Source organism: Ochotona curzoniae, unplaced genomic scaffold, assembly GCF_017591425.1.
Source record: "Ochotona curzoniae isolate NIBS_2020 unplaced genomic scaffold, NIBS_Ocur_1.0 contig_46, whole genome shotgun sequence".
In the NCBI taxonomy this organism is placed as follows: Eukaryota; Metazoa; Chordata; class Mammalia; order Lagomorpha; family Ochotonidae; genus Ochotona; species Ochotona curzoniae.
In genome coordinates this window covers 7,501-139,666 of record NW_024466340.1, presented here as the reverse complement: position 1 = coordinate 139,666, position 132,166 = coordinate 7,501, and the positions used below count along the sequence as shown (strand labels likewise).

The 132,166-nt window shown below is 48.9% G+C and overlaps 1 protein-coding gene across 1 annotated transcript; it reads left to right on the top strand.

Annotated features, from left to right (window-relative positions):
• Positions 1–44,476: 44,476 nt before the first annotated feature.
• On the top strand, positions 44,477–130,152 carry CCDC60 (coiled-coil domain containing 60; the record flags this gene model as incomplete). The annotated part of the gene is made up of 12 exons (XM_040987201.1): positions 44,477–44,594; positions 49,960–50,074; positions 75,710–75,880; positions 89,107–89,211; positions 93,558–93,665; positions 109,275–109,365; positions 114,484–114,718; positions 120,797–120,881; positions 126,279–126,350; positions 127,646–127,708; positions 128,281–128,403; positions 130,021–130,152. Coding segments are annotated over exons 1-12 (1,418 nt in total), but the record flags the coding sequence as incomplete, so codon positions are not given.
• Positions 130,153–132,166: the final 2,014 nt, after the last annotated feature.

Sequence of the window (132,166 nt, the reverse complement as noted above, 5' to 3'; positions counted from 1 at the left end):
TTCTAACCTGCAGCATCTCTGAACAAGATCCGATTTGGAGATGGGGCCTTGGCCAAAATCATCAAGGTTAAGATGAAGTCATGAGGATGGGAGCCCTAGCCTAAGCTGACTGGACACAGATGACTACCGAGGGGAAGACGGTGTGAGAGCACAGTGAGGCAGCCCTGTGCAACCCAGAGAGAGATGCTTTAGAGAAATCCACCCTGTCTACCCTTGACCTTGGATTGCTAGCTGCTGGATTATAAGAGAAAATAAAGCCTGTTGTTTACGCCACCAGGGCTATGCTGCTTTGTTAAGACGGCCTTAGCACACAAATGCACTCTCAACTCAAGGATAGACTGACTGGTATTCCTTTCATAATGTTGTTTCTCTGAAAATCCAGGTCTGGGGTAGTTGCCACGATAAAAAGTGAGAACTGTACAAAAACCAGCATGCTGCAGAAAATCGGTGTGATGGCGCCTAATTGGATTCTAAGGGTAGAGAAGTCATTTGGTGCCCACCAGGTGCACCTGCTTACTGGTAAGCAAGAATGTTTAAGAATCATAGGCAAATATTATTTTAACTTCCATATTTAAGTGACTGCCAAGTTGTTAGGATATAAGAGGCAAGCCTTGAAGACACAGCAGCTAAAAACACCATTATGAAAGTTCATATCCTGTAGCAGAGTGCCTACCTATCCTGGGTACCGACTCTGCTAATGATCTAGTTTCCTGATAACACACACCCTGGGAGGCTGCAGGTGATGGTTCAAGGAGCCAGGTCCCTGCCATCCACATGGGAGACCAAGGACTGAGTTTCAGGCTCCTGGCTTTGGCTGGCCCAGCTTTGGCTGTTGAAGGCACTGAGGGAGTGAACCAGTGCATGGAAGATCCAGGTCAGTCTCTAACTCTTTCAAATAAAATGAAAGTAAATACATGCAACTTTTTATAAAATGATACATAATAACATATTATTATGATAACATAATATGGAACTAGCTACTTAATTTTGGGGGGGGCGGTAAGGACTTAGAGGTACTATGAAAAAAAAATCACTGAGAATCAAATGGGGCTGTGAACCAGTAAGTCTGGGAACTTTTGCTACATTGGGGGGGGGGGGGTCTCAGGCAAAGAGTTCACGAATCCACAGCTGCTGAGGGAGAAAGAAGTGGAAACCAACATTGTCATCTACTGTCACTGTCATCTGCAGCAATGCTAAGCTCTGGAAACCCATTTCACAGTGGTCATAGGAGCTGGCTGTATCCCATGCCACACCCCCTTAGCAATAGTAGGCTTTGCAGAATTCCGGACCCATCCATGGGTCCACAGCTCCCACACATTGCAAGAATGGGGTGCTATCCTACAGCATTAAACCCAAGGCCTCTGCATGGCACTATGTCCCCAACAGTACTAATATGTAGGTCTGAGAGGCAGGAGACAGAATCAGAAGTGGTCCCTCTGCCTTCTCCACGCAGTGACCCACAGAAGCAAAGGGTCTTTTATGCTTCCATAACTCCAAAGTCTGCCAGGATTTACAAATCTGGATTCACAAAGTATGTGAACTTCGATCAGGGAAGGGAGTGTGGCTTGTACTGTCTGTACTACCAGCTACAGTACATACAATACATGGCTGCAGTAACCATGGAGGTAGTCAGTCTCCTTGTATCTAGTGATCGGCAAGTAAAAGGAGGAGCTGCCATTTGGCAGGGCTTACTGTTCCTGGCCAGCAATCATACAATGCTGGCAGGAAGGATTGCACACAGAGTCCAAGGGATCCACTCTTGTGGGCTCCTGCCCAACTTTGACTACAGGACAGGCAACCAGCCTGTGCTGTGCATATATTCCCCTGTGTTAAGCATATAAGCCTGAGCCCTTTCTTTAGGCTCACAAAGATTTCAGGAAATCCCTGTTTTCCAGGGCCTGGGATGAGGATCGGCTTTGGTGTGTTCCGCTCAGGGCTGACCACACCCCTTTCAGTCTTACTTCATTCCCATCGCCCCCTCATCACCCTCTGAATGAGATTCCATTTATCTGCATCATTCTGACAGTGCCTACTGAACGCTCCTCACCAAGGCAGCGGGACCACTGTAACTGCCACTGTGAACAAACCAGTTGGACTTGGCCTCGAAACAGAGGCGAGAAAACAACAGCTTGGCTCTGTGCGTTCTGCAGAGCACCATCCTGCAGTGGATCGTTTTCCAAGGCAAACGTGAGCCCACGATATCATAATCCATAGCAGCTCAAGGTTTGGGGATGATATATGAATCAGATTGATCCAGTATGAAATAAAGCCAGGAATAAGGATGCAAATCAAAACATAGGCCATACATCTGCTGAAAGCTGGGAACTTAGCTTACAGGGTTATTGGAAGGATTAAATGAATTAACGTATAGAAAGTGCTTAGAACAGTACCTGGTGCAGAGCAAGCGATCAATACACATTAGTTAGTGTTAATATCAGCTTTGGAATAAGCCTAGCGCCGTAAGAATGTCTAATTCTTCCAAGGAAATGGATGTCAGGAAATAATAATAGGACCACTTAACCAAAACTCCCTCTGAGCTCCATCTCAGATGGGCATACATTATCTACCTCAGTCCTAACAAGCTGTGGTAAGGCCGGCACCCTCCTCTTAAAGAGATGCAAGCAGCCTAGCCTGGCCTGGCCCAGCTGGTGCAGCCAAGCCTCTAAACACTGGCGCTATTTAGAGTCAGACTGGTAGCTCCGAATCCTTGCTTGGACACCTGCTGTGTGACCTTTCACACACCATCAAATGTCTGCAACTCCCAGGCCTCACTGCAAAGGAAGAGCCCATCCTCTTTAAAGGGAAGCTGTGGGCACAGCAGGTGAAGGGGGCACCAGTGACATCCCATAGCCAAGCACTAGCTCCAAGCTGAGCTCCTGTGCTTTCAGCTCCCTGCCCGCGTGCCTGGGAAGGCAGTGAAAGATGGCCCAAGTCCTTGGGATCCTGCCACACACACGTGTGGGAGACCAGGATGGAGTCTGGCTGCTGTTCACAGCCCTTTGGGGAAGTGAACCAAGATCTGTCCCTGCCTTTCAAAAAAAAATTATTTTAGTAAAGGAGGGGGTAATGTGAGGACAGAGGTACTAATGTATTATAAAATATTTAGAATACATTCTCAGCATCTCATAAATCACATAATCACATATACACCACTGAAACATTCATGAAACGTGGAATTAAGGGCTTCCTGTCAGCCCTTTCTCCATGAGCCTTCCGAAGTGCTCACGGCACTTCACACGGCGCACACGGACACGTTCTTATACAGGAATTTCTACGCCTGTACCGGTAACGAACACTTGCACGAGGACTTGAGCATAATACGCGTTCATACGTCTGCACCTACACGTCTTTCCGTCTACATGGGCTTTGAGGGACACCTGGGAGGAGTCTGGGTGGCAACTGGGGAGACCTGGGCATCTCGGTGGACATACTGAGCCGCCCGACCCCAAGCACAGCAAAGGGTCCGTGGGTACCTGCGGACGAAGCACAGCTGCCAGGAGCTGCCCGTGGTTCCTCAGGCCTGGGTTGGGACAGCACGAGGCAGCTGCCCGGAAGCCTGGTCAGAGCCCCCAACCCCGCAGCCCGGAAGTTCATGACCCTGCCTTCCGCCCACTGCCGCGGGCGGCGTCCGTTGCCAGGCAACCAAGCGGCCAGCTGCTTTACGGTTGGCAGGAAGGCCCCACCACCGCCGAGGCCTCTTAGGCCTGGGGGCTGAGGGAACCTGAGGAGATTTTATTTTTCCAGAGTTCAGATTTTATTTTCATTATGGGCAAGAGAGATAGCCCTCTACCTCTGAGTGCTTAGCTTTTAAAACTTTCTTTACCAAAAAAAAAAAAAATCGAATTCCGGTTTACCCGGTTCAGCCCTCTCAGGACTGACGTGACTGCCAGAGGAGGGTTTCCTGATGGCTGCTTTGGAATCTGTGTAATTTGGACTTGAGGAGACAGTGCTGGAACTCCTCGCATCAGCGGGCAGGACTGAGGTGGAATTTTCTGGAAAATCCCTTCCCTTGGTGCGGGCAGGAAAAGCCTGAAGGATTCCCAAGATGACCAGGGTGCCGGCGGCTAAGAAGACACAGAGCGCCCCCAACACGGGGGCCGTGTGGCCCTTGAGTACCTCGGAACATCGGATGCAGGTAAGCCTCGCCCCGCCGCCCTAACCGTGCGTGTTACCTGCCACCGGTGGAATGCAACGGGGCCTGACGCTGCAAGCCAGGGGTGCCCTGTGTAATTAGGTTGTTCCCGCTTCACTCAGTGGTTTGATTAGGCGAACGCAACAGGGAGCCCCACCATCCTATTAGCTAGTCATTCCCCCAAGATGGAAACCAGGGGGCAGTGAGCCTGTGGAACCCCAGGGAAAAAAATTAATTGCAGGTTTGCACTCAACTTCTCTGCAGGGCTGGACTGGGAGTGGGAGGGGACACGGGTACCTCCCTCTGACTTGTCACATGTTAGGGATTGTCACAACTGGGTGACATGGGGCGGGTTGCTGCGCCTCAAATGACAGGCCCACCAGATGGGCAGAAAGAGCGTGAGATGTGAGGGCAATTGTCAGGCGTGATGCTGACGCACGCTAACGTGTATGAGACATGCGCTGTGAGATGCAATCAGGGGTCCCCTGTTTACAATGCCCGTAACCAGGCAGGCCACCAACAAAGGGTGTGCTCTGGTGCCATCCAACCCCCATGCCATCCCGATGGATCAGCAGCAGTGGGGAAACAGGGTGCCATGCCCAGAGGGGCACCCCCCCGTGGCTCACGGTCACCACCCCTAAGGGAAGGCGGCTTAGGTGAGGTAGGGTGGGTGTGATCAGTTCACAAAAAAAGAGTTCACACTCAGCAGGGTCCAGAATGTTCTCTAAGGCTTCACGCATCGAAAGGCACCCCTGAATCTTTAGCCTATTTCACTATTTCACCCTATCACTGTGCAGGGTGCAGCACGCATGTGTCTCAAAACGCTGCCCCAGCCTCCTCCAGGCAGGCCCCTGGAGGACTTAACTCCCCAACAGACTAGTGCAATGTGATGGACAGCTGAGTAGCAAGGGTGAAGGTTAAGAGCAGGGTCAGCCTGGATTTAAAGCCTGGGTTTGCACCCCTAGCAGCCCCACGGCCTCCATCAAGTGACCAAACCCCTCTGCCTCCATGTCGGCATCCGGAAAGGGAGGTGTCCTAGCTGTCCCTCCACAGGGTTGCCGTGAGCAGTAAGTGGCTTGCTGTCTGCCCAGAGCTTGCTGGGCCATTGTAGGCACTCTGGAGACTTTAGAGATGTGACTGTGTGTTGGTGTAGCCCCTTGGAAAGGCTCAGTCCTGCCTTCTGGAAGAAGGAAGACTGGCCTATCCTGTGAGTGTGGGATGGGAAGTGAAAGAGATAAGAAACGGATTGTTTTATTGCCAGGTGGAACATGGCGTGCCGGAGAGTGAAACGGGATATTGTGGGTGCAGGAATCAGAAACAGCGGCGGATTCAGACTCGTGTGTGTGTGCGCGCGCGCACAAGCGTGTCTTGCCTCTGGAGGAGAACCCATGGAAATGCTGTGGCGGTGTCCATCTGGAGTGGAGAAAGGGGGAGAAAGGTGTGGAGGGTGGGAGGATCTTGTCTCAAGGGGATTCAGGGCCCGGGAAGGCAGCGACCGGGGAAGCGTCAAGTGAACTGAGGCCTCAGGTGCAGAAACCTTGTCAAATCCCTCTGTCCTAGCCAGGAGTTCCGGGAAAGAACTCCAGCGCGTCCGGACTCATCCATGAATATTTGTGCCTTTAGGAATTTTTAGATGTTTTTAAGAATTATTTCTTTGAAAGCAAAGCGGGTGAGATAGACATCTTTCATCCACTGGTTCACTCCCCCAAATGGCTGCAATAGCCAGCGCTGAGCCAAGCCAAAGCTGGAGCCCCGGGATCTGCCACATGGGTGGCAGGGGCCCAAATATTTGGTTTGTCTTTTGCTCCTTTCCCAGGTGCATTAGCATGGAGCTGGATGGGAAGGAGAGCTTCCGGAACCTTAAATGGTCCTGGGGTATTGTAGGCCAGCTTTACAAGTGGCTGTTTAACATACAATGCCACAACACAGGTCCCAAAGGGCTTGTGTATGTTTTAGAGCCCCAGGAAAACATTGACAAACCTCATGTAGGTTATCCAATCGCAATAAGAAAAAAAAAAACAAAAAGGAAAAACTAAAAGCTCAGGACCATTTATGGCTACAAGTAGGATAAAAACTAAAAAGCAGTGACATGAGCAAATACAAACATATGTTCCTCATCTTAGAAGTCTGTGGGTAGATGATGGCTGGCCTCCAGGCTCAAGAGTTCACTAGTGTCAGAGTTAACAGAACCTTTCCCTCATGGTTACAAAATGGCTGCCCCAGCGCCAGGCATCACCTCTATATTCCAGCAGAGAAAGGGAAAGATGATGAGTGCAATCTGTGTGTAAAGCAGGCCAAGGTTTGCCAAGAACCTTCCCAGCTTCTTTCATGTCTGATAGGACAAGCAGTCAAGTCCTTTAGGGGGAACATTCACTCACTCACTATGGTTCTGAGTGTTAGGGATCCAGAAATAAAAAGGCTCCAAAGGGTCTGGTGTGATGGCTCAACTGGCTAATCCACCCCCTTCAAGTACTAGAATCCCACATTGGCACCTGTTTGTGTCCTGGCTGTTCTGCTTCCTTTCCCTTTCAGCTGCCTGCTTGTGGCCTGGAAAAGCAACAGAGGACAGCCCAGAGCCTTGGGACCATGCACCCACGTGGGAGACCCAGAAGAAGGTCCTGGTTTCTGGCTTCAACTGGCTTAGCTCCGGCCATTTCAGCTGCTTGGGGAATGAAATCAGTGGATGGGAGATCTTCTGTTTAAATCTGCCATTCCAGTAAAAACAAATAAATCTTTGTTAAAAAGGCATGAAAAAGTGACAGGATCCTGGAACTGCTAAAAACAGCACACGGGGACTCATAATCAGAGGGACCCGACCAATGTGACATGTCCCTTTTTATTCCCCTGGACCCTGTCACTTCCCATTGCTTGGTGGGGTTTTAGAATATTCTAATTAGATAAGGCTTGACACCACTGTGGCCTTGACACCACCTGTCCCCTGTCCCCCCCAGACGCAGCCATGAGCCGCGGAAATCAGAGGCTGCAGGAAACCCACTGCGGTTCAGCAGCAACTAGCACTCGTACAAAATCTGACAGAAGCCAATTAAACCCTTCTGGGATGGAATAAACCAACACATTTCTCTGGGCAATCTTTCTGACAGCTAAATTCAAAAGCATCATTGTCAATAATGAGACATCTTCTATGGTGAGGTGGTGGCACTTTCCCTTCTCAGTTCCTGCTCCTGAACTCTGCCCAAAACATTCCTTGTCGGGTGCAATTTCTCATCTTAATGTGCTTCCGTGTCCATTGGAATGCACGCAATTGGTAGTTGTGTTTAAGAGTGCCAAGATGAGCCGTGTCTGGCCATGGGATGGGCAGCCAGGTAGTTGGCTGTGGGCTTCTAGATTTCACAAGGCAGGGAGACTGTGCGAACTGGCAGGGTTTTGGGGTGGGTGCGGCATTGTTGGGGGCAGGGCAAGTCTCAGGGAGTGAGTGCAGCTCAGGAGCAGAAAGGACCCAGGTCAAGCCTGGCGGTAATATAACCAGGAGTCATCTCCCGAGGTGTACACCGAGCAACTGCTGTGTGACAGAAGTGTTGGGAGGCACTAAAATAAATCAGCCACAGGGTCTTCTCTCACACTCGCATAAGAGGGGGAAAAAAAACCCATAAATAGCCATGAATCGAAGTGGCATATACCAAGTGTAAGAAAGAAAGGTAGATATGAGGTGTGTCATGGGAAGAGATGTGGATGAAGGTGACCCTTCCAAATCCTGAACATGGGTTGGACGCACAGACGTGGGCTGGGACGAAACACTACACCAGAGCCAGAGCCCCTCTCCTGGTCCCCTCCGAGCGTGGCTGGGATGAGTGTAACAGTTCTCTCCCACGCAGCAAGTTCTGGCTCAGTTCCTCATCTGACCAAAATCTCCCCTTGTGGTGCTCCCTCCGGAAGGTCCGCCTCTTATCTGGACACCCCAGAAGGCTGTTGAATCAGGGAGGACCAGATGCTCCACGGATCCCCCTGAGGGCTCCCCATGCCTGGGGAGGCTATTGCTAGAGCCAAGGGCCTCAAACCTGGGACCACCGAGCAGCCCCCCTGCCTGGCTGCTGTCCATTCCAAGGAAGAGGCAGGTTCCCCTTTGTGACAACCAAAAGAGTCTCCCTATTGCCAGATGTCCCTGGTCAGGGAGCAGCAGTCAGATGTCCCAGCAGTCACCACTGACTGGGACCCATGAGCAGACACCCCCAAACCAAGGTGCTTCTGCCTAGTCCAATGCTTATCTGACATCTAAACCTTCTCATATAGAGGAAGTTGTTCCCTGACCTCTCCCTTCCTGGTACCCCTCATCTCTAGCCAGGCAGCTGCTGTAGGCAGATGTTCTATGATCCTGACCCCTTCCCCAGGATCCCTGCCTGGTTCCGCAGCACCTTCATCTCCGTCCCTGCCCCCACCCCAAGCCGAATCCTCGCTGGGTTTCAGCAGTGAGCTGGGTTTGTTCCAGAGCAGAGCAGGTGTAGCCCTGACCTGGATCCAGGAGGCCTGGTTCCCAGCTCTCTCCTGCTTCTCTGAATGACTTTGGACAACCTCATTGGTGTCTTCACCTTCATCAGAAGCAGCAGGGATTCTTAACGTGTGACTTTCCAGACTCCCCTCATTGCCATGCAACTCTAGAAAGAAAACGATGGCTGCCGCAGACGAAGGATCTGTTTGGGGCCAGGTATTGTGCAGGTCATCCAGTGAAACCCCTCAGACCTCTGCAGCTGACACAACCTTATTTGTAGAGAGGAAGAAATCGAGAACATTCATCACCTTTGCAGACACACCAGATCCACAGATGGTAGAGTTGGGAGTTGAATTCAGGACCCAGTCATCAGAGAACCCACCTGCTTACGGCGAGCCCCACAGGCTGCAGTGGGAAAGGGGGTGAAAGGCAAGCATTTTGCAACAGAGGGCATCGGTAGGAGCAGGTTTTTCGAGTGCATTTAGAATGACTCTGGCAGAAAAGAAGGAAGTGTCAATTTCAGCTGCAGGCAGTGCAAACAAGAATGTGACTGTGGCCTGACCACAGACAAGCACATTTGCATTTTCCTGAGTTTTTGCTAAAATATGCTAGCGGGTTCCTGGCAGAGAAACACAGCTAAGAATGAAGGAAAGAATTTAAAAAAAAAAATTCTGTGGCTTAGAGTCATCTCTTTCTAAATAACGCTTAGTTCAGTGAAGATTTAGAAGCCATTGCTAATTAGCAACCTCATCCCTAAGAAGAGTGTATTTTGATTCTGGGTCAATATGCTGCCAGGGCCTGCTAGATAAAAACAGAGACGAAGATGGTCCCAACTAATGAGGGATGAGGTGCTGGGGTGTGTGTGATGAGCTGGTGATCATCTCAAACAGCTTAATTGAGCTAAATACTTTAGGTAAATATCGAGCGAAGTGATTCACTCTGAATCCAAGCCTTGCCCTGCTGAATTTGCTTGCTTGCTTGCTGTATCAGCCACAACAAAAACCAAACTGCAGCACAATCGCCTATTTACCCACCTTGATCTCCACCACTAGACTTGGGCTCCTTGAGGAAAATGACTGTGAGCCTGAGCCTGACCCTGACCGTGGCTGTATGTCCCATCCAGCACAGGGACTGACACCAGCAACAGGTTTTCCCCAGCCCACACATCTCTGGTCTCAGGACCAAGGATAGCTCCGCAGACTAAGCAGGATGGCATAGCTGGCACAGAACTGTGCCTCCCTCATGGACAAGCACACGCTGAGCGCTGCCCAGATGTAAATAGCTATCCTGATGGCTTGCTCTCTGGTCCCTTGCCTTGGGTCTCCTTACCTCTCAGAGGGCAGTAATGACACTTCCCACCTCAATGACATCATGCCTAAGTGCTCACTGGATGGTCTGTGTTCATTTTGTTTCGCCTCTTAGGAATCAAAGCCAGTGGCCCCCAAAATATCAAGAATCAAAAACATTTAACTACTGACATTTCCAGAGATAACTCTCATACTGATTTTTTCCCCCTTTTTAATGCATTCAGGGAAAAGCATCCCCAAAGGGTAACGGGATTAAAATGTTTCATTTCCAAGAGCCCTCTAAGAAGAAAAACACCCAAATGGCAATTAGCCGCATCTTAGGTCGCAGTTACTTATTAGCTGAGCCCATCCTCTGCTAATCAGACTGCTTTGATATTTTTAGACCTTTTAAAAGAGCTGTCTGGAAACTCAGGAAGCAGTGCTTGTTGACAAGTACCAGGGAACTGAGGGAGATCCGGGGTCAGGGGACCCTTGTAGAAGACTCAGAGAGAGTAGAAGTGCAGGAGCATGCCTACTTAAACTCAGGGTGGGTTGGGGGGCACAGCCCCAAACAAGTAAACGACCCCACCCCACCCACCACCTCTTGTCTCAGTGCGTAGTGCAGTTCTCGGGTTTCATTTGCTGACGAGATCTCATCAGGGCTAATTGCCTTACAGTCTGGACCCTAGGCTGATTGTAGGGTTTGCATCCAGATCCTCAGGCTGCTGCCTGCTGCATGGTCCATCTTGCCCTGTTGCATGCTAAGCTCTCACTTGTCCCTGCCTTTCGTGTAGATTCAAGATGGCACCTGTAAGAACCAGGTCCTCGAGCATAATTCAGACTGAGTCATGATGGAGATTCCACCCCGTTCAGCATATACCTCCCGGTCATCCCTGTGTTCTGCTGTGACCTGTCCAATGCTGGCCTGCTTTTCTCTTTGTTCACAAAAGAGGATTACAGTGTAGTGTTGGCATCTGTCTGCTAAGGAATCATCATTCTTTCATAGTCATCCCAAACATAGCAAAAGAAAGCCTACCTTCTGCCCTCCATGGGGTTAAAAATCCTTACATTGTTCTTTCCTTACATTGTACTTTCTGCAGTGATGATGTGATAGCAGTGAGCAGCATTATTGGTTGAACACTTGTGTGCTGTGTGCATGTTAACCACTTACATGTTATGCAATTCTATTCCTGCAGCAAAGCACCCAACCCAGTTGTACAGGTGAGGGATCAGAGGCTGAATGATTTGAACCGAGTTGTGTGTCCAGCTGGTGGTCCCTCTAGCATTTGAACCCTAGTGGGATTGCTTCAGAAATTCTCCATCCTCACGCCCAGGCTGTGAGATTGAGCAAAGCACACTGAGGGTGGGTCTATCCCCTCAGGATATCCCCACTGTCTCCTTTAGGTTGTTCACTTGTGGCTTGTCTACCCTCACCAAGATCAAAGTCCAGGGTATCTTTCAAGGATAATCCGCTCACTTCACAATCCTTAACATTGGCGATAGACCAGCATCGCCCAGGCCTCTGAGTCTACTCAGAACCCAAGAAGCCCCCATCCTGTCTGTGCAAATGTCAGCAGTCACAGGTGGAACATGTCCAACGCCTGGAGCCCAGAATCTAACCAGATCCCATCTTCATTTCTAACCTCGTGGTGTTCTCTTCAGACATCCACAATGGGGGATGCTCTTCTCTGGGGCAAACCACCTGCTTGTGCCTTTCTGCTTGCACCTGGGTGATAGCAGCCTCATCCACAAGTCAGAAAGCACAGACATGATCAGAAGGTAAAACAACATCTGAACTTTTCCCCAATGAGAAGACAGTTCCCTCTGCTTTATCCAGGAAGGGGGTGTGGGTCACACACATGAAGATGCTCCATTTCCCTGAGCTTTCTTGCTGTATTGGCTGGAAGGAATGATAGGAGATGTAGGAGAACTCTTCTAGGTCCTGTTATAAAACAGCTCCATCCCCTAAGTCTAGAAGGTGCCCAACGTTGCTCAGTGTCCATTAAACTCAGAGAAGTTCTCTCCTGGAGCCCTCCCACTGCAGCTGTCCACCAGCTGTGCACTGCCCTCGCACCGATCCTAAGACCTCCTGTTCCCCTGGAGCTTCTCCCAGGTCTCCCTCATGGGTGCAGGGTCCCAAGGCTTCTCCCAGGCTTTGGGGCATCCTCTACTGCTTTCCCAGGCCACATGCAGGGAGCTGGAAGGAAAGTGGAACAGCCAAGACACGAACTGGCACCCATATGGGATCCTGGCACATGCAAGGATTTAACCACTAGACTATTGCACCAGGCCTCTAGTCAGGGTTTTGAACTAAAAACATAAGATCGTGAGGGTGTCTTCAGCTGTACACAACAGGACCACAATTCCTGAGATTTCATTGGGACATCAGGCAGTGTTTTGCAGCATAAAGCACCATTTTCTGAGGGTTTGCCTTCCTGCTTTAAGAAGGACAAGAAAACCTTGCTTTGTGGCCACAGCACAGAGCTTGGGCTGCAGGCACATGGGTGGAAGTTCTTCTGATGAGGAATCTGATATCAGGTTGCAGCTCATTAATGTAGACCACACAGTGTTCTTACAGATAATTTCTTCATTTTACAAAGCCTGGTTTTCAACAAAGCATACTACTGGCTTTCAAAAGGAGGAAAAAAATAAAAGTAGCTACCACAACGGCACAGCAGGCTCAAGACGGAGAAGGTGCAACTGTGTGGATAAGACAAACGTGCCAGCCTGCCTTTGTTGCCGCTTCTACCATGGTCCCGAAGCACTCGGACCTTGTCTTGATGTTTGTGTTAGAAGTAGAAGTCTCAGCCCAGCAGATTCCAAGCCAGAGAATTCCTCCGAGCAGCCAGATCCAAACCAACACATTTCCCAATCCCGAGACCCCCTGAGGAGACCAACCCAGCACTAGAACCACGGAGTCCTAGAGCAACCTGCGAAAGAACCTGATCAGCTTGCTATCCAGGATGGGAGGAAGCCATGGGGCCTGCTGGTCCTGGAGTCCGTCTGGCACAGCACGAACCCCAACTCTGCCACCCGCCCAGGCAAGGCTCACTACTCACTCCAAGCCTCAGTGTGCCCCTCTGAGAAATGGGGATAGAGAAGGTCCTGACTTCTAGGTACCTTCTGACTTGGAGTTACCAAGGTATCCTGATTGGAGAGAAGTCTGGCAAGGGGTGATGGGCCTCAAACTAAGATGTGGTCTGATACTCTAGACTCTTTCTGTTTGGGCTCCGGGTACACATTCGGAGCTGACTAAATCAAGGCGGATTAGGAAGCTTTACTCTGTGAAGCTTGCTCTGACCCCTCCCCTCTGCTCTGTCCCAAGTTCTGTGACGTTTCCACGTTACAGTCCTCATCACGCACCTGCTGATACCTCTGTCACCACCACCACCACGAGTCATTGAACTCACGCATCCCCGCAGTTACTGCATCACACCTAGCATGTGCCAGCTGCTGCCCCAGTCAGTTCTCATGAGAGAATCATGGTATTTATTGATTCTCCTCAAATAGTGGACCAGTGCTTCCTCTGAACGATAGAAATCTTATTTAATATGTATTTATCCCGATACGTTTTTGAAAACGTGCACTCATTTTTTTGCCCTTGGGTATCCTGGATTGTTCTAGAATATTTAGCAACGGATTTGCTTCTAGACCATGTCCTCCCATCTGTCTTGGGTAGAAGTTCCTTGAACGTCTGAGCTCCCCTGTTGCTCCCTAGAAATCAAGGTTTCCTTAGGGGCTTTGTCATTATCGTGTTTTTGTTTCACTCCTAGTCATTCATTCATATTTGCTTCATTCGAAATTTCACTTTCTAGAGAACTTCACATCAGTCTAATTTGACCATGCACTCATGTTCACCTGCTACCAAATTTTTGCACTTGGCACAATGTGACCAAATTCTCCTGCTTCCCAACACAGCACAAATCCCATGTACAGATCATGTGGTCAGCCTTTGCTAGACTTTCCATCAAGTTTTCCTGTTTCTTTGCTTCCTGGTTTCCTGGTCCATTTTTCACTTTCTTCCTGCATCTTTTTTGAGATTCAGTCCCCAGCCATGCAAATGAGAAATATTCCAGATGTGTCCCTTTAAATGCGTGAGGAAGGCTAAAGAATTGGCCTTTTACCATCGCACTGTCTCACATCAGGACCAATTTCTGCAATTTGTTGCATTTGCCTGTGTGTTCTGAAGTCTTTTCTCCAGGAGTACACGTTTCCCAGATCATTTTCTTCTCACCCAAAGGCTTTCAAAAGAACAGCAACAATTTCATTGAAGCATAACATTCACAGAGAAAAGTGTCCAAAATATAAGTGTATGCTTTTATGAATTTTGGCAGTGAGAAGATCCACAAAACCTCTTCACCAGAACCAAGCTGCAGAACGTTACCAGTGCTAAGATTTGAATGCCTGCCCTCTGTGGTACACTTGCTGAAATGTAATTGGCACCGTAACATTTTGAAGAGATTGAGTATTTTTCTTTAAAGGGTTTATTTTTATTCAAAAAGCACACACAAATGCACACAACAGAGACAGAAAAAGAGAGAGACATAGATTGAGCTCACTCGCTCGCTCGCTCATCGCTGGTTCACTTCATAAAAGTCTGCAGCAGCCAGGGCCGAGTCAGGCCAAAACCAGGATCCCAGGATTCTAACCAGGCCTCCCACAGGAAGGGCAGGGACCATCATCTGCTGCCTTCCCTGGCACCTTGGGAGAAAACTGGATCAGAACTTGAGGAGCTGGGACTGGAACTGGCACTGCACCGTGAATGTGGGCATCACACGTTCACAGTGCATACCTCTGAATCTTTTTTTATGATTTATCACTTGAGAAACACCAAGATAAAACCGAAGACCAACAAACACGATCGCTGACCTGTTTCACTCTCCAAATGCCTGCAGAAGCCAGGGCTGGGCCAGGCCAAAAGTCAGAAGTCTAGATCTCCATCTGGGCCTCCCACATGAGTGGCAGGGACCCAAGCACTTGAGCCGTAAGCTACCTTCCAGATTATCCGCCAGCCAGAAGCTGGATTCAGAAATGCAAATGGTACTCCAACTCCGGCATTCAGATATGGGATGTGGGTTTCCAGGGTGATGTCCTAAAGTGTGTAACCAAACATCTGCCGTGAGAGCTTAGGTATTTAAGAAGTCTTTAGACCATGAAGGTCCACCCTCATGGGTAGAATTGCTGCTACTATAAAAGGGCAAGTTAGGGGGATTGGTGTTGTAGCACAATAGCTTAAGCCACCATTTGCAATGCCAGCATCTCAGAGTGCCTAAGTCTATACCCCAAGTCTCAGATGTTCTCCTTCGGATCTAGCACCAAACAAAACAACAGAAAATGGCCGAAGTGCTTGGTCCCCTCACACCCACATGGGAGACCTGGATGGAATTACAGGCTCCTGTCTTCAACCAGCCATTGGGGAAGCAAACTAACAGGCAGGAAATTTAATCTCAGTTTCTTTGTCTCTCCCTCTTACTATGCCTTTAAGTCAGTCAGTCTCAATCAGGGAAGGCACATGGGGCCCTTGCACCTTCTCTCGCATGATGACACAAGATGGCACTCACTGGATGTTGTACTTTGGCACTGGGCTTGCCATCCTGCAAAACCTTGACTCAGCAAGTGGCCAGGTCTTCTCTATCCTGTTACAGCAACCTAAGTCACAAGTAATAGAAAATCCCCTCAGACTTACATAGGCAAAAAAAAAAAAAAGCAACCTCAGAGCTTCACATTACATGAAACCCTTGGGCTGTGTTTCAGGCAGAGCTGGATCTAGGCACTTCATAAAAACCTCCACAAACCTGCCTACCTATGTTTGCACCTGCACTATTTTCAGCCTCAGACTGGGGCCCTCTGCAGAGTGTCTCTTCCCATTAAGGACTATCAGCAGGAAAACTAGACTCCTCAAAAGAAATCCTAACAAATCCACAAAAGGAGCCCCCCCGCCTCAGCTATTCACGTGGAGAGTAGCCCAGCAGCCAGGACCACTCACGTCTGAGCCACGTGCAGGAAGGAAAGTGAATGGGTAGCTCCTAAGCAGAATCCTGACAGCCCAGATGTTAGTGAGGCACCCACAGTTCATGACCATCAGCATTGAACAGACTACCCAAAGCTCAGCACAACCCCCGGATTGCTACTACGTGAATGAATCATCTCTCCAAGCTCATCCCTTTTGCCTACAGATCGATGTCCCAGTTGGTTCTGCTTTTCCTTCCTTTAGACGAACCGTGGTGTAAGGGGGTACGTGACTGGTGCATCTCAACATCGGACGCTCCCGCTGGTGCACAGAGCAGAGGCCCGGCCCTGTGTCCGCTGCAACAGGAGACTCCTGTTGCACGAGTCATTTGCAGCATGATGAGTATTGCAGAAAGAAAAGCAAGCACAGGTCGCTACAGTGGCAATCAGCAGGAAGATCTGCTGTCAGCCAGGGACTCCGGCAAGGCTCCCTGAAGAAACTTTACAATAACTATTAAGGATAGCTGGGAGGGACCAAGGCCCAAATGGAGACAGGCTCCGGGATGTGCAGAAAGCTCAGCAAGCGTGGAAAACACATGGACATGAGCACATCATCTACTAGCCCCACAGTGAGACAAATATTACAACAGACACTTTCTTGAGAATATCATTTCACTTTGGGCCCAGCGTGACAGCTTAGTGGTTAAATGCTCACCTTGCATCTGCCAAGATCCCATATGGGTGTCATATCCTGGGTACTCTACTTCCCATCCAGCTCCCTGCTTGTGGACAGCCCAATGCCTTGGGACCACCATGTGGGAGACCCGGAAGCAGCTCCTGGCTTTGAATTGACTCAGCTCCGGCCACTGTAGGCATGTGGGGAGTGAACCAGCAGACAGAAGATCCTTCTATCTGTATATCTACCTTTTCAATAATAAAAAAAAATCTTAAAACAAAAAATACAGTGTCTTGCGTGGTAGCCTAGCAACTAAAGTCTTCGCCTTGAACACACTGGGATCCCTTATGGTTGCCAGTTCTAATCCCAGCGGCCCTGCTTCCCGTACAGCTCCCTGCTTGTGGCCTGGGAAAGCAGTGGAGGACAGCCCAAAGCCTTGGGACCCCGCATCCGCATGGAAGGCACGGAAGAGGCTCCTGGCTCCTCGCGTTGTATTGGCTTAGCTCCAGCCATTGTGGCCACTTGGGGAGTGAATCACAGGACAGAAGATCTTCCTTTCTTGCTCTCTCCTTCTCTCTGTATATCTGACTTTCGAATAAAAAATAAATCTTTAAAAAAAAAGAATATAATTTAATCCGTAGAAGATCAGGGAGAAGTACAACAGTCTCTTATAGCTGTAGTCTTAGATATAGGGACAGGAGATGACAAGGCCTGTGACCATTAGTGAGCATAGGATTTGAGCCCAGCTCCATCTGGCTGCAGAGCTCATGCTTCCTCCCCAGCCAGAGGCAAACTCTGCTCAGCCTGACTGCAGGGGCAGTGGAAAGAATGAGTCAGATACAAGGGGCAGCACGTTCCTCAGTTGGACTAGACAAGAAGGGTATTTATGGTAGTGCACTGTGCATATACACGTCTAGGAAAAGGAAGCATTTTAGAGATTATGTTTATTTCCTCACTTGTATTTATCCCAGTGCCTGAAAATAAAAACAGAAAGATCCCTGTCTACCACATAGATCAAATGCTATCTGTTATGCCATCTCACAATGTCATACAACCCAGCTGTAGCATTTGGACTCTGTGTGTGTGTGTGTGTGTGTGTGTGTGTGTGTGTGTGTGTGTGTTGTATTTATTCATGATCAGAGGTAGAAACGAAGCAGGATAAGAAAGTTATTTTCAAAGCCTAGGACAGAAGGCACTAACTATCCATTCACCAGAGCAAGATGAAATGAGCCGCCAGCTAACTAGATATTCCTAAAAACAGCGAGCATAGACCATACTCCCCGACCCCCAACCATGAAGGGAGCCGCAGTGAGGCTTCATGTTTGGGGTTGTTTGTGATTCACCCCCTAGCCCAAAGAGCTGTTGCATTCCCTGGGAGATATGATCAGAGTCCCTGGCAGAGGCCAGTTTGATAGCAGACACACAGGCGCCTGGCACGACTGAGATCAGAAACAGTCTCTCCCCAGTGAGCTCACAAATTGCAGGGACCACAGTTGGCTTAACAAGCAAAGGGCATCTGGGCCACGACAACAGCGTCTGAAAGAGCAGGTCAGCCACTGGGGGTCCTGGCCTTGTGATGGTAGCCATCTCAAGGATGCCCCAAGATCACGGATGTTCATCAACCACACTAATGCTTTACATGAATTCACTCGTGTCATCCTCCAGCAGCCAACCAGAGGTCATGATCCTATTCCCATTTAAGAGATAAGGAGACCGAGGATGGAGGCTCCTGGGCTAGATTAGGGATGGGAGACCCAAAGCCTTTTCTTGCTTCCCTGGGCAGCTCTTGATGGTCACCTTGGCTCTGTGCTACATCCACACTGCTCAGGAGGAAAGGAATCCAGGAGTGATGGGGCAGGACACAGAATGACTCCCTGCCTGAGGGTTATGTGACACCTCCCTGCCCGACTCCCAGGCCATGGCCTGGAGGTGGGGTGCCTCAGGAGGATCTCCTAGCAGAAGCAGTCTTACACTCCTGCATGGTGTGTGTCTGTTCTCACAACATAATGGAGAAGAAAAACAACATCCAGAGCCAAGACATTGACCAGGGAAGGTCTTTTAGAAGGAACACAGGACTTGGGGGACCGATCCTGTGTCCTGCGCAATCAAAGCAAGTCCCCCAAGAGACAGCTCCTAGATTAAAAAGGGAATAGCCCCCAATGTTTCAGCGTGTTCACCATATGGCTGCTATGGCTCTACTCTTTTTTTACTCCCCCATTTTATTTGACAAAGCAGATAGACAGGCAGAGAGTTCCTCCAGCTTTTGGTTCACTCTCTCAAATGCCTGCAACAGCCAGAGCCCAGCCTGTTAAAACCAGGAGACAAGAACTCATTAGAAGGTCCCGCATGCTTGGCAGGGACTCAGTGGCTTTGACCATTACCTGTCGTTTTCCAGACTATACAGCAGCAGGAAACAGGATGGAAAGAGGAGTAGCTGGGATTTGAGCCATAGATTCCAGTATGGGATGTGCACATCCCAAGTGGTGACTTAATTACTGCATCAAAAGCTGTCCCTAACCACTTCCCAAAAAGATGAACTCCTTCAACTCCCAAATGACCCTGAATGTCAGGTGCTATTATTATAGTAGGTAAGGAGCACAGAGAGGTGAGGTTATTCTTTCAAGGCCTCTTAGGTCTGTGGCCCTACCTTCTGAAATAAGTCTGTCTCTCCACTGAAAAACTGAAAAAGTTATCAGTTCTCCTTTGAAATACGGATCATCTGTAAACACATTGGAAAAAAATGCTCAGTATCACCACCAGGGAGTTCCCGATGAGGCAGCATCTCCCTCCAGTTAGAACAGCTGGGATCTCGAAAGAAAATGAGTGACAAATACCAGTGACATTGTAGGGAGCTCTAATGCACTGTTGGTGGGAGGCAAGTTGGCTTGGTCATTATGGGGAGCAGTATGGAGGCTCCTCAAAAAAACTAAAAATGTATCTAGTATAACCCAACCAACCCACTCCTGATATACATCCAAAGGAAATGAAATCAGAATATTAAAGAGACACCCACACCCCCATTATTTATTGCAGCAATGTCCACAGTAGCCACAATTTATCATCAACCTGAATGTCCACTGATAAATGAATAAAAAAGATGTGGTAGGGGTAGGAGTAAAGCTCCTACCTGTGAAGCCAGTTTGAGTTCTGGCTGTTCCACTTCCAATACAGCTGCCTATCAATATGTTTGGGAAAGCAGCCAAAGATAGCCTGAGACCACGGGCCCTTCCACTCGCGTGGGAGATGTGGAAGAAGTTCCTGCTTCAGCCCTGGAGGGCACAGCCTTTTGGGGAGCAAACCAGTGGATAAAAGATCTGTCTGTTCCTCTCTGTAACTCTGCCTTTTGAATTAAAAAAAAAAAAAGTGTTTTAAGACTTATTTATTTACCTAAAAGGCAAAGTTATGGGGCTGGGGAGTAATGGAAGGAGATCTTCCATCTACTGGTTCATCCCCAAATGGCCACAGTGGCAGGAGCTAGGCCAGTCCAAAGCCAGTACCCAGGATCTTCTTCTGGGTCCCCCATGTGGTACAGGAGCCCAAGAACCTAGGCCATCTTCCATTGCTTTCCCTGATGCATTCGCAGGGAGCTGGGTTGCAAATGGAGCAGCTGGGACCCCCACTGTTGTCACTATAGAATGCTCGCACCACAGGCAGGGGCTTCACCAGCTGTGCCACAGTGCCAGCTCCATCAGTCTTAAGAAAAAGGTGAGGTATAAATTCAACCACAAGTGAAAATTCTAACATTTACAGCAACATGAGTGACATTGGAGATCACCGTGCTAAGCGAAATACACCAGTCGTGAAAAAAAAAATAGCTTATGTTCCATTTCATCTCTGGAATTTTTTTTTAAAGAAGTCAATCTGAAATTAGAATCGTGAGACTGCAAAGGGTGGGGAAGGGAGCAGGGAGTAGTCTAAGTTTGATGGGAAACAAGCATGTATAGACGTCATTGGTTCTATTATTCCTCAGCACAATGGGGACATGCTAACTCACAACAGCGAACTATGTACTGAACAAAGAACCCAGAGAGAGCAAGTCATGGGTGCCCCCATCAGAGGCAAGGCAATGGAGCAAGGCCGTCTTGACCAGCTCCTGCCCTGCAGGTGTTGAAATAGTGCGCTGTAGCCCATTAAAAAATGCTACAAGCTTTTAACATACCCATCACAATGTTTAAATCTCCTTGCTATTCCTTTAGTTGGTCACAGCTTCTCTTCCCCCAACATGATAATCCCACCCCTTCCATTTCCAGTGCAGGATCTGCGATCTAAGTAGAAGGAGCCCCACCTATTTCTTTAACAGTGTGGAATGACCACATGTGCCATGCAGGCAGACCTGGATCTAAGCCCAGGTTTACCCCTCACTGGCCTTGAGTGAACTTAATGCAACACAGAGCTCCACACGCGTGCTCTGCCCAGGTGTCTGTGGACTGATAAGCTGCACTGTACCCATGCAGTGGAATATTGTTCAGCCATTAAAAAAAAAGAAAGAAATGAAGCTCTGAAACTCACATTGTCCTGGGTGCACCTTGGAAATATCCCACAGGCTGAAAGAAGCTGGCAATGCATCCATTCACATCGAAGTCCAAGACAGGGCTTGCTGTGGAGACAGGAAGGGAGTCGATCAATGGGAGTGGGGGAGATGTATGGCACCACAGTCACTGCTTGGGAGTGTTGCATCTTGGATCTGAGTTCCTGGATGGAGCCCCACCTACTCCACTTCCCAATCTAGCCCCCTGCTCGTGTGTGGATCCCAGAAGGCAGCAGGTGAGGACTCAAGTAGTTGGGCCCTTGTCACCATGCAGATTGAGTTCCAGGACCCTGGCTGTCACAGACACTAGGGGAGTCATGCCTGGCGGTGGGATGCAGTATCTGTCTCCATCTGTCCCTTTGAGTCTGTCTTTCTGATGGAAAATATGCCTCAAAATGAAATCTTTAAAAAAAATACAGTAGATTAATGACTGCCAGAGTCTGGGGGGAGTCTGAAGAATAATGGGGTGGTAGCCAAAGGGTTGTTCTAAGGTGATGCTTGTGCTTATCTGTGAATATGCTAAAAACCACTGAATTGAAGTACCCTGTACATGGATGAATGCCATGGTGTGTGGATTACATCTCAAGACAACCACTTTATAAAAAAAGGAGTAGGGGGTTTGGGGAAATGAGTTGTGATGCAAGACTCCTGAGTTCAGGCCCCAACCCTGCCCTTTTAGGGCTGTGTAGCCTCACTGGAGCAACCCTGCCCTGCTCCTCCCAGCTAGTGTGGATGGTAATGTGTGTGAACTGCATGTAATATGTTTAGGATGATAATATTGACATATGTAATGGTCAGTACTGCAAAGACACAGAATCATCTTCCCACGCCCATTGCTGCTGGATCACATCGGGGTGAGAGGCAAGAGATCTGGGATGTCAGAGAGAGAGAGAAGGACTCTGCCAACTGAAGAATCACACCTTCAGTCTCGCAGCAAGAAACCATGCTCAGCAAGGTCACCAGAGGTCTTCCAGGGCCCTCAACCTTTGACCACATTCCCTCCTGCCCTGGCTGAGCACCTGCTGCTGGACGGAGACTTCCACAAAACTCACACACAGTCCTACCTGTGCCCAGTGGGGGGTTTCCATGGAGACTCTCTGGGCAGGTTTTCTCAGTGATGCTGGGCCTAGCCACTGGGTTCCAGTTCAGGTACATGTCCACTCAACTCATCATCTTTTAACATCTCAGCTTAATAGCAGCTAATTTTCTCTCCCCCTCTGTGGCTGTGAACCTGGTCCGTTTCTAGCTCATTTCCCTCTTTTTCCCTCCTCCTTGCTTCTCCAAATTAATATCCCGAGAGGAAAAATAAAGAGGGAGAGGAAAAATAAAGAGGGAGAGAAAAAGGCGACCCATACTCTCAGGTGACGGAGGAGGAATTGTGGGAAGGGGGAGCCACGTCTAACCACACTGCACAGTCTCGGCTGATGGAACCCGAGACTGGAGATAAAAGCCAGGCGGGTAGGTTTATATAAGAAGATGGAAACCATACAAGCGTGACCTTATATGGGGCCTCTCTTCTGCTGCAAGAACGAACTCTACGTCTGGGCCACAGAAGTCACCGTATTTGGGGAGAACGACACTTGCAGAGGAGGTTTTAAAAGAGATTTATAAGGCACAAAGCATCCACAAGGCTCATCTTGAGGCAAGTCTCGCCTCAGGCCCAGAAAGGGGCAAAAACTGCAAGAGAAAGGCCGGTTGACGAACAGCATTCCCGGGCTGGAGAGAGAAGCAGCCCAGCTCCATTGGGCTGGGGAAAGAAAACAATTGTTTGGCATTTCCTAATTCATCAGATCAAGAGAGATTCAGAAACGCCTGCAGGAGCTTAAAGCTGGATGAATCACTGGAAGCTAATGTAAGCTTCAGGGACTCAGCCTGTCCGGAGCTACAGTGGGAACATGGGGTGGCTGGCTTGGCTGTGCCACCACAGGCACGACGCTGTACCTGTCAGGACCTCAGCATCTCGGGTCACAAGCTGTGACCCACAGTACTACCTGGCTCAGAGTGGATTTGTGAGGATGAGCGGAGTAACAGCCTCTAGCCCATCCATTGCTGTTTGTCCCCTGTGTCCCAACACCACCCCCCTAACCTCCTGCACAAGGCCTGGCATAGAGGAGGTACCGAGGAGCAGTAGCAGATCAGTGCAAGTCATGCCATGGGGATGCAGAGAGCAACAAGTGCCTCGATTTTCCCCCCAGATCATCATCTCTTCATAAGCTCACCCTGAAGAGAAGGATTTCACCTACAAACATCTTGAAGACCCAGGCAGGAAACACAAGGAAACCCAGCTTGGGAATCAAGAAGCAGCCTCTGCCATCAGATGCTAGCAAAGGCCAGGCCTCACCCAACCTGGGGAGCCCATCAAGAATGGTGGTCATTCAGTCGGCCCCACACCCCACCCTTGCACGCAGATCCTTCTAAAAACACCACAATCCTTTTCTAAAGTTTAGCTTCTCTCTACCCCCTCTCCCTGTTCACTCCTCCTTTTCCTGGAATCCGTAATGAGCTCGGGAAAGCATATCAAAAAGAATTGTGTGCTGCTGTTAAGTTCTTGGCAAAGTGGCCAAATGTCAGGCTGCTGGCGGTGCACCCATGGTACATTCCAGCGTCTGGGACCCGGGGCTTAAGTTGTCATGATAATGAATTGCCCTGCTCACTTAGGCATGGGCATGGCTCCAGGACATCATGTTGGACTGAGCAAAAGAAGGACCTTGCCAAGGTGACACTTGTACCTCATTTACAAGGCAACACCCCCATGCACACGTGACAGTTACACGGGTGAGGGAAGCTCTCCGAGACGACGCCTGAGGGTCTGGAAGCTGTCAGGAAGTGGTCACATGCATGGAGCCACCCACTTTTCCCTGTCCATCTCAGGAACACGTCTGACACCTCCCCACCAGCCTGGGACTTTGAAAGCTGACAGATGCAGCTGTTCAGCAGTAACAACTTAAGCCTGGCAACAGTGGAGACATGTCAAAAAAAAAAAAAAAAACCCTGCTTGCTTGTTCTCCGTCGGTTCCATTGAAATCACATCAGCAGCTTTTTAATCCCCTTGGCCCCTGTCAGGTGTGTGGGCTCTCTCGACCTGATTGCATTGCATGAAACGTCCTTATGTTTCTATATTAAACTAGGGTCTCTAGGGAGTTTGACCCCTGCTATAGAACAAGCTCACAAGGTTGAATCTAGGTCAACAAAAGGAAAACTTCAGATAACGATCAAGATGCAGAACGCCTGTCCTGACACAAGACTCCTGTGTCCAGGGGAGAGGAGCAATGGCTCAAGCATAGAGAATTCCAAGCATTTGTTGACTTTGGCACCAAAATCTCACACAGTTTCTGACCTGTCCCGAAGGCCCAGACAGAGCAGCGGTTGTATACATAGTTCTGGAGTGGGGTGAATGACTCAATTTCCCTGCATCAGGAAAGAGGGACTGCTCTTAGAGTCAGAACTGGATTGGAATCCCAAGGTTTAGATACCACAGGGAACATCCACTTGCCATATTGCAGTGCCCACGGTCACACCCTGGCTTTGCTTCTGGCTCCAGGAAGTGGTGATGGGAGGCAGTGGTGATGACCCAAGACCCTGCTACCCATGTTGGAGATCTGGGTTGGGTTCTGCCTCCTGGCTTTGGCCTGGCTCGGCTTCAGCTGTTACGGGCATTTAGGAAATGAACGGGCAGGTGGGTGCACTCTCCCTCCTTGCCTCTTGAATAAATAGCAATTGGAGCAAAGAATTCTAGGTCTACCACCTTATTCGCTATATATGAAATCTCAGCCAAGAAAGTTTACTCTTCAGAGCCCAAGGTTTTTCCACTGTTGGGTTCTCAGGGGATGTTCCTAAACTGCTGTTCAGGTTTTCTAAGACAAACCCCAGCACCCACCCAGCTCTCTCAGCAGCTGTGCTTTCTGGATCCCACATTACCCGTTGCTTCAGAAACAGGCTTCTTTCCCGACTTCCAGAACCCAGTCAAGGAACCCTGTCCTAGTCCCTGGCCAGAACTCCCCCAACCTTCCCGCTGCAGCCCACATTGATTACCAAAGAGAGCTTTTGTTGGGCTCCAGTGAGTGTCCCTCCTAGGAACCCTCTGGAATGAAGAGACCCCAGGTGGGAGGTAGCAAAAGGGCACAAGCCGGCCAGCAGCTGAAATGCATCATGAAGAATTTGGACTTTCAAATCAGACTCACCTGGGCTGGCCCTCTAGCCGCCTCACTTGCTCACTGTAGCAGTCTTTCTTTCTAGAGTCTTGTCTGAAAAACTGAGGTCCAACAGTCACAGTTTGGGGAGTGTGTTGGGGGGGTGGATCCTTGACGCTGATGCACAGGACTGAGATGCCCAGGAGCCACCCTTCTGTCGCCAGGGGCCTCCAGGTGGTCCTAGGCGGAGACCACTGTCAAAGTCTTGGAGGTTTAGTCAACATGACCATGGAAATCAGGTGTTGCCTTCGTCCACAGCACCTCCATTTTCAGTGTGTACCAAAACACCTCTCAATGGAGGGACACCCTGCTGTGCCTGTCTGGGAGCCCTTTTCTGCTTGTCAGCAGATGTGACGGTGGATTTCATGTCACATGAAGTCTTAATGAGCCCACCCAAAGGCGTGGCGTCATGCATATCATCACTTTAGGGAGCATTTCAGCCCGTTTTCTGCTGCTAATCACACATGGCCACAGGCTACATAAATTATGAAGAAAGGCAGTATTTTGGCTCACGGTTGTGGACATCAAGGTGGAGAGGCTGCGACTCGGTCAGGGTCTTCCTGCTGGCAGAGTTCCGGGGACACACACGCGTGTATCCCAGGCTTACGTGAGCTCTGTGCTTATAAAGCCGCCGGGAGCTCCACCCTGATGACCTCATTGAGCTCTAGTCCCGCCCCCGCCCTGCCCCCCTCCTCTAAGCCCATTGGTCAGGTTAAGTCTCCACTCTGAGTACCTCACATTAGAGACTGCGTTTAAATACAAGTTTTTGGAGGGGACAACCTGTATTCAAACCATAGCAGGAGAAGATGCAAGTCTCATGCAGAGGAGAACATTAATGATAAATGAGGTGGACCATGAGTCCCACAACAGGTTGGGATGCTTACTGAAGAAAGCCTGGCCTCAGGCAAAGGGGAAATGTCAGGTGTAAGCTGTGGAGTGGGCAGTGGCATCTTTACCACGTTCTGAAATGCAGGCGAGGTGACTGGAGCCTAGAGCCCGATGCCAAACAGGAAGCTTAGAATATTCCCATTCCTTCCCCATCGTAACTTGCCTAGCACATAGAATTTACCCAATAAGCCATGGTGATTCATGTGATAAGAATCAGCTGAAGAGAAGAGGTTGCACTGACTTAAAGGAAAGCTAGGTCCCAGTTGCCCTCAACCCTTGCAGCAACTGGGTGACCCCGCTGTTGACCTTGCGTAACCTCACTCAGCCTTAGTTTCCCTATCTGCATGGGACCATCACAATTAACTCACTATCGGGAGGAGCTCATGCCCAACCATTGTCGCAACGCACACCTGTTCATGTTGGATTCAAAACCATATCTGTGAAAAATGACAGCTCCCAAACCCACGCAGGTTTCAGCAAGGCATTTACACACACATACCCACGCCACCCCGCGGAAGTGGGGAGTCCCAGTTCCCCACACTTGTAAAACGAGGGTGCCACCCTGCACTTCCACAGATGCTCATGAGAACACATTTGGGCCAGCCTCTTTTCTAGCTAGTCAGGTGATTCTCAACTATACCAGAACTGACATGGTGAAGACCAGACACGTAGGTGACTAGCTGTATTTTTCACATTTCATTTGTCATCGAGACATGCCATAAGTACATGCATAATGAGCTCAGAATTCCAGATTCACTTAAGCCAGTTCCTGGCACATTCTCTCTCTCTGTCAAGCAGGTTTCTTTGAAGGAAGGGTCGAGAACTTGGTATTTTCATTGTTCCTGGCAGCCCAGCAGCACTTGTCCAAGGATGACAGGAAGGGAGGATGCAGGAGGGAAGCCCTGGCATGGGACAGGGAGACAGTGTAGTGTGGTGGCTGGATGCACAGGCTTGGGGATTCCTGGCACCGCCACATCCTGGCTCTTTATTATTATTATTTTTTTTTATCAGAATGTCAGATATACAGAGAGGAGGAGAGACAGAGAGGAAAATTTTCCGTCTGATGATTCACTCCCCAAATGGCTGCAGCTGTTGGAGCTCAAGTGATCTGAAGCTAGGAACCAGGAGCTTCTTCTGGGTCTCCCACGCGGGTGCAGAGTCAGAAAATTTATAGGCTGTCCTCGACTGCTTTCCCAGGCCACCAACAGAGAGCTGGATGGGAAGCAGTTTCAGTGGAATTAGAACCAGCACCCATATGGGACTTTAGCCTCTAGGCTACTGTGCCCGGTCCCTTCCTGACTCTTTGAGAACCCGGGACCTCTCTCCTTGCTCATGTGAAAAATAATGTCCATGTTACTGAGTTATTGCAGGCTCGCAATACAGTAACATTTCAGATAGTCTGTGTTACATCACTCCCTTCATGGCAGTCATGAGGAATCCATCCTGTAAAATTTAATGCTACCATGATTTCCTGTTTTATAGGTGAGAAAACTGAGGCCCGCAGAGGTTAACTAACTTACCCAACTTGGGAGGTGTTAAGTACGGGGCCAGGAAAGGGAACCATCATAAAATTGATAAACCTAAATGGTGTCCACTTCCTGACGTGTGGGTCAGTGTTCACCAGCCAGCCCTTTGGGGTGGGGAAACACGTGAAATCTGTAACGTCTGCCAGTGTCTGCCGGCACAGACGCTGCCACCACGGCTGAGTTCAAGCTTCGCACACTAAGCGGGGAAAGAAGCATGTGCTGCTTCTCACAAGGCAGCGTTCCGTGGCTCTGGCCCCACAGCACTGCCGAAGCCTTTCCCTCAGCTCATCCCTCTGGGTCGTGTCCCTAGGCCTCAGCTCCCTGAACTATCACAGAATGCACTGGAACAAATGAAATGTGGTCACAAGCCCCCCCATCACGCTTCTGGCTCTGTGCATGGCCTTCTGAGGGGCCATGTTCAACCGCGTCCATTGACGTAATGGCACGTAGTAGCCGGGGAATGGGGAAACGGTGGCCTTCCCTTACCTAATGGGCTCCTTGCACCCGACGAAAGTCAGCAGCATAGGCGGAAAGCGAGCTGTGGAGAGCAGTGACTCCGAACTCATTAAGATTTCATGTTCTTCTGGTGTGCGCACGATCTGGGGGCTCTACGCTGAAGGCCCTAGGGCCAAGTTTGCAAAATGAACCAAAGCCACCACACCTGCCTCCAACGGCCTTCCTCCCCCTCCAAGGTCCTAGTGCAATTTTTGATGAATGTAGAGGCACCTAATTAAGTGGCCTATTCTCTCCTGGAAATATCTCCTCTCCTGGCTTACCTCTGGAGAAAAGAGCAGAGTAATCAGACAGAAAGGTCACAGTATGCCAAGAAATGCGACTTGGGGGCTGAAGGCCCACAACCGCAGCTCTGTCCCCCCCTCCCCCGGCTGATTCCTATATGGGACTTATTCTCTGTGTTTTATTAACAGCAAAGAAAGTGGGGCCACTCTTTGAGAATTCTGCTTGCTGATACCCCCACAGAATCTTAGCTGCCCCTATTGGAACCACAGAGACTCCAGGTGTTTCCAAATTGAGAATCAGGATTTGCCAAATCGTGTTACCCCATAAGGGCTCCTCTTGGATCACCTCTGTGCCTTCAGGTCCTGTCTTTCCAGAAAGGCCCGCAGGAATCCACTGAATTAGAATGAGGAAATTAGGCTCCTTGTGGTTGGAGAACATAGGTGCGTGTATCAGGTGACAAGACAAAAGGGCTTACGGGGTAATGCTTATAGGAGCCGAAGAGGAAAGGAGCAGGACTGAACAGATGGCGCCTTCAGACTTCAGCGCAGGTCCCACACCTGAGAAAGAAAACAAAATGGGAGAGACAGGGTACTGGGTGGGAGGGGCCCTAAACGCCAGCGCAGCTCCAAGGAAGCCTCAGCCAAGCCCACCTTCTGTAAAGCTCCCAAGCAAAGATTACCCATCAGAGGAGTCCCGGGTCGGGCAGAAACAACCGAGCCCAGTATACTGAGAGGGCTTCAGCTGTCCAGGGGAGGACGGGCCCTCTGGCCCAGTGCTGCAGTGGATTCTCATCCGACAGCACACTTTGCAGAAATAGGAGCAGCTCAGCTCCACGTGGAGCTGCGGTCCAGGCCTGTGCTCTCGTGGCATGATACCACCAAGACAAAACAGGTTGGATTTTCCTCCCAGGAGATTGGCCTGAGTGTGCAGAGGCCCTGGCAAGCTGCAGATGTGGTTCAGTCTCCATTCTTCCTTGGGTTCCTGTGCTTGAGCATAAATATTTCTGGCAGTGGGGTCCCTTTCTAGGAATGGTATCCGTGGTAGGGGAGGATGTCACATTCCCATTTCAGAATATTGGGGGTGTTCTGGTAGAGAAAGGCCCTGTCAGGCTTTGGTCTGGGACATACTTGAGGGCTCCCACCAGACTAGGTAAGTGGAGGCTGTATCTTTAGTATTAACTAGTTGTTACAAAGCCCAGTCTGTGGTTTACAAAAACCTGGACAACTCAAACGGCACCATTTGATTTTTTAAATTTTTGGTGTTTACATGCATGTAGAATAGCATAAGTACATTAGCTTTATAAACAGAATAATTACAATGTCAAGCGTTGAGGCAGGAGGAAAAGCCAGAACTAGATATTATTAACTAGTTAGTGTGGTTTCTCCCCTGGCCCAACTTTTATATACAACTGTTACATGGGAAAACTTCAACAGTGCAGTTTAGTTTCCAAAGCTCCCCATTCTTTCTCTACTTATTTCTCCCACATTAAATGCAGCTACCCTTTGGGAACCAGGCTCTGACATACTTTGTCAAGGTGCATAAAGAAGTGTTTGATTGCACTGCAGAGTACCTGAATTAAGCTTTTTCAAAATAAGGGACAGTATTATTAGTCCCATTTTAGAGACATAAAAGTGAGGCCCAGAATAAACAACCAATCACTGAGCTTATTACAGTCAGACATAGAGTTGGAACCTGTTTGTCCATGATTTTTAACAAATACTAGAGGACTTCAGAACAGTTCATGGAAAATGGAAGTAAAAGATATGTTTATTTGGGGGGGAGCAAAAAATAAATTGGCAAGTAGATATTTTTCATAATATACATTTTTTTCCATGAATTTTTTTTAAAGACCACCATTATGGCACCTGTCTTTTTGGACATAGCTGACATCTGTTGCCTCTTCAACAAGTAGCAAGTACATTGTTTAAATCAGTTCCTTTTGCCAAACGCACAGACCCAAGTCTCGATAATGTCACAGGCAAAGCCCTAAGCAGTAGCCAAGCTTGATGCAGGCTTGTCAAGGCAGCCGGCAGTGGGCCTGCCAACCATGTCCAGAGAGCCAGGCTCAGAGCTGGACTGCTGGACTGCTCCCCTGTACCTGCTGACACTGATGCTCAGCCCAGGGCCAGCACATTCTGGTATGTATGGGTCCAGAGAGCAAAGTTATCAAATGTTTAACTCTATCCAGCAATTCTCCATTCATTCTGAAAAACCTCCAGCCCAACCTGGCTCGGTTGGACCAGACAGAGGCCAATCCCAGCACTGATGGAAGGAAGGAAAGAAAAAAAAATAAAATCACAACAGGTGCTCATGCCAAGCCTTTCGTAGCTGATGGCCACAGATCATGAAACACATATGCCAACAGAATAGCCCTGCGTAAAACCATCCTGGGACGGGTGTCCTTCCAGCCTTTCACAGTCAAGCTTAAGTGAGGATATATATATAGAACATATTTTTTTCCAGGTGGAGAATAATCAAATACTTGGAGGCCTGGGCACCCATGAAGTTGGGGGAGGCAGGCGTGGGTTAGGCTGAAGAACAGCCAGGGCTTGCACCTGGAGCCACTGGCAGCCTCTCTGCCATTGCCAGGGGTTGGATGGAGACTCGCAGAGGCCACAGCACTGCACTGAGTGTTGTCATGTTTCGTGGTTTGGCAGAGGTGGATCCACATTTGACTCAATCCACTTCCACACCTCTGTATGATAGTACAGTCATCCTGTGCACAAAGTGAACTTAAACTAAATGTTACCTAGACAGAATGCTTGCTTGAAAGGATGTACAGTGAGATGTGCGGACAGATTAGATGAAGATTTGATTGCCACGCTGTACCCAGAAATCCCCCCGCATAGGATTGGTGCAGATGATCAGCGTGTGGAGGTGAAAGTCTAGTGAACTCCAGGACCAGCAGTGCCAATTGGCACCGCTGTGATGGGTTCGCTAAGGGAGCCATGCTACCTAAAAGAACAACAAAGAAGCAAGCTGCAGGAAATGGCAGAACCGGGTATCCGTGGCATTTTTGAGAGCCTGGGAGACAGGGCAAGTAGCTGAGCTCTGCTGTCATTGGATTGCATAAGATTTCTACATCTTTTAGCACTTGAGTTGGATGTATGCGCTTCTGTCTCTGCCAACCACAGATCCCTGAATAAAAACACGAGAGACGTGGGAGAGGACATGTTCATGGATGCGGGAGCATTTTACAGACAGATGAAAAGATGCGGCGGGAGGGGGGAAGGCGGGGATGTCCATGGGTGTCTCTGTAGCATCTCCGCCTGGCAGCTTTAAAGAGAGCAGAGCAAAGATCCACGCAGACAAGAGAGTGACAGGAGAAAGGTGTCAAGCTCGGGTCTGCCAAATGAAAGATGCTTCATTAAGGGGTTCAGCAGCTGCTGCTTCCAAGGAGGCGAGAAACGCAGCTCAGGAAGCCGCATCTCTCCCTAGAGCTTTACCGCTCACAGAAGCAGCTGGGTGACAGGTTTCTAGATCCAGTGAATCTACTTTTTATTTTAATTTTATATTTTCTGTCCCTCTGTTCGACGACAATGTAAGACAGCTCAAGGAGGAATTAATAGTCAGAGACAGTGGCAGGCCCGCTGACAGCAGATCAAGGCTGAAAGACAAATTGCTCGTTACAGTTCAGGGAGCTGGCGGAAGAAGACAGCGGTGCTGGGTGGGTCGGCCGCCTTCCCTCGCCCCCGCCCCCTGTGAGCTCCAGGCAGTTCCCACCAGGGACTGACTTCACAAGGTCCTGCTCTGGCTCGCACCTGCCTGCGAGGTGTGGAATCTTCAAAAGGCCTGGTTCTGGGGAAGCGCCTCATTTGACCCCTTTGGGGATCCTTCTCAGCTGTGTAGGAGTGTCACCTGCCACCTGCCCCACGTGGGTCACACCAGTGGCCCTCGGCAGCAGCAGGGTTGACTGGAAGGAAGGCAGAGAATCCTGGAACAACGAGGTATCACACACGAACCAATTTCTCCCAGTGTCTTGTTGCATGGTGTACCCAGTCACTCTCTTGTGGGGTTTTGTTGTTGTTGCTGTTTGCTTTGTGGCACCTGGATCATTTGGTGGCACCAGTCAGAGTCCCACAGAAGCTCCTAACTCAAATGGCACATGGAGGCTGACATGCAGACTGTACTGCACCAGCTAAACCACGTGCCTGGGCAGAGGGCTGCCTCTGTTTGGAGAGAGAAGAAGCATTTTTCTAGCTTGTGACAAGGCGCCGTTCATATTAGTGGAGGTCATTCTGTTTTAGAGCTGTTGGCTTATGTTTTTGTTGTCTGTCTTCTCTTCATAGAACGTAAGCTCCATGAGAAGGGAGAATGTGCTGGAAACATTTTATTTGGCTCTGTGGGACCACTTGCCACCACTCCCCTCCCTGTCTCATGCCCCAGAAGAGGATGACAACATTTTAAAATTCTTATTCATTACTTTATTTTATTTAAACGCAGAAGGAACCATCTCCCATCTGTTGGTTGGTTCGCTTCATAAATACTCCACCCCGCCCAGCAACAAATGGACCTGAGCCACAGTGAAGCCGGGAACTCCATCCTGGTCCCCCATGAGGGTGGTAGGGATGCAAACGCTTGAGCCATCAACCTGCTGCCTTCCGGGGTGTGCATTGACGAGAAGCTGAATCAGGGGCTGAGCTGGAATTTGAATCCAGGAACTAGTCATCCGACTAGTGTACCAAATGCCCACCCAGGAGGCTGGTGAGCTAACGATGTCCCTTGTTCTCCAGCTCCTGGTTGGATTCAGCCAATGAAAGTACCCCTGGGAGGACTAGGACAGAAGGAGAGAGATCAGCATGTTGACTTTGCAGGTCCCCTTCCTGCTGCATAGTTCCCCTCTGGCTTCTGCCCTTGGCTCTCTTGCTTGGCTTCCCTGCTGCTGCCAGCCCCCAGGTACTTCATGAGCCTTTGCAGTTCTCTAAATCCAGTTCCTGACCTGGTAAATAGCCCGTTTATTCCACTCGCCTCTGTTTTCCCATGTAGGTACAGTTGGTACACCCAGAGGGGTGCCCAGCACAGAGCAACCAACGGGTCATTGAATGAATGTATTCTGATATCCAAACAGGAAGGGATCTGTTTGCCTGATGTTTCATCAGACTCACCAACATCCTCCTTGTTCAGCCCTACAATTTGGAAATTGGTCACGAGGACTGCTCCTCCCATCTCATCTTTTCTATGTTCAGCAGACCTCAAATCTCCCTGTTTTCAACCATTTATTTCAGATGACAATTAGACCTTGTCTGAGAAAAAATTTTACCTCTGTCTTTTGCCAGGAGGAGAGAGAGGGAGAAAGAGAGAGAAAAAGAGAGAGAATATCCTGTTTTGATTTCTGGAGTGTGGGGGCTAGAGTAGGGGTGGGGTGATATTTTCAGTGACATTTTTCTTTTATTCTTTACACCCATTCGCCAGATCTCCATCTCCTAAATTAGTGCTAGTGGGTGCACACTCACCAGGATAATCCCGCTCTGAAAAAGCAGAAAGCAATCATCAGCATGCTAGAGCTGTTTAGTCTGGGGAGGCATTGTGCACTTGCAACAATGGCACGTCTCCAGGGGCAGCGGTTCGAGGGCTATTTGGCATAATGACCAGGTGGCAGCATTCCAGTCCCGAAGACCCGTGTGCGGTTTTTTTTTCCCCCCAGGCTCCTGCAGAAATGACACTGTCAGAGAAAACAATGATTTAATGGCCACACGACAGGAGCCTTGAGACTAATGGTACCCAACCCAGAAAAATGTAGGAGACAACTGGAAGGCAATTACGACACAGTCCGTGCCTACCACTCTGTCATTACCAGCCGAGCATCGCAAGGAAGCATCTCTCCTTCGGAAGGTCAAATTCATGTGCTGTCAAGTAGTTGGGAGAGCAGAGCTGCTTCCGCAAGACTCGGCTGGATGCCTCTGTGGAGAATTCTCCAGAACTGTGGCTCGGGCATCCCCAGGCACATCCTCTATGTCTCCCTTTCTTCCCCTCCTACTTCCTGTTCTCTCTCTCTCTCTCTCTCCTCCTCCTCCTCTCCCCCACCAAGTGATTATAGCTCTTCCCACTTTCCAAACCCACTTTGCAGAGAGCTTTTTTTTTTTTTTTTTTTTTTTTACATTTTAACACAGACCAGGAAATGTGACACTATCTACTGGACAATTAGCATTTGATGAAAAACCCTGAACTCTGTCCGAGTAATTGTGCTGCACATGGGCCAAACATTTGAGTGCCTGAGAAGACGTTCCCTCTCTGCTCCCAAGAAACCGGAAAGGGCTGGATTCAAAAGAGAAACAGAATTCTCCTGCCCGAGTTGAACATAATTACATGGGTGCAGGCTGTCCGCCTGTGTCCGCCTGTGTCGCCTGTATGTGAGGAAGCAGAAGTCTTCCCCAGCCATCACTGGCCACTTGTCTCCCATCTCCAGATGTGCTTGACATGGCTCCTCCCACCCACTTACTGTCAGTTTGTATGTTGATATTTGAGTCCTTATTTCCCCCCCCCCCTTTTGAGGATTATTTGGCTCTTCATAAATTGAGTCACATCACACACATTTATTTCAGTGTTTTAAAACCCAAGACCATGTCTTTCCATGTTGGAATTGATAGGTAGAAAATGTCCTGATCATTTTTAGTGAACACAGTTTCAAGTACTGTTGCTGAACGCTGCTGTTTTTTGAGGACCCCCCCCCCTCACGCATTTCCAGGCTGTTTGTATGTCCATTAATAATTGCAAGAATAAAATATTTGCACATTTTGTACCTATTGGAACACACATGTTGATGTTAATTAAGATACTTTGAGTTGCAAATAAGGGGTCACCCAAGTGACTGAACTATAAGGGCTCATGTTCACAAGAAGTCTGAAGACAGAACAGTTCCAGGGCAGCGAGTTCAATGGCTCGGAGCCATTGTCATCTTCTCCATCTTTCTGGCCCACTGTTCTTAGCAAGCTGGACATGCCTCTCCAAGGGTCATGTGATGACTGGAGATGTTCAAGATGACAAGTGCCGACACAGCTCCCCAGCATTCCCCAGGGACAGTTGGCCAGAACTGGGCTCCAACGTAAGAGATGCACCTGTCCCTTGGAAGGGAAATAGAATGACATGACAGATAGACAAGTTGCGACTCCTCCTGTGGGTCTCCAGAGGGGAAAAAAAAAATGGCTTTACTCATCAGGTTATCCTCTAGAAAATCTATGACAGCTCACAGACCACAGATCATCGTACCTGAATGCCACGTACTGCACATCTTTATCTGCCAAGGTATTTAAATGTTGCTGGTTTGATGGGCAAAGAAGGCATCTCATTGTTTACTATGCACCAACCTGGTTATCAATGAGATTGAAAATCATCTATTTATTGTACATTTGAGTTTTCTCATCTAAGAACTGCCTGTTTCTGCCATTTTGCCTTGTTTTCTATGGGATTGGCTTGCTGTGCCTTTAACGACTCGTAATAGTTCTATGTCTACATCCTGGAGTCCCACATCATCAAGAAATCTTAAAAGAAGCTTAAGGACAAAGAACAGTTCAGTCACCCGTCTTGGATCCTCAAGTGTTTCTCCAACAGGTCAGGGAGCAGAGGAAGATCCATCTCAGGGGAAGTCGAGGTGACACACTTTCCAAATTGTGTGCTTCACAACACTTGTTCTTTGACAGCTATTAAAATGCAGTTGGGAAACACCACATAAAATGCTCACCATTGAAAGCTTCATGGTGCCCCAACAGCACAGGGATGAGCTCCGTTTGGACCACAACCACTTCCTTGCTCATGACCTCAGGCCTCTCGTTTCACCTCTCAGAGCCTTGTTTGACTCCATGTAAAAATGTACTCAGATGGGCCTGGCGCGGTGGCGCAAGTGGTTAAAGTCCTCGCCTTGCACGCCTGGGATCCCATATGGGTGCCGGTTCTAATCCCGGCAGCCCCGCTTCCCTTCTGGCTCCCTGCCTGTGGCCCGGGAAAGCAGTCGAGGACGGCCCAAAGCTTTGGGACCCTGCACCCGCGTAGGAGACCCAGAAGAGGCTCCTGGCTTCGGATCGGTATAGCATCGGCCGTTGCACTCACTTGGGGAGTGAATCATCGGACGGAAGATCTTCCTCTCTGTCTCTCCTCTCTGTATATCCGCCTTTCCAATAAAAAAAATAATAAAATCTTAAAAAAAAAATGTACTCAGAGCTGTTAGCAGAGAACGGGGGTCGCACTGCTCTGCCTGCATCCTCTTGAGGGCCTGACCGTGCCACGGGCATACCCATCACTTTCTAAGCGCCTGTGGCTCCCCACCTCCCTGCTGGTGATCTGGGGCCACCCGGAAGGCGCGAGAAGATAACATCCTTCAAGGAGCAGCCCTTCACCAAAGGCAGACAAATCTTGATAGATGAACAACCACTGCAGTTCTGAATTTGTACTCTGTAAGATGGTGATAACTGTAAGCCTTGTAGTAGGATTCTGGTAAAGATGGAATAAGAATTTTTGGCCCAACCCAGGTATCTTAAGGCACTAAGTGAAATCACGAGTCATCATTGCTATCCTTCATCCAAAGAGCTCTAGCATGCAACCAAGTGATGTGCAATGAATATTTATCAGATGAATGAATGAAACAAGTAATCAGGGAAGGCCCTAGGTCTGTGTGGCGATGTTCAGCTTTAACAAACAGCACATTTTCTCCCTGGAAAACACCAGCCTACCCTCCAAGTTGAACATCCCAAACCCTGGGCCTTGGATTTGTGAGGTTCGGATGCTGTGTAAGAAGTCTAAGGGTTGCCAGGTGCTCGCGAAACATTTTACAGTCCATTAAATCTCGAGCTAGACAAACTCAATCATGTGCATTCGTCGAAATGAGATTTGGGCCGTTTCAAAGATTAGGCTCATAGTGCAGGAAATATGGTTGAAGTTTTACTTTGAAAAGGAGGAGGGGGCAATGACATTTTCTAACAGCTTCAAAGAGTTCCGTGGCTTATTTTTCACTGTGTGCCTTCCTACAGTCATTTTCTATCTTCCAAGTGATTCCTTGTTCTGTTTTCACTACTCATGAGCACTGTTTATTTTGTCTGCATCTCCACCTACACCACAGGCTTAAAAGACGCACATCCTGGAGATTTGTACCTACACTAAACAGAGAGCATGTTTATATTTTTAAAATGTAGCTGCAATAAACGACTTCTGAAATGTACGTGGAATAAACGCAGACAAACACGATTCATCAACCTGCCCTCTGAGAACAAGTTGCAGGAGAAGTTGTGCAAATGGAATTTTCCCCCCGCTGCCCGATCATGCTCCTGTGTGTGACTCAAAAAACAGCCTTCAAAGAGGTACCCTGTGCCCACCTCCCAACAGATTTCAAGGGGAGACCAATACCAGTCTGTGTCTTCCTATTTTTGAGTGACATTTTCTGCAAAGGGATATTGCAGGGAAATACAGGGAAATACACTTAATGGGACTTGCCTCAGGTGTGGACAAGATGAAGCAGGAGAGATGGCCTTTCCTGGACGAGCAGGGCTGCACTGAAGCCATCAGGTATTAAGGAGCACCTTCAGGGAAGGAACTCTCCACACACCTTCCTGGCTCTCACAAAAACAGTTCGACAGCCTTAGGCACCTTGAATATTTTTGAGTTCCAAGATCCAGGGTCAAGAATAGACCCTCAGCAGACCCCCCCCCCCAAAATATCTCCAGAACAAACAGTGTTTCTGTTAGATTACTAGTGGCAGACACCACTCACCACACATTGCTGCATGCCAGGCGTTCTGTGTGCATCATCATTCTTCACAGGTGCATGTTAAGGCAGGTGTTACATGAGCATCTTTATTTTTTAGAACTGAGACTGATGAGTCTCAGGATAAAGGGCATGTCCACGGTGGCTACACCAGGTGGAAGGTTGAGGATTTGAAACCTCTAATACCAAAGTCCAGATTTTTGAGAGTAGCTGTTAAACCTCACAGTTAAGATGTCCACCTCTCCATATCAATTGTTGCCTCCAGCTTCCTTCCAATGCATACTCAAGTAATGACTGACCCGAGTGCTTGGGTCCCTGCTACCTATACAGGAGATCTGCATTGGGCCCCTCACTCCCATCTTTGTTGTGACCCAGTCCCTCCTATGGCAAGCATCAGGGAGAAGGGAATCTCTCTCTCTCTCTCCCTCTCTACCTCTCAATTTTTATATTAACAGCATTATGTCATCTAAAAGCGTAAATAAAATCTATATTGTTCTCTTAAGACTCCCATGGCTAGCCTGAAGCATCCAGATGTGCACCTAGGACCACACAGGAGGGAGGAAGGTGAGGGTGAGATCAGCGCACTTGACTCATGCTCGCTCAACCTTCCACGCCTTTGGGATGGTGAAGGACACTTTGAAAGGGTGGAACCAGTGTCGTGTGACCAGATCTCTAAGCAGTCCTTGAGATTGTCTCAGTGAAAGTGGCTCTTTCTAGTAAGTTCTAGTTTAGGCAGGGCTTTCTAAAAAGCTTAGGAGCATATGATCGGCAGAATCTGTCTTGATAATCAGCTTTTATCAAGCTAGTGTTAAATGCCCAGGTTCTAGGCCCTGTAATTCATTAACTCTGCTTCTCACAACATCCCTAAAAAGAAAGGCCACAGTATGAAAGCGTCCATCTTACAGATGAGGAAGCTGGTGACATGGGAGACTGTAAGTCACCTAGGGTCATAGTTGAACTGGAACTCTGAGCAGGTGAAGTTTCTCAGAAGCACAAACTCTGTCAATAACAACAGCAAAGATCCAGCGTGAATGTTTGATCCACTCACACAGCCCCATTGCTCTTGCTTCCAAACATGAAGTTTTCTTGTCCCTAATTTGGGACAAAGGATCAGTTCTGGAAGCCCGGTTGACAAACCCATGTCGTTGCCCCAGTCCATGAGGTAGACATAGGACATGCACCTAGGATCCAGGCAGGAACCCTCTTGTCGAACGAGGGACCCAAGATCCAACTTAATTAAATCCCTTCTCTCTGCCAACGTTTCCCTTGCCCTCCATCTGTTCGAAAGAAGCCTACTCCTCTCTGGGGATAAGAGGACCTTTCCAGTCCCAGCTCATTTGGAATTAAGTTCCTCCAAGCAAATGGCCAACTCCATTTTTTCCCCTGTGAGCCTGCCATGCGTTGCCAGCTGTTGAAGCAGGAGGCTTTGCCAGCAGAGCCTGTCATATCCAGACCTCATCTGGTATATGCTTGGGGTTTTTTTTTTTCTTTCTTCTTCAATGCTTGTAGGATTTTCAATCCTTTTAATTATAATTTCACTTCAAAGGAAAGCTGCAACTTGCAGAGTGAAAGATCAGAGCCTCAAGTAGAGCTATGTTTTCCATAACAGCCCCCAAAAGGACCCTGAAAACATGTGGGAAAGGGCAGGTGGAGGTGATGCCACGCCCACCCTCCTCACCGCTGGATATCCTGCTCGAGCACCCTGACCCTTCCGGTGTGGCCAGAGTAGGAGTTTCTCCATGGGATGTGATCCTAGGCTGGATCAGCATGGTCCTACCCTGGCACACAACCCCAGCACCCCAAAACCCGTGCCTGAAATCACACCATTTACCAAGCATCTCTTTGTGTTAAGCATTACCCATTACATGCTCTCTGTTTTCAAGGTGAAAATGGTACCAGGCTGAACAATGCCTTTTGCCACTGCCACTTAAGCACTGTAAGTATAAATTAAGTCCACAGTTTGGTTTTCATAGGCTAGAAAAACACCAGCTATGCGGCACCTGAGTGAGGGGAGGAGATTCTTAATGGCCAAGAGTATATATTTAGTTATCACTAGGGATGGAAAGAAACCCAAGCTGTTTAAAACAGCTATGGTGGGTGGTCTTACATATGAGACATCATCATCCACATGGTGTTGCACACGAAGCACCAACATCCCTCCCAGTTAAGCTGCCTCATCCAATGCGTCTCAGGCGTCAACAGGTGTTGGTGTGCCCAGGCAAGCATGATTAAGGAGGTACTCTGGATGCAAGCTGGAGGCTTTTCATTTAAACAGCCTTGAATATGGTCCATGAATGTGCAGATCTCACAAGCTCCCAAGTGATTCTGATGGTCTTGGTCTGCCGACCCCAGTTTGAGCAGCACCGGTCATGGCCAGTCATGGTAGCCTCACTGAGGTCAGCTCAGTCGTTTAAATGGTGAGCATGCCTGAGCCCACTCGGATCAAGGAAACACTAGAGACATGCTGGGGCATCTGGGAAGGCAAGCCTGTTCCCGGTCACCACAGAAGCAGTTTCACAGCCATTAGACACAGGACTCTTAAGGACAGAATTGAGTCCATGGACCACTGCAATATGCCCAGCTCAGTGACATGACAGATCTTTCCATCCAATCTCGAAACCTCAAAGCTTGCTCTGAAATCCTTTCAGATGAAGCAGTAACTTTTCTTATGTTTAAGCAATGGTAGGTGGAATTTCTTGTTGCTTTTAGTTCTAGGATCCTGACAAACACTACTGCTACATCCAGATGAAGAAACAGGAGCGTGCTCTTCAGTCTGGTTGTTAGCCTAGGTCTGTTTGATGCCATTTTCCTTTCTAGTTTGTCACACAGCCTGGGTGACTTTCTCTCCTCGGCCTTTTGGCTAAGATACAGTGTAGTTTCTCTGCCAATGCTGTGACACAGTCCTTGTCTACTGTGGCTCTAGCATTTGGACCCAGGCCCCCATAATCTCCTATCTGCAAGAAGTTATGCGTTGCATTCACCCAACCATTCATTCATCCACCTGTCCATCCATCCATTCATCCTTCCTTCCCCGCCTCCAGCGTTGTCCCAGTGCCTGTTGCACATCTGACTCTGTGCTCAATGGTGAGAATCCGCTGAAAACCAGGATATGATCCTTAGCCAGTAAGGAGCTCAAACCAACAGGAGGAGAGCACCGCCCCCACCCCCCGCCAGACTCAATACCTTTTGCCACGTTGCCAAAACTTGGGCATCAGCCCAGTGATGCCCAGATGTCCAGTGCTGGTGAGTTCTTTTTCTTTCTTTCTTTTTTTTTTTTTTTTTGCAGCTCAGATAGATTTATACTCCTTTGAAATGCTGTTTTTTTTTTTTCCTTTTGATACATCAGTAAAGCAATTCCAGATCCTCTGTAATGGGCATTGAACAAATATTCAGTCATCACATTTCTCTGTTTATAGAGTATCAAAGTGCATAGCACATTATAAAACTTGTAATTAATTCTCATAACGCTCTTGGTGTCATGAGCGAAGGGCACGTAATAATAACCCTCTTTTACTGATGGAAACAAGGACCACTGCAGATCTAGCCTCTGGTCACCTGCACTTCACACCTTCATTAGCAGCACAGCTTATTAATTATGACAGTTACACATTAACAACTAGCACTTGTTGAGAGCCTCCCTCCCCCCGCGGTACCTGGTTGCCAAAGCTTCACGCGCGTTCCCTAGCTCACTGGATCTCCATCAGCACGGTACGATTTTGGCCCTCTGATTATCCCCACACAACAGTACAGAGCTCAAGTAGTATCCCATGGATTGAAGACCCTGGCCAGTAAGCTCAGGTCTGTGTAGCTCCTCCTGCCCTCGTACCTTGCCCTCGGACGTACTGTCCTTGCCGGGTAGCACACCAGGAAGTAAGGGACTGCATGTGCGTGTCTGGAGTCTCCCGCTGCTTTTCTGTGTGGCCTTGGGAACATCCTCCGGCTTCCCTGGGCCTCGGAGAGTTCATCTCTGGGTGAAACAAAGTGCAGACTGTGGAGCCAAAGTGCAGCTTGGGTTGGAGCCCCAGTCCTATCCCTCACTCAACATGTGTGTAACTCTGGAAATTAGCCTCTCTGTGTATTTATTCTTTAATCTGCAAAATGGAGATAACTGTGTAGCTCCAGGACTCAGTGAGGACTTAGAAGTCACATCCCTTATCCCCGACTGACCCTCCACCGTGCTGTGTCAGATAGTTCTACGTGCTCCATCAGCCCGCAGCACGGCTCTGTCACTCTGCTTCGCTGTCTCCTTCCTCACCCCCAGCCCCGCCAGGGGACTCTGGAAGCTTCCAGGCTTGGGGGCAGGAGGTTCAGAGTTCCTAACTCTTGGCTGGGACCGTGGTGGAGTTGAGGGGAGGGGTGCAGATTCAGAAAGTCGGTTCTGGATGACAGAGTATACGGCATGTCCTGGACACTGGCTGACTCATCCACAGGCCTAAGGAAGCAATCATCTGAAGACATTGTTCAGGCCTGGATGAGGTCAGACAGGTGGAGAACTCTAGAGGGCATTTTCACGCAGCCCCAAAACCATGATGAATCTAGTAAGTGTAGCAATCAGGGCCACGGAGACAAGGGTCCTCACTGCCCCCTCCCCAGAAACATGTCTGAAGTGGTTTTAAAGAAATGTTTGCAGGTGGGGGCAGCATTGGGGCACAGTGGGTTAAGCCTCTGTTTGCAATGGCAGTATCACAGATGAGTGTCAGTTCGACTCCGGGTCACCTCTCTTCCCATCCAGCTCCCTGCTAGTGGCCTGGAAAAGCAACAGAAGGCAGCCTTAGTGCCTTGGCCTCTGCACACACGTGGGCGGCCTGAATGAAGTTTCAGACTCCTGGCTTCAGCTTGGCTATTGTGGCGATTTGGGAGGGTAAACTTGGCAGCATCGAAGGCATCATGCTTTTCTTTCACCTCTTCAGAGACCTCTGCTGCTTAATTCAGGTTGCTACCATGCTTTTGTTTGTTTATTTTTTAAACAATTATTTTTAAAGGCAATAAGAGAGTATCATCATGTTCTGGTTTGTTCCACAAAAGTGTGCAAGAGCTGGTGGGCCTGGGCCAGGCTGAGGCTAGGAGCCGGCAACTGCATGGTCTCCCAGGCAAAGAGTTGAGCCGTCACCTGTTGCTTGCCTCCCACAGTGCATAGAGGGGCAGAGCTGGGACTCAGATCCAGATACTCCAGTAAGAGATGTGGGCATCCCACGCAGCAACCACTGTACCGAAAACCTGGTCCCACCCCCGCCCCATTTTAAAATTGTCTCCAGGTGGGCTAAGCGCTCTGCATCCTCGCCTGGTCCGGCTCACGCGCCCCTGGATCTGTGTTTGCTAACGAGGAGAAGGGAGGCGTTTTGCTTCTCAAACAAGCCTGAACCCCAGTGCATCTCTCTGGGTACTTGGTACTCGGAGGCGGTGGCCACTGCGCTTTTCTCATCTAGCGTTGTTATTGATTTGGTCAGAAGTAATTAAGGAGATAATTCTTACTCAATTACATTTCCCTGCATTTCCTGAGGTTGCTAACTCTGCTCCCAGCTGTATTTTCTTTTCCAAATTAATTTTGTCTCGACTCTGAAATGAGGATGGATATGACGGGGGGCGGGGGTTGTGTTTGTTGATTTTCCTGGGAACAAAGGGGGGGGCTCTGTATTTTAATTCCGAATAGGGCTCTCAAACTCATTTAAATTTCAGAAGATTAATTAGAAGCATACATGAGTTAAAAGTAGCTCTGCTATCAGGGTGAGTCTTTTGAAGAACGGGAGCCCCTCTCCCCAGTTCCTTCTCAGCTGTGATGCAGGCACCCTCCTGCCCAGGGCAGCCACTCCCAGCACTCTGCCAGGGCTTCCCACAATCCGTCTCTCCAGACTCTTTGGCTTGCATTTCTCGGTTGCTGCACTTCAGACTTGAATGAGACCCACTGCTATGAAAGAGGAGGACCTAGCTCCCGCACGTGTCTGTTGAGTTGGTGACTACTGGTTTCTGCGGCTGTAAGCGTTCTGCTGCCTGTGCGTGGCTTGCCCGGTTCTCCCAAGAGATGATCTTTGACTCCTGACTTCCTGCACGAAGAGCTGAGTCCCTCAGAGGTGTCAGGATGGAAAGCATTCGCATCTGTTCTCGCACCCCGAATTCAGTGTTTCCGGTTTCGTCTCTGAGTTGAGTCGAACAAGTTGAAAATTAACAAACGCCCCAGTTTCATTCCCGGGCATCTATTCACTCAGTGGACATCTGCCAACCAAGCGCTCTTTGTCTGGCATTGTGACCAAGACCAAAGACTCAGAGTGACAAGGTCACGTTCCCTGTGCATCCTGCACAGTTAGAATCCAGAGGAGGAGGAACAGAACGCGTGCCACTTGCAACGTGAGAGGAATAATTGCCCACATAAGTAGAGCTTTGAACGTTGCGCTTAAAATACGAATGCACGCAGCACTGTTTACAGCAGCCAAGATGCGGAAACAGCCTCAGTGTCTCTACGACCTGATGCATGGAGAGACCAAATGCAGTACGAGGGAGCAAGTGTACACGAGCGAGGGTCATCCGGCCGCTGAAGAGAGGGGGAGCCCTTGTGAGTTACAGTGGCAAATGGTTGGAACTGGAACCATCGTGTTAGCTGAAACGCGTCAAGCACAAAAAGACAAATGCCACCCGATGTCGCTCATTTATGAAATCTAACAAGATTGACTCGAAGAAGCTGGGAGCGTGCTGGTGGGAGGTTGAGTGTTGGGCACAGCAGTTAAGGTCCAGATTGGAATGTCTGGGTCTCAGCTCCGCTTCTGATCCCAGCAAAAGCAACTGTCTGTCTGTCTCCTCTCTCCCCTCCTCTTTAAAAAAAATGCAAAATAGAAAATATTTACTACTTTTAAAATGGACACCTACTTTTTTGTTGTTGTTTAAATGGACGCTTAAGAGCGCTTGTTCCTTGTGATTCTTGTCCAGAGGAACAGCAAATGGCAGAGCTGGGGTTTGAACCCTTGTCTCTCAGATTGCAAAATCTGAGCTTTTTGCACCACCGTCTTCTGTGGCCTGTGGTGGTTGGTTGGCTGTGGGATGATCTCATTTATAACCAAGTCATGTCCAGACCAAATCACACCCTGAAACGGAGCAACGTTTTTTCCTCGCCCACAGTTGAGACTGATACGGTCAGAAAGGCTCCATTAATCCTGTGACTAAACCCCAAAGAGGAACCTGATGAGTTCAGGTAACCAAAAGCACTAACCGTTTCCTGTGGAGACTGGATTCCTCCGAGGCTGTACTTCAGTCATGTATTTGTATGCAACACATTAGCCCAAAATGTAGCTGCTAAAGAGGACAAACACTCCCCAACGCCCCAGTTTCTGTGAGTCAGGACTGCCAGGTGTGTTTTAGCACAGAGTCCACTGGCTGACGGTGTGTCCTAAGGCCATGGTCACTGGGGCTGCAGTTAGCGACAGGTGAAGGTCCACTTCCCAGCTCACTCACTGGCTGTCAGCAGGTGGCAGGTGCTTACCGCCTGTGATCTGGAGATGTCAGGCGCCTTGCTGGACAGGCCTGACTTAGAGGAAGGCACACAAGCTAGAATAGGATGCCCGTGTGCCGTGGCAGCCATGCACACTCTTGACAGTCATCGTCAGCTACAGCTCTGCAGGAGAGGGAGGACTTTCCTGTCCATTGTAGGATGATCACCAACATCCCTGGCATCTGCCCAAGTTATCACAACCAGAAACAGCCTCAGTGACCCCCTAGGAAGCGGCCTGGATGTCCAACAGAGGGCTCAGCTGCAATGTGAAAGAGGGCATTGCTCCAGCCAGTCTGCGGAAAGCCTAGGATGAATGAGTGGCAATCACCCAAGAGCCCCCCAGCCCTCGCCCCAACAAATAACCGAGAAGTGAAAGGAGAAGGCAGGTGTTTGGCATGGTGCTGGACAAGGTTCTGCTTGGAACACCCACGTTCCGTATTGGAGTGACTGGTTCTAGTCCCAGTTCCAGTTCCTCTCCCAATTCCAGCTTCCTGCTAATGCACTGCCTGGACAGCAGCAAGGGATGGCTCGGATGCCTGGGTCCCTGCCACCCGCGTGTGACACCTAGAAGGAGTTCCCAGCTCTTGCTGTGGGCCTGGGCCAGGTCCAGACACAGGAGACACCTGGGGAATGTGAACTAGCTCGTGGAAAAATTCTGCTTGTCCTTCTGCTTACCTTTACATACAAACTTTTTAAAGGAAAATGAGGGAAGACACAGGGTTTGGATTTTTTTTTTTTTTAAGTATAAACAGATGGTATCTTTCATCTGGTATCTGCTTCCTTTAAAAAAAAAAAGCGCTCCTCCGTGTTTTTGAGCACACAGAAACCAGGTAATGGGCCGCAATTCCACCGCTCTAACTTCTGTGATTCTCGGCTGTCCAATCTTCGGAAACCCGATGCAGAGATAATGGGGAGAATTACAGAAATGATCCTGGGCACCATCGCACCGCCAGCTCATTGATGGGACGAGGCCCAGAACCGTCACCCTTGTTTATTTTGGGGCAGTATTTTCATGTGTCCTTGACAATAATCTACGGCTGAAAATTCATGCAGGAAGACGCCTGCTGCATTCTTGGAACTCGGAACACAGCAAACCTCTCCACAGACAGTAAACTGGCGCAGGGTGTGCAGAGCCCCACTATCTTAGTCCCCCATCAGTGAGCTCTGCTTTTTCCACAGGCCCTAAACAGTATGTAAATGAAGGGGGAGTGATTCTGTGCCATCAGACTTCATCCACAAAAACAGGCATTTTTTTCTGTTCTTAGGCAGTCCCCCCACCCGCCGCCCCACGCCAGTCCGTGTCATTCTTGGGCCTTCCCATCATAGCATCTAGCCCTGTCTTCCTTTCTCCCTGTCCTCTTCTTTCTCTCTCTCTTCCCTCCCTCCCCATTCACATTCACATCTCTCTAGCCGTCTGTCATCCATCTCTAGCTGTTGTCTACTTATCTTTCTGTGTATCGCTGTACCACGTCGCCCTCCAACAACCCATCCCTCAGGTCAACCCCCATCCCTGTCTCTGAGCCTCAGTGCGTGAGTTGGTGATGACCCACCCATGCGCTGAGTTCCAGCTCCCAAGAGCAGCCCTTAGTGTCACCTTGCTGCAGCCTCCTGCACCCGAGTCTAACATTCTGCAGGATGTAGTGATTATACAGAGGAAATGCCAACAGAATTCCCATTTGTGTGTTTGCGTGGAAAGGGGATGCTTGGGGTTAAAGAAAATGCGTCTATGTGTACATGTGTGTGCATGTGTGTATGTGTTTGCTTCTGTGAAAGCTCCCTGAAAGAATACACACAAACTAGGCAAGATTTGTCATCTCCATGGAGGAAATAAACAGCTTGAGGACAAGACAGAGGTCACACGTACCCTTCGGCATGTTCCTAAACCGTTAGGAAGTAGTGCTCACTCAAAAAACAAAAACATCCATTAAATTCATTCCTTAAAAATTCATCAGTTTTCATTTGAAAGGCAGATTTTACAGAGAGAGAAGGAGAGACAAAGAGAAAGATCTTCCATCCACTGGTTCGCTCCCCAGATGACAACCGCACGGCCAGAGATGAGCTGCTCAGTGGCTCAGGCCATGCCCTGTTGCTTTCCCAGGCTGTAGGTAGACAGCTGGGAAGTGGAGCAGCCAGAACATGAACTGGTACCCATATGGTACCAGTCAGTGCCACAGGGCAGAGACCAGCCTGCTGCACCACAATGCTGGCCCCTGGTTTTTGATGTTGTCTTAACAAATGGAACTTCCTTTGACTTGCTGCTTTTATCAAAGTGACTCCTTGTGGTTTCTCAGCCTCAGGAGTCTCTTGTCTGGATTAGTAAACTTGGGAGAGCCTTCCCTGAGCTGCTCCCTGCTGTCACCCTCCACCTGCCAGCTGGTCTGTTCCTAGCTGCTTGCAGCTTCCTGCCGAGGAGAAAGACCTCTTTCCTTTGCACTGCGGCAAAGGCCAAAGCTGTAATAATGGATGGATCAACAAAGAGAGAAATGTCAGCAATCTCCCCCAGCCCATGCATCTTGTGACAAGGGAACATCCAGAAAGCGGGACCCAAGGCCCGAGTCTGGGTGGCTTCAGGAAAGTTACTCTATTCTTCTGGGTCTCAGGTCTCCCACTCATCAACGTGGGGATGATCACAATTCCCACGACACCCAGCTCATGGGCTGGTCATGAGGAGTCAAAGAGGAGAGGCAGGTGAATTTTTCCCGCTCAGGATGCCCCTGTGCTTCTGTTTCCCGTGCCCAGGTCCGAGGCAGGCATTGTTAATGAATCGGAGAAATCCTCCCTACCCCCGATGAGATTGGACCGTGGGAGCTCCAGGAAACTCTAGTGCCTCACTCGCAGATAGAATGAAGCTGACATTCAGACTGGAGCCCACTGGCCGTCACTAGCCCAGCACATTTCCAGGCACATGAGGAATGCTGGATGGTTAGGCACCAGAGTATCACTGTCGACTAGGTCACCAGAACAGAGTAGAGGGGTCGTTGCAACCCAGGGCCGGTTCACTGAAGCTCCTGCAGGTCTTTGAACGGCAGCCCCCAACCCCATCCCGCAGGCTGCCATTGGCTGCTGGTGCCTGACAGCTGAGCTGCTGGCCCTGTCAAAAGAGCTTATAAGATTAATGTATTTGATTCGTTTTCTTTAACTGGGTGGGTAGCACATGGGCTGCCTGCATGCCGGCGGTCCCAGGGCTGATAGGGACTCATTGATGCTGGCAGCCAATTTCCATTTCAATCAAACCGGAGAGGAGAGAGGCAGGAGGGGGGGAAAAGAGCCAGACAAGGAGAGAGACCCCTGGATTTGATTCGAAGCTATGGCATCTAGCGCCACCTACTGCTCTGTTGTAACATCACGGTCATTGCTAACTGCTGAACCAGGATGGCGTGGTTACTGATATCCGGAGGTGTCCGAAACCTCACTCAGGTTCATTCACAGTTCAGCCTCTTTTCATTCGTAGTTTGTAATTGCACTGTAAAGATCAAGCATACTTAATGATGTAGTGACAGTGACAATAACATGATACGCCATGAGAGCATGTGACAGCACATGCTGATGCAGAAACTGCTTGATTTTAAATCATTTGCTAGGTGCTGATGGATTGCATTTCGCAAAAAGTCATCACAGTGCACCCTTCCTCCAGCTTCGTCTCACAGTGACCATTTCCCCGTAATTTCTAAGTACCTCCTTTGATTAAAACACACACACACACGCACACTAACATGCAACACTTCATTTCAAAGCAGAATGATCCAGACAATATTCTGCTTATTATTTCTCTAGGCCGGGGTCTGAGAAAAGTGTTTTTTATATTAGAATATAGCTTGTTTGTTCAGCTATCTTTCTTCATGTTATCTGATATCAACCTCTGAATAATAAAGTTCAGGAGCATGTGGGTTCCTCTCTGTCCAGGCCAGGCAAATGAATAGAGCAAAGACAAAGCTCGTGAACAATTACCTGAATAACTCACTCATCTGTGTGGGCAGAAAGGGTGGGGGAGAGAGTACATCTACTTCTTGAGTCAGCTCTTCAAACCAACTGCCAAGGCCACCAACAATAATAATTATTTGTACAGTTTAATTTTCTGCTTTCTTTCCAAGGCAATGCTAATAATAGTTCCACTTATGATCAACCAGCTTGCTGCAAATCGGGGGTTCGGCCATTAACTTACTCCTCCAAACAGGGCAGGAATGATTCTCCTGTTGTGCTGAAGCCCACTGAGGTTGGGCGGTTAGCCCAAGATTGACGACAGCTGGTCATTGCAGAACCAGGACAGAGCCCGTGGCACCTTTCTGAAAAGCTCTTGTCACATCTGCCATGCCACACGAGGTCCTCCTGGCGTGGAGATGGACTCTGCTACCCAGGACCAACCCCTCAACACACACGCCCTAACTCAGAGGGTGTGGTCTGCCATAGACTGGTTCTGCCAGAACAGCTAAGTAAGCACCCTTCTCCCCCTCACTCTCATCTACCCAACAGGTCCCGGACAAGCCTATGAAGAGCATTAGGTACATGGACAAGGAAATAAGGAACCTCAAGAAAGACCTCCTGCGAAGCCGGTGAGTGGGCCATGTGGCAGAGGTGGGCAGGCTATGGGGGTAGGGAGGTCCCTGCACGTCCTCCCCCATGTCCTTATGCTCCCCATCCCTAAATCTGCAGCAGAAGGCTGGGAGGGCAGCTCCAAGGAGCAGAGCTAGGATGCCTTGCTGGGTTGGGCTTCTCAGGAAGTAAACTGGGCCTTCCTCCATGTTCCGGCTACGCCTTGGCCTGGGCTCCTGCCTGGAATTCCATCTGCTTCTCTGCCTGGACCTGAATTCCAACTCGAGAGCATTCCAAATTGTTCTGGAGAATCTTCTCTCTTCACCCCTGACTCTCAGGTGACACAGGGTCAGTCACAGTATGAAATACTGACACACTGCCTCCACCACCTGCCAGCTGGTGGCACAGGAGGGGTGAATCAACCTCCCGAGGAGACCATTTTCCCATCTGTAAAATGGAAATAATACAAGGCTGTTGGAAAAACTGGGTGAAATAATGCACACAGAGTACCCCTCCCCATGGCCCTGAACACAGGGCCCCTACCGCACTCCCCGCTCATGTCCTTCCCAACGGTGTGAGCCAGCTCAGAGCTGGGACAATGCTTGATGCCTCTGCATGCAACAAGATGGGCTTAGCTTCCCTCATCCCCTTTCCTCCTCTATGGGATCTGGAAATCTGGACAAATAGGGCTTTTGGCAAAGCAACTCATAGCAGGATGGAACTAGAAAAGCTTTCAGCATACAAAAGGGGAATGTAAGTGGCAGTAGTAGACTAGGGGACACATGTGTATCATGAACCTCTTCTACTCTGAGCCAAACCATGGTGAGAGGCGTGGCGTGTACCCCTACCTTCCTCCTCTGCCCTCCTCGGCAGCGCTAGCAACTCCACCCAGCCCTGCCTCAGTGGCACCATGTGACAGAACCAGTGCCAGAGCCCAGGAGGAGATTCTGAAAGCAGGAGGAAAGAGAGGAGCAGGACAGACTACTGGAGGAACTCCAGGAGGAGTCAAGAGAGGACCCAAGAAGGCCATATATCTCAGCACCACAAGAGGGGTGGCCACACTGTGCCAACTCTCAAAGGATCCCCACACAGGCCCTCTGCAGTGGAAACCCAATGCCAGCCACATGAGAGTGTGTCAGTGGAAATGGCAGTCATTCCACAAGGCATCCAAAATATTGCCATTCCACGTGTAAATCAATCAACTTGAGAAACAAGGTAATGAGGTGCTTGGCTTTCTGCCAGCCTCACATGATGTAATGTCATGACACGATGAAGCATCCAGGGCCACATTCCAGGTTCCTAGTAGTTGGGAGGCAGTGGATTGTGCGCGCACACATACATACATTTGGATGCAGGGCCATTGAAGGGATAATTAAGGTTAGATGAGATCTCATAAGGCAGTGTCCCTAATTTAATTTTGGCTATGTCCTTGGAAAAAAGAGGAGACACCAGGCCTGTGCAGGCACACCGCAGAGGGCCAACTGAAGGACACAGTAGGAAGGCAGCCACCTGCCATAAGAAGAGAGGCCTCAGGAGGAACTCTGCTCTGCCAGCCTTGATCTTGGACTTTCACAGCCTCTAGAGCAGCAAGAAAATAATCTGCTATTTGAGCTATCTGGGCCATGGCAATCTTCATGGCAGTCCTACAGACTAGCATAACCATCAGTGCTGGGATAATCCCACAGTTAATGCCTGCAGCTTGAGTAGCCAGCATGGCTCATGGCTCAAGAGTCTCCCAGAGCCAAATTCAGGAAGCGTGTTTGAATTTTGGTTCCTACACAGAGCCCCGGAGATCAACAAAGACCCTCTGTTGACTGTAGCCATATTGGTTCCTACCATGTGCATGGGCCTAAGGGAAGAACTTCATGAAGCTAATGCCTCGAGAACCAAGCTGCTCCCAGGGACAATGAAAACTCAAGAAGACCAGAGTGCCCTAAGTAGGGGCCAGCATGCACCACAGGGAGCCTCCCCCCAGGGACTTGCTCTGAGCTGCAGACCATGCCTGAAGGATGTCCGGAGCTTCACGGGGAATGGTGCACCAGCAAAACTGCACCTGAGGTGAGGTTAAAACCACAGAATCAACTGTCTTGTCGTGAGTACCCATCAGTCCAACACTAGACGTACACAGTCATCCTGACCAAGGTGGCAGTGTGTCCACAGAGAGCTCCAGCTGACAAGCTGTCCGGGAATGCCCAGCACCTGAGGGGTGAGGGCTTCCAGGACAGTCTGTGCACTGTGGACACAGAACTGATGATAACACAGGGGTCCTTGTAAGATGCAGATGGTGGGCTGACCTCCATGCAGAGTCTGTGGCCAAATCTTTAGGAAATTTTCAAGCCAATGGCTAAAGCCCAGCTATTGTTGAAAACTAAACTATAATGATAACCTTCTGATGACATTAAAGCAAAAGGAAAAACACTTGACGCTCATCCCTTCCTAATGATTCTGAAAACTTAACGAATAAACGCAAAGAGAAATTTCTGAAGATGATCCATTTGTTTGCTCTGTAAAGGACAGCGCGGTGGGAGGACGTGCCTGCCTGTTCAAGGACATTGAGACATGCGGAAGTCTTATTCCAAGGCCAGACAAGGAAGATGACAGAGGTGCCTATGAAACAATAATCCTTGGCCACAAGAGTCAATTCCCTGGGTGACGTCAGTCCCACAGTTGCTGGGCAGGCATCTTTTTTCTTTCTTTCTTTCTTTCTTTTTTTAAGATTTACTTATTTTTATTGGAAAGGCAGATCAGATTTACAGAGAGAAGGAGACACAGAGAAAAATGTCTTGCATCCACTGGTTCACTCCTCAAATGGCTGCAACGGCTGATGTTGAGTCGATCCAAAGCCAGGAGCTTCTTGCAAGACTCCCACTTAGGTGCAGAGTCCCAAGGCTTTGGACTATCTGTTTTTTTCCCAGGCCACAAGCAGGGAGCTGGATAGGAAGAGGAGCAGCTGGGACACAAACTGGTGCCTATGTGGGATCTTGGTACGTTGTAAGGGGAGGATTAGCCAGTTGAGCCATTGCACTAGCCTCCAGGCACCTTTTTTATAAATATTTTTTCATAAGGGCATGGGGGGGCCAGCATTGCAGCATAGCAGGTAAAGCTACCACCTACAGCACTGGCATCCTCTATGGCCACCGATTCATGTCGCAGCTGTTTCTTTTCCAATCTGGCTGTCTGCTAATGCACGCTGGAAAGCAGCAAAGGATGGACCAAGCCCTCAGGCCCCACGCCCTCATGGGAGATCCAAAGAAGCATTTGACTCCTGATTTTGGACTGACCTAGCTCCAGGCCTTAGGATCAGTGAGAACTGAACCAAGACAGAAGATCTCTCTCCGTTATGCCTCTATCTCTCTTCTAACTGCCTTCCATATTAAACTAAATCTTAAAAAACAATAAGGGCAAAGGGAGCTTAGTTGAAGGTTGTGGTTCTCTTGAGTCATTTGTGATGATTCTGGTTTTCAGGTACGTATGCATGAGCTTGTTCTTTCCTAGCCTCCCTGCTTTATTATCACTCTGTTGTTGTTGTTCGAGTTTGGCAAAAACGACTCCACATAGGACTCCGATAACTTTGACTTCACTTGATACATTTTTCTTACCTCTGCTCTTGAGACAATTGGTTATTGGAACTGTGTGGTGGGACAGCTATGGAGAATGTCATGGTCCATCTCTCCCCAGCTCTATGCTCACATCAGCCCTTGAGGGAATGTTTGCAAGTGAAGCCAGACTTCCCTGCCCCAGCCTTGTGAGCCAGTTGTTAGCCATTCACCAGTACAGCACTGGACATGTGCCCCAGGAACATCAGGGGTGGTGCTTCCCACCAGCGCAGCCAGAGATTAAAAGGCAACACAGCAGCTTTTCTGCCACCCTTTGGTTGGCAGGTAGAGTCGGTCACACCTGCCAGACACATTTACCATTGCTTCAACAAGGACTAGAGTTTCATGTCTTCATCAGCCTAACTTAACTGGTCCATCAGCTCAACTTGAAGGGGGAACGTGGGAGGGGCCAAGAGGGAGACCACAAGCAGAACAGGAATCAACCAGAAAATATTCCAACCCGACAGACCAGCATGGGCCCCAGTAAAATTTCAGAAATGAGCAATTCCTTTCCAGATGGAAATGTCCTGTTTCCCAGGAGCAGCTTCCTCTCCAGAAAGAGCGAACCCTGCCCCCTCCCCTGTGGTTCCATCTCCCCATATATTACATGAGGCAGATTCTGAGCCAAAGATGTTGTCATTTCCACTCAGTGTTTTTCAGAGCCATTTCATCTCCCATTAACGTCTAGCATGCCTCGAACCAAACACCCCGACTGTCTCCTGGATTTTTATTTAATACTTCAGCCCTCTGATAATTCAATTGCACCATCTCTCATTTCATGGCCAATTTAACACGGCCCTAAAAAGAGCAAAACTCTAACCGCTTTCCTCCTTGCATGTCCCGCCAGATGTTCGGTGACACCAAGCAGCGTGTCCCATGCTTAGAGGCCAATATTTCTGGGAGCAGAAGTCGATCCTTGGGATTTCTGTGTGTGTGCCCAGTTCTTAGTTGGCTATTTTTGAGATTTATTTATTATTTATCTGAAAGGCAGGGTGACACAGAGAAAGGTTCATCCAATACACACACACACACAATCTGAATTCACTCCCTGAATGCACTCTGTACACACAACAATCAGGTCTGGGCCAGGCTGTTGCCAGGAACCTTAAACTCCATCCAGGTCTCCCATGTGGGTTGGCAGGGACTCAAGCACTTGGTTCATCTCTCCCTGCTTTCCCAGGTGCATTGGCAGGGGGCAGGAACAGAAGCAGAGCAGCTGGGACTCAAGCCAGGGCCCATATGGGGTATCCTTCAGTGTTACAGGTGGCAGCTTAACTTGCTGTGACATACGGCCAGCCAGTCCCTCTTGGTTGATTCTGAAGACAGTGGCAATTTGTATTTTCTTCCAAAGCTGCTAGCAGTTTTTAAATTGCAAGCTTTTTTGTTAAAAAAAAATAATAATAATAAGCATTTCTGAAACTAAAAACTAAAATGTTGAACCTGGAGCTATGATTTACTGTGGCAAAGTTTAGTTAGGCACAAGCAGATTACAAATAAACAGTGAGGAAGTGTTCCACCCACCTTCACCTCCCGGGAGGTGGACCCCAGCAGAGGACAAGTTCTGCAGGTGTTTAGGAGATTGGAGGTTTTGCTCTCCTGTGAAGGCTGTGAGAAATAACCAAGGTGGAATTTGGGTCAAAGAAAGCAGCTTTTTTTTTTAATCGAGTTAAGCAAAGTCAGTTTGTGCTCATTCATCTTTTCCAACATGTATTTACTGAGCACAGGGCATTTCCAGGTATGTGACAAGTCTTAACAAAAGTTCATAGGACTGCATATTACAAAAACAAAACAATGAATGCATGGATTTCAAAAATGTTGCACCAAAATAAGCTTACCTTTTTCCTTCTGCTCTCTCACAAATGCCTTGCAGTCTCCTCCTACACTAGTTCTCACTGCACACATGCGAGACACAGCAGAAAACACAGCAGCCATGACCTCTGTTCTCAGGGAATGAGAGGATGGTATGCACTGAGATGGGGTGAAGACAACAACAACAAAAAAAGTCAACGGGGAAGTAAACAGATTTAGGTAAGGGTGAGCATCAAATGAGATGTTGTATAAATCTCCATGAGGAGGCTGTGATTTCAGCAATGGTCTTCAAGGAAGAGTGGTTTATCAGGAAGCGCTCAGGGGCTGATGCCTCAGTGTCCTTGAAGAGTTTCTTGGGAACAGGTGCATGGCTGTTACGATGCCCTGATCTAACATGGGGGCATCCAGGTTGTACTCCCCAGCTCTTGCTCCTGACACCAGCTTCCTGGCAATGCGTATCCTGGGAGGCAGCAGGGATGGTTCAAGTAAGCTGGGTTCCTGTCACCCGCATTGAAGAACTGAATTTGAATCTCTGACTTGGGTGAACCAGTGGTTGGAGACTTCCGTGCCCTTTCCATAGGTCTCTTCCTCTCTGCCAAGTAGAGAGGAGAAGAGAGCTACGGTATTTCAGGGAATATGTGAATGATGCCAAAATCAAAACAAACTGGAAATCGGGGAACAAAGAGAAAGCTTGTGTGTCTGGAACAGAGAGAGGATGAGAGAAGCAAAGAATGAAGTTGAGGGCCCGGCGCAATGGCACAGTGGTTAAGATCCTCGCCTTGCATGCCCAGGATCCCATATGGGCGCCGGTTCTAGTCCTGCTTCCCATCCAGCTCCCTGCCTGTGGCCCGGGAAAGCAGTCGAGGACAGCTCAAAGCCTTGGGACCCTGCACCCATGTGGGAGACCCGGAAGAGGCTCCTGGCTTCGGATCGGTATAGCATTGGCCATTGCGCTCACTTGGGAGTGAATCATCGGAGGAAGATCTTCCTCTCTGTCTCTCCTCTCTGTATATCTGCCTTTTCAATAAAAATAAAGTAAATCTTAAAAAAAAAATGAAGTTGAAAAGTTGGGCAAGGCCTGGTTCATACATAGCCAGGTTTGTAATCTATGGTGGGAAGTTTAAGTTGTAGTCTAAATTCAATGAAACTTGCAGAACAAAACGAGAGAGAGGGAGAACGAAAGCAAGTGCTCTTATCTACTTGTCATTCTGGGGCAGAGTCACACCAAAGCCAGTAAGTGGGAACTTAACCTGTGTCTCCCACGTTGAGTGGCAGAGACCCAGACACATGGGCCCTACCTGCTGCCTCCCAGTGGCCACATTAATGAGAAGTTGAAATCAAGAGCCAGGAATCACACCCAGGCACTCCAGTACAGAATTGAAGTATCCTTAACTGCCAGGCCAAATGTCTGTCTCTGACCTGATTTTCAGAAGGGAACTCCATCTGCTGCCTAGACACCAGTTGGAAGGCTGTGATGGAAAATGACAATGGAAATTTTAAAAGCACCAAATTGAGAGACATGGATGGATTCAGAGTTGCCTTGGAGGGAGAGCCCCAATACCAGCTAAGGGATTGGATGTGGGAGCTGAGAGTGGGAACTAAAGGGGAAGAGCAGAATCCGCATGCTGCGTGACCTTTTTGCAGCTCTGCCTTCCTCCTCAGGGCGTCAGAGCTCTTACAGCAAGGACTGTGTCACGTCCACTGGCATGAACCTGAACAAATAATTATCGGTAGGATGGTCTCTAGAACTTACCAGGTTAGAAAATAATAATAATAAGGATAATAAGGCTTGTATGTTAGCTCAGCAAGGGAAGCAAGAGAAGTGGTGCATATGTAAATCCATGGAATAACTCAGCAGAACATGGGATAAGGGGCCCATCGCTTGAGCACTCTCAGGAGTGCCCACTGAGTTTTCCCCTTCCAGCAGGAGTGCCCACCCCAGATGAAAGGCTGGGGTCTGGCCCGAGCTAGGAGGAACAGCTATCAATGTCACCTTAAAACGAAGTCAACTTATCCTGCACATGCCCGGGGTTTAGTTTATTGCTTGTCATGGAGTGAATATGCAATAAATATTTGCCAAAATTTTTTATTTGCATAACATTTTCAAAATCTTCCCTGCAGCAGGCAGGAAAGGTCTTGTGGATTGACTTCTGTAATGAGAAAAGAAACTTGGAGAAGTTGAGAGAGCTACTTAAAGTCATTCCATCAAACAGCTATTGCAGCATGATAAAATACTCCCCAAAACTCAGTGACTTAAAACAATAAGCATTTTTTTAAAGATTTATGTGAAACAGCAACATTGAGAGAGGGAGAATGAATCTTTATCCGCTGCCTCACTCTGAATGGCCACAACTGCCAGGGTTGGGTTAGGCCAAAACCACGAACATGGCACTCCGTCCTGATCTTCCCACGTGGGAGCACTTGGACCATTTTCTGCTGCCTTCCCAGAAGCATTACCAAGGAACTGGAGCAGAAAATGGGGCAGCCAGAACTCAAACAAGCACCGTGCTACAGGATACTGGCATCAGAAGGAGCAGCTTAAAACAATTCAGATCCCCAAACAATAAGCATTTATTCATGGTTACAGAGCTGTGGTTCAGCTGCCAGATGGATTCTCTGCTGTCAGCTGCCCTCTCAGTTTTTGGGTTAGTGGCTCTCCTGATCTTGATTGTGGTTCTCTCCCATGGTTGGAGGTCAGCTAACTCCAGACAGCTCTTAGTTGGTCTCTCGTTCTCCCGTAGGTTGGTTAGAGATTGTTCTCCTTATGGCAAGATCCTGAGCTGGAACGGAAGGATGCAAGATCCCTTGAGCACTAAGCCAGGAACTGACCAAAATATCATCTCTACCATAGTCTTGTGGCCAAAGCAAATCATAGATCCAGCCCAGATTAAAGACGGGAAAGTCAATTCTACTTCTAGATGATAGAAAGAACTTCAGGGTCCAGCACAGTAGGTTAAGCCCCCACCTGTGATGTCAGCATCCCATCTGAGCACCTGTTCAAGTCACTGTTGCTCCAATTCTTATCCAGCTCTCTGTTAATGTTCCAGGAAAAACAGCAGAATATGGCCCAAGTTATTGGGTCCCTGCCACACACACGTGAGAAATCTGGATGGAGTTTCAGGCTCCTGGATTTAGCCTGGCTCAGCTCTGGCCATTGTGGCCATTTGTGGAGTTGAAACAGTAGATGAAAAATTTCTCTCTCCTGTAACTCTATCCTTTGAATAAATAAAACAGCTTTAAAAAAAAAAAAAGAACTTAAATCACACTGCAAAAGAATAGAAACTGGGGGCCATGTTTTAGTCATTGCCAAGTCTGAACTGACCTTTGAGACCTGCACTTGTGTCAGTAATCTGCATGCATCAGAAGATCTCACTCTTGTGGGTGCTCACCCACGAGACAGCAGGTAGCACCGGGAGTGGAAGCTCCAAGACCATGAGAGATGAAGAGCAGAGGGGCCATGGAGAGCTGGCTGGGAGGCAAAGGATTAGGGAACAGAAGGATGTGTGAACAGGTGTCATGAATGGAGCAGACGCCAGTTAGGAAGAAAGAACAGAATGAAAACAAGGTCAAAGAGAAGAAGTCGTTGGGTAATGCACACACACACACACACACACACACACACTCAGACTTCCAAACTTCCTCCTGCTGAGGTCCACGAAGCTCTCTCCTCTAGAGACAGATACCAGTTCCTCTCTCTCTGAGAAGTTTCTGATCTCAGATTTCTATGAGGTCTTCCACATCCTGTAACACTGGCTGTCACTCTTCAAACAAGCCCCACTCGTGCTTGCCAGCCAAGGAGCGGGACTAAAATAATGTCCCAGTTTGCGAAGTGCAGAGAAAATCAAGAGCAAATGTGGCACTTTTAGCATCCTACCCTATTTCTTGGTCTGCTTTATGAGTTAATGGCTCACAAACTGGTATGTGAGTGAGCTTCTCCCAGCTTTTTTTTTTTTCCTTTCAAACAGAAAGGGGGTAAAACTAATGACTGAATTAAAACAATTAGAGGCAAGATGATGCCCACGGAGGATAGTGCAACTAGGTCGCAGCAACCTCCCCATGCGAATCCAGAAACGGTGTCCAGGGTCTTCTCAGCCCAGAACTCCAGGAAACTACCACCATGGATTAGAACTGCTGCAGAGTATTTAATTTATTTGCCATCTGGAAATTATAAAACTCATAAGAAGACTTTAATATCTTATTAACTCAAATCGAGGGCTGGAGCAGTGTAAGAGATCAGCAGAAGAAGCCTACCTCACCCAAATCCCTTTATGATTGAAGCCGAGCTTTAATCAGTGAATTTAAACAGTTGGGGAAATTATTGTTGACCTCAGACATTTGCTGAGTGCTTTCAGTAGGTTTTTTTTTTCCCCCTTGCATCTCATCCTTCAACACCCAGGATTGCTACATCCATAGCCTGTAGCCCCAAACTTCTTTTAGAAGTTCAACCCTGAGGCTTCCATTGCCCACTGCCTCCCCTCTTCAGACTTGACACCTATCCTGAAAGCCCTAGAATGTTTAGAATTGTGTGTTCATACACTCCTCAGCATCTTGCATGCAGGCTTAGCTCAGGCTTGCAAATTGTACTATGTGAAATGTTCAGAGAAGACATAAATCTACCCCCTCCTTCCCCTACACACACACACACACACACACACACACACACACAGCAGCTTTCCCACACCCTGCAGCCAATGAATGGCCATTAATTAGAGTCCCTGGTTCCATAAGATGACACAGCTACTCCTATGTAATCGAAAAACATAGCCACATAACCAAAGGCGGGGTCCCTGCCATGACCTGAAGAAAGCAGCTTTCAGTTAATTGCATTTTATCATCTCAGATGTGAGCTGGAGGCTCCAGTCATTTCTTTCTGTTTCCAGTGTCTTCACGTGTCTTTGACACCCCTAGCCAACTGTGATTCTAGGTGAAGTTTTCTCTGCTTTCTGTATCCCATCTTGTCTTTTAAGAAAGACTGTATTTGAAAGAGTGACAGAAACAGAAAGAGGTCGTCTTTTTACCCACTGATTCATTCCCCAAACGATGGCTGCAGTGGTTGGAGTTGGGTCAGGCTGAGGCCAGGAGCCGGGAGCTTCCTCTGGCTCTCCCACACAGGTGGCGGATGTCAGAGTACTTGGGTCATCATCCTCTGCTTTCCTAGCTACACCAGCAGGGAGCTGGTTCAGAACTAGCCAGGACTTGAACCAGCAACCACATGGGATGCCATCAATGTGGCAGGCATTGATGGAACTGGGGGAGGGAGTACATGAGCAGCAATGCGCTTGGCAGGATTTCTCGACCAAAGCCAAGAGCCAGGAGCTTCTTCTGGGTCTGCCACACGAGTGCAGGGTCCCAAGGCTTTGGGCTGTCCTCGACTGCTTTCCCAGGCCACCAGCAGGGAGCTGGATGGGAAGTGGAGCAGCCAGGACACAAACCAGCACCCGTATGGGATCCTGACACATGCAAGGGAGGACTTCAGCCATTAGACTACCATGCCTGGCCCCAAGTAAATTTTTTTCTAAAGAGGTGATCCAAACCATCTCTTTCCTCCATACAACTCCCTGTTACAGACAGGGGTGGGTCAGGGGAAGGTAGGAAATGAATAAAAATGTATTACAAGGACTATTTCTTTGTTCCATGGGCTACAATTATCTATCTCTTTTTGCCTTTTTTCACTGTGCCCTATGATCCATCGCCCAATTAGTCCCAGGAACCCTGGCGTCTTTCTTCGGGGGCTTCACGCTCCCCTGAACTCTCACGTCTACTACAGACCTGCTGTGACCTTTGCACACCCCAGGGGGGAGGAAATCACTTGCCTTTCTCACAGCTACAAGGTGTCTCCATAGAGAACAGGGCCTCCAGGTGGGTTCATGGACATCTCTGCTGAGGTTCACCGTCCCAGCTCACAGCTCTCAGGGTTGACCCAGACCCCTTCCCCTCTAGGCTCCAGGATGCCCTGTCCCCACCCTGCCCCAGCAGTTTCAGAAAGCACTTTAGTATGCAGTAATGTGAACTGAAAGAATTCCCAGAAATAGCCACCCCCAACCCCCCCAACTCAACACAGCGCCATCCATCCCATCACAGGTTAGGAGGACAGCTGAAAATTTGCCTGAACTTGATTTCCCCCAGATTTCCCATGAAAACAGGAACAAAAGTCAGTAGGAATGCCCAAAGAGGCACTTTCCTGCCCTGAGCTACAAAATGCAGGACAGGCAAATCCAACAGCCTGGGAAATTCAGAGAATGATGATGCTTTAGTGGGTATCCTTAGGTTGTATCTGCAACAGATGATTGTGTGTGTGTGTGTGTGTGTGTGTGTGTGTGTGTGTGTGTGTGTGTCTGTGTGTGTGTGTCTGTGTAGGGGGATGTCTAAGCAATTGCTTTGTTGGGCCTCCTCCATCAGGCCCAGGAGTCCTGTTTCCAGAAGATTCATAGCTCAGTGCTTCAGCATGTCTCCTTGCGTGTTTAACTTTAGATCCTGTTCTGAGTCAGGTTAGCACCATATGAGACTTTCCCAGCAGAAGGCAAGTGCAAAGTTACAGGAACCTGTAAGCTCCGTGTTTCACAAGAAGGTCCTTAAGCCGGAAAAACTGATGAAGGAGTTCACTGAAGAAAGCTAGTTAACACAGGAATCACTGGCCGAGACAGCCTCAAAGACACATCCATGAAAAAGCAAGTCCCAGATGCTGGGACCTTGGAATAAAGGTCAGCTATTACCCATGCGCAAGGGTGGTGGGGAGAAGAGGCAGGTGTGGTCCAGGGCAGGGTCTCTCTACGCAGTTTCAGAGGTGTCACTCGTAACACTGACTTGAGGAGTGAGCATGGCAACGTTGTGCAGGGCACAGTGCCATGGCTGCCTGGAGCTGCCCCTTGAGCACCCTTCTTGCTTGGAGGAGGTGAAGACATCAGATGGCATATGCCCTGTCTTCGAGACTGCTTGGCAAGCAACCCAACCAGTGAGATCCTGGTGGCCGAACCACCACTAAGAATGGAACCACCACTAAGAATGGGCAGAGAAGAAGCTGAAGGCATGAGTAAAATGATGGCCCAAAGCATATACTCTTACAATGTGACCATGAACTTGAGCAAACTACACAAAGATTAAAGAAAGACATCACCGAGCATTCTCTGAGGACAGGATGTGTGCCATCTGATGGTGTAGCCTTGGGTCCCAGGCTCTGTCCTGCCTGTTGGGCAGTCCCAACCAGATGGATGGGCACTGGGGAAGATGGACATGCCAGCTGGATGTGCCAGCTGTAGGACTCAATTCATTTCAGGTAATGAACACACCGCACCAACCATATCCTCTCCCCAGCCAGCTCTTGGCAGCCGCCTCCCGCTCTGGGGAGAGCTGGACCACTCATCAGATTGTGTCCACACTGGTCCCTGGATCCAGGTCTTGGAAGGTGTGCATCTCCATGTGTTGGATCTTGCTGACCACTCGCCTACATGGTTGTTTTTTTGATTTCGTTCCCTTTGGGAACCTTTGGTCTGGGAAAGATGACAGGAAACAACCACATTTTCTGTTCATTTTTTTAAGGCACACGCACACATACGACCAGGGCCATGGAGAGAGGCAGTCATTCAGAGCAGTAGTTAAGATGTCACCACTTGGGGTTCCGGCGCAGTGGCCTAGTAGCTAAAGTCCTCACCTTGAATGCCTGGATCCCATAATGGCACCGGTTCTAATCCCGGCAGCTCCACTTCCCATCCAGCTCCCTAATTGTGGCCTGGGAAAGCAGTCCAGGACAGCCCAAAGTCCTTGGGACCCTGCCTCTGTGTGGGAAACCCGGAAGAAGCTCCAGGTACCTGGCTTCGGATCAGTGCAGCTCCGGCCATTGCAATCACTTAGGGAGTGAATCATCAGACGGAAAATGTTTCTCTCTCTCCTCCTCTCTATATATCTAACTTTGCAATAAAAATAAATAAATCTAAACAAGAGAGATGTCACTGCTTGGGACACCTCCTTTCTAGGTCGGAGCCCCTGATTGGAATCCCAGCTTTACTTCTGGTCTCTGAGCTTCCTGCTATTGCAGACCCTGCAGCGCAGCATGCAGTGGCTCAGATACTTGGGTCCCTGCCACACAAGCAGGAGACTCAGACTGACTTCCTAGCTTCCTAGTGTTGACCTGTCCCAACCCTGGCTGTTGCAGGCATTTGGAGCGTGAACAAGGATGAGTGTGTGTGTGCGTGTGTGTGTGTGTGAGCGCGTGCCTGCCTTAAACAATGAAAATCAATGAGTCACTGTGAAGAGCGGGGGCAGGAACAGCAGCCTACATGTGTGTCTATGGACAGGAAAGGACTCAGGGCAGTGGGTGCTTCCTTCTGCGTTCCTGCTCCACGGCAGGTGTCAGCCTTGGACTTGTTGAGGCGCTCCCTCAAGGTGAGAGATGACGGCTTCACCTTAGCCAGGGGGGTTGCTTCTGATGAGGGCAACCCAGCAGGCCCTGTGGGAGGGGGCAGACACTGTCCCTGGTCCTGGGCGGATGTTTGGCATCTCCTGGGAACTCTCCGAACATCTTCTGGCCACGACAAGCTTTGACAGGGAACTGCGAGCTGGCATCCTGAGGAGAGGCAGAGACCGCACTGTAAGCGCAGAAGGGAAACCACCACCAGCAGCCCCAACTACATCACTCTCTGACCCCCGCTTGCTCTCCTCCTGTGATGCTTAGTGCAACACTACGGCAAGTCCTGGAGGAGTGCCCACCACCAACTGTGCAGAAAGACCCTGGTCAGAGCTGAACGTCTCGTGCCTCACCCCACTGTCGGCTGTCTATGCTGAAATCATCAGCCAGCACTACTCCAGAACCTGAGTGTGTAGGGAGGAAATCCTGCCCCCACACAAGCCCCCAGACTACCATCCTTCTTGTCCAGGGCTAGTTACCCGAACACTGACAAGGCGGCTGTAGGAAACGCGACCCCCGAGGCCAAAATGGCCAAACTCAAAGAAACAGAGCTGGAGCAGGGGCTGCTGGGAGCCGGCTGGGGAGAGGATTTGGAGATGTTGGTGTGGAGAGACAGGGTGTCCATTACACAAAATGAATTGTGTCCAGTGCTGGTACGTCCGGCACGCTGACCACAGGTGACAGTGCATACTTGACACTTCCTTAGGGAGTGGATGCTGAGCAATCTCATAAAAGGATTAACCATGTAAGGTGAGAGATGTGTTAGACATCTTGATTATGGTGATTATCTCCTAATATATGTACATATTGAATCATCCAGTTGTACAACTTAAATAGCAACAATAATAACAGTAGAAGATTATTATTACAGGGCAAAGCCTGGCATTGCCACCTCCCCCATTGCATGATGTGAAGCAAGTGGCTTTGTGGCTGGGAACCTGGTATCCCCATTGTTGAAACAGGAACAGCTCCTGCTGTGTCAGGCTATTGTAAGGGTTCAGTGAGGCAGGAGTGAGGCACAGACCCAGGGACCTTGCTCTATGCAGCAGGCTTTCCTCCAGGATGATTTTCCAAGCCTGGGTCCCCCCCAGTGTTTTCACCCTCAAGGACACTTGGTGGCTTCCACAGGCATCTTCCCCCACCAAGCCATAATTTGCTGCTAACACAATGTGGGTAAAGAGACAAGATTCAGAGTGAGGAGGGGAAGGCCCCGGGAAGAGGCGCATTAGGCTCTTTAACAAGACAGCCTTGGCCCGGCTCCCTCACCAGCGAGGTGGGGAACGCCTCATCGCAGTTGCCTAGAAACCAGAGCCACGGTAGGTTGCGGGTGCCTTCCAGAAATCAGCCTAATTGGGATGCATGCAGAACTGTTTTGTTGACACTTGGCAGGATTTTTCTTTATTTCTTCTTCCAGAAGAGATGCAGCACTCTTAGATGTACAAACGCTGAATCACGTTAATAAAAGAAGAACCCAGAGCCAGGGCTCCAATAACCCTACAGATGCTAGGGCCGTGGGGGCAGGTGGCAGCAGGGGCCTGACAGCCCTGGTCAGCCTCCCCTAACAAAATGGCCATTTTAAGTCACAATCTCCAGACTTGCATTTCAGGACGTTGCATTTCAGTGTCCATGGAGACTCCCGCGGGCAGGATGTTGTGTGCATGGGGGAAGGGGGTTTCTGTGTGTGTGTGTGTGTGTGTGTGTGTGTGTGTGTGTGTGTGCGCGCGCATGTGTGCATGGTGTGTATAAAACAGGTCAGCAAAGCTGGCAAAGCCCACAAGACTCCCCCATCCATCGCAGACCAACATGTGCATGCTGTGTAATCTGATTTTCAGAGGTGGATCTGCACTCCCTTTGTGGGTTTAAACACCAGTTGTAGTCACATGGCACAAGGCGGGCCAAAGACAGTCTACAGGCTGAAGAAATCATCTCCCAAGAGGCACACAGGCACCTGCTCTGTCTGATCAACACTCCTGGAACACCTACCATCTAGCCCCCCGGCAGCAAAGACATTTATTTCAAAGGCATCTATCTCTCTACCCTGATTGGCTCACTTGCTCCATCCAAGGAGAACGCAGAGGCACTACATAGAAGATGGTGCCATTTTTGCTTACCTAAAAAAAAATCTGCATGTGGGCTGAGCCAGGATTTTAAATCAGGAATTGCAAATGGATCTGGTTGTTCATGCAATGACATTTTTTTTTTTGGCGGGGGGCAGGGGGGCTCCTTCCTATGTGTCATTTTGCTAAGTTCTAAGGACAGAGAAGAGGTTTGGAAGGGGCCATCAGTGTGGTGCAGTGAGCTAAGCTGCCACCTGCAGTGCTGGCATCCCATGTGGGCACCTTTTCCAATCCAGCTGCTGTACTTGCAATTCAGCTCCCTGCTAATGCACCTGAGAAAGCAGCAGAGAAAGGTCCAGGTCCTTGGGCTTCTGCCAACCACGTGGAAGGCCTAGGAGAGACTTCTGGCTCCTGGCTTTGGTCTGATCCTACTGTAGACATTTAGGGAATAAACACCAACAGATGGAAGCTTTCCCTCTCTTGCTCGCTCCCCCTTCTCTAAATCTGCCTTTCAAGCAAATAAATACAATCTTAAAAAACAAAAATAAAAATTCAGAAATGGTCCCGCCCTCCCCTCTCCAAGGAGTGGAGGCTAACGGTGGGTGTGGCAGGGAGGGAAGGGCCAGATGTGTCAATCAACAGTTCACAGGAGTCCAGTGTATCTGGGTGCCCAACCTTAACTGGGAGGAGCAGAGGTAACTTAGAGCAGAGGCAAGGGAATGAGGCTCATGTCTGAGAAAGTGCTGGAGGATGAGACATCAGCCGGGTGAAGGGAAGCCTTCTGGGAAGCACATGAACAGGCACCGTGTTGAGGACACACAGTAACCTAGCAGGATGCTGGGCTTTTCTGGGGCACCAGATGACAAGGAACAGGAGGTGGGGAGTCCAGCTCTCGCAGGGCCCTGTGGGCTTCACTGTGGGGTCCAGAAGTGATGTGTAATGTAAGGAAGGGACAGAATGGAGGCAGAGATGTGAGGCAGGTAGGTGAGTTGAGATAGCAGGAGTGATCCAGGGGAGAGATGACAGCTTGGTTGTAGGGCCTGGATGGGAAACAGTAGGTAGGACCCCGAGAAGAATCAGGACCCTGCTAGCATGGAGGGAGGGGAGTCACTGAAGGACTTGAAAGGGCCAAGCGACACATCCCATACGAGAGGCACCTCTTCACACTGGAAGGTAACTCTCAGCAAGATGGGAGATCAATGCACCAAGGGGGCAGAACCAAGCGGTAAAAGCACTTCTGCTATCTCATTCTCAGGAATTTGGGGACTGCGAGGTCCTCAGCTAACCATGTCATGCTGTCCAGTTCCTCAGGTGCTGCCTAGCACCCAAGTGTCTGGCACCTAGCACCAGGCTAGTGAAGATAGGAGAGAGCAGTGTTGAGCCAGGACTCCTGAGCTCCCTCTGCCTCGGTCATTGTCCCAGCTCCATCTCTGCCTTACCCTGGCTATCCCTTTAGGAGTCTAGGTTCCCTTGTATGCAAAATGCGAACACGGAGCTTTTGCCTCCTGGGTACTCAGCCTGGCTTCCGACTGAAGTCAGGAGGATTCGCAAATTGAAACAGGGTTGGCAAGGAGTGGGGAGGCTTAGTGACAGTAAATCCGTGAATCGCGAGAAGCCTTCGTCTCTGACTTTGGAGATGGATAAGAAGAGAATTGACCTTCCATAAGAGATTAAATGATCAACCTAATCCTTAGTGTCTAAATGAAATAGCCATTTTCTAAATCAGTGACCAAAACTTCATGTTAAGCCCCCAATTATATGCCAAAGAAAACGGGAGGTAGGGTTGGAGGTAAACACTACAATATGGTGTCTGCCTCCAAGGAACTTAATTTCTACAGATTAGTTGAGCCGAAGCTCTGAGGCTGTTCTGCATGGAGACCCGGCTTGTTTTTGCATCTTAATTTCTCTCATCAGTGTATGTACTCATCTCATCTATATATGCATCCGACGTTGATGAGCGAGCGTGCTTCTCTAATCGTGGCCCTGGTAATTAGCAATAATATGATTAGGCGGTAAGGACCAATCCTTCCTCTTTATAAAGCAGTTTTTGAACATCCAATTTAGAGTTGTACTTTGTGTTTGCAAGACAGTTTAAAAAAAATATCTCCCAAGCTGCTTTCGCATCATTCTCATCGATCACAGCCAGTCAGACAAGACGGTCTGAAAGCACAGCTGAGACAGTCAGGCTCAGGCTTGAAGACCCGTGCAGACGTCACCCCACCCCAGTCGTGAGATGCCACCTAAGACCTGGCACCTCACTCCCGTGCCTCGGTTTTCTTATTGAGAGTTGGGGTGAACAAGAGTTGCAGACAGCTGTCTTGGAAGATTGTTTTAAGAAGTCAAGTAGCTAAAAGCCCTTCCTCACGGTTCAGGACACACCATCATTATGTTCTATGGTTGAGGTAATGTTACTGGAATCTGTGATGGGGATCTTGTTGGTTGTGGCAGTGGTGATGGTGGCGGAAGTGGAAGTGGTGGAGATAATGTCGGTGGTGGTAGAAACGGCATATATGGTAAAGGTGGTGATGATGGTGGTGGTGGTGATTAGAGCGACAAGAGGGATGCTGGTGACAATGGTAATTTACTCCTGGTCAACTATTCTGTCTCTCACACTGAAGGCTTGGAAGTAAAACCTGGCTTGTGAATAGGTGTGAGTGCACGTCCCACCGGAGCCTCACCCTGCAGGTCTGCATGTCACCCACCATTTCTATCAGTGTCTCCCTCTCTAGCATCTGCCAGGCAATGCTGTGAGTTCCTCGGCTTCTCCTTCCTCGCCATCTTTTCTTGCTTCTTTCCCACCCTCCTTTGCCTTTCTTTCTCTTGTCTTATTTATTGAAGATTTGAGAGACAGACTAGAATTTTTAGAATCCAGGGAACAGGAAGTCACTTTAAAATAATTAGGAGGTTTTAGCATACAACTTGTTATTCAAGAGAGCAGAGGTAATTCACCAGCCCGTGAGTTTAAATACATTTCATTGCTTATATGACAACCAAGCATTTATGCGACCACCACCATGGACAGTAGATTCCCAGACCTTCATGAATTGCCTCATAATGTTACTGACTAAATCCCAAAGTAATTGTAGTCTAATTAGATGCCTCTTGCCATCACCCTCAGAGTAGAAAACCCTCTTAGGCTTGCCAACTGAACCAAGCGCCACTTGCCACAAGTCTTTGGGGCTCATGACCAAATCACCACCACTGCTCCCCAGCCCCCGACCCCAGCCAACTGTGCACCAGGCAAGGAAATTGTGATAGCTGTCATTCATGGCGATGAGGAAGAGGAAGGAAACAACCAGGTAACTGGACCCCTCCCATGCCCTGGGCACCATGATTTTCATCAGCATCACTGAGGGATAGGTACCAGTTTCACAGATAAGCAAAGTGCCCCTCAAGGAAGGAAAATAACGCACCCAAGGTCAACTCATTCACTGAGAGACAAGGAAATAATGGCCAGGCCACCACCAAAACCAGTTTATTTTCCTCATACAGTGCTTTGGAATCAGGTTGCTTTAGATTTCCAACCACAGCAGCCCCAGTCATTAACCCCGAAGTCAGGCCACTTGTCCTCTTGGAGTCTTAGTTTTCCTCATCAGCCACATGGGGTCCTGGAAGGAGGTGAGGATGCAGGGAAACAACACCCATGAAGCACAAAGCACTGGTGCTGAGCTCCGGGTGTCTGCCACTGCTCCTGCACCTCCTCTCCCTGCCTCAGGCAGTGGCCCAGGTCTCCCCAACTGGCCCAGCCCTCATTCCTCACTCCTGTCATCCACCTGCTGGCTACCCCATGCACCCTCCCTGGAGGTCCTTCCATTCCCAGTACTCACAGAAGAGCTTCACATTTCTATACACCTCTACATTTCTTCCTTTGTGTTTTCATTAACCACTTCAAGTGACTTCTTCTAATCCAAGCTCGTAGCTAGCTTCCTGTTGTTTTACCCTGGAAGGAACTGACCTCTAAAGGAAAAAATTGATTTCCACTCATCATTCTGGAGCCTCACAGTCTGAGATTGGGCAGTCCCATAAGGGTGGTGGATAGTAGATCATGTGCAGGAGGAAGATCACATGGGAGTTTAGGATGCTCACATACACACACACACACATACACACACACACACACACACACACACACACACACGCATACACACACACACACAGCTCAGCTGGGCCACACTCGGCTTATATAAGCAACCCTCTTGTAAAAATCACTTTCCAAGGTTCCAATGACCTAATAATACTAGACCCATTTCTCAGATATCATAATTATATCCTAACCCCTGGTGGATGAGTAGAGATCAGATCCATGGAGAATGTGGAGAAAGTGCTGCTGTGACAAAGCAAAGTGTGTGTGACTTCTGAGGGGTAGAGAGAAACAGAGGAATGGCTGGGGGAGCTGATAGAGGCAGAGCCCAGATCCTAGAAGACATTGCTACTACAAGGAGGAAAGAGACTGGACTCCACCATGCGAATCGTGGGAAGCCATTGGAGGACTTGGAGCATGGAGAGCAGAATGGTGAGATTTGCATTTTAGAAGAGAGCCTGGTGGCAGCCAGGTGGATGATAAATTGGGAAGGAGAAAGGCCAGGAGTAAAGGAGCTAACAAGTGATGGTTCCTGGTTGGGGAGGAAAGTCAAGTGAAAGTTAACAAGAGGAGTTGACATCACTTCACAATCAGTTCACTTGGAAATGCAGGGGCAGGGAAAGAAGACACAGGGAATCTCTCCATTTTACAGTGGCAGCGCATTGGTTTATGCCATCCTCACATGTCTTCTGATTTACACACCTTGGCCAAAGAAACGTTCTAAGTTGCGTCTTTGTTCCAACTCGAACAGTGTCCAGCAGACAGTAAGCTCTACTTGTCCTCTCTGCCTCACCATGCATTCAAGAAATGCCACACACATATATATATATATTTTTTACAAAGGAGCCAGACAGAATAAAAGGGGAGCATCCTCTTCTCCATCTGCAGTCAAGTGTCCTGTGCCCTCACAACAGCCCCCACGGCATCTTTCGTCTTGTCATGAGTCAGTCACAGCAGAGTTCTTCCCTTTGGTCTGAGTCACCTGGAGAAGGGAGAGCAATCCATCTGCAAGCATTGACAGAGAGGTGAACTCCTGAAGCAGCCAGTTCCCCCATCGTTGGGCATCGCATTCAGCAAGTGACGCAGGGAGGGTGCAGATACGTTTGGAGGTGATTTAATAAGAATTTGGTGGTGCTAAGCACTCAGAATATGTTTGCAATCAATTTGCTGTATACACAATATGCTACCAGTACCATCCTCTGTGTACGTAGTTGACCTTTATCTGAGGCAATCTCGTCCTATAAACAAGAGTGAAATCCTCCATTGCAAATCGCCAGCATTCAGGAAATGGCTTTAATTTGCATGCTGACAGAGATATTAACTTGGAGATTTGGGGGAGGGGGGAGGGAGGGGAAATAATACAACACGTCCTTTTGTCTGAAAGGCAGTTCAAAAATCTGTGTTGTGACTACAGTTGACTGAAGTTCAATTACTGTAATAAATGTATTCCTAATTTCATCTCAATTGCATTTGCATTCTAATGAATGATTCTCACCTTCTTGTCAATTTGGCAGCCAGGCTAGATTTATTAAGTTATTGTATAAACAGGGCATTCTAATGCAGAAATTTAAATGCAAAATATTGGCGCGGGCATCTTTGCACCGGGGCTACAGTATTAATTTGCCCATATGGGCCGCCTGAACAGTTCTAGTTCCCTCCATGCCACTGTGCCCGCTGCTCTCCTCCGCTGGAGTCGCTACATCTGGGCGGTTTGGCACAACAGGAGCACAAGGCAGCCAAGGAGAAGCGGGCCCTCCAAGCTGCCAGCGTCCCCACACTGGGAATAAGGCTGGTTTTATTTGCTATTATTTGAAAACAGTAAAATTTGTTAAGTGGAAATTTCCCACGTAAGCAATTCCCTTCTGCGAAGAGCAGGACATCCCTGAAATGGGCTCACCAGGAGTGTTTGTTCATCTGAATGCCATTCTGCCTTCCCCATCGAAGCACACTCGGCTTTTATAGCCCCATATTTCTTGGAAACAGAGACCAAAAAAAAAAAAAAATGTGAGTGAAAGCCAGCTGGATGTAGAGCCATAAGACCATTAAAAGTTTTGGATTTTTTTTTTCCAAAGTACATCTGGGCTGTTGGCTTTTTAACACAGCACTTTGCCATAGTTAATCCTATGCCCTCCCATCACGGTAAGCTTGGCCACGGGTTCCCCTTGCCACCTGCCACCTCTTCAATACTCAGCAGCTTCTTGCAAGGCCCCTGGGCACAGAGCTGGGATGGCCTGTTTGCAGGAAGGTTCAGGCCCCAGGGACTTCTGTTTGAAGGATTTATTTCCTTAAAGGGGGAAAGGTGGCTAAACCAGTGCACCCCCAACATCCATCTGTATGTGAGTTACCTGGGGCTGCTATTGAATAGCAGGTTCTGATTCCAGGCGTTTCGTGTGGGGTCCAAGATTCTAATGCTGCCAGGCCACCTGGAATAGCAAGGAGCTAGATGTCAGCTCTAAAGGTTGAAATGCATGGTTCATTGAGGGTTAACAGGCCCGCTGCATGGATGACACTAATACCTCAGAAAGGACTCAATCTTACCGAGAACACCAGAAAATTGCTTGGCTGTTTGATCAGATTTACTTGATACTTCTCAGAAAAAAAGCCATTAATTACATCACATGCCAGATTCTACGCCAGGCTGCTTTCTCTCAGATCTCAAGGCATTTCGTTTAGAATACAGGATATTATCAGGACTGAGTCAAACATGTTTCTTTCCTGCGTTTTCACATCTCTGGGCTGGGAGCACACTGCTCAGTAGAGCCTTAATTCCACTGACGTCCGTTTTACTTCTTTGTGACTCAGATCAACAGTGCATTTTAGCGTGGGCGATGTCTTAGTCACCATGATGTATATTGTAAGTCCCCCTACCCCCTGCCTGCGCACACTCAGTGGTTTTCTTGCTGGTACATCCTCAGGTTGCCTGATGGTCAGCTTGGGTTACTCATTCAGGAAGATCTGTTCTGTGCCTCTGTCACTCTTCTGGGGCCAGTGAGATTGCGTTCTGCTCTTCTTGCTGATCCAACTGGTAAAGTTCAGCATGCACATCCACCGACACCACCTCCACCCAGTCACGTGCTCATGTTCAAAGTCAGGGCACTGGGAGGTACATCCCCCTGTGGATTGTACACAGCAAGGTCTGATGTGGGGAGGGCGAGCCATCAGATTCTGTTCCACAGGCACAGAGTTGAAACCTGCACACCAAACAGCCAGAGAATCCCGAGCTCGGAGCGCTCGAGGTTCCTATCGAATGCCCTTGTGCTTGCTCAATCATCTCCCCTATGCCATTGTTAGGTTCCTCATCCCTCACTGAACCGCTCCTGCTGTATATCAGAGCAAACACCCAGGACCACTGGGGCCCGCTGACGGTCACGGCTGTGGCTCCCTACGATTGAGTCCTATTTGCTCGGCCTTCTAGTAAGCTCCTAGTGTCCGTCATCTCATTTCATCTTCCCAACAGGGGACTAAGGATGGGGACTAAGATTTTCCCTATGTGAAGAGAAACAAGTTGGGTCCTGAGCGGTTTAAAGTCTGTGCAAGAAGCATAAATGGACGCGGAGTCGGGCACAGAAATAAGACAGCACAGAAAGATGGATGCCGCATGTTCTCCCTTGTATGCGGAAGCTAAAATAAGTCCATCTCATAGATGTTGATGGCAGAGCGGAGGTTACCGGAGGCTGGGAAGGGTGGGGGATATGAACACAATGGTTAGCAGATACAGGGATATATCTGGAGAGGAGGAATACTTCCAGTGTGCTAATGGGGTGGCTGTAACTGGCTATAGCGCTTTGCCTGGTAGAGGGTTTTGAACACTCTCAATACAAAGAAATGATAAGTTGCTGAGGCAATGGAGACAGCCACCCACTAATGTAATCACAGTGCTTTGGATGCACGTGCTGGAATATTGCACCTTACCCCCATTGATATGCACGATGATTATGCAGCAACTGAAATTAAAAATGGGAACAGATTTTTTTTTTCCAACTTTCCTGTAGGTCTAACAAGGTTCTCTTGCAGAGATGACCGTCCCCTCCAAGGTCTTCCCTGATCCCTGCTGGCACACACTGCTCCTCAAGGCCAAAGATGCCGGGACTCCCATCCCTCTGCTATGTCACGGCTGAGCCCTGCTGAGAGCAAGCCTTATACCCCAGGGAGCACTGTCAGGGGTACACAAACTCCTATACAGAGCACGTGCTTCCCTTGAAAAGCTAAAATCTTCTCCCTTCCGTCTCCCCCTGCAAGTGCCTCTGCCATGAAGGGGCTGCGTTGGGTGGAGGAGGCTCTGCATGGTGTGATCTGCCCCTTCCTCCGCTAGCCTGCCACAGTTAATTATTTTCCTCCCCATTGTTTCTCATACAACGTTAGCCCAGGCAGTAAGCAGGAGTCCCTGGGTGAGTGGATTTAAAGGCAAAAACCGCTCTTCCTTGCAAATAGCTCCCTCCGCACAAATAGCCTGGTAATCAGCAATAATGATGAAGAAAGCGCAGGAAACATACAGGGAATTAAATGGGAATTCGCTAAAATATTAAGCATTCGTAAACGGGCCTGGGTGGTATCGGGGGAGTACTTCCAAGCTCGCTGAATGAACATCCCGCAGCCTGGAATTCCCGAAATAGACCTGCGTGTCTGACCTAAAGACCCAGGCCCTCCCCGGCTCCAGCCAGCCATCGATGCCCTTGTCTCTACCAGAAGATCCAGCAACTGGAGATTGTGGTTGGTGGGGGGGGGGAAAAAGGCTGAAACTCCACCATAAAACTAGCTTGCCAGATTCCTCAAATTGCACACTGTCAAGTCTCCATCCCATGCCACGCATCCCTTGCTGCGGAGTTTGTTGATAAGACAGACAGGTCTCCATCACTGCCGGCCTCCGGGGCTTGCTGCAGACTCGCTCTGCACGGAGCTCTCAGAGGATACTCCTCCTACTGTCAGCACCAGGATAACCCAGCACCTCCAGACAGGTGTTTAAACATCTTGTGGGCATTTAGGAATCACGTGGGGGCTGGGTTTCCAGCATGCTCAAGACCAATTAGCCCACCAGTTTGTATACCACGGGTTTTGATACTTATCTGAACTTATTTTGTGTTTCTCCTGCCATTTGGAGGTTTGTTTTTGTTGTAGTGGTGGTGGTTTTTTTTTGGTTTCCTGCGTTGTTGTTTGTTTGGGCTAATTGTCTTTTTTTTTTTAAGTAAGGTCAGCAGTAAGACAAAAAATTTTTTTTTTTCTTACCAACAACCTCTTACTACAAAATAATAATGGTCATCACAAGGCAGAGGTGAGGATTGAATCCCTGGGGGATGGGCTCACCTTTATCACGCCAGCACCTTGAACAGGACTTGCACAGCACAGAACTCGCAGGCCGCTGTCTAATGCTGTGAAGTTTGGACTGTGAGCCCTCATCTCATACCAGCTGGCAGAGTGTTGGCATGCTGTTGGTGCCCCGTCATTACTTGCTGAGTGATGGGATGGTGACAGAAATAAGGAACAAAGAGACCGACTAACTCTCGTCCAAGGCCTTGGTAGGAAATCAACAGAAATCACTCAGAATTTCAACTCACGTCTGTCTGACTTTGGAAATCTAGAGGTGAGAGTCCCCACCCTGCAGGTGCCTATCCACCCGAGATGGCGTGTCCCAAGATGGCAGGTCCCTGTCTTAGCACGAAGCAGCTTATCTTGGAGATTTCTAACTCCTTCTCCCTCCTTCTGTCCGTCTCTAGGTTACTGATCCAGTCGGTGAAGATAGGCCGCGGGTACTTCACCATCCTGAGAGAGGAGACTGCCATGAAGAAAAGGCAGCAGCAGCTGCAGAAGCTGCAAGAGGAAGAGAGAAATAAGTTCCAGCCTGCCATGAAGATCTCAGAGGTCCTCTACGGAGACTCGCTGCTGGTGTAAGTGGTCGCGGCAGCTGTGGCACTGAGGACCTTGGCAAGGCCCCTTGGAGTGAGCCCTGCCTGGGCTGGTGGGGAGGAGGGCACAGCAGGTCTCTGAGAGCAGAGCCCTGTCTCAGGCTCCAGAACCTTCTGCAGCCCACCCAGTCCTCCCCACCCGCCCTGCCTCCAGACACTGGGCACAGGACCTTCTGCTCCATCTGCCCTCACACCACATGCAGCTACACAAGAACTCTTGCTGGCTCCCGAATGTGCTTCTATGACTGTCCTTCCCCTGCATTCTCTCATTCTCTTCCAAGTAAACTCCTTAAGAAAGAGAGAAAGAGAGAGAGGAAGGAGGAAAGGAAGGAAGGAACGAAGGAAGAAAAAAGAAAGAAAGAGAGACGGAGAGAGAGAGGGAGGAAGGAAGGAAGGAGGAGCCAGCTAAAGTCCTCACCTTGCATGTGCTGGTGTTGCAGGAATTTTGACTCCGAGTATGGCAGCAACCTCAAATTCTTGTCTCGCAGGAAAGAAGAATTTTCATGCGGACGCAGTTTAGTTTTAAAGCAAGATTTATTAGAAAAGTTGAGAAGACTCCCGTCCTAGTGACGGGAGGGGGTTTGAGATAGAAAAGACCCTTACCTCCTGCCATAGTGGCAGGAGGAAAAGGACCTCAGTGCTCTGCCATAGTGGCAGGAAAATAAGAACCCTAGTCCTCTGCCATAGTGGCAGGAGGCAAAGAAGAAGAACCCGTATTAATGGTGGGGAATGCACCTTTTAAAGGTTTCCCTCAAAGATGTTTCTCCATGAACAAAGAAAATTCCTGGTTTCCATGGTACCTGGCCTTGGGACAAAAGGCCACAGAGGTGCCAGACCTAGGACATTCCAGGCCTTAGGCAGATGTGTATTACTTCTTCCTGCTCTCCTTTCAATGATAAAGAGATCGGCCTGAGACCCTCCCACAATGGCCGGAGGTAATGGCCGATACTTCTGGTGGGGAATTGATATGCTAATAGCACCCCTGTCCCTGGGAGAGTGAGTTCAAGACATGGTGGGGAAATTCTCTTTTACTCAGGGACCCAGAATACCCTAACTGCCTACTACCCACTCTAACTCCTCTCTCATTCCGCCCCCCAGAAGAAGTGACCCTAACTGCTGTTAGGGGACTGGGACGACGACCGTTCTTAACTGCTTCCTGCTGACAGGGGGCGTAGTTCAAAGGCAGCAGTTGGGTATTCCTCTGGGGGTCAGTCTAAGGGTCCCCAGTGGAACGTAGAAGTCAGAGACGCTTGGCAGAAGTCATCAGAGGTGCCTGGCAGGTTGTTTTGGCTCTGGATGTTCCTTCTTGTTGAAGTCTAGATGACAAAACAAAGACAATTATTATCTCTCCCAACCTAGTATGTCATGGGATAGGTGGAAACATCAGTTTAAATACTTGAGTTTTAGAACTTAGATATGAGAAACATTTTGTTGAACATTGGACTTGAGCAGTGTTTAAGGCTATGAACTAGATTTATCAGTTTGAAATAATTCTTTTTAAGCTCAAGTTTTGAAACAATTAGACTCAACGAACATTATAGAACACATGAAACTTTCTGAGCTACATGAAATTGCTATCTAGGTCCATTAGAAGGCATAGAACCAATGAAAGTTAACATGTAGCTTTAGGATTTGAACCCATATAGGGCATGTAAACATTAAGTTTCCATGGAGTTATAATTTCGTCTAGCATTGATGATTCTGAATTAAGATTTAAACTTACTTGACTTTTGAAAATACTACAGTTGCTTTGTATACAAATGGTGGATTTTTAAAATAACAATTGTACTTTACCAGTTGCTGGAAACCCTAAGAGTGTCAGAAGACATTGAGCCTAGAACATAAAGCACAGCGCTGAAAACATTTCATTGCAAGACTTATCTGGATCATAGCATAGATGGCAAAAGACTAAACTAGTTGTGAGTTACAATAACCCAGCAGCTTATGGCATTCTAGTAAGAACTCACAAAACTCCACACATTAGGGCAAAGGCAATGAACTAGTCCTGTAGTTGTAACAAGCCATACATTGACAGTTGGAGAACAGAAGAGTCTTAAATATATGAACAGAGAACTCCAATAATTTAGTAGATGAGGAAGACATGAACCCTGCCTCAGAATGGTGAGGGTGTTCTACCTAGTGATGTCTAGTACAAACTGAAGAGCGATGGCAAACATGCCCTGTCAGGAGTCTGGTCAGCGATACAGGCTGACAGTTACAAGCTAACTTTTCCCTAGGAAAGCTGCTTTTCTGAGCTTCTAGATTAGTCTGTCACCTAAGCTAATTTGGGGCTCCTGAGAGACCCTGATGATCACTCTAAGAGAGGGAAGAAGCCAAAGCTAGCTAGGACAGAGAAGGCAGTGTCCAGAGAAAATTACAGTTTTCTCTTCCACTGTGAGAAGCACCCGGGGCTCCTGGGTGCTGTTCTGAGGTGTCACTGAAGTCCGTGGATGGTCCGGGGCTGCTTCAGTCCCATGTGGGAGATCCAATGGGAGACGACTGACCTGAAGTACTTGGCCTTCGAGGATAGTCAGATCTCCAATGACCTCCTTGGTAGTTGGGACATGGCCCTGGGCATCCTTTCTGACGAAGTGTCCATTGCTTCTGCATTGAAGAGCACTTGGGAGGCCTCCGGGGGTCTCACTGGAACCAGGAGCACATACCTCTCTCATCCTGCTTTGCCATGGGATCCCCTCCTGGTCTCTGAGGTAAAAGACCATGGTGACCCCTTTAAGAGGATATCAGGGCACATTCAGGTCCCATTTGTCTAAAGTTCTATCCCTAATGTCCAGGGCAGTTAAGAATCTGTTATCTATATCACCTATTCTTCTCTACATAGAATCTAGTGGAATATACTTAAAGTCATTCCTCAAGCAGTTTAAGAAGCTGGGGGATTTCTCTGTGGCTCTTAATCTCAGATTTCTTAAAATAAAAGATTCAGCTTAGCAATTCTCATTTATGAACATTTGCCCAGTCAATTGAAATAGACTACATAGCTTGCCACGTATGCCAGATAACATACATTATAAAGCAAAACTTTTGTAACAGCTTTTGAAAAATCTCTTTAAGTGTTTTAAAGTTACCACATCTTGCTCTTAGTAACACTAGTTGAAGGTGCTTTTAGTTGGAACCTGTAGCTTACTGCTTAGCTTTAGTTCTATCTGCAATGGATGCAATAGTATCTGTTGGAACTAGAAGATGAAGCATTCATTGTCAGAATTATAATAACAAATATAAACATCTATTTACACAGCACACTGTGGAACCACCTGTAGGACTTATACACACATGTACTGTTTAGGCCTTGTTCATTAGGATAACAGTTGTAAACAATAATGCAATAAGATTAGGCTTTAGTGATGTTTTCACTTTTGTACCAATAGCAGTCTGTTATGTTAATATTTCATTATACTGGAACTAGCTAGCAGATTTAGTCACTAATAAGTAAGACAAGATTAACTTAAGAGACGTCAAAAAAACCTGTTGCTTTGACAAAGAATCAGATTTCAATTCCATTGCCCCAAAGATGAACATTAAGATGTTGTACACAATATTCAATTGTACCATACATCCTTTAAGAACTTGCTGTCTTCCTGTAAGACAAAATCTCACAAACGATGCTTTTTGCAAGTTAAAACATAAATAATTGACAATGCAAGAATACAAATAATTCCACAACGTGATACAGCTTCACGATTAAAAGACAGTTTGACCACAAACATAACCACCAGTATATGCATTAGTAACTTTTGAAACTTTACTAAGAATCTTTGTAATTTATGCAAGTATTCATTCACTTTAATAGAACATACAAGCTCACACGCAGAATCTGCTCCTCCTTATAGCAAGCACTACTCTGGGTGTAACCACTGTAGGCCGGATCTGATCAGAGCTAGGATGGCACTATAAATCAGTAGATGGTTAAACTTCAAGGCCAAACAGCAGCAAAAAGCAGCAGAAAACATTGCAAAAACACTGAGAACTCATTGCTGAAGCCAGTTGCAATGACACAGAAAAACTTTGATTTAGCACATGAACACAGCATTAACAGTGAGATACACCATGAAGCAAAAGGCACATAGAATGAAATACTAGTAGTCGGGGGCAGAGGAGACTGCAAAGGGAAAGAATCTCTCAGGCTACAAAGAGTTAATGAGTTTTAAGTTCTCTCCGGGGGTGCAGGAGTCTGGGGTTTGGCCCATTGTTAACTAGCAGTATTCCCGTTGGTTCCCGAGATTAGTGACCAAGGAGAGACAAAATGAACTTCTACCTCCTGTTAGATCTCTAACAATTAAGCCTAAAATGAAACAATTAAAGCTAAAAGAACAGGGAAGGCTCAAGGTAAAAACCAGTTGTGTGCTCCACGTGGCGGTGGAGCCAGCACAGCACAGCAGCATAGTTATGCAAAGAGACCCATCCAGACTAACTCTCTCCACTCTAAAGCTCAAAACTGGCAGCTAAGGCTTGGGTGCAGAAAAAGATCAGGCCCTTTTCTTTACATTCTGGGGATCAAAGGAATCCTAATGCTTGAGGATAAACCCCCAGGGGGGTTGTGGTGGATGGCTTGCTTCCCATCTGAAGAGAGGATAAGAAAACAGAAGCGTCCCTCAGTTTCTATCTCTCCTGAGTTTAAGACGTCTCTTAAAACTCCTATTGCTAGCCCGTGGCGTCCAGGTGTACTCTGAAGACCACAGAAGTAGGGAGGGAGGTGGGAGTGAAGCCAGTACACTTGACTCACGTCGCTTGACCTCCCACGCCTTATGGGATGCGTCTCAGTTAGAACAGCATGTGCCAGGAGTGAAAAATCCGCTCCTGTTTCCTGCGCCATGCTAGACCTAGGCCTCTGCCTGGTGCAATACTCTGATGTCCTGGAGAACATATAAGTCAGAAGCAGCATGTGCCAAAAAATATCCCCTGCACCCTGCTGCGTCTGGGACTTCTGCCGGACAAAATATGCTCTCCTTTTGAAATTCATTCTAACCTTGAGCTGACAAGCCTGACCTCAAACTTCGGCCTAATTCTATAAGCCTGTGTAACAATGTCCTTAACTAGAGCTGGAGGAATACCTGTGTTGATTCTGATTTTCTGCTCACATTAGCGACTACACTGGTTAAGAGCTGACCTGGAGGAACTGTCTCTGCTGACTGCCTCGTGAAGGAATTAAAGCACTTTTCTCCATATCTCAGTTGCTTGGATCTCATCTATAGATGGCCTAGAAACTGCCTGCCTTTTCCTTTTCCCCATTACAGACCAGCTGGTATTTAGCACATACTGACCAGTAAAAGAAAGCCCAAAAACTGAATTCATACAGAATGAGGAGACTTAGTGAGAAAAAGCCTTTGGAGAAGATATCAGAAAAGGTAACGGAGGACTCGTCCGTGTCTGAGGCTGTTTGGGAATTGAGGCACGCAGCCCAGGGCTCGTGGCCTCGCCGTGGTGACGACTGAGTCCCCGTAGAAGGAAGAAAAGAGTGCAGATTTCAGCCCGACACCCTGACGGGCTGTCGGAGTCCGGGGTACAGTCCAGAGGCCTTTCGAAAAGCATCAGGGAGTGGCCCTGACCAGAATTTCTGAGGCGCCCTAGGACTTCTCCCAGTCTCACGCGACGGGCTTAGTCCGCGAAAGGAAACTGAGTTTGGACAAAACCGACATTCCTGGAGCCGAGGAGAGAGAAGAGAAAGGTAGAACCCCCACTTCCGTAGACTGAGCACCCAGGTGCCTTTCCCAGGAGAAGCGCTTCACGGTCCTCTGCTCGCTCGAGGCCCAGGGTGAGGCTGACTGGCTTTCAGGGAACGCCAGAGAGTGCCCTGACCAGATCCCCTACTCGCCTAAGCCTTCTCCCACATCCTCCACGAGAGGCCAGTCTGCCAGAGCATTGTTTCACGGCGCCTTGCCCACTGGGCTTTTTGGGGACTGAGGTCAGCCGACGGGCTTTCAGGGAACGTCAGGGGGTGCCCTGACCAGATCCCCTACTCGTCCAGGCCTAACCCCAACGTCCTTCCTTCGGCGCCGATCCACAGAAGCGAGAGGAGCCGTTTCCCAGCGCCTTGCCCATCGGGCATTTCTGGGAACCAGGGTCAGCCGATGGGCTTTCGGAGAACACCAGAGAGTGCCCTGGTCAGATCCCCTATTTACCCAGGCTTTCCCTACTGTTCTTGCGGCACTGATCTACGGGAAGTGGGAAGCAAAGAGAGATCAGAAAAGTGTCCCAGCTCCAGGGGATCAATTTAGCCAAACTCAGCAAGCCTCGCCCCTGAGTCTTAAGACCGGCAGCCGCGCTAGACGCATTTAACTGGCTGACAGGGACCCGGTGTTTCTTTTTCCGAGAGTTACTAATTGTGGAGAGCTAGTGTCTCCGAAAAACAGGATAGAGAGTCCGCTTTGCTCACCGTCCGACGAGATGGATGTCTGGAGGCTGGCAGGAGATGAACTCAAATCTCGCTGGTAGAATCCGAGTCACACAGCACCAAAACTGTTGCAGGAATTTTGACTCCGAGTATGGCAGCAACCTCAAATTCTTGTCTCGCAGGAAAGAAGAATTTTCATGCGGACGCAGTTTAGTTTTAAAGCAAGATTTATTAGAAAAGTTGAGAAGAGAAGACTCCCGTCCTAGTGACGGGAGGGGGTTTGAGATAGAAAAAACCCTTACCTCCTGCCATAGTGGCAGGAGGAAAAGGACCTCAGTGCTCTGCCATAGTGGCAGGAAAATAAGAACCCTAGTCCTCTGCCATAGTGGCAGGAGGCAAAGAAGAAGAACCCGTATTAATGGTGGGGAATGCACCTTTTAAAGGTTTCCCTCAAAGATGTTTCTCCATGAACAAAGAAAATTCCTGGTTTCCATGGTACCTGGCCTTGGGACAAAAGGCCACAGAGGTGCCAGACCTAGGACATTCCAGGCCTTAGGCAGATGTGTATTACTTCTTCCTGCTCTCCTTTCAATGATAAAGAGATCGGCCTGAGACCCTCCCACAATGGCCGGAGGTAATGGCCGATACTTCTGGTGGGGAATTGATATGCTAATAGCACCCCTGTCCCTGGGAGAGTGAGTTCAAGACATGGTGGGGAAATTCTCTTTTACTCAGGGACCCAGAATACCCTAACTGCCTACTACCCACTCTAACTCCTCTCTCACTGGGATCCCATATGGACACTGGTTCTAATCCCAGCAGCTCAACTTCCCATCCAGCTCCCTGCCTGTGGCCTGGGAACACAGTTGAGAACAGCCCAAGGCCTTGGGACCCTGCACCTGCATGGGAGACCTGGAGGAGGCTCCAGGCTTCAGATCAGAGCAGCTCCAGCAGTTGCAACTGCTTGGGGAGTAAATCAGCAGATGGAAGATCTTCACTGTCTCTCCTCCTTTCTGTATATCTGACTTTCCAATAAAAATTAAAAAAAAAAAAGAAAGGAAAGGAAAAGAGGAGAAAAAGATTAATTTATTTGAAAGGCAGAGTTTTGGGAAGAGGGAAGAAGCTTCCAACTTCTGGTTCACTCCCCAGATGGCTGCAATTGCCTGGCCTGTCTGAGTCTCCCACATGGATGCAGAGACCCATGGACTTGGGCTTACTTCCATTGCTTTCCCAGGTCTGTTAGCTGGGAGCTGGATCTGAAGCGAAGCAGCTGGGACTTGAACTGGCGCCCATATGGGATGCAGACATGGCCAGGGGAGGATTAGCTCGCTATGCCAACTACACCCATATAGGATGCAGGTAACAGCTTTGCGTGCAGTGCCACAGCACCACCGCCCTCTGTCTGCCATTTAACACCAGCTTCATTGCTGCCCAGATTTCGCCCCCCAACCACCTCCTGGACTCTTCCCTCTCTGCATTCCCATAACATCTGTGGGTAGGCAAGCTCATCTGCTCACACATCCACACCACTGTTCCAGGCCGGTCAGCCAAGTGCACCAACCGTGTGTGTCACTTTATTAAGTAGCCCCTTCCTTTCTGTGAGGAACTTCTGATGGGTTGGGGGTGGGGGAACACCATTAACGGTCTGGCCCACTATGAAATGCTCATGCAAATAATAATAATAATTCAACAAGTAGAAAATGGCACACCTGAACTCAGTACAACAGGCAGGAGTCAAAATACAGAGCACTGAAACTAACTGGAGAACACACCTCCAGGGGATGTGTGTATGGTGTCTGTGAAACACAAATGAATTTTGTGTTTAGACTTAAATTTCATCCCCAAGATGTTCCGTTGTGTTTAAGCAAAATATTTCAAAGCCTCCAGGAATCCCAGATCTGAAACACTTTTGATTCCCAGTCCTTTCAATGAAAGGTATCTGACTGTAATAATGATAACGAGATCCAGCGTTGTGGCACAGTGTGATAAGAGTCTATGTCTATGGCTGCTCCAAAAATAATAACGCTAGTTCAGCCCCTCACGGCTCCACCTCTAATCTGGTGCACCTGGGAAAGAAGCAGGTGACAGCCCGGATTCTCAGGTCCCTGTCATCCACAAGGGAGACCCAGCTGAAGCTCCTAGCCCTGAGTCTTGCGACCCCGAGAAGTGAATGGAAGACCTCTGTGTCGCTCCCTCTCCATACTCTGCCTTTCAAATAAATAAATTTCTGGAGGAAAAAAAAATTAGTTAACAAGCATGCCAATAAAAGCAGTGATGATCATGAGTTTGCCGAGTGCTTTATGCACATTTACTCATCTGAACTTGTAAAGCGTTCGTGTGAGAGAAGAGCTTGTTAGCCCTTTTTTTAGAGATCTGGAAATGAGGCTTAAGAGGCATGAACTCATTTCCCCTGATGTTAGTCATGCAAAAGCACCCCCGAGTCTGAAGCTCAGAGGTGCCCAAAACTTTGTGGTGTAGGTGAACTCCTGGAATACTTGGCTCATGCAGACCGAACGTGACACCCCCGTCCCGAAGCCCAGGAGGTGCAACCTAAATCTCCCACATAAGGGGGCAGGAACCCAGTTATTTGAGCCATCCCCTGCTGCCTTCCAGGGTCTGTGTTACAAGGAAGCTGGGGCCAGGAGCCAGGGCTGCCTATGAACAACAGCAGGCCGAGTGACATGTAACCACTGATTCCCAACACCTGCTCCTGAGCCGTAACTTGCGAGCAGGATTGTTAACATTAAATGGGGGTTGATTGGAAAACCAAAGCAGGCACAGCACATCAGGCCAGGCAAGACTGCATGCACCTGTGGTCTCGGCCGCTAAGCCTTCTGGGAAGGAGGAAGGCTCAAGCTCAGGAGTTCCAGGTCGTGACCCATTATGCTGCTCGGCCGATCACACTAGCTCTGGCATCAGCCTGGTGACTTCCTGGGAAGCCTAAGACCACCAGCTCAGCCAGATTTAAGGCAGAGCAAACTAAAGGGGAGCAGGTTGGAGACCTTGGTTAAAACCCCCTGCATGTATCAGAAGACCTCATCCAGGCCAGCCCAGCAGGAATTCCTGCCACCGGCACTTCTGGTTTAGAGGATTCCAGTGGGAGAAACTGCAAGGTAGGTGCAACTGTATTGTCCTTTGGTACATGTCCAACACATTATTCTCAGAGTCAGAACCAGGAAAGTGTCCGCAATGGACCTTGAAGGGATATGGGATACGGAGGCCCCTACTCCTCCCACGAGAGGCCTAGGAGCTTAGGGGCCAAGGCTGCCTGAAGCCTACAGCCCGTGGGGTAAAGTCTCATGTCCTCAGGAATGCTGTCAAGCTGGCAGTCTTTCCCTGGAGTAAAGCCAGTTGCTCATGGCTCTGGCTCTGCAGGAGTCATACTCAGGGGTGCAGGCAGCCGAGACCCCTGAGCACCGAGGCAGGAGGGCCCGTGTTGGAAGTGCTCCGGTGCCTTTTCTGTGGCTCAGGTGTAAAGAATGTTCCACTCGTCTGGATGGAGCTCAGTTCCCATTTCCCCTCTGCACGTTCCCGTGTGCAAGAAATGGTTTGGCCAAAGTCTAACAAGTTTATGCATGAGATCACACCTGTCATAGACCTGGGCCTGGCTGTGTTGTCTTGGGTCGATTCTATGAGTTGCACAAAAGGTAATTTAACCCGGAGGCCTTCCCTGCAGCGAGGCCCTCAGAGGCAGGGTGAAGTGTTATCTATGAACCATAGGAGGCTGTCCGTATCCACACGGGGGAGCAGCTCAGAGCCCGTGCCCTGGAACCCGTGCCGAGGACTTAGCATACGGTCCTGACCTCCCCCCCTCTGCACCTGCTTTAACTTTGGCCTAATGCCGGTACCTCTCTGGGCCACCACCTCCTTCAGCTGTATCAACAGCACAACTCCCAATCTGTGAGGCTCCATAACTATTCACTGTTGTTGCAAGAAACCAAGTTTGAACTCTTTGAGACTCAGTTATCTAATAGTCATCATTTTATGGCCAGAAACCTTACTTCACACGAAGGTCAGAAAGCTCCCCACATCTGAAAGCTGTACCTCCATAAATATGATTCCAATCACAAAAGTATCAAAACTACAAGTGTTCATTTATAAATACCTCTCCAAAAACAGCCGGAGTATTTGATCTTCAGCATTACAAGAGCAAAAGGGATTATTATTTTTTTTTCCTCCTTTGGATCTGAGACCAAGGAGTATGCTCTTTCAGACAAAAGTATAAAGTCTGGCAAACTCTACAAAGAGCAAAGGGAAATCAAGCATGTCCCCCAAGGTTTCTGCCTGCAAGCCGTCTTTCCCACTGGGCTCGGTGACCTCATTTTTCAGCTGCAGATTCTGCTGAAAGGGTGAAAAAAAGAAGCCACGGGTAGAATTTGTTTTATTTTTGTGGTTGAAAGAAGACATAAACCCAGGGATTAAGGAGTGTAAAAGCTGGTTTAACTTCGACATATTCTAAACCACTGGGAGACAATAGTGGAGCCTGTTAAGACAAGGCATGGGCGATGTATTGATTTGCTTGTGATTTTTCTCAGCTGGAGGGCTGAACGGAGCGTCAATAAGAATTGGAAATTAAGACACCTGGGTTCAGATCCTAGCTTTGTAGTAGTTTTGGGACCCTTAGGATCGTCGTTAAATCCCCAGGAGACAGGAAAGCTCCTAACCCGGGTCCCCGGGCCCCTTCCAGTGGTCCCCATCCTCCACACCAAACCAGCCAGATCGCTTCCAAATATAAATGACTCCCAGCTTTACGTCCTCACCAGCACCTTGTTTTCTACCAGATAAAGGCAGAACCTGGACAGACTCTGCCCTGGGACTTGTCTCTTCTGCACTCTGCCCCAATGCCACTGCCTTACTTTCCCACTCAAGAGCCCTCCACCACGGGGCCTGGGTACATGCCCTATCCTCTGGGGTTGGGAGGCTTTGCTCTCTGTTTGCCTGCTTAGTTCCCACCAACCTTCCAACTTCAGCTCAGCGTTGACTTCTCTTCTAGCTGCTATGGTTGTGAGCAACCCCCCCACCAAAAAAAAAAAAAAAACTTGGCCATCGCAAGGCAAAGTCTATTTCTCTGTCTTACAACTCTGCCGTGTAAGCAGGGCTCAGAGGGGGGAAAGACTGTTTCTGCTCCGCCCAGCACTAGCTGGTGATTCAAAGGGCCCATTTCCAAGATTGCTCATTCATGTAGATGGCAAGCAGGAACTGGGCACCAGGTAAGAGCCGGGTTCCTCTCCCTGTGGGCCTCTTGGTGGGCTCCCGGCTTTTCCTCACCACATGGCTGCTGAATGCTGCAAGTGAGCGTTCCCAGGACACAGAGAGGAAAGGCTGAGAACCCCTGGAGCCCTACCTCACATCACCTCCAGCACACTCCACGGCGTTAGCCAGTTACGGAGCCCAGAGCCAAAGGAAAATGGCTCTAGACGCACTTGTCAATTACAAGAGCATGGAAAGAATTAGGGAGCATGCTTTGACATGATTCCCTGACTTCCATAACCTTCACCAGTGAAATGGAAGCACCACATGCTCTCCCACAGAGCACCTGCCTCATGTCCTGTGTGTGTCACAGGCTGTGCTCCCTCCCCACACACACTCCTCTGTGAGTTCTGGGAGTGGAGGGGCAGTGTGTGTCACTCACTGCCACATCTGCAGCCCCTCAGCATGGAGAAGGTGTTCAGGGAATATTGGGAGGAGTGAATGGTCCAGGAAAGCCATGGATGAGCCCATCCATGGGAATGGGAGACTGCAAGGCATTAGGAAACGGGCAGGTGGCACGAGCTGGTCGTGGGGGTAAGGAATGAGGATCCAGGAAGGCAAGGATCTGGGGCAGCCCAGGAACCCCAAGCTTGGTGCAAAGACAGCAGCAAGCATCAGTCCTCAGCTCTGGCTTATTCGCTCTGGTAGAAACATGAGCCCAGAGTGACCAGCGCCTCACAGCACTTGAGAGACACAGCTTTTCCATTTTCATATAAACTTAAACTCTGAACTTAAAGCTATAAACAATTAGGGTTGAGGCATAGTGGGTAAAGCCACCACCTGTGATGACAGCATTCCATGCAGGTCCTGGTTCATGTCTCAGACATTCCACTTCAAATCCAAGTCCCTGATAATGTCCTGGGTTTTAGCAGCGGAAGATGACCCAAGCAGGAGACCTGGATGAAACTCCTGGCTCCTGGTTTTGATCTGGCTCAGGCATGTCTGTTGTGGCCGCTTGGGGAATGAAACAGTGGACAGAAGATGTCTTTTTGTCTTTCTCTCTCTCTCTGACTCTGACTTTTAAATAAATCTTTAAATACATACACACACATGTAATCCAATTGCCTGCAGACATAGTAGGCTAATTAAAACATGTCTTTGACTTGAATTTGGCCTTGGAGGTATATACATATATATGTATACACATATATATAGTGTGTATGTGCACATGTGTGTCAGTGTGTGAGATTCCTATGAAACAGGCTTACAAAAACAAAACAAAAAAACAAACTTTTTTTTTGGTAACTAAAATGACTTGCTTCTTGATGATGGTGGAAAACCATTGAAATGTGGTATTAGGTTGCTGTTAGAACATAGCCGTCAAGATTTCTTGTCTAATCCCTGGGGGTGCTGTGCTAGAACAGCTCACAGGCCACCTGTGGATCTTGTCTGCTCTTCACCCCTCCAGTAGAATGCGCCAGTGAGGGCAGGGGTTTTCCTGTGCTCATTCCGCAAACCCAGTCAAGTCCCCTCCTCGCTGAGCTGGAGGCGTTGCCTGGCAACCTGGCAGGTGCCCCTTAGATACAGCCCACCAAACCACAGCCAGAAAGGAAGGTGTTTGAAGCCGCCGCTCTGATTCGCTCTGTTCCCATATCTTCTGCTTTGCCTTCAGAGCTCACGAAGACAAGTTTAAGAAGCTGGGGGCTGGAGCAGTACGCCGCCCCTTCACCCCTGTCCATAGCTGTATCATCTCCTCCTGGCTCCCCGAGGCTCACGTGTAAGTACTCCCCACCCCCGCAAGTCCTTCGGCCCAGCTGACCCAGATACGGCCCGAGCTGAGCTGACTCCACAAACCAGAGCATCAGGGAGCCATTGAGCTCTTCATTTATCCTCTTGAAAGGGACACGAAGCCTCTGGAACATCAAAGCTATTTGGTGTCTTTAAAAAAAAAAATGACAGACACTAGACACAGTGGCTCAGAGCTAAGTGGCAAATCAGCTGGGATCGAGTCATTCCATTCCCTACGATGCCAGATGTCCTAATGCCAGATAGTTTGCAGAGTCTGACAAAGAATCCGTCTGCAGCCCTTGCTGAGTGCATTCAAGAACCTCTCAGCCAGAGACGGTTTCCTCCCACAACTCAAGGAGCAGTTTCCCTGTCGTCTGTGGCCCAAGTTCACGTGTGTGAGCTAATAGCCATGTGGGCCTCACAGAGGGCAAGGGCCACTTGTCCTCTCTCACACCTCGACATCTTTCTCCTGGGTGTCCGTTCCAAAGGATCCAAGCCCAACTTCTCCTTTCCTGCCGATGAGCCCTTCTCATCAGACAGATGTTGGGCACAGAGGCACAGACCACCTGGAAGCAGAATCCTACCCCGCCCACAGGTGTATGCGCCCATCCTGAGCACCACTGCTTTAAGGGTACTTCCTGCATAGGCATTCCTGTGTTCAACACCCAGCTTCGACTCCTAACTCCAGTGTCCTACTAAAGCAGATCCTAGGAGGCAGCGGGGATGGCAGTTTGTGAGTGAATGACATGTGAATGAGTGATGGTATGTGAGTGAATAGCATGTGTGTGAGTAGGTGACATGTGTAAATGAGTTTTGAGGTGGGGTGGGAATGAGTAGCCTGTGTGAGTGAGTGGCATGTATCTGTGAGTGAATGGTGTCTGTGAGTTGGTGACAGTGTGTGTGAGTGGGTGACATGTGAGAGGCATGTATGAGTGGGGTTTGTGAGTAGTGTGTATTAAGCATGTGAGTGGTGTGTGTGTTCGTGACACTGTGTGAGTGGTTTGTGTGAATGGGATGCCTAACTGAGTGGCTTTGAGGGACTGACGGGCATATATGTGACTGATATGTGCGAGTGAGTGATGGTATGTAATTGGTTTATGTGTAAGTGATAGGAATATGAGTGGCATGTGAGCAACATGTTTGATGGTGTGTGAGAGTGTGAGTGGATGGCATGTGTGTGGGTGGCGTATGAGGGTCTGAGTGCTGGGTGTGAGTAGCTTTGGGAGACTGGCATGTGTGTGTAAGTAGTGTGCTGATGGGCTGCAGTTGCTGTCACACATACGTATGGCTTGGACAATAGAAGCTCATTTTTCATGTGTCTGGCAGGCTGAGGTCAGGGGCTGGTTTCCCTTGGGATACCCTCCCTGGCTGTGACAGTGCCCTCCTAAGGGTTCTTCTGGGGTCTGTCCGGTGCATGGGAAGTCCTGGCCTCTTTGAGTGTCCATGCGTCCTCCTCTGGTAAGTACCCCAGAGAGCTGGATTAGGGGCTGCCACCAAGACTTCAGTGTGACCACGGGTCCAGACTCCTCTCCACACTCAGCCACAGTCTGAGGGGCCAGGGCTTTCTTATATGGTCTTGGGTCTACAGTGGAGCCCAGGATGGAACTTGGAGATTTTACACAAGGGAATTGGGGGGCACTTGGAGTGTCCTACCCAGCAGGCCAAACCCCAACCCCTGTGACCTGACTACCAGAGAGAGCAGCCCTGGGCTGCTGGGGACTCCGGAGAGGCACCTGTCATGGGCTGCCTCTGCTACTTCCTGTGAACAGCACAGCTGAGTCCCAGCAGGAGCTCCAGTTCTTCCTGTTTCAACTGTGATGGAGAGTTGACAAGTCATGCTGCTGGGGATAGAGACAGAGATGGGAAAACATAGCTTCTGATAGGGTCTCAAGATGACCTGGCAGATTATACTGGAGAAATTCAGTAGGATGCTTTTTCTACAAGGAGTTTGGGGTGTGTTTGTGCATGCATGTAAGTAGCCCTTTGAGGACTGAGGCAAGCGAGGGAATGGCTGTCACGATTTGACCTCACCTAGCTCCCCTGCCCTGGAGCCTGTTCATAGCCTGTTTACCTACTCCTTGTGAGCAGCTCAGAGGCCAACTGGCAGAGTGGAAAAGGCTGGAGGCATTGGGGCGGTGTTGGTGAGGGGCGGGAGGTGCATAGGAGGCACAGCAGGAGCTCACAAGGGCTGTGACTGTGCAGGTACCCTGGCCACAGCAACAGAAAGGAAGAACGTGAGGTCAGGAGTGGCAGGGGCAGGTATGCTCGGTGGTCACCATTCTTGCCCCTTCTTACAGTCTGTCCCATTAGCTCTGACAATGAAAAATGAAAAAGCTCCTTGCCTAAGGCTCACATCTAAGTCATTCTGAAGCCGGTGCGGGCTTGCAAGGTGCATGTGGGAACCTGGGGGCTCACACCCAGGCAGGTAGAGTGAGCCCTGGGGATTTCCACACAGGCTTGATTCTGGGCAACGAGGGTGGGAAGTGAGGAGGGATGGCAAGCCCTACATTAGCATGCTAGCGTGATGGTTGGTGTACTGGGCTTGGGGAACTGTGAACTTGCTTGGATCTTGGGTGGGTGGAGGGGTAGGGTCACAGGCCAACATGTGTGCCAGGAGCTTGGGTCCCTGGTGGGCAGGTAGAGCTCCAGGCCTGCATGCCACCTCATTAGAAGGTGGACTTGGGAAGACTGGACTGGGGAACTTACACGCTCCTGGGCGTAAGGGAAGGGGGTATGGGGATGTGTGGGAGTATGTTGCAGGTGAGAAGCGACTTCTGGGAGACTTTGACCAACAAGACCACTGTACTTGCAGGTAAATGAGGGGGCTAAGACTGAGCAGTTTGGAGGAGGGAAGCTGAAGGACCTTTCTGGGTCAGACCAATGTAGCTGCCCATGATGCTAGTCGGCATTGACCATCACCACCAATCACTACCCACCAGCACACACTAAAGCTAGGGCTAGGGGCCAACCTGGCATTGCCAAATTAGATTCTGTGGGAAATATGTGGACTCACCCCTGTTGAACTGCAATATCCACTGGTTTGCTCAACAGCTGAGGATGGTGAAAGGTTTAGCTTGGCATGACCATGGGACCCCAAGATACTCACGGGTACTGGGCCAAGTTGATCCAGGATGTAGCACCTATAGGCACACCCGAGAATAGGGTATGGGGCACACTGGGCTACAACATCCACCAGCTCACACAAAGGCCAAGACAGACAAGGGACCTCCACTTGTCAGCAAGTGTGTGGGTTGGCTCTGATGGGGGTGGACTTGGCAGAGCAGGGCCAAACCTTAGCACACTGGCATGTGTGGGAACCCACCCACCCTCCAGGGCAAACACAAGCTTGCCTTGAAAGCAAGACAGGATCTCCTGCAGGGTCCCTCACATCAGGCAAGCAGAGACCTTGCAGAGGGACCGTCCCGGGGCTACTCTTAGACTTCATCCCCACCCTGGGGTCGGACACCGGGAGGAAGTGTTTCTGAATTAGAAAGAAAATTTTGCAGGAGATGTAAGTCCGGGAAAGTTCTAGAAGGGACTGCCAGGGCCCGGCGCGGTGGCGCAAGTGGTTAAAGGTCCTCACCTTGCACGCCCAGGATCCCATATGGGTGCCAGTTCTAATCCCGGCAGCCCCGCTTCCCTTCCAGTTCCCTGCCTGTGGCCCGGGAAAGCAGTCTAGGATGGCCCAAGGCTTTGGGACCCTGCACCCGTGTGGGAGACCCGGAAGAGGCTCCTGGCTTCGGATCGGCATAGTATCGGTCGTTGCGGCTCTCTTGGGGAGTGAATCATCGGACGGAAGATCTTCCTCTGTCTCTCCTCTCTGTATATCTGCCTTTCCAATAAAAAAAATAATAATAAAAAATAAATCTTTTAAAAATAAAAAGGGACTGCCAGATCAAATGGGAGTGGGGTGGGGTGTGACCTGCTCAAAGGAAGAAACTGCCAGGTATTTGACTTGTGTTGTATTTCCTGGGAAGAGACAGGGCAGGATGGTCAGGTGCCTTCCTAGGAGGTGACAATGGCCAGGGATATTTCTGGGCTCTTGGGTGTCTGATATTCCACTTGAAGGCTTTTGTGATTTTAGCTGTGTAAACCCCCTTGAACTCCGCAGATCTTCAGTAAGGTCTGCTATACATACACACCCATACACACTGTCACTCTCTCTTCCCTATCTGCAGAATGGATCTATATGGCTCTAGGGTGGGATGATCTGTGTATAGTGCACGTGAGCCCAGAGCATGGTTGCCAGCTCTCTGACCAAGAGCCAGCAGAGCAGCAGCTATCTGCATGGCATGGTTGTGAGGAGCGTCATCCTCACCAGCTCTGTCTTTGCAGGGAGCCCCTCTTCCGCCAACTCTGTGCCCTTCACTGGCTTCTGGAGGCCCTGACCATCGACCACACCCACCACACCATGAAGCCTGTGATCACCTGCTGGAATCTCAAGTAAGCCTCCACCGTTCCACGCGTGCGCCGTGTCCTGGGTGCAGCAGCAGAGGACAGGGAGAGGGGGGTTGCTCCTATGAGCTCTTTCCTGGTGCTGTTCCTGCTGGGTGCGTGACTCCAGGGGTCCTTCCACATCCCCTCTGGGATCCAAGCAAAGGTGAACTGGAGTCGGCTCACACAGACCTGCGAGTCAGTGGCGTGTGTCTGCTTCCAGCAGCTCTTGTCAAGTCCACATTCGGAGTCATGGCAGCATGACTTGAAGTCAGTTGGATGCTATAAGGGTCTTTAGATCCCAGAAATGGGCCACATGGATGCACAGTAACATGGCTGTTCAGCTCTCTTCTTGTGCCGTGTCTTCCCCAACACAGCTCTTGGCTTGCTCTTCTTCCTCCTTTTTCTTCTTTTCTTCTTCTCTTTCTCTCCAGTGCGGTTTTCCCTCTTTCCTTTAGAGTTATTCTTATTAGGGTGAGGGGGTTGTTTGGGGTTTTATTGCAAGAGGATATCTTTATAAACTCACAGAGGAAAGAGGAGGTTGGATAATGGCCACCCAAGCACAGCGCGGTAACTGTGGCTCACGATGATGTTGTAAACTACTCTATTTGAGGACAGGAACAGAGGAGCTGGAAGGCTCCAGATACAAAGCAAAGCCAAGGGAATACAAAGGCCTGGTATGAGTGGTTTAAACTGTACAGATGTGTTGGAAATTTAAACATGTGCAAGTGTTACGTGTTAGCCATTTTAAAGATTTATTTTTTATTATTTTTTTCATTGGAAAGGCAGATATACAGAGAGGAGAGACAGAGAGGAAGATCTTCCGTCCGATGATTCACTCCCCAAGTGAGCGCAACGGGCCGATACTATGCCAATCCAATCCGAAGTCAGGATCCTCTTCCGGGTCTCCCACGCGGGTGCAGGTTCCCAAAGCTTTGGGCCGTCCTAGACTGCTTTCCCAGGCCACAGGCAGTGAGCTGGAAGGGAAGCGGGGCTGCCGGGATTAGAACCGGCGCCCATATGGGATCCCGGGCATGCAAGGCGAGGACCTTTAACCACTTGCGCCACCATGCCGGGCCCGTGTTAGCCATTTTAAATAGGGGTGAGTTAGTGGGGTGCAAGAAACTTGGGACGTTTGCATCTCATATAGAGTCCCATTTCCTCCACTTCCAATCCAGCTTCTAGCTAATGCCCTCTGGGAGCCAGTGGGTGATGATGGCCTCCTGCCAACCCATATGAAACCCAGATGGTATTCTGCTCTCTTGGCCTCAGCCAAGCACGATTTACTTGGCAAATGAAGCTATCTGCCTACCTACCTTCTCTCTGTCCCTCTCCCTCCAGCTCCCTCTCTCCCCCCTTCCCCTGCCTCTTTCCCTAGTCTAACAATTTCCCTCTGTCTCTCTCCCTCAACCCCTCCCCTGCCTCTTTCTCCCTCTGCCTCTCCCTGTATCTCCTCCTCCCTCCCCTCCTTCTCTCCCTCACCTTTCTCTCCTCCTTCCTCTCCTCCCTCCCCTCCCTCCCTTACTGCCTTTCTCTCCCTCTCTCTTTCTCTGCCTCTCTCTCTCCCCTTCCCTTCTCTCTGCCACTATTTCTCTGTCCCACTCTGTCACCCTTGCTTGTACTCCCTCTCGCTCTCCCCTTCCAACCTTCCTCATCCTTTCCTGCCCTTCTCCATCCCTCTCCCCGTTCCCTCCTCCTCTGCCTCTGTGTCTCACTGTTGCCCCTCTTTCCTCCCCCTTTCTCTGTTGCTCTTTCAAGATAAATAAAAAATTTTGAAAAGCAAAACTCAAAAACACTTTTTTTAAGTTCATGGAAATGCAAAAGATAACATTATCTTGGTACCAAAAAAAAAAATCCTGAAATCCATGCATATGAAAGAGCTTTAAAAGATTCATGAGAAATAAACTATGAAAAATACAGTGCAGGGCCCAGTGCAGTGGCTCAATTAGCTAATTCTCCTCTCGTTAAATACTGAGATCCCAGCTAGTCTACTCTGGATCCAGCTCCATTTGTGACCTGAGAAGGCAGTGGAAGATGGTCCAAAGCCTTGGGACTCTGCATCCATGTGGGAGACACAGAAGAGGCTCCTGGCTTCAGATTGGCTCAGCTCCGGCCATTGCAGCCATCTGGGGAGTGAAACAACAGATTTTTCTACCTCTCCTTCAGTCTGCAAATCTAGTTTTTTAATAATAAATAAATAAATCTTAAAAAAACCACACACCGTGCATAGATCTCAAAAAAAGTGTACACTATATAGTTTTTATTTCATTTTCCATGAACTTTCTGGAGTGTGCTCAGATTTTGGTGACTCTCCACTTGAATTCAAGAAAATACTCAGCCCTCAGGTCCCTGGAGCAGCTGGGTCCACATCATGTTGTCTGAAGCCCAGAAAAGGAGGAGGAGGTGACCCCTCCAGAGGGAACGGCTGAGCCAAAAGCGCTGGAGCCAGTTACAGGAACTACGTTGTGCACAGAGCAAGACCCTGAGGCTTTAGAAAGAGTCGGATTGTAGGTGTGAATGAAGCCCAAAGGGAGGCAAAGCCTTCGGCCTCCAGGAATTGGATTTGTGCGATGGAAATTACATGCAGACTTAGACATCTGAGTCCTCCGTCTAGGATGCTGACACTCATCCACCACCCTCAGGTACACTGACACCTGCATCTTCTCAGCCCTGCCACATCCCAGCATCCCAGGCGAGGTCGTCCTCCTTTGGCTGCTGAAATCCTGAGGCTTAACTAACTCCTGTCCCCTGGGCACATCTGCCACCCATTGCCTCAAGTACATCTTTTTACACCAGGGTCCAAATAAACTTCAAATACAACCAAGAACATGGATCACACAGTTAACAACAAATCGGGTGACTTCACTTGAGTCGGTGTTTGGGGTTAGAATGAATCTAAAAGTAGCTTCCTTTCCTAGAGTGTCTTACCAAACTTACATTTTTAAGCAGCAGAAATTATTTTTTCTTTGCATGTAAATCCCAGGAGTGTTTGGAACTGGTGCAGGAAGAAAAAGACTGGAGGTGGGGAGGGCTAGGAGAGCCCTCCACTTATTCCCACCCCTGCTGTAGCACCCAGTCATTTCCAGACTATCTCTGTGACTTCCCAGCATTTCTTTGAAAACCATAGGCTTAAAACATTTCTCATGAATCATTTATTGTTTCTTAAAACAGAGCCACTCAAGTTGTAAGTGAATACAGTGTATTTCTTGCAGAAGTTTTTCTGAAAAATCGCAATGCTTAAAAGCCTTTACTCCTCTCAAGGACCCCCCAAAATTCCCTTCTAAGAAAAAAAAAATCCTTAAATGCCTTAAGTGCCTATGAGTCTTTCCAAATTTTCCTACTGTATTTCTTTAATAAAAATATTCAGTTAGACCTGGGGTATGTTTTTTTTTTTTTTTTTTAATTTGGGTTATGTATTTGAAAGGCAGAGTTACAAAGAGGAAGATCTTCCATCCACTGGCTAGCTCACCAAATGGCCTCAACAGCTGGGCCTGGGCACGCCAAAGCCAAGAGCCTGAAACTCCATTCAAGTCTCCCACATGGGTGACAAGGACCCAAATGTTCAGGCCCTCTTCTTCACTTTTCCAGGTACATTAGCCAGGAGCTGAATTGGAAGTGGAGCAACCAGGACTTGAACCAGCACTGATAGAAAATAGAGCCATTGCGGGTGATAACTTAACCCGGGATGCCACAATGCCAGTCCCAGCATGGGTGGGTGGGTGGGTGTGTGTGTGTGTGTGTTTGGTTTTTGTGATTTTGTTTGTTTGTTTGTTTTTCAAGTAAGAATGAGATAATCAAGAAATGCTTCATTCACGACATACTGAGTCTCTGATCCCTTCTCACACGCCCTCCTGCCTCCACATGGACTGACTCCACACTGTGTTACATACAGCAAGACCACTCCCTCCCCTCGCCGCAGCCAAAATTTAGTTTAATTTTTTTTTTAAGATTTTTATTTTTATTGGAAAGGCAGATGTACAGAGAGGAGAGACAGAGAGGAAGATCTTCCGTCCAATGGCTCACACCCCAAGCAGCCCAATGGCTGGAGCTGAGCCAATCTAAAGCCAGGAGCCTCTTCTGGGTCTCCCATGTGCCCATATGGGATCCCAGTGCGTTCAAGGCAAGGACTTTAACCACTACGCTATCGCACCGGGCCCCCAAAATTTAGTTTTAAGATTTATTTATTTTTATTGAAAAGCCAGATTTACAGAGAAAAGGAGAGACAGAAGAAATTTCTAAGTGGCCACAATGGCCAGAGCTGAACTGATCTGAAGCCAGGAGCCCAGAGCCTCCCCCTGCTCTCCCACATGGGTTCAGGGTCCCAAGGTTTTGGGCCGTCTTCCTACTACTTTCCTAGGCCACAAACAGGGAGCTGGAAGTGGAACATCCGGGACACAAACTGGTGCCCCTATGGGTTCCCAGCACATGCAAGGCAAAGATTTACCACTGAGCCATCCTACCAGACTCTAATTTTTAATTTTTTAAATCATAGCACCAGAACTAAAATGCATCATTCTGGGTTTTTTGTTTAGTTTTTATTTTTTTTTCTTAAAGTTTTATCATACTGAGGAGGAAAAATGAACCATTTGTATCTATTCAGGTTGAAATCAGAAATATTCTCAGCAGCTTGACCTGATGCATAGCATGTCAGCTGTGCCCTGCAGTGCTGGGATTCTGTATGGTGCCGGTTCAAGACCCAGGGCTCCACTTGTGATCCAGCTTCCTGATGATGTGCCTGGAAAAGCATCAGGAGATGGCCCAAATGCTTAGGCCTTCTGCACTCCTGTGGGAAATCTGGAAGAAGCTCCAGGGTTCTGGCTTTAACCTGGCACAGCCCTGGCCATTGTAGCCATCTGAGGGGGGATGAACCAGTGAATGGAAAATCTGTCATCTGTCTCTCCCCTCCCTCCTCCTTCTCCCTCCTCCCCTCTCCCTCCCCCTTCCCCTCCCCCTCCCCTCCTCTCTCCCCTCCTCTCCTCTGCCTACCCATCTCGGTGTGTGTGTCCGTGTGTTTGTCTCCTTCTCTCTGTGTAACTCTACCTCTCATAAAAAATAAAGAGGAAATGTCTTTAGGATATGGCAAAAAAAAAAAGTGGTTCATTGCAGCCTAAAGACAGAATACCTCAGCAAGTGCATGGAAAATAGAGTTAAAACACATCTAAGACAAATGTTGTGACACTACAGGTTAAGCCCACTTCTTGAGACTCTTGCATTCCATATCGGAGGGCTTAACCCACTGTGCCACAATGCCAGCCCCTATTAAAAAAAAAAAAAGGAAATAGCGTAGAGAATAGGCACCTTCCTCACCAGAGCACACACCATGCAGAAAATCACAGCCGGGAGGGCCTTGGTCCCTGCGCTGTCGCCCAACACAGTGAGCTCTGCAGAAAAGAAGTGCAGAATCAAGGTGTCAACAAAAGCCATCGGCAGCCAGTCACAAACTTATTTCAGGTTTTGTAGCAAAAAGAAGTTAATAATTTTTGTTTGTTTGTTTTCAAGACCTTTTTGGATTGTGGAGCTGAATAAGGACTGGGAATCTGAACTGCTATTATTCTTATTAGAGACTAACTATTTAAGGGTCGAGCACAAGGACTAGCTAGAAATGAATGGGCTTTCACTGACCAGGCAGGCAACACAAGCTTTGCTTTTTCTTTTTGTGCTACGGCTGCTTTTTCTTCTGCTTTTTCCTCTCCTCCTCTTTCTCCTCCCCCTCCATGTCCTCATCCACTTCCCCACTTCTCCCACCCACCACTCCCACCTCCACTTTCCTCTTTCAATGTAAAAAGCAGACAGACTAGTACCCAGTGGTTCACTCCCAAACATTTGTGACATTCAGAACTGAGCCGTCCTGAAGCCAGAAACCAAAAACTCAGCAAACCAAAAACCTATGTGTGCGCCAAGGACCCCACTACTGGAGCCATATCACCTTTGGCTTCCAGGGTACACACAAACAGGAAATTGGAGTTGGAAGCAGAGCTGGGATTTGAACTTAGGCATTCCTATATGGAGTCTAGGCTTTGTGAAGTGGTGCGTTAATCCCTGTGCCTCATGCCTACCTCACAACAAGACTTTTTGTTTTAAGATGTATTTTTTTATTTAAAAGGTACAGTTACACAGAGAGAAACACACACACACACACACACACACGCACACACACGCACACACACCATTCAGAATGAGAGCGAGAGATCAAGAGATGTTTGATCCACTGACTCGCTTCTCAAATGGCTGCAACAGCCAGAGTTGGGCTGGTCTAAACCTGAGAGCCAGGAACTTCATCTGGGTCTCCCACGTTGGTGCAGGGACTCAAGCAGTTGGGCCATCCTCTGCTCCTTTCCCAGGCACATTAGCAAGGAGCTGGAATGGAAACAGAGCAGCCAGGACTCAAACCAGTAGCCATGTGGGGTGCTGGCACCACAGGCAGAGGATTAGCTTGAAACGCCACAGCACCAGCTCCTCACAAAAACTTTAAATCCCACCTCCCAACCCCTCTGCATCTTCTCTACTTGTGCTGCGGTGGAGGGGAGTGGGGGACAGGGTAGTTCCTTGGGCAAAGAAGGGAGTGACACAGGAACACAACCACAAGTTCTTAATCTTGTGGAAGCCAGAAAGAATAGTGGTTAGGATGAATAATCCCCAATGTGTGTGGTAGGATAGCTATTTTTAGTTGACAACAACTGAGTAAATATTTCAAAATGGCTAATATATAGGATTTTGAGCGTCCCCAATATAAAGAAATAATAAACATCCAATGTCATGGATACACGCCAGTTCCATGGATCTGATTATCACATGTTACATGCATGTGTGGAAATGTTGCACTGCATCCCAAAAACATATACAATTACTAGGTGTCAATGAAAAACGATGTTTTTCTACAGTGGGAGTGAAGTGCTCCCAGGCGGGGCAGACCACACAGAGTTTTCAGTTCTCAGTTCCGGGCTCCCTCGTGGGACCGCAAAAGCCACAAGCTCTCTTAGCCCTATTGCCTCAGAACATCCTGGATAAGTGCCGTGAAACCCTTCTCTGTCCCACTGCTCCGCTCTCAACCTTGCTTGCTCCCTGTTGGATGTTAATTGTTTTCCTGCCAGGGCAGACCTGGGAGACAGCAGTTAGTAGTTCAAGTGACAGGGTCCTTGCCATTGATGTTGGAGATCTGGACTGAGATGTGTTACCCCCGCACCCAACCACACTCAAATGAAGAAATCAATATTTTTTTGTACAGTCAAAGCTTTCATTAAATTTTAAAAACATTTCTGGAAAATATTTCATCTACTTAATGATCTTTTTAAAATTTATATAAAATGAGTCGTTTTTACGTTTTTAATGATATAGCTTTGTAATCTCAGGGTCCCTCCCCTCCCCTCCGCTGTGTCCCTATCTCTCCCCTTATATTATTTTTAAAGATGTTTTCTTATTGGAAAGATTTTACAGAAAGAAGGAGAAGCATAGAGAGAAAGATCTTCCACCCACTGATTCACACCCCAAATGGCCACTATGGCCAGAGCTGAGTCAATCTGAAGCCAGGAACCTGCAGCTTCTTCCAGGTCTCCCACTTAGGGGAAGGGTTTCCAGGTTGGGGCTGTCCTCGACTGCTTTCTCAGGCCACAAGCAGGGAGCTCAGTGGGAAAGAAAGTGGATGGGACATAAACCACGTGGCATCCTGGCACGTGCAGGCAGAGGATTAGCTAGTTGAACCATTGTGCCAACTCCCCACCCCCACTTTCTCCCCTTATTATACATTCCCCAAATTACTGTTATAGCATATTTGTTCACTTCCCAATAACAAGCTTAACTTTTTGATATGTAAAGGCATCGTGGCGTTACAAGTAGCGGAAAAAGAAAAAGTAACACATAATGAAAGTAAAATAGAAATCCTACTATGACTTGGGAGTATGGATGCAGAATGTATACACCATTGATTCCCAGAATGTTAATATCGCAGAAATTACTTTTTGTGTGTGTGTTCTGTGTACTAGTTGTCACAGACAAGAGAAAACATAATATTTGTCTTTGGGGGACTGGTTTGTCTCACTTAGTGGTTTCCAACAGGATTCATTTAGTTATAAAAGACTCGGTTTCAATCGTTGTATGGCTGAGTAGTACTTCGTCATGTACACGTACAACATTTTCTGTAACCAGTCCTCCATCAGTTGTGGAGTTGACAGGTATCTTCTCCCACTCTGCCGACCGTCTCTTCGTTGACAGTTTCCTTTGCAGTACAGACATTTCTTAGCTCGATGTAATCCTACTTGTTTATTTTTGCTTTAATTGCCTGTGCTTTTGGAATCTCTTCCAAGAAGTCTCTGCGTATACCTATGCCTTACAGGGTGTTCCCGGTGCTTTCCCCCTGGTAATTTGATTTTGTCAAGTCACAGATTCTTGATCCACTTAGATTGATTTTTGTGTAAGATGTGAGGCCTGGGTCTTGTTTCTTTCTTACATGCAGATCCAGTTCTGCCAGCACTCTTTGTTGAAAACATTGTCCTCTCTCCCTGGATTGGTTTTGGTTCACTTGTCAAAAATTAGCTGGCATTATATGTATGGGTTCAGTTCTGGAATTGCTATTCTGTTCCATTGATCTTCATGCTAGTACCAGGTTTGTTTTGATTAGCACTGCCCTGTAGCACTCCTTTAAGTTGGGATACCTCTAGCTTTGTTTCTGTTGCTTTAAGACTGGACAGCTATTTCGGTCTCTTGTGTTTCCATGTTAGTTTTAGTATCACTTTTTCTAGGTCTAAGAAGAATGTCATAGGTATTTTGATTAGAATTGCATTAAATCTGTAGATTACTGTTGGTAATAAGGACATTTTAATGATATTGATTCTACCAATCTACAAACACAGTAGACTTCTCGATGTTTTGGTGTCACCATCTGTTTCTTTAACGTTTTTGCAATTTTCATCAGAGATGCCTCATGTCTTTAGTTAAATGTATTTCAGGATTTTTTTTTTAAGATGTCACGATTGGGATTGCTCTCACAAGTTCTTTCTGAGCCACGGAATTGTCTGTGTGTTGATTTCATATCCTGCAACCTTGCCAAACTGTTATGAGTTCCAATAGTCTTTTAGTAGAGAATCATGTCCTCTGCTAACGGGTAGATTGGCTTTTTCATTTCAAATTTGCTTCCTTTTGATTTCTTTTTTTTTCCTGGTTAAAAGTTCCAGGACTATACAGAATAGCAGTGGGCACCTTGTCTGGTTCTGGGTCTTAGTGGAATTACCTTCCACTTTTCCCCGCCAAACACCAGTTGGTCTGGGTGAGCGATCTTTCCTGATATGTTGTTGGTTTTGATGAACTAGTATTTTGTTAAGGTTGTCCACATCTGTATTCATCAGGGATAATGATCTGTAGTTCTCTTTCTCTGTTGTATCTTTTTCTGGTTTTGGAGTTAAGGTGATATTGGTCTCATAGAAGGAGTTTGGAAAGATTTCCTCTGTTTCTAAAGTCTTTAATAGATTATAAAGACTTGGAACTGGTTCCTCTGGTGAGGTTTGGTAGAATTCAGCAGGGAGACTGTCCAGTTCCAGTCTTGCTTTTGCTGGAGAGTCTTTATTACTGTTTCAGTATCTGCCACAGTCATTGGTCTATTTGAGTTTTTGATGCCCTCATTTTTCATGAATTTTTTTTGATTGTCTATATCCAGAAAACTGTCCATTTCTTCCAGATGCCAAGTTATTGGCATATAGCTGTTTGCAGTAATTCCTGATGATTCATCGTATATATGTGGTATTGGGTCTTCTCTTTCTGATTTTGTTATTAGTTGAGTCAATGGCATATGAATTTTGTTAATGAAAAAAAAAACAGCTCCTTAGTTGTTCTTATACATCTTTTTTATTGCAGTTTTATTTTTCAATTTTAACTATTTCTTCCTGCTCATTTTCAGATTTAGTTTTTCTGCTGTTCTAGATTCTCAATATGGCTTAATAGACTGTTTATTTCATGCCTTTCTAGTTTCTTGATACAGGCACTAACAGCTCTGAGCTTCCCTCTTAGCATGCTTTTGCTGTATCCCATACGTTTTGATGTGTTGTGATTATCGTTCATTTCCAGGAATTTTTAAATTTCTCTTTTGCATTGCTCTATGACCCACTGTTTATTCAGAAGCGTATTGTTCAGTCTGCATGTGTTTGCGCATTTTCTGAAGTTTATTCAGTTGTTGGTTTCCAGCTTCATTCCCTGGTGGTCTGAAAGGACGCATTATATGATTTCAATTCTTTTGAATTTGCTGAGGCTTGCTTTATGGCTTATTGTATGGTATATCCTGGAGAAAGTTAAATGAGCTGATGAAAAGGATGTGTATTCTGCATCTGTGGGATGAGATATTGTATAGATATCAAGATACAGATATTAGGTCCCATTGATCCATGGTTAGCTCTGTCATCTCTCTGTTGAGTTTGTTTAATCGGTCTGTCCATTATGATAGCAGAGAGTTGAGATCCCCCAACGTTGAAATAATTTAAGGTATGCATGAGGTGGATATTTGATGCAACAGTTAAGACAAGACCCCCATATCCCATGTTATAGTGATTAAGTTCAAGTCCAGTTCTGCTCCTGATTCCACCTGCTGATAACACAGACCCTGGGAAGCAGTCGGAATGGATGGCTCGAGCATTTGGGTCCCTGCCACTCATGTGGAAGACTAGCATGAGCTTCTGACTCCTGAGTCTTTAACCTGGCTCAGCCTTGGCCTTTACAGTCAATTGGGAAAAGAACCAATGAATGAGAAATCCTTCTCTATCTGTCTGTCTCTACTCTTTATATAACGTAAAGAAATGATTTAAAAATATTTTGGAGGAGAAGATACTTTGAGATAACAAGGATCATGAAGAAACTGATGGGGGGTGACAATGATGGGGTAGGGGTGGTCAAGAAAAACCAGAGAAGATGACATTTGGGCAGAATCTCTGGTTTCACCTTGCTTGCCTCTCTGAAGTGATTTAACTACATCACACTCCACCCCTTGGGTACAAAAGTGGACATTTGGACAGAGGGGCAACACCTGGCAGGATGGTCAGGTCATCTGTCAACCAAAAGACAGAATGGAACCCCCTGGCTACTTCAGGACCTCTGTAAAACCAGCAGTTAGACATTGGACATGTGAATGCATCCTCAACCAGCCTGTGGACTTTTCCATCTTACAAACAGATGCTTTACCCCAAAATGTGAGTTCAGTGCTTGAGAGTGAAGTGCTTGAGAAAATGGCTCCCATTGTCACTGTGGTTCAAATGACCGCCAGGAACAAAATGTGCTTGGCAGATACAATATAAAGGAAAGCGATGGTGCTCAACAGCCTCTCTGCTTGATTTTCAGCAACTGTGATCCCTGGGACAGCTTCAGCAGGGAGAAATTATGGGTTGAAAATTGTAGCTACTTCTCCCCCCATGCATCTCCCTGAGTGCCTCATTTCCCACCCTCAGCTCCCTGGCAAAGCCCACACTAAGATCTATGTTGAAGAAAAAAAAAAAAGCAGGTAGCTGTTATTAGTAGTTGGTCTATGTTCAGTTCTCTGTCCCAGGTACCAGCTCCTCAACATGGTCCTCAGGGATAAAGTCATTCTCACATCAAAACATAGAGGAGCTTGCAGAGGCCCCCAAACAGCTCCTCAATACCAAGTCACACCTACAGGAAGCAGTGCCTCAAGCATGAGACTAAGCCAGTTGCTCCCCCTGATTCTTCAGTGAGCCATCAACCACCAAGGGGACATCTTTGGGCTCAGAGAGTTGCCCAAGATCACCCAGGGACCCAAGGTCACACCTGTCAGGTCGTGGAGGGGGAGGGGTGCATCAAGAAGGTGAACTAGACTAAGCTGACTACTAGACATCCCCCAAAATTGCAGCAGGTGAAGACAAGAGCAGCTCATTTCCTGCCCAGCCTTTGTGTCCAGTGGGAAGGGATGGGGGTTGGGGTGCGGTGTCAGGGGAGGCTCTGTTCCTAGCTTCCACCATCACTCAGGCAGGAAAAGGAACCTGGTGACTTGAACAATGGCTCTGAAAGCATCTGCCCAAACTGCCACATGTCACTGTGTGTGGCTCATGTGTTTTCCAGCTAGGCGAGTCACAAGGCCACACCTGATCATGGGGAGCGGGAAAGTGCTGGGTCTCTTCGGCAACCCTGCCCTAATGATTTCTCTACCAGGCCTGGGAAGAGGAGCACAAATTTTATTCTAGCCTTTTCTACGAGATGTGCAGTGACTGGGAAAGCTCAGATTTTTTTTTTCCCCTCCTCCTATTGATCTTCGCTTTTGGTTTATTTGCCACTGAAAATGAAGCATCAAGAGAGACAGACCTTGTCTAACCAGACCTTTTTTTTTTTTATCAGTGGCTTTGTCAGAGCTGGAGCCGAGGTCTGTAGGAATCTTACTGCATGTTTAGCTCATTTAGCTGCTGGTTGAAGTCGCAGTAGATCTCAGGTCATCTTGGAAGTCAGCAGGAACGCAAAACCTCTATCTTCCAGATTGGGTCTGAATATTTAAGACTTTGAAAGCTTGGCTGGGACCAGATTTGATTTTAAAAGGGGAAAAGGGTTGTTGCTTTTGAACTTGAAGAAGAAAGCTGGAGGCGCAGCAGGGGCTGCATTAGCAAAGGGAAAAGCAAAAAGACCCTGTGGCCTTGAAAGAAACGCTCCAGAGAGAAAATGCTAAAGCCTGTAGTTGGTGAGCCTTCAATCAGACTTCAGAAGTGCCGCTAGTTAAATATTGTTTATAGGACTAAAGCATTGCTCCATCTTCCTCAGGCTGGGTTTTAAATATTCCCTAATTTGATTACTCAGGGGAGAGGCAGGCAGAACCAACTCAAATGAGTTTCACTGTTAATTATTCAGAGGGCTCTTTATTGTGTAATCAAACATAAAGTCTTACAAAAAGCTTGGAGACCCATTCTCACCCCACCCTTCCCACGCCTGCTTCCTCCACCTTGGGGTCTGTTACGCTTTTCCTGAGTTGTGGAAGTGGTTGGCAGATTGTTCAGCAAGGTACTGGTGGGTGAGGGGGAGACACCCCCATCCCCATTGGATTCTGCATTGGTTGTGTACCATCCCCCTGCCCTCTCCTCCCCACCCCAACCCACCCCCATGCCATGAGAAGTCAGCATTAAGTAAGATTTGTCTTGATCACTTTGGGCCTAATGTGTCTGAGTACCTCCCCCACACCAGCAGCACTTGGCAGCCCCTGACAAGTCTAAACTTCCCTGCACACCCTGCCCCACCTCCCATCTACACTGGTTTTCTTCTCATTTCCTCAAATGCTCTGTGCTAAATGAGAGCCTGCCAAATGATTAAAGGGATTCCAACGAATTAAAATGCATTCTGTAGAGAAAAGGAAGACACAGAAGGGATGGGTACATGGACAGCTAAATGGACAGATAAATACACATAAGGATGGATTAATACACATTGATGGGTGGGTAGAAGGCTAGAGGGAAGTATGGATGGGTAGATTCACATGTGGGTACGTGGATGGAGTGACGGACAGGGAGAGGGCTTGCTAGGCAATTGGTTAGGTAGATAGATGGAGAGGTGGACAAGTGGCTGGTTGGCTGGCTGGCTGGACAAAGAGGTGGGTGAGTGAGTAGATGGGTAGAAAGAAGGAAGGATGGATAGACAGATGGACAGGCAGGTGGATGTGTATATAGATGGATAGATGGACAGTAGGTAAATAGATGGGCTGACTGACACGTGGCAGCTGGATGACAGGTGAGCAGGTGGACAAAAGGATGGATGGTTAGAGTGACTAAGAGCCAATCAACCGAGATGTAACGGTAGTTGAGAGATCACACTTTAACATGCCCCGTTTGCTTGTCAGTAAAGATGCCTGATCCTACAGCCTTCTGTCCAAAATCCAAAAGGTTCTGAAAACCCGCTATTTTTTTTTTCCAGTTAATCTGGCAGTAACGGACATGAACAAAATGGGTTCAGAAGCAGCACTTCAAGCTATTTATTGGTTTTTTTTCCCCCACCTGATGTAAATGCTTCATATTCATGTGTTATGCACATATTAACCTGGAGAGATTATGCTAATATGTATAAATGCAGTCCCATTTCTATTCCAAAATAGCAAAGTTTGTAAATTTGGCAATATGCAAGCCTACTTCTGAATGTTTTGGGGAAAATGAAAAATCTACACTTATTTTGGTGCAAAGAAGTTTTCAAAATTCATGAGTGGTTTCATAATGTGCCTTCCCCATGAACTGTGTGAAGACCCCTTGAGCTTCAGATAAGGAGTTTTAGGCATGTTTCCCATGGAGCCTATTGTGTTCGATCCAGAAAATCTACCATCAGTGAGAGGAGGATCAGGTTTTGGGGAGCCAGAGCACATTTCACTGGGGGAAGGGAAGGGTGCTTTAAGAAAAGGAAAATAGGGCCTGGCATGGTAGCCTAGTGGCTAAATCCTTGCTTACATGCGCAAGGATCCCATATGGGTACCAGTTTGTTTTCCTGATGCTCTGCTTCCCATCCAGCTCCCAGCTTGTGGCCTGGGAAAGCAGTCTAGGACAGCCCAAAGCCTTGGGACCCTGCACCCGTGTGGGAGACCTGGAAGAAGCTCCTGGCTCCTGCTTCAGATAGGTTGAGCTCCAGCCATTGTGGCCACTTCGGTTGTGGACCAACAGACAGAAGATCTTTCTGTCTCTCCTCTCTGTAAATCTGACTTTCCAGTAAAAATCAATCTTTAAAAAAAAAAAAAGGAAAGGAATGTAATGTAACAGAAAAGTAGACCAAAGGACTTGGAGGAGGAGCCTACACAGCTCAGAGGCTAAAGATTTAACTTTGTTGGTTCCCTTAAAATCTGCCTCTGAGTGAAGGACTTCTCTCTGAGTTTGTTTTCACAATATAGATCGCAGTGATTGCAGTGATTCTTTACCAACAAAGAGAAGCATCCTTTAAAAAATTCATTTGTGGATTTATTTGAAAGATAGAGTTATAAGGACAGAAAGAGGAGAGACAGAGATCTTCCATCTGCTGGTTCACTCCCCAGATGGCTGCAACAGCTAGGGCTGGACCAGGTCAAAGTCAGGAGCCACAAGCTGCTTCTGGGTCTCCCTTGTGGGTGGCAGGGACCCAAGCACCTGGGCCATCTTTTGCTACTTTCCCAGGTGCATTAGCAGGAAACTGGATCAGAAGTGGAGCAGCTAGATCTGAATGGGATGCAGGTGTCTCAGGCGGTGCCACAATGCCAGCCCAAGAACGAGCTTGCATGTAGCTTCATGGAGACCTTTTGCTCAATAAGCCTCACTCTGATGATCCTCAGTGTGCAATTCATTGCGCCAACTGCCTCAAACTGAGGTGTTCCTATCTGACAATGGAACCCTTAGGTAACAGAAGACACGGAGATTCACAAAGGCACACACTACCACACTTCTCCATCCAGTGCCAGGAGTCATTGCGTAGTTGCCCCCAGTCCATTACAGGACCCGTGTCCACAACACAGATGGATGCACACACTCACCTCCCTCAGCCCCGCTGGGCAGCACTGCCACCTACTCCACCCAATATGGAAAGGAGGGGGAGCGCCGTCCCAGACTCCAGACACCATTCCTCCCCTCCCTACCTCATTTACTTAGAGAACTTGGACTGAACCGAGGCTCCGGAAATGGAACACTCACTAAGCTGTCTCTCACGCAGGGACCCAGGTGGAAGCAAGAACACGGTAAAGAAAATCAATAAGGACAAGTACATGGGACAGCGGTGGGATCACTTCCTCACAGCACCCAAGGTGAGCACCCACTCTGAGCAGGACCCTCTGGGCTTCCGGACTCACGCTCATGAGCGAGTGTGTGGGGGTGTGTTAGGGTGTGGGGTGCTTTCGCCAGTCCTTCCTCTGATGAGAATCTTATTTTTCCAGTTGGTTCTCAGTGTGAAGGCGAGTCAGACCGCATCGTGCTGGATGGTCTGTGTAGATTTTAATTAAAACAGTTACCTGAGGATTATAGGGGAAATGACATTTGGCTGGACACTACTTGATGGAGAAGGGAGGGAGTGCTGACTGGCTGCTTAATAAGATGTCACCAGAAGGAAATGGACTCACCTCGCCCAGCTTTAAATCAATAACCTCTCTCTCTCTCTCTCTCTCTCTCTCTCTCTCTCTCTCTCTCTGACACACACACACACACACACACACACACACACACACACACACACACACACACACACACACACACACACAGAGTAAAAAGTGAGTGAGTGAGCAGACAGGCTTTTTCTACCCCCTGGAACATCAGGACTGCCCCCACACCTCCCAGCTTATCCCCCGACAGACCAGCACCAGGATGCTGATGGGGGACAACAAGAGGTCCTGATGCCCAGGCAGATGGAGGTGGCCGGGCAGCCCCCAGCCACCCAATGGCAGTGTTTGCTCACCCTGTCTCTTGCCCAGATACAAAGGTGATGTTTGTCCCCTCACAGCCCTGGCAAAGGGATCCAGGAAGCAAACTCACTTGGCGCCATGAGAGGGGTGTCACTTTCAGGGACCACTTTGCAGCATGATGACAGTGGATCTACTCATGTGAGAAGCAAGCTCTTGGGTGCTTCAGAAAGTTCATGGGGGATAAAACATGTTTCAAAAAAAGCACAGAGAAACACAGTGAGAGCCACAGATCTTTTAAACAACAACAACAACAAAAGTTCTTTTGGAACATTCATAGCCAGAGTTCAGAGAGGGAAAGCAAGTGGCTGGACCTGAACGGGGGCAGAACTGAACGTGTGGGCCAAGCAGTCAGCTGCAGCATGGTCCACTCTGGGCTGAGGGTGGGAAAGTACAGGTGTCTGTGTGGCCCTGGGCAAGTCCCTCCCCAGTCCTGCCCTCAGGTTCTGCATCTGTGAAAATGCTGGGAGGCTCCAGCCCCTGGTTTTCCAAGGAGTAGAAAATAGTTTGTTAGTTTGGGGGGAGGGGGCGTCCGGGGGGATTCCTAAGGACCAGGTCACAAGCACTCCGGAAAAGTCAGGGCAGGGTTGGGGGGCTGCGGGATGGAGCATAGCAGGGAGTGGTGAGGTCTGTGGCATACCACACACTTCTGTACAGCTGAAGGAAGACCCTCCACTGAGCCCCCCAGCTCATTTTACCATGTGAGATGGGCAACCCAGGGCTTGTGCATTTCAAAAGAAATCAAACAAGTAGGATTTTTTGTTGTTGTTGTTGTTCTAAAGGGAATTTTGCCCTCTGGTAAATTCTGGAGTAGCTCAACAAGTCTCCTGGCCCTGCCCCTCCCATGGGCCCCTCCCATGGGCCCCTCCCATGGGCCCCTCCCATGGGCCCCTCCCATGGGCCCCTCCCATGGGCCCCTCCCATGTCCCACCCCCTCCCATGGGCCCCTCCCATGGGCCCCTCCCATGGGCCCCTCCCATGGCCCACCCCTCCCATGGGCCCCCCCCATGGGCCCCTCCCATGGGCCCCTCCCATGTCCCACCCCCTCCCATGGCCCCTCCCATGTCCCACCCCCTCCCATGGCCCCTCCCATGTCCCACCCCCTCCCATGGGCCCCTCCCATGTCCCACCCCCTCCCATGGGCCCCTCCCATGTCCCACCCCCTCCCATGGGCCCCTCCCATGTCCCACCCCCTCCCATGGGCCCCTCCCATGTCCCACCCCCTCCCATGGGCCCCTCCCATGTCCCACCCCCTCCCATGGCCCCTCCCATGTCCCACCCCCTCCCATGGCCCCTCCCATGTCCCACCCCCTCCCATGGCCCCCCATGTCCACCCCCTCCCATGGCCCCTCCCATGTCCCACCCCCTCCCATGGGCCCCTCCCATGTCCCACCCCCTCCCATGGGCCCCTCCCATGTCCCACCCCCTCCCATGGGCCCCTCCCATGTCCCACCCCCTCCCATGGCCCCTCCCATGTCCCACCCCCTCCCATGGGCCCCTCCCATGCCCACCCCTCCCATGGCCCCTCCCATGTCCCACCCCCTCCCATGGGCCCCTCCCATGTCCCACCCCCTCCCATGGCCCCTCCCACGTCCCACCCCCTCCCATGGCCCCTCCCACGCCCACCCCCTCCCATGGCCCCTCCCACGGCCCACCCCCTCCCATGGCCCCTCCCACGGCCCACCCCCTCCCATGGCCCCTCCCATGGCCCACCCCCTCCCATGGCCCCTCCCATGGCCCACCCCCTCCCATAGGCCCCTCCCATGTCCCACCCCCTCCCATAGGCCCCTCCCATTCCCCACCCCCTCCCATAGGCCCCTCCCATTCCCCACCCCCTCCCATAGGCCCCTCCCATTCCCCACCCCCTCCCATAGGCCCCTCTCATCCCCCCCATGGGCCACCCCTGCCTCTCAGGAAGCACAAGGCACCACTAGGGGGCGACCTCTCCCTGTGTTGACCAAGGCTCCAGCTCCGGCAAGGTGGAACATGGCAGCAGCTGGTTAGCTGGTTAGCTGGTTAGCAGGGCTCCCGAGCAGAGTGTAAGGACAGAGATGTGTTTGAGCGTCAGCCCCCTAAAGGGTGAGCAGGCGGTCACGTCTGCCCACCCATCCCCCGACCCCACCCCGCTGTGTTCTCTTTCTGCCATTCTCAGTTAATCAGAAGTGTCAGCCCTTGGCTTCAGCTTTCGTGCCTGGGGTGATGAATTGCATTTTAATGAGTGACCACCCTTAAGGGAAACCCCAGCCCCAGGAAGGCACCCGCAGGATCCCGGATGTGGGGACTCTTCTGAAGGTCACCCCTGTCCCTCCCAGCCCCCATCCAGATCCTGGGATTGTTTTATAAATGAGCAGACAGGGACAGGGTGCTGTGCTTGCTCAAGGTCCCCAAGCTCTGGATTCGGAGCTCACTGCAGGACTGCAGGCCGCTCCCATGTGACGCAGGCTGCGCAGCGCTCATTAGGGGTAGGGATCTGCCTTTGTGCGGTTTGACAGAGGACAAGCCTCCATGCGGGGTCTCAGGCCTGGACTCTGACCCATCCCTATCCCCCGCCCTCAGGGTGGTAAGAAGTAGAGGGCCCTTCCCAGCCCCCTGGTGACCTGTAGACCAGCTGTGACCCCAAAATCGAAGCAGGCTTGCACCCAACTCCTCATTCAGGAACAGTATGCCAACTCCTGGCGTTTGTTTATTGTTTATCACAGTCATTCGCAATGCACGGACATCCCACAGAGACGCCACTAAACCCAGTTGAAACTCACATTCTCAAAAATTTCCACCACTTGCATTGAGATTTCCCTGAGGTTTGGGGAGAGGGGAAGGTGCCTGAAGGGAGAAATGACATCTTTAGCCTTCCCAGCCACTTCCCGTCTCTTCCCAAACCACCTCCTTCCTCTGCGCAACCAAGAAATCCCTCCCCTCTCCTAATACAGGGAAGTTCCACCCATATTCAGGGCCCCACGAGGCAGCCAGTGACAAGGCTTAGAGCAGCGGCCCTAAAACAAATGCTGCCGCATGCACTTCTACAGAGAATGTAGTTCACTATAGATTCAATGTCAGTGCTGTCCACTCCCCTCTCTGCTTTCCTAAGGCATCAGACACTGTGAGTTTGATGTAAAGAGGGCACTCATCTGACCCCCATTTAAGACTATTTTGAATAGTCTTAAAAACGGTTCCTTTTCACAGAAGCCCAGCTGTTTCTCTCTCGACCCACCAAGGGTCTACCCTTCCCTCCTCTTTAACCTTGCACCTAAAATGCCATAAAGAACAAGAAAGGCATTGCCAAGGTTTGTAAGCGAGGTATGGAAATTAGCTTTACTGTAAGTTCTGTCTGCTGGCTGTGTGACGCTGGACAAGTCAGGAGGTCAGTGAGATGACCCAGCCTGTACATTCAGGCACCTGTCACACAGCAGGGAAGGCTTGCGTGTGTACACACCCAGGACTCTTCTCTAAGTCCTTCTAGCACTGACCGGTCACCCGGTCTTCCCCAAAACCTTGGCTCCTCCACACCCCTCTATCCAAGCTTACCAAACCCTTTCAACATACCTACTTCCTGTTTGTACCTCCAAAATGTCAGGCCTGGAATTTTCTCCATCTTTGTGTGCTTTAGAAAATCCCCAGAGACTTCAAATCTTCGTCCTCAGAGACCCAGGTATCTACTGAGTGAGTAAGAAGTTGATCCTGGCAACACCAAGGTGGAGCCAAGGAACTTAGGCCCATCCTCTCATGCAGTTTAGAAAACCAACTCCAATAGTTAGTGCAAAAGCAGTTCAGAACTCTTTGGCCTTTGGCAACCTCGTGGAATACAGGTGTTGCTTCCTGGAGTGACCCCTTTTGGCGATCACGCCCTCATTCTGCAGAGTCCGTTTCATCATGGGTGGACACGTCTTCATCTCAATTTGTGACAAAAGGGCCCCTGGCTCAGGATGTGTCTCAGAGGCATTCAGAAGGATCCAGAGGAATGAATGAACTGTCAAAGCTAGCTTTTTCTTTGCTTTTTTTTTTTTTCAAGATTCATTTATTTTCATCAGAAAGACAATTTTACAGAGAGAAGGAGAGAGATAGTCCATCTGCTGGTTCACTCCTCAAAAGGCCACAACAGCCAGAGCTGAGTTGATCCAAAAGCAGGAGCCAGGAACTTCTTCCAAATCTCCCATGCGGGTGCAGGGTCCCAAGGCTTTGGACCATCCTCTGCTGCTTTCCCAGACCATAAGCAGGGAGCTGGATGGGAGGTGGAAGAAGTGGACATGAATCAGTGCCCATATGGGATGCCAGAGCTTGGAGGCAGAGGACTAGCCTGTTGAGCCAATGCACCAAGCCCCCAAAGCTAACTCTTTTTGTTTGTTTGTTTTCTTCCCTCCATCCCTTTCTCTTCACCTCTCTTTCCTTACCCCCTCCATCCCTCCCTTCCTCCCTGGCATCCTTGCTGAAATCCCTCTTCTCCTCTCCACCCGCCTCCCGACAACCCCACCCCAGACCAAGAAGTTCAAAATCCCTACCATGCGGACCACCAGTCGCAAGCCCAGCCGGCGAGGCTCCATGCTGAGCCTGTCCAGGACCAGCGGCGGGTCCTCGCCCCAGAGCAGCATGGTCTCCATCAACCCCAGCTCCGACGAGCCGCAGAGCATGGGCACTCAGGGCACCAACAGCAAGGATATCGAGGACAACGAGTCGTCTTCCACCAAGCCAGACGAGGAGGTTCTCCATGTCAGTAAGTCCCACCTGCGGTCTGACCCCTTCCCCGAGGAGCAGTGAAGACACAGACGATAAAGGGGAAGGCCAACGGTAGGGAACGGGCTTGGAAGAGAAAACCGCTGAAGTCGGACTAGAGAGATGATGCAGGCTAGCTCCAAAAGCTTGTCAGAAATGCAGTTACAGGTTTAGTTTAGCACAAAGGAACTTTGAAATCCAGGAATAATTCCTATGCAGTACACATTTTCTTCATGGACTTTTACATTTTTTTTTCATGTTAATGTAATATTAATGCAAAGGAAGCAGATACAGTGTAGTTCATAAACAAACTTTCTACGAATATCTTATTTCCTTTCTCCTTCCCTCCCTCCCCTTTTTCTCACATTCTCTCTCCTGCTCTGTGGTTCTCACTCTTTTTCTTCTTTCATTTTTTTTTTTTTTTAGTTTGTATGAAAACATTTTTAATTAACATTATAGTCAAGGGCTATAAAAGTTGAATCTCCACTAAGTAGAGAGCATTAAGGGAAAAGACCCTCAGCAGTTACATGGACAGAAAGATGAGCAGTAATCAGATGGAAAGACAAGCATCACACCCATACACATCTTAAAATAATCATTCAGTAAATCAGTCATTAACACTATCGTGGTTTCACATCTTTGACCTTGGTTTGACAAAGATGTAGAGCAAAATTCCACAAAAAGTGTATTTACAGCAATGCTGATACACGCAGGCATTTTTCCTTGTTTTTTCTGTAATTCTTTTTGGTGGTTGAATTTTTTTTTTTTAAATCTGGCTTGATACCCTCTAACTGTGTTTATTTTGATGCAAATGGTAGAACTTCACTCGTTAATAGCTGAGTAATGTTCCAGTGAGCGTATATACATCGTGTTGTTTCTCCACTCATCTCATGATAGGCACCTTTGGCCTTCCGTGTTTTGGCTGTTGTGAGCAGCATTGCTCTAAGCATGGTGCAAGCACAGCACGTCTCATGGGTTCACACCCAGTAATGGGGTTGTTGGGTCATATGGCGCGTCTATCTCTAGGCATTAACGACATCTCCATACCCAACAGTGTATGAGCACTCCCCTCTCTCCATTGCCTTGTGACCCTCTAGCTTGTGGATTGTAGCCATTCTGATGGGAGTGAGGTTGTGTCCCGTTGTGGTCCTCATTCGCATCCCCCTGATGGCTAGTTGAGTGTTTTCTCATGTATTTGTTGACCAATTGCACTTCTCCTTTAGAGAACTGTCTGTCGGGGCCCTGTGTCCATTTCATCATTGGATTTGTGTCCGATTTTTTGAGTTGTAACAGATTTGGGTATCAATCGTTTGGTAGCTCACAAATATTTTTATTATTCTGTGCGCAGTCTCTTCGCTCTGTTGGTCATTTCCTTTGCTGGAAAGAAGCATCTGACTTATGTATAATCCCATCTACTTACTTTTGCTTTAGTTTCCTTTGCTGTTGGGGGTCTTATCAATGAAGTCAGCATCTACTAGAGTGTCTTGGAGTATTTCCTGACCACTTTCTTCCAGAAACTTCATAGTCTCAGGCCTTGAATATTGGTGTTTGAACCATCTTGAGCTGATTTTCATATATTGTAAGAGGTACAGATACTTTTTTTCTAATATATATATTATATATTAGAAATATACATATATATATATATATATATATACACACACACACTCCAGTTTTGCCAGCTACCATTTCTTCCATGTGTAGTCTAGGCATTTTTGTCAAAAGTCAGTCGGCTGTACATACATGGATTCATTTCTGGGCTCTCTATTCTGTTCTATTGACCTATGTGTTAGTGTTTACGCCAGAACCATGCTGTTTTCATTACTATTGCTTTGTAGCATACTTTGAAGTGAGATGTTTTAATATCTTCCAGCTTGATTTTCTTTCTCTTTGCTTAGGATCACTTTGGCAGTTCTGGTTCTTTTTTGATTTCATATGAATGTTAGATTTTTTTCCACCCAAGTCTGTAAAGAATACATTTTGGTGGGACTAGTATTGTATTTGTAGATGACTTTTGCCTAGTACAGACATTTTCATAACACTGATTTTTCTAGTCTATGAGCGAGGAATATCTTTTCATTTCTTGTGACCTTGCTAATTCCTTTGCTCAGTGTTTTATAACTTCCGTTGTAGAGAGCTACAGTTCTTTGGCTGAATTTATCCTTAAATGTTTGATTTTTTTTATGGCTTTTATAAGTGGGATATCTTTCTTAATTCCTCTTTCAGTGAGTTCACCATTAGCATTATAAAAAGCTACTGTTTATTTTGTCACATGCACTTTACTGAACTGGCTTATTCTGGTAGCATTTGGTGGGGTGTATACATTTTTTCACGTACAAGATGTGTGCTGCAATAATTTTTTTACTTGCTCTTTTTCCAGTGGTGATGCCCTTTCTTCTTTCTCCTCCTCGATAGTTCTTGATGTCCAGTTCTATGTTGAATGCAAATGGCACAAGCAGACACCTTATCTTTTTCCCTATCTGAGGGGAAATGCTTTCAGCTTATCCCTGGCCGGTAGGACATTGGCCTCTTGGTCTGCCATAAATCCCTTCCATTATTTCATGAATTCATGAGGCGGCTATGACGACAGAATCACCGCCTGCACAACAGGAGATCTCAAAATGATTTTTAAGAACAGGTGGAACAAGACCATGATGCCTGGTTCCAGGCAACTTCCGACTCTAAACTGAGGAGAGCACGGAAGTGTCCCGGATTCAAAACACTGTCAGCACCAGAGTTTGCATCAGAGCCCAAAGAGAAGTGGAGCAAGAAGAGAGAACCAAGCATAGGGCTTCCCTCCAGACACCTGTCCCCAACATCTAGGTAGTTACTGAGTCCTAAAACTCCCTCTGGCCTTACCCTATTTGTTTGTTTCTTTTACCTTCATTTAGAGACAGAAAACAGGAGGTACGTCAGCTTTTGCCATGTTTTGTTCGGCATCCATAAGACTTTGTTGTGTTGTGTGTGTTTTAAACAGGGAGATGACATTCCAAGATTTAACAGATTCTACACAAACATCTGGTTTTACAAACTCTTCGTAGTAGCAAGGGGCTTGCAACCCTCCATGACAGTAGCCACCTGGGGCACCCCCCTCTCTGCGGGGGCCTTTGCTCTGTAGCCTTATGATGGTACTGGTGCTGGTAGTGATGGTGAGGCTGAAACAATAGCCAACATTTAAGACTTCTGGCGGCGGTGCGCAGCCTTTATTTTGCCTGCTAGTAAAGACACCATTAGGATGGCCACATGTCTGGGTTTGAGTTCCATTTCTACTTCCTGATTTCAGCTTCCAGCTTCCTACTAAGGCAGATCTGTGAGCCAGTGATGGTGGTTCACGTGGTTAGATTCCTGCCACCCACAAGAGAGATGGAGAGTTTGTTCCTGGATGCTGGCTTCAGTCCCCCAGCCATTGTGGGCATTTGGAATGAACCAGTGAATAAGGGGTTTCTCTTTCTCCCTCCTTCCTCCCTCCTTCCATTTCCCTCCCTCTCCCCTCCTCCTCCCTCTGCCTCCCACCTCTGCTTCCCTTCTTTTCCCCCTACCACTCACCCCTTCTTCCCCTCCCTCCTTCTCTCCCTCTGCCCTTCCCTATCTCCCTCTCTCTCCATCCCCCTCCATCCCCCTCCATCCCTCTTCTCTTCCCCTACTACTCCTCCCCCTTCCCTCTCTCCTATCCCAGTGCTTCCCTGTCACTCCTCCCTCTCACTCATTATCCTCCTCCCTTCCTCCCCTAACCCCTCTCTCCCTCCTCCTCCCTCCCTTCCTTCCTCTCAGAGAAGTAAAGTCTTAAAAGACCTTTTATATGTCAGCTCCTGTATACAGATAAAAATCCAGTTAATACTCCAACCAATCAGTGATGGAGACCAAATATGAAGCCCCAAAATTTGGCTCTCAAGTCACACACTTTTAATCCCTTTGTTTTACCCTAGTCTGTAGAGAGGATAAGAAATGGAAGATACTCTGGAGAGCAGCTTGATTTTTTCTTGGTTGTCTTCTTCTTGAACTTGGCACCCAGCAGGTGTACAAACAAGGCTGAGAAAGGTGTTTCCCCCCAGAGATCTGCCCTGGAGGGGAAGTCGCTCTACACCAGCCTCTCTGCCCTTTTACTCTGTTTATAACTTAACTTCCATTGCACTTGTCACAGCCTCAACAAAAGCAGATTAATTTCCCAGCTGCTCATTGCCTTCTGAAACCCCGTCAAAGTCAAATTGATTTCGGAATTCGTGACTCCTACTCTGGGAGACAGACCATTTGACCAAGGCTAATTTTCAGGGCTGGCTGCTTAATGAAGTCTTTGTGGATGCACAGCCCTGGAGACAGCAGGTCACCACCCCTCCCTGAACTGATCCCCTCACTCAACATCCATGGCTGGGATATTCCCCAGGAGCCCAAGTCCTGGCCATCCCTTCTGTCAGTCTTGAAGCTCTGAGTCTTGAGACTATTAAAAGAGAAAAGCAGTTAATTATAGGTAACTCAAAGCATAGGACCTGGGCCACCTCCTCTTCACTCTCAAATCAGCCACATACAATTAAAAAAATTTTTTTAGAGCTTCTTTTCACCAAAAATAAATGGGCTTAGTCGTTCAAGGGTGAGACCCTTAGGCTGGGGATGGAAGATGAAGTCAGGAAGTCAGATTTGTGTTCTGTCTGGCTGTGATTTTTGACATTTGAGACGCAGCATGCCATTGCCTTGGAGGCGTAGATGGAGAACATCTCTAGAGCCCCAGGAGCTAGGAGAGGAGCAGGTTCCTCTGGAAGCAGACTTCCCTCAAAGGACTGTGTCCCTCAGGGAAGCCCTGTTTATGTAGCATATTCATCCTTAGCGAACAAGCCCTTGTTCCCATGTAATGTTGAGGGATCCCAGGCACATGATGAATGGGGCTCCACACACATGGGGAAGGGGGCTGATGGACATAGCATTCCTGCTCAGACGCATTTGACAAGCGGAGAAGCAAGCCTGGGGTGCATTCAGTTGAGTGTGCAGCTTCCTATATGAGTCTTTAGGAGGGTCCCCGATGTGCAGGTCCCCAAGCTGTACTCAACCCCTGCTGACTTGTGTGTAGGTAGAGGAGTAAGTGGGGCAGTACTCAGATGTTGTTGCTCAGATTCCAGGAGAAAGGGAAGAAAGTAGAGAAGCCAGACACAAGCTCCCATATGAATGGATTTGCTAGGAAGAGACGCCACTTTGAAAATAAGGAGGTAGAGTAGAAAATAGTGAAATGTTGCTGTCACACCCTAGCTGACTCCAAAATCACTCAAGAAACACCCTCTTGTCCCCAACCCCCAGAACATATGGGATGCCAGTGCCACAGGCAGCAGCTTTACTGGCTGTGCTACAGCACCAACTCCCATACTAACTAATTTTAGGTGCAGCACTCCCATTTTTAAGGTTACATTCAGAAGTACTCAACTTCTACCTACATTTTTTTGAGGGAAGCACCAATCAACCTGTAACATTCAGGTCAGAGAGGATTTCTATACTATATCAGCATCAACAGTATCAGCGTCTGAAAATCAAAGCCACCTAATGCAGTGAGGGTAGTGGGGGCCAGGGGCAGCTGGAGAGGGCGTGCCAGTCAAAAGAAGGGAGGGCGCTGTATCCGCATCCCAGCTGCTTTTCTGGGAAGCTAGGGGGTCTGGATTTGGCTATTGTAAAAGGTCAACATCTGTACCAGATTGTGTCCAAAACCCATCAGGGCTGGATTCAGTCTGTGGAAATCAGAGAGGGCTTCCTGACAAGATGCGGTTTTTTGGTTTTTTTTCCCCCTTGGAATGGGCAGATCATTGTCTTCTGCTGTAGTAGAGATCAGGATGACGGGGAGGGGAGGTCAGGTGGGAGAGAGAGTGTCCGGATCCCAGGAGCCTCGGGGGGGCTGCTCAGGGCAATCTAGATGTTTCTGGAAGCAAACTGAGGAAGTGGAATGGTGGGGTCAGGTACATGACCTGCCGAATGCCACCAACCATCACCTGTGGACTCCATGCTCCCTGGCAGGGGAAGCAGAGATGAGCCCAGGAGACTGGACGTGGGCCCTGCCCTGGAGACCCTCCCATCAAGGCCAACCTCTTTCTTACATTCCCATCAGACCTGCAGAAGCTCCTGGAGATGGTTCGAGAAAATGCGCGAAGGACAGTCATGATGGAAGACGAGATGCAGAAAGAGGCACCCAGGTAAGGGCCGGTTACGGGACTCGAGTGGCAAGCAAAGACCAAGGAGCTGCAGATGCCTGGGCATTTGCCCCGTGCTGGGCAGTGAGCTGTGGACTGTGCCGCTGGGTGTCACCTATCCGAGTTCTTGTGTCAACCCCCGGCAACCGGGGTAGACACAATAATCTTGATTTTTACAAATGAGGAAATAAGGTTGAGAGGCCGAGTGACAAGGTGGGGCCGGCCAGGGGGGCAAGCGTGTAAACGTGGCCAGAAGGAACCACGGGACCATCAAGGAGCTGAAACGTAGCCCACATGGGACGTAGGGAAACATCCGTGGTCCTGAAGGATTGTGGGACGCCCCAGATGCATCCAGCCAGTGACCAGGGAGATTCCCCAGGAAGGAGAGTCAGGCTTGAACTTGCTGATCCCAGTAGAGAGACCGTGGGCTGGAGCTGGAGATCCCAGCCCCTATGTAGATGCCTCTTGAGTGAGCAGAATACTTCCTGAAAATAAATGAGGCTCCAGAAGAGGTTCATCATCAACGCCTTCCGCTTGCACAGGTGCTGGTGATGACTTATCTGTTATTGTTATTACCGTAATTACAGTTCACCGAGCACTCTCCCATATATCACACCCCTGCCTCTGCTGGCTGGTGATGAATTTGCTGCTTCCTCACCATGCATCAGGGCCCCAGAAGGTGGCCAACCGAGGCGCCCTGAGGCCCCCACTGCTGGGCAGCTGTCAGCAGGAGTGACAGGGGATAGTGACGAAGCTTCAGCTCAAGGGAACCCCTCCACTGTAGGAACACAGACATGCACCCCCAATCCTAGCACCCTTGGACCAGTCACTCAGCCTTTCTCTAAACTTCTGTTTCTCATCCACTCATGGAGGTGGTGTCACCCCCGGGCATTGGGTGTGGGACCCGGGAGACTGGGGTCAGTCTTGAGCTCCGTGATTTAATGGACAGGTGATAATGAGCCAGTTGCTGTCTCTGTGTGTCTGTTTCCAGTTCTTCAAAGTGAGGCTGATTGGTTCAAGTAGGCCAGAGGGTGGCGGTGAGTACTAAATGTTATCCTTGGAAAGCAGTGTTAATGCTATAGAAATCACAGCTGCTTCAGTGAGTCATTTTGAGTGTTTGAAATGATGCATTTATTGAGCATAAGAACCGGTGTCTGACACAGAGGAAGCACTGCATTGGTAGTGGCAGGCATGGGCGTTACCGACAGCCACTGGCTCAGTCAGGTGCACTAACCATCATGCCAGCCACCATCTCAGAGTCTTCAAAGACAGGTGCACACTCAAACCTGCTTCTCACAAGACTACTCATGTGTTGTCTCTATTCAGTTTTTAACTTTTATTTATTTATTTTTTAATTTATTTTGATTATTTTTTCATTGGAAAGGCGGATATACAGAGAGGAGAGACAGAGAGGAAGATCTTCCATCCGATGATTCACTCCCCAAGTGAGTGCAACGGCCGATACTATGCCGATCTGAAGCCAGGAGCCTCTTCCGGGTCTCCCACGCGGGTGCAGGGTCCCAAAGCTTTGGGCCGTCCTCAACTGTTTTCCCGGGCCACAGGCAGGGAGCTAGAAGGGAAGCAGGGCTGCCGGGATTAGAACCGGTGCCCATATGGGATCCCGGGCATGCAAGGCAAGGACCTTAACCACTGCACCACCGCGCCGGGCCCAACTTTTATTATTTTATGATACAGTTCCATAGGCCCTGGGATTCCCCCCCCCCCCAAATACCCTCCTCCACTGAGTTCCCCCATATTATTAGTATAGTTCTTCATGAACAGTCATATGTCCATCTTTGATCTGGAAGTAGAGATGCATACTGCATTCATTGTATCCTCACATGTGGATCTGATAGTCTCCATTAGTTACTGTGCATCCCCTTAAATGAAAAGCCACAATACAAAATCAGCAACAGGGAGAAAAATAGAAATTTACAATGCCATGTTCAATAACATGCTACTGGAGATGATGGTTTCCATCACACAGTACACAGTACATCCCCTTAAAAGCCACAAAACAAAATCAACAGGAAAAAAACATTATGAAGTTAAATATGCTACTGATTGACTAATGTGTTGCTGAAAAAATGAAAAAGAAAACGCCGCTGCTGTATGATCTGTGAGTCAGTGAAGAATTTAATGAGTGTTTTGAAGAGATGGAACTTAAAAGTCAAAATCCATGAGGTAGAGTTTCTGCTGATCTTTGTTGGTGAGATATGTCTCCTATAGGCGTTAAATAGATTGGTTTTGTGTTTTTAATCCAGTCTACTTATCTATGGCATTTGATTGAGTTCAAGCCATTTACATTCAGGGTTAATATGAATGGGTTAGTAATTTGGTCCTGTCATTTTAGCAATGGGTTGCTAATTGATTTAGTCTTCTGTTATTTTACTGGGATGTTCTTCACACTTGCCTTTGGTTTTGGTGGGTGCTGTTCCTCTTCTCTGTCAAGAGAAACATCTTCAAGTGTGCTTTGTAGGGTAGGTTTAGAAGAGGCATATTTGTTTTCACTGTGGAAGAATTTTAGGAAAGCATTACTGGGTAAGTTATCCTGGGCTGACCATTTTTTGCTCCATTCACTTCTGGCCTGTAGAGTTCGCTGTGAGAGGTCTCCTGTGACTTGAACCGGTATTCCTTTACCACCACATTGTTGTGTCTGCTGCTTTCCCGTGTCTGTCAGTCTGCAGGGGCCCCTCTGCTGTCGTTCTGTCCTCTCCTATTTCCTGGAATGTGCCCTCTCTGCTTCACACTGGCTAATGTTTCTCTGTTTAAACGTGTCCTTACCCTATTCTGCCATCTTGATTCTCCCCTGCATTCAGTGTTTTAAAAGATAAAATAAATAACCATGGTTACCGAGCAGGCACCCATTGAAATTTGCCTTGCTCATTAAGTCCTCCAGGAGCCGAATCTCCCAGGAAGGCTGACAGGCACCCTGGAGCGTTAGAGGAGAGCATGCAGCCTTTTCTAAGTGTAAGGGTGCTTACCCCAAGCCTTACACTCGGAATTTGTCCCATTAGGTACTGGTGCTGCACTCAAGGTTTCAGAAACTCCCCGAAACCCAGCCTGCCTGGTCTCCCGACTGAAGGCCAGACTGCTCCTCCATGGTCATCTAAGTCAGTGGCCCTCCCTTCAAACTCCCCAGCACTGTTTATGTCCCCAGATGACGATGGCCCAAGTCCTTGGGGCCCTACCCACATAGGCGAGCAGAAAGAAGCTCCTGGCTTCAGATTGGCTCTGCTCCAGCTGTTGTGGCCATTTGGGGAGTCCACCAGTAGATGCAAGTGCTCTCTTGCTCGCTCACTCGCTCGCTCTCTGAATCAACCTTTCTAATGAAGTTAAATGCATCCATTTGAAAAAGAGGAGAGGCAAGATGAGAGAAGAAAAGGAGGTGGGGATAAAGAAGATGGATCGGGAGAGACAAAGGGTAGAGAAGATAGGGGGAGTAAAGATATGAGCATGGGGGAGGGAGGGGATGCAGGTGGGGAGAACTGACAAGATAGACGGGGAGGGACGAGAGGGAGAAGGTGACAAAGGGGAATGGCACTGAGAGGGAGGAGAGAGAAGGGGGGTTGGAGAGGGTAAGTTGACAGATAGGGATAGAGAAGTGAGAGGAGAGTAACAAGGGAGGGTGCAGGAGGAGTGGGTGGGGCTGGCACCGTGCCTTCCCACAATAACCCTGCACAAATGAATGCAGGCATCTCCCATGGGTGCCAGTGCGCGTCCCTGCTGCTCCACTCGCATCCAGCTCCCTGCCTGTGGCATGAGAAAGCAGCAGAGGATGGCTCCTTGGGCCCCGTATCCATGTAGGAGACCTAAAAGAAGTTCCTGGATTCACACTGGCTCAGCAGCAGACTTTGGGCCACTTGGGGAATGAACCAGCAGATGGAAGGTCTCTCTCTTCCTCTCTGTAAATCTGCCTTTCCAGTAGGGCTTGAGGAGAGGAAAGAAGAGAGAAAGGAGTGCAGAAGTGGGAGACTTGGAGAGAGAGAAGGGTGAGAGAGAGGAGAAGGTGGAGGGAAGAGAGAAAGGAAGTGAAAGGAGGACAAAAAAGGTGAGAGAGGCAGCAAGAGAGAGGTGGGGAGAAAGAATATGGACAGAGGGGAGAAACAGGAGGGAGAGAGAAGAGAGGAAGGAGGGTGGGAGGGGAGAGGGAGAGAAGGATGAGGAGGTGCGAGAGCTGTGGCTCAGAAAACTAACCCTGCACCTGCTAGTGCTGGCACCACAGGGGGTGCAGGATCTTGTCCCTGCTGCTCCCCTTCTGATCCAGCTCTCTGTTTACAGCCTGGGAAAGACAGAGGCTGCTCAAGTCCTTGGGAACCTGCAGCCAAGTGGGTGATGTGGAAGCAGCTGCTGGCTTCAGAGTTTGTGCAGCTCAGGCCATTGCAGTCATCTGGGAAGTGGATCAGCCACAGGAAGATCTCCTTTTCTCTGCAAACCTGCTCTTGGAAAAAAAAAAGATTTGTTTTATTTTCAAGAAAGGAAGGGGAAGACCAGAGAAGAGAGATGAGATGGAGAGAGCAGAGAAGAAAAAAGGAGGGAATTGATAGAATGGGGACACTGAGGGAGATGGTGTCGAGGAAGGGTTGAGGGAGGGAGGGAGAAAGGGAGGAGGTGAGGGACTGACACTGTGGCTGCACAGGATAATCCTCCACAAATTAGTGCAGGCATCCCCCCCATGGGCACCAGGTCCTGTTGCTCCACTTCCCTTCCAGCTCCCTGCTTGTGGCCCAGGGGAGGCAGCAGAGGACGGCCCCAAGCCTTAGCCTGTACCTGCATAGCAAACAGAGACAAGAGTGAGGAGAGAGAGAATGGGGAGAAAGAAGGTGGCAATGGGGGCTGGAGGACAGAAAAGGGGGCCAGGGAGGAGACTTTTAAAAGGTGTGGGGGGTGAATTGATGAGAGGGGAGTGAAGAGAGTGGACAGGAGTGCGAGAAGATGGGAGGACAGAGGGAGCAGGAACATGTGAGAGGAGAGGGGAGTGTGGGGAGAGCTGACAGAGGGAGAAAGAGGAGAGACGTGAGTGAAAGGAGCTGGAGGAGAGGCGAGAGGGGAGCTAGGGAAGGCAGGAGAAGCTCTCCCACTTGCCTGTCACTGCCCAGATGCCCTGAGCAAGCAGCTCACACCTCAGCCCAGGTCTCCCACACTGAGGGCAGGGACCCAACCACTTCCTGCAGCCATCCAGGGAGCCGGAATCCAGAACAGAGCCTTGCTTGGACTTGGGCCCTGTGACGCAGGATCCCAAGCAGTGCCCACCACAAGCACCCAAACCTCTGACCATGTAGCCGAAAGAGCGGAGCCGGATCTGCAGCATTGCCTGCACCCCACAGCACCTGCAGGTCCCTGCTGCTCCGGAGCACCCTGTGCACAGAGCCCAGCTCACCAGCTTCCTCTCATCCACAGCCTCCTGTCGGTGTTCAAATCCAGCAAGAGTGACTCTGCCTTCAAGGACGGCCAGACCATGCACAAGTCCAGGTGGGCAGAGGCGGAGCCTGGAGCAGGGCACCCCACAGTTAAGGTGTCACAGCACACTCCTCCTGGGACTGTAGCAAGCCAGTGGGGGCAGGAGAAGGGGTGCTTTGTTCTCAGGACCTCACTGGAAGCAGCACCTCCCATCCAGGGCTGGCCATAAGCAGCAGGGACCTGCAGGTGCAGTGGGATGCAGGCAATGCTGCTTATGGTGTCACGTTAAAATGATCCAATAGTTGAAGCAGCAAGGAAGGGAGTTTTGGTTTTACTATAATATTTACATAAGCATATTATTGTTATATATTAACATGATCATAGTGTGAAATAGTGGAAATCTTACCCTCGCGGAATGTATGAGCTTACAGAATACTCTTAGCTTCCCGCTGGGTGCAGGAGACTTGGGAGCAAATGAAACCCTGTCGTCCCTCCTGGATCTCACGGTCTGGGGTGGCACCAGGACAACTGAGGCATCGTCCACCCTAAGAAGGGCCACAGCCTCCTTCCAGATGTGGGTTTAACTGCATGCTCTCACGGCACGTGATTGCCAAGAAACCGACAGCGGTGTAGGCAGTCTGTGATCTGCCTTAGCCGTGAGTTATAGAACAACACTCAACGGCAGTTCTAATAACTGCTGTAATTCTGGATTAGTGTTGAGCGTAAATGGAGAATAACCAGGCCCACCCGCAAGAACTGCCAGGTGGCACAGCTGCAGAAGGGAAGGGCCAGATGCTCAAATGTAAGAAAGTGTGATAGGGAAGGGCCGAACATGCCGGACAGTGACACAGTGCACCTGGGCAAAGGGCACAGGGGAGGGACAGGGATGCAGTTAGGCTGACCGTGAAAGGGTTAGCTCATGGGCTGATGAGTCACAGATGAGGAAGCTCCGGTGTTCCAGAGGGAAACCGATTGCTAGCCAACTCCAGAGGTGGGCAGCAGGTGGCGCTAGAGTGCACTCGAACTATCTGTGTCCTGTGCCTGAACTGTTGCCCAACTGAAGACCCTTTGTAGGAAGAGAATCCAGCTCAGCCAGACCAAGGCTGACGTGGCAGAGTGCAGATGTGAAATGCAGGCCATGGAACAGCAGGAGTAGGAGGGAAAGACACGAGGTGGCAGCTCCAGGCTGAGGGGTTTGGGAGAAGCCAAGGCAAAGAGGTGAATAAGAAGCCATGCTGAGTTGTGTGAAGGGTACCTGCCTTACCTGAAGGCCGGAGACTAGCAGGTGCACTCAGGGGCCTCAAGTCACCTTGTCGTGAAAAGCAGACGACTCAGGGCAACCCAAGAACCATCGCATTGTGTTTCAGCGAAAGATCCATCAGTACAAGTGCAGAGAGCCACACTGTGTTGGTCCAGAAGAAGTCTAAGAGGTGAGCCAGGCGGGCAGCAGTAGCAGCTGGGTCCATGGGAGCATGACCCCCACTCGGTGGGACCCAGTGCAGACCAGACCCTCCCAGAAGCAATGGGCAGTGATGCTGCAGGACCAGGAAACTCCAGGGCAGGGGAGGGGGTTGTAGCCTGAGATGCTGGACCACCGGGCAAGCGGTGTGCACCCTACAGGCACCAGGAGAAGCCCTGTGCCTTTGCTTCCTTGCTTAGTCCCCCATACCAATCCTCCACGCATTATCCCACTATGCACTCAGGGGCGTGGCCAAGTGGAAGATGAGGCCACACCGCGCAGCAGTGATGGACAGCAAGCTGCAGCTTTCGTCTCCCCACTCCCGTCCCACTGGGATGGGCTCGGGTGACCAAGTGTCTCACTGTGGGTTCATTAGACCTTGAGGTCCGTACTTCCCTGCTCCTAGGAAATGCTGGGGGAATGCAGACAACCTGGGTGGGTCCAGGAGCCGCCCCCCCCCCCAAATAGTCCCCTAGGGCCCAAGAGCCCCACGGTGAGTCCACTGGGCCCCACACAGCAAACCCTTCTCGTGTGTGTCTGCAGCCGTACCACCCGTGACATCATCCATGGCAAGACCGGGGTGTGCAGCAGCCTGCGGGCCAAGTTTTACAGTGTGGCCCAGGAAGCCGCCTTCTGCCTTCAGGACAAGATGGAGGTCCTCCTGAAGTAAGAGCTCTTTTGTTGTATACCCTGCACCCCAAGGACATTTCCCCCTGAGACCTGCCGGGTGCCAGGGCCACAGCGGGGATGGGAAGAGCTCCAAGGGAATTTAGTCAGAGACAGAGGCAAACCAGCAGCACCTGTAACTACACGGGCACAAGTTCGCATAACTACCAGGCCAGCAGGAGAGAGAGGAGCCAAGTTAGGCTGGGTCATCTGCAAGATTTCTGGAAGGTGGTGGCTTCTGGAACCGCTGGGGCTCTGAGGGGAAGGTCCAACAGCAATCGAGGCAGAAGGAAAGGGCACACGCAGCACCACGATGCAAAGGGACCAGGGACATGTGACGAGGGATGGGAAGTGGTGATGAAGGCTGCATCACACACCAGCTGTGTGGGACCAGAATGCCCATGCGCAGCACAGCAGCAGGGCCCTTTGGGTGTTTCTCGAGTACCCTGAGAACCCAGGAACCATTTGCCACCTGCGCCACGTATCTGCCCACCAGGTAGAGCTGCAGGATCATACATTGCACCCTGTACCTGACAGCACTGATGGACGGGCAAGCTGCCCAGAACCAACCCCTCACCTTTCCTCCTCAATCAGACACAAAAACAGACAGTCACACAGCAGCGAGGGCTAGCGTGCAGACAGGCAAGAGGCTGCAGGAAAGAAAAGGGGCTCCCTGCCTGGTCCAGGACTGCCATCAGGGAGGGCTTCCTGGAAGCAGCAGCAGCAGCATTCTCAGTTTCACAACAACAGATGATGTTCTCGTAGTATTTCCTACGTAGCTTTAAGTGTCTCATTTGCTTCTCACGGAAAGCCGAGGGGGTGGGTGCTAGCACTGCACCCATTTTATAAATGAGAAAAAGACATCAGAGAGCTCTTATCAAATCCCTGGGTGGCTGTGACAGGAAAGGTAGAAATCAAAGCTGAGGAGCACAGTGGGCAAGTGGGAGGGAAGGCCGCTCTAAGGAAAGCCAATAGTGGTGTCCCATGTATCCTGAATGACATGGGAAGCCAGTGGAGGTGGAGTGCAAGAGACTGCCCTGGATCCACCCAGAAGGTGAGGTCTCCTTGGAGAAACAGGGCTGAGGCACTAAGCAGGCAAGCTGGGTCTTTGCCTGGTGTGTGTGTGTGTGTCTGCCCCTAAGCTTCCAGCATGCCCAGCCTCCTGTCACCACCTCTTCCCTGCTGGGAGGTAGGGGCCATCCCGTCCCCAACCTGACAGATGGGGAAGGGAGCAGGTAGGAGGAGGAAGAGAGAAAGATGGGGTGAAGATTTGCTTTAGCAAGAAAATTGTCTCAGGACTTTGCAGAGTTACAGGTTTTGTATTTTTTTTTTTCTTGGCACACATTTTCCAAAAACTTTGAAGACTCCTCTAATGCATGGAATTGAGATTTTTTGTACCAAAAGTTATCTTTTATTCCCATCTCGCACAAGCTTCTTGAGTTTCCCTCTGTCGCCTTGATGCCAACGCCAGATGGGAGAGAGTAGTGGGGAGGGCTGACGGGACCCCGAGGGAGACATGCTTAGGGTTAGAGATCTGAGGGCAGCCAGGCTGGTTTTGGGGTGGGGAGAGGGGCAAGGCTCAAATGCTTCCTCTTCCTTCTCGTACGTTCCTCATAGACGCCAAGAAGAACGAGGTCTCCAGAAGTTCCATTCTTTCGTCCTCGTCTCAAACTTCCAGAAGGATATAGGAAAAATGAGACAGCAAGTAGCAGTCATCAAAGGGGACGCGGAGGAGATCGCAGATCACTGGTAAAGATGCAGGAGAACTGGACACGGCTGGGCCCTGGCAAGGGGGACAGGAAGGGGACCGTCACTCAGAGGGCATTCCACTCCACTGTCCAGGTGTAAACAGGCATCGCCCAAACACCACCTGGGCCAGCAGGGGGCGCACGGCCAAGCAAGGTAAATCCAGAGCATCTCAAGCACTGGACCACACATGGCCCTATCCACCTTTGGACATGCTCACGTTTCTGTTTCATTCAGGTCCACACATAAGGACTAACCGGCCCGGCCCCCAAATTCCCAGAGGATGTTAGGTCTGTAGGTTAAATCCCTCAAGGACACAGAGCCAGGCAAGTAAACCCGAAGGACACTGTGAGGGTATCAGAGTGACAGCAGTGAGCAGCCTGAATGCAGTGACTGTTGGACGGCTGGAGCTACCCTGAGTTTCTAGAAATTGTCTAGTTCATCCACTACAGGAAAAAAAATTGAAGGGTGGACACTAACACTTAGTGAAACATAAACCCACAGCTCCAAGCTCCTATCACCAACAAATGGTGAATGAGGCTGAGGTGAGTGTACAAACCACAGTAACACAGGAGTGAAGTTCAGGGGCCTGGAGGCATCCGCACCTGAGGGGGGGGAGAGATAGAGAGAGAGCTCTTCCTATCTGCTAAGCTCTTCTCTCTAACTATCTCTATTTTAGAGAGAGTTCTTCTTAGCTGTTAAGCGCTTCTGTCTCTAAAACAGAGAGAGAGAGAGAGAGAGCTCTTCTTATCGGGTAAGCTCTTCTCTCTCTCTCTCTATTTTGGAGAGAGTTCTTCTTAGCTGCTAAGGTTTTCTACCTCTAAATTAGAGAGAGAGAGAGAGCTCTTCTTGGCTGCTAAGCTCTTCTATCTCCAAATTAGAGAGAGAGAGAGACAGCTCTTCTTATCTGCTAAGCTCTCCTGTCTCAAAATTGGAGAGAGAGAGAGAGAGAGAGAGAGAGAGAGGAGCTTAGCAGCTAAGAAGAGCTCTCTCTCTCTATTTTAGAGATGGAAGAGCTTAGCAGCTAAGAAGAGCGCTCTCTCTCTCTCTCTCTATTTTAGAGATAGAAGAGCTTAGCAGCTAAGAAGAGCTCTCTCTCTCTCTCTCTCTCTCTCACTCTCTATTTTAGAGATAGAAGAGCTTAGCAGCTAAGAAGAGCTCTCTCTCTCTCTCTCTATTTTAGAGATAGAAGAGCTTAGCAGGTAACAAGAGCGCTCTCTCTCTCTCTCTCTCTCTTTTGGAGATAGAAGAACTTAGCAGCCAAGAAGAGCTCTCTCGCTCGCTCGCTCTCTCTCTCTCTCTCTCTCTCTCTGTCTCTCTCTATTTTAGAGATAGAAGAGCTTAGCAGCTAAGAAGAGCTCTCTCTCTCTCTCTCTCTCTCTCTCTCTCTGTCTCTCTCTATTTTAGAGATAGAAGAGCTTAGCAGCCAAGAAGAGCGCTCTCTCTCTCTCTCTCTCTCTCTCTTTTAGAGACAGAAGAACTTAGCAGGTAAGAAGAGCTCTCTCTCTCTCTATTTCAGTGATAAAGAGCTTAGCAGCTAAGAAGAGCTCTCTCTCTCTCTAACTCTCTGTGTCTCTCTCTCTTTTGGAGATAGAAGAACTTAGCAGGTAAGAAGAGCTCTCTCTCTCTCTCTCTCTATCTCTGTGTGTCTCTCTCTATTTTAGAGATAGAAGAGCTTAGCAGCTAAGAAGAGCTCTCTCTCTTTCTCTCTCTCTCTCTCTTCTTCTCTTTTAGAGATAGAAGAGCTTAGCAGCTAAGAAGAGCTCTCTCTCTCTCTCTCTCTCTCTCTCTCTCTCTCTATTTTAGAGAGAGAAGGGCTTAGCAGCTAAGAAGAGCTCTCTCTATTTTAGAGAGAGAAGAGCTTAGCAGCTAAGAAGAGCTCTCTCTCTCTCTCTCTCTTAGAGGTAGAAGAGCTTAGCAGCTAAGAAGAGCTCTCTCTCTCTCTCTCTCTATTTTAGAGACAGAAGAGCTTAGCAGGTAAGAAGAGCTCTCTCTCTCTCTCTCTCTCTCTCTCTCT